Here is a 134,958-nt window from a genome sequence, read left to right on the forward strand (position 1 = left end):
ATCAAGGCGATAGTGTCCTGTCATGTGATGCATGAACCACAGTGTGGAATAGGAAATGTGGAAACTGACCCACATGCCTGCAGACACTTAGTGTGGGCTGAAGATGGCACCTCAGATCCGTGGCTGTTGGGGAGAGGAGGCGGTGGTTTTGATTGACGCTGGGACGCTGTGCAGCTGCCTAGAAGAAAGTACGTTGTAGCCACACCTGTCACAGAGTACCAGGATGAGCATACCTGTCACAGAGTACCAGGATGAGCATACCTGTCACAGAGTACCAGGATGAGCATTTTAAATGTAGAAGAAGAAAACCATAAAAGTACGACAAGAAACCCTGGGCAGATCCCTTTATAACCGTGGAGTAGGGGCAGCCTTTCTAACCAAGCCTCAAAGTCCAGAAGCCATAAAAGCAAAGAGAGATACATTTAACCACATGAGAGAAACAAACAAACAAAAACCCTCCATCAAGGCAAAATATACACCATGAGCAAAGTCAAAATAACTGACACGGGCCCTTCTGCCACATGAAGACACAGCAAGAAGATGGCTATCTATGAACAAGGAAGCAGACCCTTACCAGATATCGAATATTCTGGAGCCTTGATGTTGGAATTCCCACCTCCAGAACTGTATAAGCTAGGTTGTTTGTGAATTACAACCTCACAATGGAAAATGAAGCAGCCTGGTTAATGTCCAACTCCAAATACCAACTCCTCCATCACCACACTTCTGCGAGTTCTCTGCGGCCAGCCTACCCACCAGCCATATCTCCTTGGGGAAGATTTGTTGAAGTTAAAATGAATGGCTCAGAACTACATTTATCAACATGGATAAACCTCACATAATGCTGAATGAAGATAGCAAGTTGCCCAAGCACGTGTTCAATTGTGATACCGTATGTAAAGTTCAAAAATATGGAAAACATACGGTATATAGTTAAGGGATACCTATATCTAATAAGTGTATGAAAACATGCATAGGAGTAAACTACACCAAGTTCAAGATAATGGTTCCTTCTTTAGACCAGGAGAGAGGAGTGATAACCTGGGAAGGGGGTATGGAAGGAACAATATTTGATCCTTGAAACGCCAAGCGTGTTCTGCCAGACCAGCAGCAGCATTTGGTAACTTGTTAGACACGTAGAACCTCAGCCATCACTCCAGACCCACCGAATCAGAGTCTGCATTTTCACAAGATCCCCAGGTGGCTCACGCCTATAGTAAAATTTGACGAGCACTGTTTTTGGTGGAACTGCAGTATTACTGTTAACTGTCTCAAGTGTGAAACTGATGAGTATGGCTGTGTCAAAATGCCTTAATTCTTAGGAGATGCATGTTGAAGTGTTCAGGGGCAAAGTGACATTGCTGTCTGCAACTTACATTCGAAACGTTCAGAAAATAAAAGTAGTTGAGATGAAGTAAAGGTGGCAAGATGCTAACAACTGGTAAATTGAGGTGAGGGGTGTACAAATGTTTATTGCGCTATTTTCATCTTTTATGTAGATTATACATTTTCACTATTTCAAATGTAGTATATGTTTAATGGAATTGCTTTGGATTTAAAAATCTACTTGGGGGGAAATTGACATCTTGACAATATCGAATTTCCTCATCTATGAACATGGTATGTCACCCCACATGTTCAGGTTTTCTTCTGTGTTCTTCAGCAATGTTGAACAGTTTTCTTCATATAGATTTTATTCATTTATTTTAAATTTACACTTACTCCTAGATATTTGACCGCTTTATTGTCACAACTGTGAATGGATTTTTCTGTTACATTTCTATCTGTCGCCAGTTATTTCAGAATATTTATTTTCTAATTTGTTATTATACTACACTCTTATTTTTCTAATAATTTACCAGCTCGTTTTCTTTTTTTTAAAAAAAAACCAAGTTAACCTTTTTTTAAATATTTATTTATTTTATTTATTTTTGGCTGTGTTGGGTCTCTTCGCTGTGGCATGCGGGATCTTTCGTTGTGGTGCACAGGCTTCTCTCTAGTTGTGGCGTGCGGGCTCCAAGGCACGTGGGCTCTGTGGTTGTGGCGTGCGAGCTCCAAGGCACGTGGGCTCTGTGGTTGTGGTGTGCGGGTTCCAGAGCACGTGGGCACGGTGATTTGAGGCACGCAGGCTCTCCAGTCGTGGCGCGGGCTTAGTTGCCCCACAACATGTGGGATCTTAGTTCCCTGACCAGGGATTGAACCCGTGTCTCTTGCATTGTAAGGTGGATTCTTTACCACTGGACCATCAGGGAAGTCCTCTCCCAGTTCATTTTCTTGAAATTTTTAGGAAGACAATGATAACATCTGAAAATAGTGAAAAGTTTGTCTCTTCTAATATTTTTAGAATTGTCTTTAGTTGGCCTACTAAATTGATTTCCTGCATGATTTAAATAGCAGTGATGGTGAGTATCATTGTCTTCCTGACTTTAATGGGATGGCTGCTAGTGTTTCACTGTTAATCTAATTTAATGTTGCTTTTAGTTTCTCTTATATTCTTTTTGTTGTAATACGCTAATAACTTGTATTGAATTAGAAATGCTTGTTAAATTCTATTATGTCCCCTTTTGACATCTTCGGAAATGACTTCATTGTTTTTTCTCTTATAATTTATGAATATAATAAACTTTTTGTAATACACGATATTTGCATCTCGGAAATAAAAAATAATAATAATTGACAAGGTTGCCAAGACTGTTCAACGGCAGAAGGCGTTTTTTTTGTTTTTGGGGCTTTTTTGCCCTCGCCACGTGGCTTGTGGGACCTTAGTTCCCTGACCAGGGATCGAAGCCGGGCCCTTGGCAGCGAGAGCACAGGGTCCTACCCACTAGACCGCCAGGGAATTCCCTGTCTTTTCAACAAACGGTGCTGGGAATACTGGATATCTACAAGCAAAAGAATGAAGTTTGACTCTTACCTAATGCCACGTAAAAAAATTAACTCAGAATGGCTCAAAGACGTAGACGTAAGAACTAAACCTATAAAACTCCTAGAAGAAAACAGGGGGAAACATCCTGACGCTGGATTTGGCAATGACGTCTTGGATATGACACCAATGGCACAGGCGACAAAAGTAAAAATAGATGAATTGGGCTTCATCAAAATTAAAAACTTTTGATCAGGGGCTTCCCTGGTGGCGCAGTGGTTGAGAGTCTGCCTGCCAATGCAAGGGACACGGGTTCAAGCCCTGGTCTGGGAAGATCCCACGTGTCACGGAGCAGCTGGGCCCGTGAGCCACAAATACTGAGCTCTGCGCGTCTGGAGCCTGTGCTCCGCAGCAAGAGAGGCCACGACAGTGAGAGGCCCGCGCATCGCGATGAAGAGCGGCCCCCGCTTGCCGCAACTAGAGAAAGCCCTCGCACAGAAACGAAGACCCAACACAGCCAAAAATAAATAAATGAATAAATAAATTTATAAAAAAAAAAAACAAAAAAAACAAAACTTTTGATCATCAAAGGACACTGCTAACAGAGGGAAAAGGCAGCACGTGGAATGGGAGAAAGCATAATCGAGTCCTGAACAACTCGAGGGTTGGGGCACCGACCCCCTGCCCAGCAGTCAAAAATCTGAGTAGAACTTTATAGTTGGCCCTCTGTATTTGAAGTTCCACATCCTAACCCTAACCACTGCCAGTCCGCGGCCTGCTAGGAACGGGGCCGCACAGCAGGAAGTGAGCAGTGGGTGAGGGAGCGAAGCTTCATCTGCCACGCCCCATCACTGGCGTTACTACCTGAACCATCCCCCCTCCCCACCCCGAGGGCAAAATTGTCTTCCACGAAAGCGGTCCCTGGTGCCAAAAAGGTTGGGGACCGCTGCTCTAGTACACATTTATTGAGAAAAACCCATGTATGAGCAGACCCATGCAGTTCAAAGCCATGTTGTTCAAGAGTCAACTGTATTTGCAAACCCATATCTGCTGAGGGATTAATATCCTTAATATATAGAGAACTCCTAAAACTCAACAACAGCAACAAAACCGATAACTCGATTCAAAAATGGCCAAAGGACTTGAATAGACACTTCTCCAAAGATCCACAAATGGTCAGCAAGTACATGAAAAGATGCTCAACTACATTAGTTCTAGGGCAACGCAAGTCAAAACCGCGGTGAGATAGCACTTCACACCTATTAGGATGTGGCTATAATGATAATTTAGAAAAAAAGAACAAGTGCCGGTGAGGGTGTGGAGAAGTCAGACCTCTGGCGCGCTGCTGGGTGGGATGTAAATGGCACAGTCACCACGGGAAACAGAATGGAGGTTCCTCAAAAAGTTAAGCATAGATTCATCATATGATCCAGCAATTCCAATTCTGAGTAGAAAAAGAATCCAAGGCAGAGGCACGAACAGGTACTCGTAGATCCACGTTCACAGTAGCACTATTCACAATAGCCAAAAGGTAGAAGCAAACCAAGTGTTCATTGACGGCTGAGTGTGGTAAAAACAAACGATGGGAGTATAACTCCGCCCTAAAAGGGAAAGACCTTTCGACACATGACACAACGTGGATGGACCCCGAGGACATGATGCTGAGTGAAATAAGCCAGGCCCAGAAGGACAGACACTGTATGGGCCACTCATTAGGCCCCTAGAGGGGTCAGATTTAGAGGCAAAGTAGAAGTTCGGGTGCCAGGGGCTGGAGGAGGGGCGGGGAGTGAGTTTAATGCGGACAGAGTCTCAGTTTGGGGAAGTGGAAAGTTCTGGAGATGATGTTGGTGGTGGTCGTACAACAATGTGAATGTGTTTATGCTAGTGAGCTGTACGCTTAAAAATGGTCAAAATGGTACATTTTACGTTATGTGCATTTTATCCCAGTAAAAAAAACTATGTAAAAAGGGAAGAAAAAAAAGAAGGAACGGGAGATCCCTTGATGGAACGGGGCGAGGCAAAACAAATTCCAGGTCCCGGAAGTGGAGCTTCCTGTAATGAGTAGGGTCTGGCCTGGTCCCGGAGGAAGGGCTGGTGAGCACGGCTGGTCCTGGGTTAACCGAGGACACAGCCCCGAGAGGCTCAGATGAATCGCAGGTGAGCGCGGAAGTAGGGCTAGAGGCCCGGAGGGGCACTTCAGAACAAGTTCCAGGAGGACAGGGGAGAGGCTGAGCAAGGCCACGCTGGGCCTGGTGCTCCAGCCGCTGGCCCTGCAGGGCTCGGGCCAGTTCCCAGACCTAGGCGGCCGGGAACAGTGGGTTGCACTGGAAACAGCGTGCACGCCAGTCACCTTCCTGAGGAAGCCCCAGGCCCATCCACGTCCCAACACCCACACCGGACAGAGCGCCAGTGTGAGGCCCAGAGGGGCACCTTACACACACAGGCACACACACACACACCACAGACATCATGCACCACACACACGCCACAAGAGAGGCAGATGGTCCCCAGAATGCACAGTCCCTTCGCAGAACGGGAGTCCCCACTGGCTAGAAAGAAAACTAAAAGGTATTTGATGTCAGGGACATAAATGAGGTTCAACTGACAAAAACATGAGAGGCCAGAGTTCTGGCCAAGATGCGGGGCGCAGAGCCAGCACCCCTGCTGGTGGGAGCTCTGGGGCGGCCCCAGGCAGCGCCTGGAGAAGGCGAGACGCCAGCTGCCCCGCAGGAGCCCACGTGTCCAGCCTGCTGTCCCCACAGTGGGGGTGGTGAGGTAATCGGGGCTGTTGGTTCAGGTGAGGGCAGCACAGCAGTGACAGCTGATGGACTAGCCCCTGCAGGTCCACGGGGAAATGTCTCAAAAGCAGGTTAAGGGAGAAGCACGCGGAAGAGCACTCCGCACCCTGTGGCCCCGGTTACCTGCGTCAGAGACCAGCCTGGTGCCTCGCGTGGTTTGTGGCCACATCTGCTGGTGGCAGGACCGGAAAGCGGGGAGCAAACCTGGGCTCCCAGCTCACCTCCCTCACTGGGGGTGGAGAGAGGAGCCTTGCACGAGACCATATCAATACGTTTTATTTCTTGGGGGAAAAGATCGGAAGCAAGTACGGCATTGTTCATTTTGGGTAGTGGATTCCTGGGTTTTTTCATGTATTTTCTTTTGCGTTTTTCTCTCGTGGTTACCATTAGTTTTAAGCTAAACTGTGCCTAAGGCCGGGCTAAGGTGGGACAGCCCTTCCACGGAGGGGGCCTTGTGTGCAGGCCCGGGGGCTGGCTGCAGGGACTCCTCCGTGGTGGGCACAGCCCTCCCCTTGCCTGGGGTGACCCAGGAGTGCCCCAAACACAGCTGAGGCCAGTGGGACCCGAGCCCCCAGGGCCAGCGCCCACAGGCGGCGGGAGGCCTTCGCCGTGGGGTCTCGCCACGTGAGGAGCAAAGCAAGGACCCCGAACGGTGATGATCGGAATCCGTGTTACAAATTGATCTTCGAAAACCTGAAGAGACTGATAACAAAGGAAATTCTAAAGTGGGCCTGGATCTGCCCTAAGGAAGGATTTGTGGGTGGGCATCCCCAAGCAACTAAGAAACGAGTCCTCCCCGTCGACGAGGTTCACGCTGCCCAGGGCATCCCCCTGACACCAGTGCTGCGTGGGGAGGAGGGAAAGAGAAAAGGAACGGAGGGGTGCGCCATCTAACTGAAGCACAGGTCGAAAAGTCCTGAACGTGCAGGAGGTTAATCGAACCAAGCAGCAAACTGCACGACCACGAAGGGTCACCCCGTCCAGGACAGCAGGGCCTCTGCTCCTCACAGCTCTGTCCCCAGCGCCAGGAGGGTGCACGGCACGTCGGATGAACATACATTGAGGGGACGTCCCTGGTGGCGCAGTGGTTAAGAATCCGCCTGCCGACGCAGGGGACACGGGCTCGAGCCCTGGTCCGGGAAGATCCCGCATGCCGCAGAGCAACTAAGCCCGTGAGCCACAACTACTGAGACCTCGTGCCACAACTACTGAAGCCTGCGCGCCTAGAGCCCGTGCTCCGCACCAAGAGAAGCCACCGCAATGAGAAGCCTGCGCACCACAACGAAGACACAAGGCAGCCAAAAATAAATAAATAATAGAATTAAAAAAATAAAAACCAAAAGCTGTTGATTCTTAACAAGGTAGGAAGAAATGGACACTTCTGTAACATGGCGAAGGGGAGCATCAAGAGCGCACAGTGGATGTGTTTCCTGAGGCGTCAAGCAGCGGGCAGGGCGTCGCCATGACGATGAGACAGCGCGTGGAGCCTGCTCAGAGTCAGGAGAATGAAATGAGCCACGCATACCTGGAGCAGTCACCGTGTGTAGCCAGCATACTGTCTACCTAGAAAATCCACGCAGGACAATGAAAAGACCACTAATGAAAGAGGAAGGTTGGATATATGATCACCATTCAAAACTTAATAGTTTCCAGTGCACTAAAAATAACCAACCAGGAAATGTAGTAGCAAAAAGGATCCATTCACTTTAGCAACAGGGACTACGATGTCCTAGAAATAACTGTGTCTCGTCTGATGCCTATGTGAAGAACACTATAAAATGTGACAAATGGCAGAGAATTCCTAAGGGGAAAGTTGTATCATATTATCGGGTGGGAAGATTTAGTGTTTTAAACCTGCCGGATTTTCCCAAAATAAATAATTCACGGCAATCCTAATTAGAAAAAAAAAATGTTTTTCGTGAGTCTCGAAAATGTTATCTTAAAGGTACACAGCGTTTCTGGTAGTGTATTAGTTATCTGTGAGTGCATAACAAAAGTCTCCAGATTTCAGCAGCTCAGAACGATAATAAATATTTTTGTCCCAGTTTCTATAGGTCAGGAGTTTGGGAGCCGCTTAGCTGTGTGGCTCTGGCTCGGGGTCTCTCGTGAGGTTATTCCAAGACGCCAGTCAGAGCTGCAGTCATCCGGAAGCTTGAAGAAGGCTGGAGATCGTGGTCCCCTCGAGTGGCTGGCGAGTCAGTGTTCTAGATCCCCGGCACTGGTTAAGAAGCCGGTGGAGATGGTTGTCAGCCTCTGGCTCAGGTGGGCCTGGTGGGTTTTGATTACACCACAAGACTAGGAAGAGAACTGCCTCTGAACAAGCGGAGGGGGAGTGGGCTAGAAACAGCACCTGATCGAGCCAGAAGAGGAAGACAGAGAAAGACCCTAAAATAGGCAAGACCAGCAAAGCAGGAGACGCGGCAGAAGGGGAATTAGCACTGTCGGTTAACTCGGGTTAAAGGCAGCTGTTGTCAGAGTGGGTTGCAAACCACACAGCCCCTCGACACGCACGTGGAAGGGTGCGGAGAGAAGGGTGGAATATTCCCACAAGTGGGAGGGGGCATACTGTCAACAGCCTGGCATTAGTTCAGCGGTGCTCAGCTGCCACCAGCGTCCCGTGGGCTCTGGGGTCAGGGCGGGTGGACGCCCCTCCACACACAGCAAGGCGGCCTGGTGGGCGCCCTCCAGGGAGTGGAGCAGCAGGCGGGGCGCCCCTGCAGTGAGGGCAAAAGAAGACAGCGCATTACTGCAGAGTGACAGCATAACTTGAAAAACTAGAGATCTTTTCATTTTTTACTTGCCAAAGAAGCCATGCAAGAGTTTTTTGTTTGTTTGTTTGTTTGTTTAAATATTTATTTATTTAGGCTGCGCCGGGTCTTAGTTGTGGCACTCGGGATCTTCGTTGCGGCACACGGGATCATTAGTTGCGGCATGTGGGATCTAGTTCCCTGACCAGGGATTGAACCCAGGCCCCCTGCGCTGAGAGCGTAGAGCCTCACCCAGTGGACCGCCAGGGAAGTCCCCAGGCAAGAGTTTTAAAAAAGAAGAGCAGGGCCTCCCTTGCCTGCTCTGAGCAGTGCATGTTGTGTGGCACTGGGGCAGAAGCTGGCGAGGAGACTTATGACCTGCACAAACAGTCCAGAAATGGACCCTGGTTTAAATCTGGGAATTTAATTTCCGAGATTCTGCAGAGCAGTGGGAAACAGACTTCTCAATGAATGGTGTTGGGGTGATTGGCTACCCATTTAGAAGATCGTAAAGTAGATCCCCACCACTCATCACACACACACACACGCGCGCGCGCGCGCACGCGCTAAACATTAAAACCAAACCACAGAAGCACAGGGAGAATGTAGCAGCGTTTAGAATCCGAGTGGGAAATGCCCATTTTAGGCCAAATCCATAAAGGAAAATCCTGACAAATCTGACTGCTGTTTTTAAAGGCTAGTACAATCAAAGACACAAAAGTGTTACAGGACACTCTGGAAGAAAATACGTCTAATATATTAGAACATACAAATGTTCACCAACCGGAATCTGTGAAGAGATGCTTAATAGCAAAGAGAAAACAGTTTTTAAAACTGAGCAGAAAAGTGTGTCAAGTCTATGGACTTATAGTTCATAAAGGAGAAACGAAATGGGTGCTAAATGTGAAAAGATTGGCCAAAATGACAAAGAGAGACCCGGGCTGTTTGGCGGGGCTAACGGCGGACTCGGAGGGCTCACGCCAGGGAGTGCTCCCCGGGGCTTCCACTGCCAGTGTCCTCGTCCTCACGGTGAGACACAGCGCACCCCGCCTCCGCAGGAGACCCTCCAACACTAGCAGATGGAGAAAATGAGGTCCAAAGAATGGAGTGATTTGCGAAGGAATTGAGTCAATGCTGTATGTGGAAGTCAACAAAAACTGATCAACGTAGTGCGATATTTGAAGACTCAGTGATATTTGCAAATTTCTGGCAAGGTTTCTTTTTCCATCCAAGATAAAGCCCCTTAGCCAGGCCAAAACATTAAACTTTGCTTGATGCAAAATCATTTGCTGGAGAGAAAGCGACACAGGGAAATTGATTGCATTTTGTGTAAAATAATTACCTTAACGTAGCATCTCCTGTATGCAGTGTTCACTTGGAAACAGAAATGGCTGTCAGAATGGCTCTGCCTCGGTTTGTTAGCGTCAGCTTGACCCAACTTAGTATTTGCCACATGCGGAAACCAGTGTCCAACAAAGACTCTGGCATCCGTCTGGGGCACTGGGCTTGCATCTCAGCCCACCTCTGCTTTGCTTCACTGAACAGATTTAGGTGGCTGGGTCATGACTGTGTTCTGCTTTAGATCAATGACATTTCTGGACACAGAGAAAGCATGAATTAATTAAAGTTTCTAGGTAGCTAGTATGGGCTAGGAGTTCTGCTAGGTGACTGGGTTAAAATGTACCTCTGTTCCCAGGAAGTCCTCAGCCTGGTTAGGGAGGCAGGCACAGTTACAATTAAGGCAGTGAGTGCTGCCGTACACACATACAAAGGGGATGGGATAGTGGGGCTATCTGGTAGAGCCTAGCAGCAGAGAGGAGAGCAAAGATGTGCTTCCAGAGTCTTAAAGGATGAGTAGAAGTTAGCCTGATGAGGGCCCGAGAGGGGGATGACATGGCAAGTGGGCAAAGAACTCCAGGGAGAGGCCAGTGAATGGTTTTGAACAAGGAAGTGATTGGTGCTCCAGGAAGATTGTTTCTGTTTTCAATATCTGTAACTCTGTTTCTGTTTTGTAAATAAGTTCATTTATATGGTTAGCAAAGGGGAAACGTGTTGGCGGGAGGGATAAGTCAGGAGCTTGGGGTGAACGTACACACACTACTATATACAAGGTAGATAACAATCAAGGACCTGCTGTAGAGCACAGGGAACTCTACTCAATATCCTGTGATAACCTATGTGAAAAAGGATGAACATATGTATGGCTGCCTCGCTTTGCTGTGCACCTGGAACTAACACAACATTGTAAATCAAGCATGCTCTAGTAAAACTAAAATTAAAAAGGGAAAAAACGTGATAAAGACAGATCTGTGTGGAGTTGGGGAGGACACGAGGGAAGCAGTAGCTCTGTTTTACTGGCTTTGCAAAGAACCGGTTTGTGATCATTGCCCACTGTTTTTCCACTTTAATTTATCCACCAGCCTTTCCTGATTCTGTCTTTAAACTTTCCGTGAACTGCTTTTGTTGTTGTTTTCCTAGCTCCTTGCATTGTTTGCTTTGTGCCTCGTTCCAGGGCTGTTTTCTAATTTTCCAGCGTTTAAAGCTATCGCGTGTCTTCAGAGGGCGGCTTTGGCCGCCCTCTTGGCTGGTGGGAGTCCTCCCTGGCCCCTCCGGGGACTGGGTTTCCCTTCCACTCCCCCATCTGCGCCCACAGGAGCACCTTGTTCTGGTTTCCAGTCGGGCCCACGGGGGAGTCTGTTCCGCCCGTGGCCTGGAGCCCAGCCGGTGTGCACGATGGTTCCTCTTGCTGGTGAGAACGTGGGTCCCCTGTGCGCGCTCTCTGTTAGGTCACTCTACTTAATTGCTTCAATCTGTTTGTAAAATTTTGTGCCAGTTTTATTACCACTTGCGGGCACATAATTGGGAACAGCAGCCCTGCCTGGCCCCGCGGGTCATGGCCCAGCTGCCCGCATCTGCCGGCTCCCCCCACAGGGACCGCGGGCCGCACCTGCCCCGAAGACACCTCCCCCTCCCCGGACCCGGAGTCGGCTCATCCTTTTACCTCAATCTGCTGCGAATGTCTGCTCCCCAGTGACCCCCTGGAAGCCTGCCGACAGCTGAATGTGGGGAAGTTTCCCTCAAAGTGACGAGGTTACCCTTCTCCCACCGCTTCTCTTTTTCCCTGGAGGTAATAATCGCGCCCTCCTGCCCCTTCTTCTTCATTTTCTGTGCACTGATTATCGATTCTTTCCCAAACTTTCCAGGGGAACTGTGACACTCGGCTCACAAACGACCCGACCCCTCAGGTCTGGGGGTTCCACCGCCCCTGCCCCTGTGCCACCCTGTGCCTGCCTCATCCAGGGACCCTCCCTGCCGCTCCTGGTTGGGACCCCAGTTCCTGGGCCCTGAGCGTCCCTCCCGCCGGCTCCCCCCTTGTCTGCTGGAGCCCCTCATCTCGCAGCTCCTCAGAAGGCCCTGAAGATACTCAATTTCCTGAGACTTTAAAGTTCTGAACATATCTTTATTCTGCCTGCACACTTGAGCGATACTTTGGTTGGGTGAAAATTCTCGGTGGCAAATAATTTTCTTTCAGGATTTTAGGCCGTTGTTGCATTGCTTCCACCTTGCAGTGGGGCTGCTTGGTGCCCTGGGCCCTGCGGACTTCTCCTCCTTGGCACGTGCCCTGCTTTTTAGTCTCTGGCAGTCAGGCTGTTTCTCCTCCTGCCCTGGTTCTGAAATATCACCACACTGTCCTCTGGTGCCAGTCTGTTCCCCTTCTCGGTCCTGTGTGAGCCCCTTCAACCTGGAGCCTTGTTCCCTTCGTGGCGTGTGTGCGCGTGTGTGTGTTCATCTTCTCTGCTCTGTCTCTTTCTGGAAACTCTGTAGTTGGATGTTGGCCCGTGCGACTGACTCTTTCTGGAACCTCTGTTAGTTGGATGTGGGCCCGTGCGATTGACTCTCTTTCCGGAAACTCTTTTAGTTGGATGTGGGCCCGTGCGATTGACTCTTTCCGGAACCTCTGTTAGTTGGATGTTGGCCCGTGCGATTGACTCTCTTTCCGGAAACTCTGTTAGTTGGATGTTGGCCCGTGCGATTGACTCTCTTTCCGGAAACTCTGTAGTTGGATGTTGGCCCGTGCGATTGACTCTCTTTCCGGAAACTCTGTAGTTGGATGTTGGGCCCGTGCGATTGACTCTTTCTGGAACCTCTGTTAGTTGGATGTGGGCCCGTGCGATTGACACTCTTTCTGGAAACTCTGTAGTTGGATGTTGGGCCCGTGCGATTGACTCTCTTTCTGGAAACTCTGTTAGTTGGATGTTGGCCCGTGCGATTGACTCTCTTTCTGGAAACTCTGTTAGTTGGATGTTGGCCCGTGCGATTGACTCTCTTTCCGGAAACTCTGTAGTTGGATGTTGGGCCCGTGCGATTGACTCTCTTTCTGGAAACTCTGTAGTTGGATGTTGGGCCCGTGCGATTGACTCTCTTTCTGGAAACTCTGTTAGTTGGATGTTGGCCCGTGCGATTGACTCTTTCTGGAACCTCTGTTAGTTGGATGTGGGCCCGTGCGATTGACTCTCTTTCTGGAAACTCTGTTAGTTGGATGTGGGCCCGTGCGATTGACTCTCTTTCTGGAAACTCTGTTAGTTGGATGTTGGCCCGTGCGATTGACTCTTTCTGGAACCTCTGTTAGTTGGATGTGGGCCCGTGCGATTGACTCTCTTTCTGGAAACTCTGTTAGTTGGATGTGGGCCCGTGCGATTGACTCTCTTTCCGGAAACTCTTTTAGTTGGATGTTGGCCCGTGCGATTGACTCTTTCTGGAACCTCTGTTAGTTGGATGTTGGCCCGTGCGATTGACTCTCTTTCCGGAAACTCTGTTAGTTGGATGTTGGCCCGTGCGATTGACTCTCTTTCCGGAAACTCTGTAGTTGGATGTTGGCCCGTGCGATTGACTCTCTTTCCGGAAACTCTGTAGTTGGATGTTGGGCCCGTGCGATTGACTCTTTCTGGAACCTCTGTTAGTTGGATGTGGGCCCATGCGATTGACACTCTTTCTGGAAACTCTGTAGTTGGATGTTGGGCCCGTGCGATTGACTCTCTTTCCGGAAACTCTGTTAGTTGGATGTTGGCCCGTGCGATTGACTCTCTTTCTGGAAACTCTGTTAGTTGGATGTTGGCCCGTGCGATTGACTCTCTTTCCGGAAACTCTGTAGTTGGATGTTGGGCCCGTGCGATTGACTCTCTTTCTGGAAACTCTGCAGTTGGATGTTGGGCCCGTGCGATTGACTCTCTTTCTGGAAACTCTGTTAGTTGGATGTTGGCCCGTGCGATTGACTCTTTCTGGAACCTCTGTTAGTTGGATGTGGGCCCGTGCGATTGACTCTCTTTCTGGAAACTCTGTTAGTTGGATGTGGGCCCGTGCGATTGACTCTCTTTCTGGAAACTCTGTTAGTTGGATGTTGGCCCGTGCGATTGACTCTCTTTCTGGAAACTCTGTTAGTTGGATGTGGGCCCGTGCAATTGACTCTCTTTCTGGAACCTCTGTTAGTTGGATGTGGGCCCGTGCGATTGACTCTCTTTCTGGAAACTCTGTTAGTTGGATGTGGGCCCGTGCGATTGACTCTCTTTCTGGAAACTTTGTAGTTGGATGTTGGGCCCGTGCGATTGACTCTCTTTCTGGAAACTCTGTTAGTTGGATGTTGGGCCCGTGCGATTGACTCTCTTTCTGGAAACTCTGTAGTTGGATGTTGGCCCGTGCGATTGACTCTTTCTGGAACCTCTGTTAGTTGGATGTGGGCCCGTGTGATTGACTCTCTTTCTGGAAACTCTGTTAGTTGGATTTTGGCCCGTGCGATTGACTCTCTTTCTGGAACCTCTGTTAGTTGGATGTTGGCCCGTGCGATTGACTCTTTCTGGAAACTCTGTTAGTTGGATGTTGGCCCGTGCGATTGACTCTCTTTCTGGAACCTCTGTTAGTTGGATGTGGGCCCGTGCGATTGACTCTCTTTCTGGAAACTCTGTTAGTTGGATGTGGGCCCGTGCGATTGACTCTCTTTCTGGAAACTCTGTTAGTTGGATGTGGGCCCGTGCGATTGACTCTCTTTCTGGAACCTCTGTTAGTTGGATGTGGGCCCGTGCGATTGACTCTCTTTCTGGAAACTCTGTTAGTTGGATGTGGGCCCGTGCGATTGACTCTCTTTCTGGAAACTCTGTTAGTTGGATGTGGGCCCGTGCGATTGACTCTCTTTCCGGAAACTCTTTTAGTTGGATGTTGGCCCGTGCGATTGATTCTTTCTGGAACCTCTGTTAGTTGGATGTTGGCCCGTGCGATTGACTCTCTTTCCGGAAACTCTGTTAGTTGGATGTTGGCCCGTGCGATTGACTCTCTTTCTGGAAACTCTGTAGTTGGATGTTGGCCCGTGCGATTGACTCTCTTTCCGGAAACTCTGTAGTTGGATGTTGGGCCCGTGCGATTGACTCTTTCTGGAACCTCTGTTAGTTGGATGTGGGCCCGTGCGATTGACACTCTTTCTGGAAACTCTGTAGTTGGATGTTGGGCCCGTGCGATTGACTCTCTTTCTGGAAACTCTGTTAGTTGGATGTTGGCCCGTGCGATTGACTCTCTTTCTGGAAACACTGTTAGTTGGATGTTGGCCCGTGCGATTGACTCTCTTTCTGGAACCTCTGTTAGTTGGATGTGGGCCCGTGCGATTGACTCTCTTTCTGGAAACTCTGTTAGTTGGATGTGGGCCCGTGCGATTGACTCTCTTTCTGGAAACTCTGTTAGTTGGATGTGGGCCCGTGCGATTGACTCTCTTTCTGGAAACTCTGTAGTTGGATGTTGGGCCCGTGCGATTGACTCTCTTTCTGGAAACTCTGTTAGTTGGATGTTGGGCCCGTGCGATTGACTCTCTTTCTGGAAACTCTGTAGTTGGATGTTGGCCCGTGCGATTGACTCTCTTTCTGGAACCTCTGTTAGTTGGATGTGGGCCCGTGCGATTGACTCTCTTTCTGGAACCTCTGTTAGTTGGATGTGGGCCCGTGCGATTGACTCTCTTTCTGGAAACTCTGTTAGTTGGATGTTGGCCCGTGCGATTGACTCTTTCTGGAACCTCTGTTAGTTGGATGTGGGCCCGTGTGATTGACTCTCTTTCTGGAAACTCTGTTAGTTGGATTTTGGCCCGTGCGATTGACTCTCTTTCTGGAACCTCTGTTAGTTGGATGTTGGCCCGTGCGATTGACTCTTTCTGGAAACTCTGTTAGTTGGATGTTGGCCCGTGCGATTGACTCTCTTTCTGGAACCTCTGTTAGTTGGATGTGGGCCCGTGCGATTGACTCTCTTTCTGGAAACTCTGTTAGTTGGATGTGGGCCCGTGCGATTGACTCTCTTTCTGGAAACTCTGTTAGTTGGATGTGGGCCCGTGCGATTGACTCTCTTTCTGGAACCTCTGTTAGTTGGATGTGGGCCCGTGCGATTGACTCTCTTTCTGGAAACTCTGTTAGTTGGATGTGGGCCCGTGCGATTGACTCTCTTTCTGGAAACTCTGTTAGTTGGATGTGGGCCCGTGCGATTGACTCTCTTTCCGGAAACTCTTTTAGTTGGATGTTGGCCCGTGCGATTGATTCTTTCTGGAACCTCTGTTAGTTGGATGTTGGCCCGTGCGATTGACTCTCTTTCCGGAAACTCTGTTAGTTGGATGTTGGCCCGTGCGATTGACTCTCTTTCTGGAAACTCTGTAGTTGGATGTTGGCCCGTGCGATTGACTCTCTTTCCGGAAACTCTGTAGTTGGATGTTGGGCCCGTGCGATTGACTCTTTCTGGAACCTCTGTTAGTTGGATGTGGGCCCGTGCGATTGACACTCTTTCTGGAAACTCTGTAGTTGGATGTTGGGCCCGTGCGATTGACTCTCTTTCTGGAAACTCTGTTAGTTGGATGTTGGCCCGTGCGATTGACTCTCTTTCTGGAACCTCTGTTAGTTGGATGTGGGCCCGTGCGATTGACTCTCTTTCTGGAAACTCTGTTAGTTGGATGTGGGCCCGTGCGATTGACTCTCTTTCTGGAAACTCTGTTAGTTGGATGTGGGCCCGTGCGATTGACTCTCTTTCTGGAAACTCTGTAGTTGGATGTTGGGCCCGTGCGATTGACTCTCTTTCTGGAAACTCTGTTAGTTGGATGTTGGGCCCGTGCGATTGACTCTCTTTCTGGAAACTCTGTAGTTGGATGTTGGCCCGTGCGATTGACTCTCTTTCTGGAACCTCTGTTAGTTGGATGTGGGCCCGTGCGATTGACTCTCTTTCTGGAACCTCTGTTAGTTGGATGTGGGCCCGTGCGATTGACTCTCTTTCTGGAAACTCTGTTAGTTGGATGTTGGCCCGTGCGATTGACTCTTTCTGGAACCTCTGTTAGTTGGATGTGGGCCCGTGTGATTGACTCTCTTTCTGGAAACTCTGTTAGTTGGATTTTGGCCCGTGCGATTGACTCTCTTTCTGGAACCTCTGTTAGTTGGATGTTGGCCCGTGCGATTGACTCTTTCTGGAAACTCTGTTAGTTGGATGTTGGCCCGTGCGATTGACTCTCTTTCTGGAACCTCTGTTAGTTGGATGTGGGCCCGTGCGATTGACTCTCTTTCTGGAAACTCTGTTAGTTGGATGTGGGCCCGTGCGATTGACTCTCTTTCTGGAAACTCTGTTAGTTGGATGTGGGCCCGTGCGATTGACTCTCTTTCTGGAAACTCTGTTAGTTGGATGTGGGCCCGTGCGATTGACTCTCTTTCTGGAACCTCTGTTAGTTGGATGTGGGCCCGTGCGATTGACTCTCTTTCTGGAAACTCTGTTAGTTGGATGTTGGCCCGTGCGATTGACTCTCTTTCTGGAAACTCTGTTAGTTGGATGTTGGCCCGTGCGATTGACTCTCTTTCTGGAACCTCTGTTAGTTGGATGTTGGCCCGTGCGATTGACTCTTTCTGGAACCTCTGTTAGTTGGATGTGGGCCCGTGCGATTGACTCTCTTTCTGGAACCTCTGTTAGTTGGATGTGGGCCCGTGCGATTGACTCTCTTTCTGGAAACTCTGTTAGTTGGATGTGGGCCCGTGCGATTGACTCTCTTTCTGGAAACTCTGTAGTTGGATGTTGGGCCCGTGCGATTGACTCTCTTTCTGGAAACTCTGTTAGTTGGATGTTGGGCCCGTGCGATTGACTCTCTTTCTGGAAACTCTGTAGTTGGATGTTGGCCCGTGCGATTGACTCTCTTTCTGGAACCTCTGTTAGTTGGATGTGGGCCCGTGCGATTGACTCTCTTTCTGGAACCTCTGTTAGTTGGATGTGGGCCCGTGCGATTGACTCTCTTTCTGGAAACTCTGTTAGTTGGATGTTGGCCCGTGCGATTGACTCTTTCTGTAACCTCTGTTAGTTGGATGTGGGCCTGTGTGATTGACTTTCCCATTTTCTCATACTTTGTTACCTTGCCTTTTTGGGCTTTGCTGCCGGTCCTTCTATTATTAGCATTTGCTGTAATGATGCCCTGTGACAAACAACTCCAAAATTTCCATGATTCACAACAGTAAACTTTTGTTTTTCTGTTCGCAGGTTGTGTGTCTTCCATGCCGCTTACCCTCAGAGGTCTTCCCAGGGAAGCCTGTGCTCGGGTGGACACAGAATCTCAGGAGGCCCACTCAGACTACACTGGGAATGCATGTGCTCTGTCAGCATCCCGTGGACCTGCCCAGCATCAGTGAGGCAGGAAAATATACTCTAGTGGGAACCGGCGTGACGTCACATGTTAAAGGGGAGGCGCTGGATTCGATTACAGGAAGGGAGTGACGAACTAGGGTCAACAGCCTACCCCAGCACCTGCTATAGAAGTTTAAATTCTGACGTCACATTTTTAACTCGAAAGAGCTCATCCCCGTTCTCTGAACAGCCCTTCTTCACGTCATCCTCTTCTTGTTTCATAGGTACATTGGATCCCCCCGTTCTCCGAACAGCCCTTCTTCACGTCATCCTCTTCTTGTTTCATAGGTACATTGGATCCCCCCGTTCTCCGAACAGCCCTTCTTCACGTCATCCTCTTCTTGTTTCATAGGTACATTGGATCCCCCTGTTCTCTGAACAGCCCTTCTTCACGTCATCCTCTTCTTGTTTCATAGGTACATTGGATCCCCCTGTTCTCTGAACAGCCCTTCTTCACGTCATCCTCTTGTTTCATAGGCACATTGGATCCCCCTGTTCTCTGAACAGCCCTTCTTCACGTCATCCTCTTCTTGTTTCATAGGTACATTGGATCCCCGAGAACAACAGTTACAGGGGGAGGTGGCCGGCTTCCTTCCGCTCCCTGTAACAGCCCCCTGTCCTCTGAGTTCCCTCTGCCCAGGTTGGTGGTTTGGCCTCTGTGTTTCACACTGGAGACATTCTCAGGTTGGGGGCGGGGCTGCTCTTGGTCTACACTGAAGAGTGGGGCACGCAGGGCTGGCTGAAGGCTCCGTGTGCCGGGGCCGCCTCACCAGCGGTCACGCTCTTTGTGGGGCGATCGGGCAGGTTTGGGCTGCTCCGCATTGGGCACCCCCCTCTCTTGGTGTCTGTAGGCCTCTTCTCTGGGGCTGGCCTTTCTCCCCAGAAAGGACCCCTCCCCTCTCCTGCGCAGAAGGGGAGCTTAGCCAGGCTGCCACCGTTCTTCGTGCAGAGTGGGAAGAGGGGCTGGGGGCTTCACTTTCTTTGTCTTAAACAACAGAAATGTACTGTCTCGCAGTCTGGAGGCAAGAAGTTCAAAATCAAAGTGTCAGCAGGGCTGGTTCCCTCTGAGGGCTGCGAGGGAAGGGTCTCTTCCAGGCCTCTCTCCTTGACTTGTAGACAGCCGTCTTCTCACATCATCTTCCTTCTGTGCATGTTTCTGGGTCCAAGTATCCACTTTTTTTTGGGGGGGGGCATCCTAGCCATTTTGAAGTGTACGGTTCAGTAGTGTTAAGTATATTTGCATCGTTGTGAACCCATCTCCAGAACTTTTCCAGCTTGCAAACCCGAAGCAGCACCTCGCCCTCGCCCAGCCCTGGCAGCCATCAGTCCGTGTTCTGACTCTACGGATCTGATGACCCTAGGTAACTCGTATGAGTGGGCTACAACAGCGGTCCCCAACCTTTTTGGTGCAGGTACCGGTTTCATGGAAGACAATTTCTCCACCGACGGGGGGGCCGTGGGGGGCATGGTTCAGGCAGTAATGAGAGCGATGGGGAGGGGCGGATGAAGCTCCACTCGCTCGCCTCCTGCTGTGCAGCCTGTGGCGGGGGTGGGGGGAGCCGGGGATCCCTGGACTAAACAATATTTGTGTTTTCTGTGACTGGCTCGTTTCACTACACGTACTGCAGCCTGTGCCAGAACGTCCTTCCTTTTTAAGGCTGGATAATATTCCATTGTGTGGACGGACCACATCAGGCTTATTCATTCACCCGTTGATGGACGTTTGGGTCGCAGCCACTTTTTGGCTACGGTGCATAATGTGCTGTGAGCGTGAGTACAGAAATATCTCTCTGAGACTTGCTTTCAGTTCCTTTGGATGTATACCCAGAAGTGGGATTGTTGGATCATATGGTAGTTCTATTTTTAATTTTTTGAGGAATGGAGACTGAGTTTGTCTTAATCCTCTCTTTATTTTTAGCATGGCACCCTTCCCTGCCCCCCATGGCACTCCAGAGGGTGACCTCCTGGCTTCCCCCAGGGAGGCAATGGGATGGCTCCCTGGCTGGGCAGAGCAGGAGAGGCTCTGAGGGTCTTTCATGGACAGCCTGCCTGGGAAGTTCTCCCTGGGGGGAGGGTTCCTGCAGGGGTGCAGCGCACTTCTGGTCTTTCCCAGTTAGTAACCGCTTTCCAGCCTCTGCCGACAGCCCTCTAACACCCGTGCCTCACTGCCTGTTCCTGTGTCCCTATGGACACCTGCGCGATATTTTCCACCCTACGCCTCTTTATGGTCATTTTAGAGGGGCCTGGGGAGGAGGTTGACCTTTGGGTCCGCCTTTCTTGAGGCGGCCGCAGTCTGGCGGCCTGTTCTGGGGCCTCCCCAGAGTGTGGGCCAGCTCTGCCCGGCCAGGACCGGGCAGCAGCCGGAGGGCCACGACCTCCGCGGTAATGGCCCCCAGCATCCAGGGGGCCGACCCGTGCATGGGAAGGCAGGGCAGGTGCCGGCCGGGGTGCCCAGGGGCCGAGCCGCCGGGCACGGCCACGGAAGGCCCCAGGACCAGAGGCTGAGGACCTGCCTGCCCGCCGGCACTGGGGAGGCTGAGCACACAGCACTTTGGAAGCGTCCCCCTCCGCGAGGCGGGTGCGGGACCCCCAGGCGCGGCCGGCGCGGACCCCTGCCCTGTCCCCGCAGGTGTGCGAGCCGCAGGGGAGCAGGCCCCCGAGCCGCCGCTGGAACGTCAGCATAGACGAGCGCTGGAGGCTGGCCGTGCTGGGTGGCGGCGAGAGGCCGGGCCTCGCCGGGGCGACCCTCTCCTACAGGGTGCGCGGGGCGGGGTGCGCCGAGGGTTCGGTCATGCCCCGCCCCGCCCTGTTCGCCCCGCCCCCTGACCCCGCCGTCCACGCAGGACCTCGCGCAGATCGTGGCCCAGCTGGTGTCCCAGGACGAGGACAAGGACGTGCTCTTCCCCCATCCACCGAGGTCCGCCAAGTCCAGCAGCGCCTTCCAAGCTTTCCTGGTCCGGAGCGCGCCTTTCTGGCACAACGTGACTCTGGAGGCCCAGGCCTCGAGGTCGCCGCCCTCCTAATAGACGACTCAGCCCTGCGTGTCCGTCTTCGGTGCCTTTCCTGTGGGTTCTGGGGAGGCGGCCTGCCAGGTCTGGGGCGCACGGCCCCTGCGCCCTCCCCAGTGCCCACCAGACAGTCATGACCAGCCCAGGGATGAGAAAACAGGCCTGGGAGGACGTCTGGCTGCCCTCTCCTCAGAACACTCACCCCTGAGGCCTTGGAGACCACCTCCAGTTGGGGTGACTTGCCCCAGCCCAATCTCCAAGAGGCCACCTGACGGGGCCTGAGGGACAGAGCAGAGTGGCCCTCCAAGATGGCCCTCTGGGCTGCCAGGAAAGGCTGCCCACGCCCCCCAGGGGCCGTCACCCGGGGGACAGGCCACTGTGGGCGGCCTGGGAGGGGTGTGAGGCCTTGGCAGTCCCCCCTTCGGGGCCTGGTTCATGGATAGCCCCTTAGCTGGCCTGGGTGGAAGGGGTCTGGGCTGGGGAGCCTAGCCCCTTGGGGAGCTGGGTGCCTGCCTGCAGGGGGCAGCGAGGTGGGACCAGCAATCTTCTGGGAGCGGGGAGGTTCTGGTCATGAACTGCTTGGTACTGGTGCCCGCCCAGCCCAGGAGCACTGCCTCTCCAGGAGGCCCCCAGGGGCACGTGTAACTCGGGGGTGATGCTGTGATGGGGAGAAGCCCAGAGCCTGCGGGAGCCAAGGAGGTTCCCAACACAGAGGGAGGCTTCCTGGAGGAGGTGATGCCACCCGTCTCCGCACAGGGAGCTTGTAGCGGAACAGGGCCTGAGAAGGCAGGGTGGGGCAGCTGCTAGGAGCTGGCCCTGGCCTGCCACGGTGTCTGCCTGTGCCCCGAGGTTGAGGGGTGGGTGGGTGGGTTCTGGGCTGCGGGTAACATGGGGCTGCATTTTGGGGAGACCAAGCTGGAGGGGAAGAGGAAGTGGGAGGAGGGGAAGAAGGGAAGTGATGATAGGCTCCCAGCCCGTGGGGGGCGGGGTGGAAGGAGGGCAGCAGGTGCGGTGCGATCCCCTGGACTTGGTGACTGACACTCAGGGGCTGACTGGGGGCAGTGTGTGTGGGTGGCCGTGAGGGAGGGGGGCTTTGGGCAGGATGAGGTAATCAACCCCCACCCCCAGGCCCAGGGTGAGGGCAATGCCCGGGTTTCTGCCTCCCTCCCAGAGCCAGCTGCTGAGGTGCTGCGACCCCACCTGCCCATCCTGGCCTCAGCTCAGGCCCCTCCTCCAGGAAGCCTTCCAAGGTCATGCAGCTGGGCCCCCACCCCGTTCTCTCTGGGGTCCCCTGAGTGTAATCTTGTTCCAGGCCTGTGCCTTTCTCAGGATCCCTAGACCCCTAGGGTTAGTGGTGGGCCGCAGGGATGTGGGGTGGAGGCTGGGGCTGGGGGAGGTGTCCTAAGACGTGGGGGAGAAGGGTGGACGTGAGGGTAGGCTGGGCCCTGGGGGACACCACGACTCCCTCCCCCTCCTCCTTAGGGACCCTGGTGAAGTGTGGATAGGTGTCAAAGGCCAGAACCTGCTCTGGGCCAGGCTCCATGCTGGCCAGGAGGACCCCCTCCCATGCTAAAGTGCCAACAGTTAACGATAAAGGTGACAAGTGCTGTGGAGTTCTCTGCCCCAAGCGGCCTTAAAGGACTTCATGGCCAGGGCCTCACTGGGCTCACCCTGCCAGGTCTCTTGGTCTCACTTAGGGTGTCTCATGAGGCTGCAGTCAGATGGGGTGGGTCCAGGATGCTGGGCTGGCCGGCCCTCTGTCCTGCGAGTGGTCTCAGGGCCTCTCCTCTGCACCAGGTCTCCCCCTCTGGGACCACCACAGCAGCAGAAGTCGCGGGGCTCCCCTGGTGGAGCCCGTGGCCCGCTCCAGTAAGGCGTGGAGCCCCAGGACGGGTGGCAGTGCCAGAGACGGTTTCGTTGTCACCCTGGGTGTGTTGGCTTCCTATCGCTGCCCTAAAAAGTTTCCGCAGACTTAGTGTCTTCACACAAATCCATGGACGTTAAGTTCTGTAGGAGTCTGAAACGGGTCTCGCTGGGCTGAGACGAGGGCGTGGGCAGGGCAGCCTTCCTGCGGGGGCTCCAGCCTTCTCCAGCTCCTCGGGACGCCCGCACGCCTTGGCTCGGGGCCCCGTCCTCCATCTCCAAAGCCAGCAGCGCAGCACCTCGTCCTCCGCTTTTAAGGACCCTGTGATGATGGGCCGCCTGGACACCCCAGGATAGCATTTTAAGGCCACCTGGTTAGCAACCTCAACTCCCCCCTTGCCGCGTAACCCAGCACGGCCACAGGTTTGGGGTGAAGATGTGACATGTCGGAGGGAGGGGCACTCTGGCATCGAGTGGCTGGAGGCTGGGGCCTGCGCAACATCCCAAGAGTAGAGGACGCCGCCCCCCACCCGCCCCCAGCTGAGAATGACCGGGTCCCAACGTCACCAGTGACCCAGCTGGGAGCCCCTGGAAGAGAGGAGGGTCTAAGGGGACCTGGAAACCCGGATGAGAGGAGGGTGTCACCCAGCAGACAGGTCAGACAGCACCACTCCGGTTAGGACACTGCCCCCAGTCACTGCTGACAGTGGACACTGCAGTGTCCCTTTACTCTGCTTCCCAACCGGGAGGTCCCTTCCTGAAGTCTAGGAGGAGCAATGCACCTCCCCAGACTCACAGTGACACCCCCGGGCCGGGGGTCTGCTTAGGTTCTCCTGTGGCAGAGAGGACGGCCACCCTCCTGTGTGGTCTCCCTTGTACCCTAGCACCCGCCTGTTCTCGTGGATCAGGTGGGCTCAGAGCAGGAGCAGAGGCCACTCTGGACACCCCAGGCAGAAAGGGGAGCCCCCCAGCCCAGCCCACAGGGCACGCCCCACCCCCCCCCACCCCCAAGGGCTGGCAGGGCGCCTGGGAGATGTGTGTAGTTCGTGCCCTACTGAGGGCCACAGACAGTCACTGCCCAGTGTTGCCGGTTGAAAAAAAATGAGTTCATTGGCTTTACAAGAACACTTGCTCACTATCCAGCAATCCAACAATAAAGTTTAAAAATCTCGCCCACAATTTCATCATCGAGAGGACCGCTGTCGACATTAGGTGGAGGTTGTTCAGATATTTCTAAAGGCCTAGGCAGAGGCGAGAGGATATATGGAAATACAGAATAGGGACTTCCCTGGCGGTCCAGTGGTTAAGACTTCGCCTTCCAATGCAGGGGGTGCGTGTTCGATCCCTGGTCGGGGAGCTAAGATCCCACATGCCTTGTGGCCAAAAAACCAAAACATAAAACAGAAGCAATATTGTAACAAATTCAAAAAAGACTTTAAAAATGGCCCACATCAAAGAAAAATCTTAAAAAACTACAGAATAAGTGTAGAATTCTTTCAAATTTTTAAAAATTTAATTTTAAGGGAAAACATGATCGCTGAAATTAGATGAACGCTTCTTCACCCCAAGTTTACAAGATTTTGCTAAGATTATTTTTAGAAGTTACAACAAACATTGAGAGATGGGTGTCACTGGGGTTTGGGTGGTGTATGTCCATCCGATGCTGGGCTTTGAACGGTGAAGGGTGCCGGCACCTCCCCTCTGGTCCCGGCCCACCTTGCAAAGTCACTCCCGTCCCCTGTGTTCCACGTGTCATGTCCGCATCCCACTGGGGGGCCGAGCTCACCGCCAGCACCTGCCCACTCAGTCTTTGTTTCAATTACATCTTTATTGGTGTCTTAAAGGTCAGCTTTCACATTTTTAAAGAACTTTATTTCTCAGGTTCTTTTAGGTTTAAAAATGTTTCCCTGAGGCCTTTAAACACGCATGAGAACTTGGCCGGGGCAGGATTCTTCAGTTTAGCTTTCTTACCCTCGCAATTTGCTCTTCAGGCTTTGAATGTTGCTGGAGAGAGCAGGGCCAACTTGGGGTTTTGTTTTTGTATGTGACATGCTTTCTCTGAAAAACACTTCTAAGAATCCCTGAAGTTCAGTAAGCAGGCGAGGTGGGTCTCCGTGTGACTTGCACCCCACCGTGGTCCTGGAGGCTCCCAGGTGACTCCAGGGGAACTTTCCTGTAGTGAGTCTCTGAGTGTTTTTTCTAACCGTGCATGGCCTCTGGCACCGTGTGCCTTCCTCTGAGGCCTCTTGCCTCCACATCTGCTGCTGCTTCTCCCATCCCTCACCAGAGGTCAGCTCAGGTCACTCGGGACTCTCCAGGCCCTGCACAAGGACGCAGCCCCGTCGAGTGGCCTCTGGGCCACTTCACCCACCGTTGGACTCCCATGGGTCCCTCCTTCACCAATGTCCCAGCCTCTCCAAACAGTGCCCCCACTATGATCACCCTGTCCCCTGACCCTCATCACTTTGTCTTCAAGGCCCGTAATGTCATGTTTATCACCTCTCCCCCGCTCCCCACTGGACCACACAGCCGTCCCTGTTAGTCGCCCGACATCCTGCCCCTCACTGTTTCTTGTTCTAGCGACGGCGTGATTTTGAGGAACTGTGTTTTCTCAGCTCCTAAACCTTGCTCTCGTTCTGCTGTCCCGCCATCTACTCTCTGACTTCTGATTACCGATCTCACGTTCTGTCAAGCTCCTAAGATTCCAGGGCTCCTGTGGAGTTGTCTTCTGCTTCTTCAAGTCTCTTCTGCCGCGCCTCACCCCCGCCCCCTGCTGTCCTTGAGGCCGTGGACTTGGCCACACCTTCACACACCCTCCTGGCTCTCTCCTGAATGTCTACTTCCTCTGCTACTAAATGGATGAATTCCTAAGTCTTTTTTGCAAGGTGTCTCTGGTCTGTAGGCCTGCCCCTGAGCTGGTGTAAGGGCTGGGCATTGCATGCAATCTCCCTTTTTTGTTAGTCTGGAGAGGGGAAAGCAGTGTGGAAGCCAACGGAGGAGCGGGGGCTCTGTGCTGTCTCCCGAGGGTTTATTAGACGTCACTCTGCTTTGGGAGCGGGGAGACCTGTTATTCCAGCGGCTTCCCTGAGACGCGGCCCGTGGCTTTGCTTCCGGTGGAGGTCAGCCCGGACTGCCGCTCACCCCCACGGCCCCGTCCAGGGAGGAGAACAGCCCCCGCCCTTTGTTGCTTCTCCCCGCAGCTGGCAGGCGGGCGGCCCTGCGGAAAGCTGAAAGCCCTGCCTGGGCACTTATCGGTGGTTCTTAACTAACTTTATGGTCGACTTGTTCGGTGTAGGTGGAAGGGGACTTCATGCTGCAACTTTGCTGTTCAGATGAGGAGATGCAGGCCACGAAGCTAGGACGGGGGCCTGGGGGGAGGGAGACCATTCCACCCACAGCGCCCCCGCTCGGGGAACCTGCCTAGATATCCTCAGCCCTAAGCTCCTCCCTTGCAGCCGCCGTCAATCACGGCGGAGGTGCTCGGCCGGGGCCTCTCCTGAGCTCCACCCCTTCGCCACTCCCCTCCGTGTCTCGAAGGGATGTCCCTGAGTGGACAAGGCAGTCACCCTGGGGCCCCGACACCTCCCTCCGCTGGCCTCCTAGCAGCCAAGTTGGTCCTGGCTCCCAGCGTGGCCGGAACCCGCTTCTCTCCACCCGGGACTCCCCCCTGCACCCACTGCTTTTCCTTGCGGGGTGCGCCCAGGCCACCGCGCTCCCCACCATCCTCGGACCTTAAGCTCACACTCGGTTGCAGGTTCTGCCGGGCCTGGGGAGGACAGGCAGGTGCCTCACCCACAGGGGCCCGTCCAGACTCGCTGTACTGGGCACGCAACGCCCCCCGCCCCACCAGCCGCGGGGTCTGGGCCGTGTCAGAGAGGCCTGCGGGACCCCCGCTCTCAGGCGGGGCCTTGCAGAGGGTCCTCTGGGCACGGCCACGCGCCTCCCTTGGCCTTCTCCTCAGGCCACAGTCCACGGAGGCAGTGCCCGCACGGCGGTGGGATGGGGGCGCCGCCGCTGTCCGGGCGGGGCGTGGGGCTGGGCACTGGGGCAGGGACAAAGACCCCTGGCGTGAGCGGAGAGGGCCGGGCCGGGAGTCAAGAGGCCGCGGCTGGGCCGCTGCGCTTCAGGGAAGTGAGGGACTCGGAGGAGACCCTGCGACAGGAGGGAGGGTGGGAAGGAGGAGCGGGAAGCCCAGGAAGGACTCGGACCGGCGTGGACGGCTGGTGGGGGCCGCTGCGGGGAGGGGCTTGGGGAAGACCCCGGAGGGCGCGGGCAGACGGCTAGGAGCGCGCGGCCGCGGGTCGGGTAACCGCCCACTCGGTGGGCGGTGGCGCCCGAGGCCCCTCCCTCCTCGCGGCCGCTCCTCCTCTTCCTCTCCCGCCCGCACCGCGGCCCTCGGTCCCTGCGCGGCCTCGGCGGCCTCGGCGGCGGCGGCGGCAGCGGCGGCGGCGGCGGCGGCGGCGGCGGCGGCGGCGGCGGCGGCGGCGGCGGCGGCGGCGGCGGCGGCGGCGGCGGCGGCAGCAGCGCGGCCCCTTTAAACCGCCCGCCCGCCCGCGCCCCCGCGCCTCGCGCCCGCGCGCCTCCATTTTCCCGGCCGCCCGCGCCGAGCCCCGCGCCCAGCCCGGCCCAGCCTGCGGCCTCCGCCGCCGCCGCCGGACATGGCCGCCAACATGTACAGGGTCGGAGGTAAGGCCGCCGCCTGTCCGCCCGCCGCCGTCGCCGCCTTTATGCGCCGCGGGCCCGACCCTGCCACCCCGGGCCCCGCCGGCCCCCATCCCCCCCAGTCCCCGCCGGGTCCCCATCCCCCCCGGCCCCATTCCGTCCCCCATCTCTCCTCCCCTCCCTGCCTCGGTCCCAAACCGCCTCCCCGGGCCTCGCCATACCTCCGCCCGGGCCCCCTCTTTACCCCCTGCCCGGGTCCCCCGTCGTGTCCCTCCCTCCCCCATTTTCCCTTCTTCCCCTTCCCCTCCTCCGCCCGCCTCCCCATCGGCCCAGCCCCCCCATCGGCCCACTTCTGGTCCCCTCCCTCCGCCTCTGCACCCCTCCCCCACTGCAGGCCGTCCCGGCTGGGCCGTCCTTCCCCCTCCCCCGGCAGCGCTCACCCACTCTTCTGCACCCCACCCCATCTCCTTCCCCTCCCCCCCCTTTCTGAGCAGCCCGTTCCTCCTCCGCCACCTCTGCCTCGGCCATGCTCATCCCAACCCGAAGTGACCCCTTGGGCCGGCCCTCACGAGCCGGTGCGGGTAGTGGCCGAGCGGCGCACCAGGGAGGCGGGGGCTCTGCCCACCTGTTGGGGGCCGACCGTGTAGCCTGTTGGGCCCTGGCAGAGGAACTGTGGAAGGCTCTGAAGTCGCAGAGCATCCTTCCGGGCCAGTGACCTGGCGGGAGCCCCCGACCCCGGAGCAGAGCTGGAGCACATGGTCTGGGGGGGGGCGGTGCTGGCTGCCCTCCTGGGAGCGGGAGTTTGGGGGCCGCAGGGGTGTGGAGTGCCCACCGGGGCAGGCAGGGCTGGCTCGGGTGCTGGGGTGGGGAGTGGGTCCCCTCTGGGGTGGGGAGCCCCATGCGTGGGAGCCCAGGGGCGGCTGAGAGCTACCCCTTGGGCCGGGCGTGTGCTTGGCGGCTTCCCCTAGCAGGGTTCCCTCTCCGGGTCCTCAGCAGCCTGTGGTCACCCCGAGCATGCTTTTCTAAGACACCCCCAAACTTTCTGCTGCGTCCTGTTTCCCCAGCCCAGCAGGGAGGTGCTTTGCCAGGGTGCAGAAGGGGCAGGTAGCCCCCCAGTTAGGGGGTCGCTTAGCTGGCTGAGGCCCTGGGGGGCTGGCTTCCTGGGCTGCCGTGGGTTTTCCATGGGGTTCTGAGCTGGTCCTTCACAGGGAGGTGAGGTGCCCACCCTCTCTGAGCCCGAGATGCTCACTTGCCCACCTTTGGTGGAGTGTGTCAGGGCTGAGGACGGCGCTGGCCTCGCTTACCAAGTGTCCTCTGTCCTCAGTCTGTGCTCTCTCTGGCCAGGTGACCCCGAGTGTCAGGCCAGCCTTGTCACCTTGGGCGTGCACCCCCATCTGTGCAGGGGGTCAGTGCAGTACCTGCCCGGCCGGCAGGCCCTCCCTTGCTCTCTCTGGCTCAGAGGTGGTCATGGGAATGGGGGCCTGTACCCCGTGTAGCTCAGGCCCCTGGCGGACGCCTGTGGGGAGCAGGCTGCAGTGTAGGGGCCCTTCTGGGAGGGGCCTGTTCATTTCCTGGCCTCGCCACTCCAAGCAGGAGCCGGCCGTCTGTGGGTGGAGGCGGGAGGGTCACCCCCCAGGACTGAGCCGGCTTCTCTGCCCCGGTAGCTTCGGCCTCTGCCTCACCCCAGCTGCGCAGCCCAGGACTCCTGCCTCCCTTGCAGCTGCCCGTTCAGTGCTCCCCGAACCTGTGCCCTCTTGGGCCACCTTTCCGCAGTGCAGACCCCTCCTGGCCTCCTGCGCAGCCTGAGGCCCCTCTGGTCTGCCCACCCTCCAGCTCGCCTGGTGCCCCCTTGGGTTTAGCCAGCCGGAAGCCCCTCGGCAGGTGTGGTCTTACCTCCCATCCCAGGCGCTGGCCCTGCGGTCACGTCGGCACGCTGAATAAACGAAGCAGTGTCCGCAGGACGGAGGCGCCCAGCTCCTGGTTGGAGGAGGCACGGAGGCTGCAGGAGGAGGTGGCGGCGGCCGGGGCTGGAGGCCCTCAGCTGGCCCCTGCGGCACTTCCACCCGCTGCCAGGCACTTCTGCCAGCCCCTGCCTCGGTGGGTGGGACCTCCACCGTGCCTGCCTGTGGGGACTGGTTCCAAGGGGAGCTGTCCCTGCCCCATCCAGGCCGTGGATGCCCCGATCCCACTTGTGTCCACTCCTTGACATACGGGCTTTAAGCCACCTATCTGGCTGCGAAGTCAGCAGGGGCCTGGCCACCCTCAGACCTTCCCGTGCCTCAGTTTCCCCACGGTGTTGGCCAGGATCTCTGTGTCCTGCGGTGCCTCCAGGGGAGCGGTCTGCGTGTCCCCCTGAGGGTGTCCTGGAGGCCCTCCCAGGGCCTGCGTTGCAGGACCGCTTCCACTTGGACTCCCTCTTGGTCCCTGCAGTTCCGTCCCCAGTTTCTGTATGGAATCCCAAGGCGCTGCCCCATGGGTCTGCAAGGCCAGTGGTTCCGGTGGGCGGGGTGTTGGCAGGTTGGCACCCTGTCCTGAGGTGCTGCTTGCTCGGGGTTGGGGGGTGGTGTCTGGATTTCTCAGGGCCCAGACAGAGGAAGGTACGCCCCTCTCTTGCTGGGGTTTGGCCCTGCCTGGGCAGCCTGCTCTGGCCTGGGGGGCACTGCAGGAGCAGAGTCTGGGAAAGCTCCCCCTCCCCGCTGCCCCTGTTGTCTCCACTCAGGACGCTCTACCTTTTCCAAAGGTGCCAGACTCAGCCAGGAAAGTACAGGACGCCCGTTCAGTTTGGATTTCAGATAAACAGTTTCTTAGCGTAAGTTTGTACCAAATATCGCATGGGAGGGACATGCACTAGAAAGTAGTTAGCAGAGTCCAGCGTTCTCTGGGTGGCCTGCATTCTACCTGGCAGGCCGTCCCGAGGCCCTGCCAGGATGTCTGGGCGGGGCGAAGGCATGGCTGCAGCTCTGTGCCAGCTGACCGGCTGGGCGGAGTGGGTCAGCCTGGGAGGGGACAGGGCCTGGTTCTTCCCCGGGAAGTGACCCAGCCTGGGCAGAGAGTTGCTTTCGGCGGCGACAGCAAATGTGGTGGAGGAGGCCTGGACGCGGGTGGCGGGGTCAGGGTCCACGAACCCTCTTCCTCTGGGGTCTGCGCTCTGCGTGGGGAGTGGGGGCACCTGGCCAGTCTTCTGGAACCAGCCGTGGACTGAGGGCACCACGGGCACCTCTTTTTGTCTCTGTGCAGAGATGTGCTGTCATGTTTCAGGACAGAAAGCAAAAACCAACAGCTAGGAGCCACCGATACCACGGTCACTGGGGTGGTGGGTATGTTTTTAATGGGCGGGCTGCAGCCATCTCCCCTCAGGTCTCGTCTCTTTTTTTTCTTCTATCATTGTAAGAAATTAACCCCCATTCTTTTAAAAATATATTTTGATTTTTAAAAATATATTTTGATTTTTAAAAATATATTTTGAAAATGTGATAGGAACACCCTAGTCCTCCGGGCAGCTTGACAGTGTCTCCATTGCCCCTGCTGGTTTTGCCTTTGTCATCTGTATCCTGTCCTGTTGTCAGAAATGCTTCTTTGTTTGTTTAATTTTAACTTTTGACTAGGTAAGACACCCACACGCGGGAGAATGCCAGACTTGTGCGGGGCCAGCAGGGACGTTCCCACGTGGCAGGGCGGGCACCCCTGCAGTGTGCAGTGGCCTTCCCAGGACGTGTGGACGTGGGTGCTGGCATGCGGGGCCCGAAGGGTGGCTTGGGTGAGGTCGGCACAGGGGCCCCTCCTCCCAGCTGTCTCCCGCTGAAGTTCGGGGCGGGGTGAGGGTGGTGGGGTGCCCTGAGGCCCCCCCATGACCCCCAGCCTGCCTTCTCCCAAGAGTTTGATGTTCTACACGATGTCCTGTCCTCCTGCCTTCCGTCTCTCTGTCCGCCCTGCACCCCTGTCCGTCTGTCTTCAGGGAGCAGGGGGCCCGTGTCCTATAGCAGCGGGCACAGCCTTCCAGGGGCTCTGGGGTCCCCTGTGTGGACGGACGAGGGTGCTGGTGCCGTCTCCACAGCCGGGGGGGGGGTCCAGGCTGACGTCGGGGTGAGGTTCCTGGGGAGGGCCTGGCGGGCGGGGCTTCCAGGGGTGGCCTCGGGGATGCTGCCCGTCGTCTTGCGCTGGCCATGCCCCTGCAGCCTCCCCGCTCCCGGTCAGTGGGACGCAGGTTGGAGCTGTACCTTCTCGTGGGACGCCTGCTCTCCCGGCCCTGCAGCGCCCTGATCCTCTCCTGGCTGCGATTCTTGGGCTGCCTGAGGAGATGACCCTTCTGAGCAGCTGGTCTGCTCCATCTCCCCTACTTCAAACTGCTTAGTGGTTCCTGCGGTGGGGGGTCAACTCCCAGCATCTTCGGGGCCCCACGATCCGGCCCCGCCCTTGGGTGGCTCCCCATCGCCCCCCGACTGGGTCCTGGCCCTCTTGTCGCTGTGCGGGGGTCCCAGCTGGGCACGGGCCCCTGAGATGGAGGCCCAGGTTCCTCTGGGTGACGCGTGTGACGGTGGTGACCGGAGGTGGGGACTGCTTGCCTCGGGAGCGAGGGGCGTGGCTGCGGCACGCCCAGAGGGACCCCGCTCTCGGCACCCCTGGAGGGCAGGCCCGCCACTTCCCTGCCCTCTGCAAGGCAGGGGTCCAGGCGGCCACACTGGCTCCCCGAGGGTCCGTCTGTGGGCGTCGGGGAGAGTGGGCTCCTCGGGCTGCCCGGGCGGGGCTCCCCTGGGGGTCGCAGGAGGTCGCCTCTCAGAGGCGACCGCACCCCGTGGGAGGGGACTGGGTTCAGCTCAGGGCCGCGGGGGGACGTGCTCCAGTGAACTCAGCCGTGGGCACCGGCCGGGCTCTCCCTGGCGTATGGGTGAGGACGGCTCTGTCCCTCCGTCTGTAGAGATGTGCGGGACACCTGCTGTGCTCAGGCCTGGGACCTGGCCTCTGGCGCCCGCGTGACTGGCCGTCAGCCTCCACCCTGTGCTCCAGCCCCTGGAGGGAGGCCGGGCCCCATGGTCATCGGCCACTTGCCCCTCCAATCAGGGTCCGGCCTCCGTCCAGTGGGGTGTGTACGCCGGAGGCCTGGCTGGGGAGCTGGAGCCGCTGGGGCGAGGACAGAGGAGCGGAGGGGGCCTGCGTGCAGGCGTCCTGGCTCTGGGCTTGGGGGTGCCCAGGTGTAGCAGGTGAAAGCGGACATGGTCCCGCAGGGTCAGGAGTCTGGCTTCCTTCGGCGCCCTGCCGTTCCCGCCGCGGGGTCCCCAGCCCCAGGGGACCTGGTGGGAGGCGGTTCTGGAGGGATGCTGACAGGGGTCTGGCGCCCCTCCTGGGGTGTGCGCCCATGTTCTTGTGGGGCCTCTGTCCCCGCTGGCTCCCCTCGCGCGGCCTCCTGGCTGTGACCAGCCCGCCCACTTGCTCAGCGGACACATCCTGTCCAGCCCCATCACTCCTCACGGATTGTCTCTGCGAATCCGCCATCTCCCTAAGGTTGATGTGTAACGAGTGGAGCCACGAGGGATGGGTCCCCCGGCCTGTTTAGGACCATGCCACTTGAGTTTTTGAGCTTTTAGTTGGAGATTTCGGTGTTTCAAGTGCCCCTCAGCATAGCCATGAAGTGCGTCCGGTATCCCTAAGCGCAGGGAGGCTACGGGCCCAGCACTCATGAATGGATGATGTGATACGTACCGGATACGGTGTCTTTAAATGGATACTCACGGAGGACAGGTTATGTGTCGATCTGCTGGTGAAAAGGTGGCGCGAGGCTGGCGGGACCCTGACGCTGGGCTCCCCGTGGGGCGATGGCTCAGTTCAGGATGATTCTGTGTTAGTGGTGACATTGGGGTACATCATTACTGAGACAAATGGGAACGGCCTGTGTGTATTTTTTACATTTAAATTTGGGTCTACTGAAGTACACTTTTCAGCGCCCTTTTACGTGTGCGGTTCTTTGAGCTGGGCAGACGCTTCCTCGTGTGTCGTCCTAAACAGGCCAGGAGGGGGAGGTGAGCGGTTAGACTGCTTCCGCGACCCGAGTGTCCCTCTTGCCTTCCGTAGTCAGCCCGCCTGCCCCACGCCGGCTCTGGCAGCCCTGAGCTGTCCTTGCCTTCCGTAGTCAGCCCGCCTGCCCCACGCCGGCTCTGGCAGCCCTGAGCTTCATGGGCTGCAGCGCGTTCAGGACTTGTCCTCGTGTCGGTGGCTCATCCGCTGCTTGCTGGATAGGTTTCATCGAATGGACGTACCGAGGCGTATTCAGCAGTGAAGGGACATTGGGGCCGGCTCGGTCCCTCAGGCTGCTGTAACGAGGCGTGAGCCGCTGGGGGCCGGTCAACAACAGATGCCAACTTCTTGCAGTTCTGAAGGCTGCGGGCCCCAGGTCAAGGCTCCAGCAGCCTCGATGTCTGGGGAGCTCCGTGGGGTCTCCTGTAAGGGCACTAATCCCACTCCGGGCCCCACCTAAGCACCTCCCAAAGGCCCTGCCTCCAGATACCATGGCTTTGGGGTTAGGATTTCAGTGTGACTTTTGGAAGGACCTGATGTTCAGATCACAGCTGGGCCATTGCCAGGTTTTTTTCTTACATATAATTTTTTATTTATTTTATTTATTTTTGACCGCGTTGGGTCTTGGTTGCTGCGCGTGGGCTTTCTTTAGTTGCGGCACACGGGCTTCTCATTGCCGTGGCTTCTCTCGTTGCGGAGCATGGACTCTAGGCACGTGGGCTTCGGTAGTTGTGGCTCCCGGGCTCTGGAGCACAGGCTCAGTAGTTGTGGTGCATACGGGCTTAGTTGCTCCGTGGCATGTGGGATCTTCCCGGACCAGGGCTCGAACCCGTGTCCCCTGCATTGGCAGGCGGATTCTTAACCGCTGTGCCACCAGGGAAGCCCCTATTTCCAGTTTTGGTGGTTGAGTGAAGCCGACCGTGAGCACCTGTGCTCAGCTTGGAGTGTGAACGTTTGTTCTTATGGGTGTTTCTCGCGGGTGAAAGTGCCCAGGGGTGGGGTCGCCTGGCGGAGCCGCCTGTCCGCAGTGCAGCCTCCTTACTTTCCAAGGCGGCGGCATTATTTTCCTGTGCTCCCGGCAGCGATGCTGAGGGCCCTGGGTCCTCTGCACAGGAGTCTGACTGGCACACACGGCATCCCACTAGAGTTTTTTTTGTTTTTTGTTTTTTTTTAATTTTTATTTTTTTAACATCTTTATTGGGGTATAATTGCTTTACAGTGGTGTGTTAGTTTCTGCTTTATAACAAAGTGAATGAGTTATACATATACATATGTTCCCATATGTCTTCCCTCTTGCGTCTCCCTCCCTCCCACCTCACTAGAGTTTTGATTCACGTTTCCCTAAGCATCCGTGCTGCTGGCCCCCTTTCTGCCTGTTTATTTGCCGTTCCTGTGCCTTTGCTCAGGCGTCTGGACAAATCCTTTGCCCGGTTTTTAAAATTGGAAAGAAGCTTACTGTTGAGTTGTGAGAGTTTCTTTTGTATTCTGGATTTCAGTTCTTTACGAGATATGTATTTTGCAAATTTTCTCTTTTACAAGAGAGAAGTGTATGAAGTCTGCCTACCCCAAGGTCACAAAGATTTTATCCTGTTTTCTTGTAGAATTTTTATAGTTCCAGGTTTTACTTGCAAGTGTAGGACCCATTTTGAGTTCATTGTTTCGTGTGTGGTAGAGGTGATGGTTCTCGGGTCCTTCCCCTTTTGCGTGTGGACGTCCAGTTGTCCATCTCCACCTGTTAACCTCTTGACCGCCGCCCCCACCTGTAGGCACCTTGGTCCAACCCGTTTGCCGTGGTGCCCTTTGTTCCTCCTCTCTTTTCCATTGATGCGGCCATGCCTGTGCCAGTCCACGCCGTCTGGATTACTGTAACTTCACGGCAAATCTGGATCAGGCGGGAATCCTCCGACTTTTGTCCTTTTTCTTTTTCTTTTTGGTCGTGCCATGCAGCTTGTGGGATCTTAGTTCCCTGGCCAGGGGCTGAACCGGGCCCTCAGCAGTGAGCGTGCAGGGCCCTAACCACTGGACCGCCGGGAATCCCCTGACTGTCCTTTTTCCACATTGCGTAGCCTATTCTGGCGTCTCGGATTTCCCACGTAAAGTGTAGGATCGGCTTATTGGTTTCTACAGAAAAAAAACTGTGGAGTCTCGATTGGGATCACATTGAAAGTATGGTTGAGATCAGTTTGGGGGAGAATTGGCATCTTCACCAGGATTGAGTCCTCTGCTACAGGGACTGGCAGGCTGCGGCCCACTGCCTGTTCTCGTGTGACTCATGAGCTAAGAATGGTTCCTACATTTTTAAACGGTTGAGGAAAAAAAAATCAAAAGAAGAATACTTTAGGACACATGAAAATTCCATGAAATTCAAATCTCAGTGCCCATAAATAAAGTCGTGTTGGAACGAGCCGTGCTTGTGCGTTTGCGTTTGTCCTCACTGCTCTGGGGCCTCAGTACGGTCGAGCGGTGGTGAGGTCACCTCACTTGCTCACCTGCCCACCTGCGGTGCCATCATTGCGAATCACACCTACGTGTCGTAACTCACCGGCTCGGAGCCCTGTCTGCATCCCCGTCCCCGCCGAGCGAGCAGGGCACCCGGGCTTGGGAGGTGGTGGCTGGAGGGGCATGAGCGCTGTGCCGAAGGGACGCAGTGTGTGTGGGTGCGGCCGCAGGGCTCTTTCACGGAAGTTCGCGAACCGGACAAGAGCCTCCAACAGGGTCTGCTTATCGGCCGGGCAGGCGAAGCCGGTTACTGGTGGTGACGTCATTCAGTCGTGTCGGGCAGCTGGCCGAGGAGCAGCCTTTGGGAGGCTGGTTGCCCAGGTTGAGGGGCTGGGAGTGGGCACGGGGTGCGCGGGATGGGCTCCCCACGAGGAGACCGGCCTCTGTGAAGAGTCCGCCTGGACCAGGCACAGCCGAGATGTTCAAAGACATGGGGAAAATGCCAGCCTCGTGCCGACTGAAGGGGGCTCTACTAGGATGCTGTGTCTGCCCGGCTGGGCTCAGGGAGCCGGGGGGACGTCGTTTCCGGTGCGGCCGCCAGGGCGTTGCGGGATAGGTCAGCCTGGATCGGAGCCCTCCCAGCACAGCAGCGTCCAGTCTGTGAGGCCTGATGGCGCGGAGAGGCGCGGGGCTGGCATCCCGCTCGTTGCACTGGGTCATCCATCCTCTCCTGTCCTTGGACATCGGGCTTCCTGGTGCTCAGCCTTTGGACTCAGGCTGATGCTCGCCACTGGCTCCGGTCCCCAACTTGCAGACGGCAGATCATCTGACCTCTCATCCTCCAGACCCACGTGAGCTGACTCGTAGGACGAACCGCCACGTGTGCGAACAGAATTTGGTGTACGGGGCAGAACGGCTTGGCTGGACGCCTGGACAAAGCTTGTTAACACGTCAGGTGCCTGGAGCCCACTGTCCGTCGGGCTGCTTGTCAGCAGGCGTTTGTGCAAAATGTTGAGTCTCATGCTTCATCCAACCTGTTGTGTCAACGGTGAGCTGCACTTGACCTCGAGGAGTTAGCCGTCATCAGTTCTGTGAATTTTTATCAGAAGTGGAAGCTGAGGACTTCCCTGGTGGTGCAGTGGTTAAGAATCCGCCTGCCAGTGCAGGGGACACCGGTTTGACCCCTGGTCCAGGAAGATCCCACATGCTGCGGAGCAGCTACGCCCATGCACTGTAACTACTGAGCTCGCGTGCTGCAACTACTGAAGCCCGCACGCCTAGACCTAGGCTGTGCTACACAATAAGAGAAGCCGCTGCTCGCCGCAACTAGAGAAAGCCTGTGCGCAGCAGTGAAGACCCAACACAGCCAAAATAAAAGGTGGAAGCTGAATATCTTGACTTGCCCTACCATTGCAGCAGCTTGAGGGCGTAGCAGTGGTTAAATTTTACTGTGATTTCTTAAACTTGGGGCAGAAATTAGAATTTTTCAGAATGAGAAGAACACTCAACCACGAGTATCAAACACTGAGTGCCTTTGGAAATTCGTTTTTGCTGCATACTTGATAATGGTCCTTTATGAATTCATCTGAAAATTGCATGAAATGGCACTTCCTGCAAACTTACACTGTGGTACATACATCTTGGTGATGACTGATGTTGTTTGAATCCCAAACTGCTTTATACGGTTTCTTACCGTCAGATGTTAAAACGAGAAATGGGATCTCCATTCCGACCCAGATTTGCATCGGGCATGTTTTCTGCGTTCAGACCACAGTCCCCGCAGTGTGTTCTGGGCCGCGGTGCGCGTGCGAAGGAGGTTTCTGTGTTTCAGAAGCCACGTTGCTGCCTTGAGGAGCTGCCCCACCATCTGTACTGTGTCACCTGCTGCAGTTCTGGGTCAGCAAAGCCGTCACACTCATGGCTGAGTTTAGTACAACAAAAGGATATACACCAGAATCAGCAGAGGTAAAAAGGTCAAGGCTTCCAGCTGGCCTCTCCCAGGGCCACAGGTGGTGAGACCACACGCAGCTCGGTGTCCAGGCTGTTTATCCAGGTCGGTCACGTAGCCATGACTGACCGTCAGCGTGGCTGGCCTTAGCATCCAGCCCTCCGCAGGTCAGGTTGATCTCTGGCCCACCACAGATCACACTGTTGGCGTGGTCTGTGTAGCCCGTGCCCCCAGGTGGGCAAAGGCTCCCATCAGGCAGGACCCTCCAGGGGCTTTGGGGCAACCTCCCAGGAGCAGGTCAGGGGCCACACCTTCCTTTGGACGTGCAGGGTGTGGATGACCCAGGCCTGCTGGGTTCACCCTTCACTGCACAAATGCTGAAAGGGAAAGGTCGAGAGAAATCTCAGAGAGTCCAGTATGAGTGTGCTCAATTAAAATTTCATGCTTGCAGATGGATATCGTTTGGGTGCTTTTTATGCAGAAAGACATAGAGGCCGCGTCACAGGTCAGCATTAACAGGGACGTTGCGATGGGTTTTCGTGATCCAGAACGTGAACTTGAGCCCCGATGAAGCAAATTGTCCTCCCCCAAAGCAGAATTCCTTAGTAGACCAGGATTATCACAAAAAAGTATACTCAATTATTATTGTTTGGATTTTAATTTCATTGGCAGAATGTTTGTGGAAATGTATTACGTTAATACCCAAGCGATATCTTTGGTTTAGCCTCTTGTTGTGCGAAGCCTGAAGTATTTACGCTCTGGCCCTGTACTGAAAAAGGTTGACGGTCTGTGTTTTGATCCATGATGTCTATGTTGCGATTTATTTAGATTTTGTTGGTTTTTCTCAGTAGTGTTTTGTAGTTTTCAGCATACAGATCTTGGCACAGAGCTTTTGATCTTTAGAGATCTGTAGCTTGTTAAGTTAGTACTTCAGTACTTGTGTGAGCTATTGTAAATGGAACTTTTAATACACTATTTTTGTATCCTGTGAGCTTGCTAAACCCGCACTCGTTTGTTTTTCTTTTTTAAGTGCAAGCAGGTTTATGGAGAGGGCAACACGTGCCATAGGCAGAATGCAGTCCATCTCAAGGCAAGAGCGGCCCCTCATTCATTAGTTTTAATAGCTTTTTGTAAACTCTGGGAATTTCTCTGTGGACAGTCATGTCCTCTGCATCTAGAGAGTTTTCTCTCTTCCTTTCCAGTCTGTACGCCTTTCATGTGTTCATTTGTTCTCCTCGTGGCACCGACCAGGACCTGTGGGTGAGCAGCAGTGCAGGGGATCGACTCCCGTGCCCTCTTCCGGCTTTAGGGGAGGGCACCGTGTTTTCATCAGTAAACGGGACTTCACTGTAGGTTTTTGGTAAACGCCTGCTAGCAGGCGAGGATGTTCCCTTAAATTCCTAGTTTGCATCAGAGGTTTTTTGTTTTTTAACAAATTTATTTATTTATTTTTGGCTGCGTTGGGTCTTCATTGCGGTGCGTGGGCTTCTCATTGCGGTGGATTCTCTTGCAGAGCACGGGCTCTAGGTGCGTGGGCTTCAGTAGTTGTGGTGCATGGGCTCTCGAGCGCAGGCTCCGTAGCTGTGGCTCGCGGGCTCTCGAGCGCAGCCTCAGTAGTTGTGGCTCACGGGCTTAGTTGCTCCGCGGCATGTGGGATCTTCCCAGACCAGGGCACGAACCCGTGTCCCCTGCGTTGGCAGGCGGGTTCTCAACCACTGCGCCACCAGGGAAGCCCCTGTGTCAGAGTTTTTATCAGGCATTGTGTAGGTTTCGTCAGCTCTTCTGCATCTGTTGAGATGGTTTTTCTGCTTCATTCCACTGCTGTGATTTCGACTTGTCCCCAGGTGTGACTCCCAGTGGTCAAGGGGCGTTGTCCCCTTGCTGGGCGGCCAGCTTCCATGTGCAGAGGTCGTGCTGAGAAGCTGTGCTCCGAGTTGGTGAGGGGCACTGCTCTGTGGTCTCTCGCGGTGTCCGGCCTCCTGAGCCACCGGGGGCTCCCTGCTCTAGTGCTTTCTGGGAGAGTTCGTGTGGACTGTGTTCAGCCTCCCTTCCGTGTTCGGTGCGATTCACCAGCGATGCTGTCTGGGCCGGGGAGGGGCTGGGGCTTCTCCCCTCCCTTCATTCTCCCTTTGGAAGGCGGTTGCCTCTGCGCTCCGTCCTCTTCGCGGGTGCAGGGGAGGCTCGCGTCTCCTCCCGCTGCTGCTGCCTCTCCCCCTCCTGCCTCTTTCTTTGTTCCCCACCTACCAAAGCACGAGTTACAGGCTGTGAAGCCCAGTCCTCAGAAGCTCAGGGCAGCTGCCGGCAGGTGTGTAAGTGCCGCCCGGGCACAAGACGCCCAGTCCCCCGAGCCCCCCGCCGCCCCGTGTCCAGGGCACCTTTCCTGGCGCTGCCGGGACTCTGTCGCTGGACGCAGACCTGCTGTCTGCCTGTCTGCCACCCCCTACCCTCCCAGGGGAGCGTTTGGGTGGTTTCCAGTTCCTGACACGCAGGAGTAATTATTTCAGGTTTAATTTGCTCTTTATCTAGTTTCTTAGAATGAAAGCTTGGATGATTGATTTGAGACCTTTTTATAAAAACTGCTTAGTTGAGATAAAATCTACGTGTGATAAAACCCACTCATCTGGAGTGTACGGTCCAGTGAGGTGCAGTGTGGCCGCAGTCGCCCTGAAACAAGCTCGTGCCGGCCAGCCCCTCCCGCAGGCCTCTCTTTGTCCAGCCAGCCTCCGGGCACATCCCTCCTGTGATCCCTCTGGGGTCTTCACCTCCGTCCGGGGGCACCTGGGCCGTGTCCACGTGCAGGCCTCAGCGGACTCCAGCCAGGACAGCCTCTCGATCAGCCGTCCCCTGCGGGGCTGGTCTCGCGGCTGTCCTGGGCTTTCCCGGGTGGACCCCGGGGCCCCCCTGAGCCAGAGCCCCGCTCGCCCTTGGGGGTGTTGGGGAAATGGAGAGCACGTGTGGTTTTTCTGTGAGGGGAGCCTGTGCTGGCTTGAGGTCTGGGGGACCCGGCAGGGCGGCAGCACCCTCGGGACCCTGCTCCCCTGGGCCCCCGACCTCGTGCCGCCCTGGCGAGCTCCGTTTCTCCTCCACCGGCAAGCCCCGGCCTCCGTTCAGCTCTTTTGTCTTTGGAGGAGAGGTGGTGGGACGCCGGGGGATGTGCATGGGGGGGGGTGACCGGGGCCTGGCAGCCTCCGTGCCGACGTGGTCTCTGGGGCCGGCCGTAGCAGTGCCTGTGACCGTCCTTCCCGCCCTGGCGGTACCGCTCTTGGGGCCCCCTCCGGGCCGGCTGCAGCCCCCCGTGGCCCCCCACCACCCCCGCCTGAGCCTGGCCCCCGCCTGCCACCGCAGATGCAGCCAGGCCGCGGGCGAGTGGGGGGCCGGCTCCCAGGCTGGCGGACTCGCGAGGCTGATGCGCTCTCGCCCGTTTGCAGACTACGTCTACTTCGAGAACTCCTCCAGCAACCCGTACCTGATCCGGAGGATCGAGGAGCTCAACAAGGTAGCGTGTGGCCCCGTCCCTGCTGGGGGGCGGGGGTGCCCCTCCCCGGAGAGCCCATCCCTGAGGGTCCCTGGTAGGGTGTTAGGAGAGGGTCTGGGTTGGATGGTTCCAGCTGAGGAGTGAAGGAAGCCGCCTGGGCGCCCACAGCCCAAAGGTCCCCTGCCCGTCTCCCTCCTCTCTCGCCCCACGTCTGCCGAGCGTCCTGGGCAGGCGCTTATGAGTGGATTAGGGGGTGGGGCCCCCGGAGCCCTCCTGGGCCTGGTGGGGCATGGTGGGTGTGGGCTCACAGGTTCAGAATGGCCTCTTTGGTCAGAGGAGTGGGTGCTGTCCCGTGCAGACCCCCAAGCCCGGTGGGGGAAGCCCCCCCAACGTCTCCTGCCGCCCTCCTTAGTTGGAGGCGTTGGCGGGGGCACTGGGGGAGAGGGCATCGGTGTGACCCTCCTCCGAGGCCACGGCTGCGGCCACGGCGGTGCCCGGTCAGCAGGGCCCTTAGCTCTGCCCCTTCTCTCTCCCCTGGTTCCTGCAGAAGGGCGGCTGTGGAGCCCCGCCCTGGAGCAGCCCCCGTCCCGGAAGCACTGCTGTCACTCGTGTTGGCTAGGGGCCACCTTGTACCTCCGTGTGGCCAGCAGGGGAGGGTCTGCTTTCCTGGACCTCAGGCCTTGGGGCAGTGCAGCCGATTCTCAGGACCAGGTGGGGTGGGGCGGGAAGGTCAGGGTGCCGGTCTCCCAAGGATCAGACTAGCCGTGGCGGCACCCCGACCCTAAGGCCGTGCCTGCTGGGACCAGGAGATGGGCGGCATGCCCGTGCCCCGAAGCCTCAGCCCCGGCCTGGGCGTATCAATGACCGGGGCTGGGGGCGGTGGCCGGATGTCCCGTGAGGCCACCACACTGCTGGAACCGGTACGCTGGCGGGCGCCTCCCCCAAGCCCTGCTTACCGCCCACTGGAGCCGTGGGGCGGGAGGGTGCACCCCGTGCCCGCTGCTGCGATGGGAGCAGGTGTCTGTCCCGCCCCACCCCTTGCGGATCACTGGAGGCGTGGCTGGGGGCCAGGCCTCTGCGTGGAGCCGTCCTGGTAGGCGGGGCCATGGCAGCCAGTGGTCGCAGGGTGGCCACGGTGCCCTCACTCTGGCCGCGACACGCCACGTGTGTGAGGGAGAGGCAGTGCCGCCCCGTGAGGGTGGACGCAAGTGTGGGCACCAGGAAGCTCTGCCTGGTGGGGTGGTGGAAAGGGGCGTGGGTCCAAAGCACTGGAGAGCACAGATGTCTGCTGTGGCCCTCAGGGTCCTCGGAGCCCTGCACCCCTGCTGGCCTCCCCTCCCACCCCACGGGGCATGGGGGCTCCGTCCCGGCTGGAGAGGTGGGCACAGCCCAGGCAATTGTAGTTCAGGCAGGGGCTGAAAACGGCGTCAGTTTGAGGGCTCTCCCCTGACGGCCCCAGGATGCTGGGCAGCCCCGTGTGCAGAAGGAAGTGGGGGGGGGGGTGCTCTCTGGGGGCAGATCTGAGCTGCTGGCGTCGCGTCCCAGCAAAACGCCTGCTCTCAGCCTGCGACCTGGACGGAGCAGGGAGGACGGCTTCCACCGTGAGATCCATCGAAAGAAACCGAGGAGAGAGCTGATGAGGGCGCAGAGGAAAACTGAGGCCAGACGAGCCAGGGGCATCCTCAGAGAGACGTGGCAGCTGCTGTGACTGGGGAGACTCAGGAGTGAGAAGAGGCTCCTGGAAGTCAGTAGCAGAAACTGGGACGAAAACACAGAAAACTCAGAAAAGTAGAGAGTCCTCCAACGGCCCAACGTCCAGTTAGTAGGAATCAGAGGAGACGAGGGCCCTGCAAGCAGAGGAGTGGCCTGAGAAAATGCCCCCACCCCAAGGTCCTCCAGAGCCACAGCCCCGTCCAGCCCCCAGGACAGCGGGCGCCCCGGTGGAGGGCACCCTGCGGGCCGCTGACCAGTCCCCATGCCACCCGCCCAGAGCAGCGGGGTCCTGGCGGGGCCCTGGAGCAGACCCTGGAGTGAGCACTGAGGGGTCAGGAGGAAGGGGCGCATGTAGACTGGGGCAGGGGGCTCGGGGTTGCTCTGCGCTTTGTCTCTTTTCTGTAAATGAAAACAAGTCTAAAATGAGTTTTCTTGGCAAAGCCCAGCTCTTTTGAGCCCCTTGGAGCCCCTCTACTGGGCCGTGCCCAACACCAGTTCCCCCAGCCCTCCCGGGACTCTGGGCTTTCATGAGCTTTCAAAGTAACTGTCGAGTTTTCTTCTTAGAACTTTGATTGGATATATATGGCATTTACGTTGTTTTCACGAAGAGTTAAATCTTTACACTGCTGGAGAAAAGTGCCGTTGTGAAAGCACAGGAAAAGTCTGGCGGGGGGGTGAGAACGGGGGTGTGTGGAGGGGGGCGCGGAGGGCAGACCTTCGGGACGGGTGTCGGGGAGGCGGCGTGGGGACCAGGCCCCGTGCGGGCCGGCTGGGTGCCAGCCAGGCAGGAGAGGCCCAGAGGGGACCAGAGGACGGGCTGAGGCCTCCCGGGAAGCCTCTGTCGTGGGATTAGAAGCCAGGTTTTAGGGAGGCAGGTTGGACCCTGGGGCGTGGGAGTCTCCGAAAAGTCCAGCAAAGGATGAAAGGCAGACGCTGCTGACCCCAGTGGGACATCTCCCCGCATCCCACGTTGTCCTCCAGCAGGGTCCTCCTGGGGGGCCAAGGACCCCACTCCGCCTGCTCCCGAGCCGTAGCCACCCCCAGCCTGTGGGAAGGCCCCCTGCCGTCCTGCCCTCGCTCCCGGGCCGCTGAGCCGGCCTCCGTGGAGACAGGAGACGGGCGAGGGTGCCCTGCAGTCGCCCCAGCTTTCCTCCCACAGGCCCTTTGGGACCCCAGCCCGGGGGGCGATGCAGGCAGGTGCAGGAGACATGTGGGGGGTGTGAGGGGCTAGGCAGCAGGGGTCCGGGCAGAGCACCGGAGGGAAGAGCGCTCTGGAGCCCTGGGTCTCCAGGGTCCGGCCCAAGCCAGGCTCGCAGAGCTGAGGTTGTACAGAACAAAGCACAACCCCAGGGGGTGCACGTTCTCGGGGGCCCCTGGGAGGGGCTGCACCTGGTGTGGATCCAGGAGGGGGCATTGCTGCGACTCCACAGGCCCGCTGGGGGGCAGCCTCCGTGGCTCAGAGACTCGGACAAAGCCCTGAAGACGCAAGGCCCAGGTGCTCCCGGAGGCCGGGACCGTGGCTGCCACGGGACGCTCTCGCGTGGTCCTTCTAGACTCTGTCCGGTTGCTTCTGTGGGCCTGACACGGTGCCAGATCGTCTCCGTCCTGTTGAAGGCCCCTCGTCGTTCCAAGCTCAGCGGACAGTCTCCAGGACCATTTCTACGAGGCGCTTTTTGGTCTGGGAATCCCATCTTGCAAAACTCTGGGCACCCTTGAGCACTGCAGATGTTTACGGGTCTGACACAGCCATGCTGACAAGCTGACAAGTCGTGCTTCTAAAAACCCAGTCTTCACATGCTGAAGACGGACGCGTCATCTTCAGGCCCTCTCACGCTCACTTGTTTTGATACTTGATCTCAGCTTTCCTGGAAGAATTCTTCATGCCCTTTCTATTCCTTCGTGGACTGGAGTGAGGATGGTTTTCATCAGCGTGCACTCTGCAGTTTTGTGATGAACCTGTAAAGCAGCGGAGTTGATAGCACGTTTAACTTACGCTCAGTGACGTGAAAAATTCCGAAGGCTTTTTCTTGGGAAAAATTCCTGGTCTAATGGAATTTAATAACTAAAAGGGAAGTACTTTTCATAAAGATAATTTTTGTTTAATGTTATAAATGCTGCTGTGCTAAACTCTACAAAGATGAGAATTGTGATAAAATCCTTGCATTATTATTAAAAATTTTGTAAACTCGTCAGTTAAAAAACAGGTTCTCGGTATGAGGTTACCGCCCCGCGGGCCTCACGGGGTCCTTGCTGCTGCTCGTTCTGTCCGCGTTCGTTGGACGCCTCGCAAGCCCGGGTGGTCCCGGGCAGCAGCTGCCGAGTGGAGGTCAGTCCTGGCCGCTGCCGCCCCATCCTGGGGCCGGGCCGACGCTTAGCCCCGCCGCACTGCCCTGCCTCTTGGAGGCGGGTCCAGGCCTCAGGGCCGCGCCTCTCGGGTGCTGCCCAGGTTTCTGCTTGTGGCGGGTGACGGAGGCCCGCAGTCGTTGTCCTTGATCACACCCCCTCTGGTGCCCGAAAGGAAGGGGCAGCTCCCGAGGCCAAGGCAGAGCTGGCCTTTCTGGTGGCCGGGGTCCACCTGGTGTCATCAGGCGGCTCGGGATAGGACAGGAGTGGGGGGTGCAGACTCGGTCTAGGTCTGGTGTGCGTCCCCTCCGTCAGTCAGGGCTGCCGCTGCCCTCCAGGGCCCTCCCTGGGGCACGGGCTCCGCATGACGAGCCCGTCCCTGGTCGCACCTGAGGCCCCGTCTGGGGAACACCCCTGCGGGGAGCCGCAGGCCCGCGGGGGCGTGCGTTCCTTAGACCCTGCCTTGCTGTTGCAGACGGCCAACGGGAACGTGGAGGCCAAGGTGGTGTGCTTCTACCGAAGGCGGGACATCTCCAGCACGCTCATCGCCCTGGCCGACAAGCACGCCAGTGAGTCTCCCAGCCCAGCCCTCCAGCCCCGCCACCTCAGCCTCCGGGCGGGTGTAGACTGAAGTCCATGCATGTCCCTGGGGCCTCCTTCCTTCTCTGAGAAGCGACCCTGGCCGTGCTTGTCCTAGGGTGTGGCTGCTCTCATCTACCTGAGGAGTTTAATTGGGGGACTTTGCAGATCCTTGGATGGACCACTCCTTGGATGGCACAGGGAGCGCTGGGCCCTGGGCTCCAGGCCTGTGGGGGGAGGGGCAGGGCCGCTGGCGCTCTTGTCCAGGACAGGCCTCTGCGCCACGCAGGGTGGACGCAGGCTGTGCGGCCGACCCTGAGGGAGCAGCTGGTTCTTTGCCGGCCTCGTCTGGCCTCACGGGAGGATGGGATCCCACCTTTGGGTTTTGGCCTCTGTCCGCAGCGTCCCTGTGGCACGCCAGTGGTGGGCCCTGAGGCTGTGCCCAGAGGGGACAGAGATGGGATGCAGTGCCTCTCAGCCTCGCACCCTAAAGCCTGTGCCCACCACCCCTGCACTCTGGCCTCCCGGTGCCGAGGAAAAGAGGAAAAGAGCCGGGGTCTTGGGGGTGCACAGCTGCGTGGCCCAGTGGAGTGGTCTGTGTGGTCGTTGGCCCTGCAGGTGTCAGCACGCGGGCTCCCGTTCATGCTGTCAGGACGCTGACGGGGGCCTTGGGGGTGGCCCTGGCGGTAGAGGATCTCCTCCCCGTGTCTGCTGCTCAGCCCAGAGCGACTGCAGCCCCTGCCCCTCGGCACACGGCGCGCTGTGTCCACGGGCCCAGGCTCCGCTGCTCTCAGGCCCCCGGGGGGAGCTTGGCCAGGTGTTAGGCCCTGAGACCCGTGGGAGGAGGGGGTCCTGCAGAAGTGTTGGAGCTGGCAGGGTGGGCAGAGGCCCTGCGGTGCCGGCGGGGCTTCTGCATGCAGGGAAAGCTCCTTGCCGGGGACTTAGAGCCAAGCTGCAGGGAACACGTGTCACGCGCACGGGGTGTGCTGCTCTGAGGAGGCCACCCGCTCCCACCAGCTCACCGCCTCTCAGTGCGGGGCCTCGGCTGTTTTCTCAGGAGCCTGTACTGGCTGCTCAGTCTCGCGGTGGTTTGTGCAGAAACCACGTTTCTCGGGGTTGACTCTCCTGGCGTGCACATCTGTGAGCTCGCTGCAGCTGGGGCGAGGCTGGCCGACCTCGCTGCCCAGGGCCTCGCCCAGTGTCAGGGCATGGGTGTAGGGACACTCTGGGGGCCCTTCTGGCAGGAGGGGTAGAGACCCAGGGGAGCCCACTGCACGGTCAGATTAGCTGCTCGAGTTTCTTCTGGGCCCGGGGGCCTGAGGGACAAGCTTCCGCCCTGCCCCTACCAGGACATCCAGCCCCTGGTGCCGCACAGATGCCCTGGGGCCACACAGGCCTCCCCGGAACGGTAGAGCCCTTGCTGGGGTCTCCAGGCCACATTCTGCTCCGCCACGGCCCTGTCTCGAGGTGTGTGGCCCCCTCCCACAGAGCTGTCCTCCTGAGACCAAGGCCTTGCCCGAGGGGACAGTGGGCACAGGTGACAGGTCCTCCCTGGAACCCCCCAGAACCAGCTGCAGGGGCTCGGGAGAGCCAGTAGGGTGTGTGAGCTGAGCTGGGGTAGGGTGGGAGCCCAGAGCCTAACTGGGCCTTGTGGGGAAGGCCCCCCAGCTCTGAGCCCAGGGCCCGGGCACCCTGGATCCCAGAGGGAGGGGCTTTTATGCCAGGGGCCATGTCTTGGGTTCCTAGAGGCCAAGTGCCACAGCCCACGCTCGTTTGAGGGTCCGCTGGGAACAGGGCCTGGGGGCTGTGGGGAGGCTCTCTCCTAGTCTCCCGGGGGCTGGAGGTTGGCCTGGCCCAAACCCTGGCCACCCCTGAGGCCTTAAGCGTGGCCCTGGGGTGTGCGTTCCTGGGTCCCTCCTCACCGTTGCTGATGGCAGGGAGCCCTGGTGGGCTGGGGGTCTCAGAGCCACTGTGAGCTAGTTTCAGGACAGGGAGGGGCGGTGCCTGCAGACCCGGAATGGATGCCCAAGGGCCTGTCGCGGGCAGGGGCCAGGGTGGCTGCCCCTGGCCCGGTCCCTAGCCATGCTGCGGGGCCAGCGGGGCCATCACCGGACAGGCGTGAGCAGGGTAAGGTGTGGGGGTGGTGGGCCGGCTTCCGGGTGCTGGTGACGTCCCCGGGAGTGGGCAGGGAGGTGCCGAGGCCAGGCTCCCATCGCCCACAGCCCGGGCAGACCGGCCCTGCCCCTCTTCCCCCAGCGCCCCCGCCCCTAGCCTTGACCTCCGTCTGAGCTGCCGCAACCAGGGTTTTTTTTTGGGGGGGGGGGCGTGTCCCCTGCCCAGGGGCACCAGGACTCCTTGCAGCCACCACAGGAGGGCAGCAGAGGGCCAGGGGCCTTATGGTGGCCCAGAGCCTGGGGGGGCTGGGCTCCACGCCCCTACCTTTGGGTCTTGGGGCAGAGGATGGGTTTCGCCATGCGTCTGGCTTCCCCCACCCCACTGTGCACGGGCACTCCAGCCCCAGGGCTGCATGTGCTAGGGTCCACATCCTGGAGACCTTCCACAGCCCCACCGCGTGCCAGTTTCGAGTTTCAGGCTTTCCCTGTGCCCATTGATGGCCCAGCCCTGGAGGTGTGGCCGAGGCCCCCCTGGTCACCATCCGCAGGCAGGAAGCACGCGCTGCTGACTGGCCTTGGGACATGTCCCCCACCCCCCCCCACGCTGTGGCTCGGCCGTGTCCCCCCCCACGCTGTGGCTCGGCCGTGTCCCCCCTCCCCCACACTGTGGCTCGGCCGTGTCCCCCGCCCCCCCCCCCCACGCTGTGGCTCGGCCGTGTCCCCCGCCCCCCCCCACGCTGTGGCTAGGCCGTGTCCCCCCCCCACGCTGTGGCTCGGCCGTGTCCCCCCTCCCCCACGCTGTGGCTCGGCCGTGTCCCCCGCCCCCCCCCCCCACGCTGTGGCTCGGCCGTGTCCCCTGCCCCGTCCTTGCTTCTCCCGACTTCGTAGGGGCAGGTGTGTTCTGTGTGCAGGTAGCGGGGCCTCACTGCCCAGGCTTGTCTGGGGCTCTGCTTGGAGAGCCTTGGGCAGCGTGGGCGTGGGGTTGGCAGGAGCTGAGGTCAGCTGGTAGGGATGTCCAGAGGCTCAGGTGTTCTCTGTCTTTGGCTGGGTGGTCCGCGGCCCCCTTGTCCATCCTGCTTCCTGGCCTCACAGCCCTCAGTCCAGGCCGGGCAGGGAGTGAGTGGCGCGGCACGCTGTCGCTGACCCGCCATCTGGGTGCTGTCTGTCTGTTACACAGCCCTATCGGTCTGCTATAAAACCGGATCGGGGGCCGACAACGGCGAGGAAGGTAAGAGCCGCCCCTGCGGGAAGGTCCTGAGGTCTGTGCACCGGGCTGCCCGCGTGCCCGTGCCTGTGCGCCCTGCTGCGAGGCAGGCCTGAGGGGTCCCTGGCGCAGGGAGGGCTGCGGGGCGTGGTGGGTCCTGCCCCCCGTCCTGGACGTGCAGCAGCTGCTGTCTCGCTTTCCCTTCTTTCTCTGACGTGCTGCTTCCCAGGCCAGCACAGGACATTGTCCTCCTTCCTGCTCAGATGCCCGGGGCTTCTGGGGTGCGCTGTGGGGACCTACACTGCCACTTGCCCCGGGTCCAGCGTGGGGAGGGGCCTGTGCAGCCAGCGGGTGGGCCTTTGTCCGGCCGCCTGAGCGTGTGTCTCCGGGACCAGCTCACAGGAGCTCTGTGTCCTTCAGGTGAAACAGAGGAGGAAATGGAGAACCCAGAAATGGCAGACCTGCCCGAGAAGCTCAAGCACCAGCTGAGGCATCGAGAGCTCTTCCTCTCCAGACAGCTGGAGTCACTGCCCGCCACCCACATCAGGTGCCCGGGGGCCGGGGGCGGGCACGAGGGAGTCCCGCCACCCACTTCAGGGGGCCGGGGGCAGGCACGAGGGAGTCCCGCCACCCACGTCAGGTGCCCGGGGGCTGGGCGCGGGCACGAGGGAGTCCCGCCACCCACGTCAGGTGCCCGGGGGCGGGGCGCGGCACGAGGGAGTCCGCCCAGCCCCCCTGACGCGCGCCCTTACCTTGTAGAGGGAAGTGCAGCGTCACTTTGCTCAACGAGACTGAGTCCCTCAAGTCCTACCTGGAACGGGAGGTGAGGCCCGACGCCGTGGGCTGGGGGCTGGGGGATGGGGGCAGAGGCGGATCCTGGCTCCGCTGATCTGGTCTGGGTGGGCATTGCTGCTCCCACCTCGCGCGGGGCTCGGGCCCTTCCCTGCCCGTGGCACCCTGAGGCCAGGCGCTGTCACGGCCCTTCCCGGTGTCCCGTGCAGTCCCCACTCCTCGCGTCTCCAGAGTGAGGGCCCAAAGTGGGCGCGACGGCTCCCGGGGGTCTGCTCTCCCCCCCACCCCTCACCCCCCAGGAGGGGCACGACTCATCCTGGAGGGGACGATGGGACCCGTGCTAGCCGCTGTGGTCGCTATCAGGCTTTCCCAGCGGGCGTGTGGCCCTACTGCAGTCCAGGCCACCGTCTCCAGTCTTCGCTGGGTTGACTCACGACTGTGTTGGCCAGGCAACCAGAGGGTTTCTGAGTTTAGGAAACCAAAACCGTCAGTGCTGCCAGGGTCTGGGGCCAGGGCACCGACCTCCTCATCCCAGACCAGGGTGGGAGGGGAGCCACGGCGGCCGGTGCCTGGGCCTTGCTGTGACACCCGAGCTGCTCGCCCTGAGCCCGCGGTGACACCCAGGGCGGGTGGTGCTTGTTGCGGGCTGTCCGTGCTGCCTGCCCAGCGCCCCTCCCCCGAGGCGGAACAACTGAAAACGTCCCCAGAGGGTGCACGCGTGAGTCCTGGGAGCAGCAAGAAGCGTGTTTGGGGACGATGGCAGGCCAGCGGGGTCAGGAGCGGCGCGGGCACGGGTGTTACCTAGTGGGACAGGTCCCGGCGTAAGGGAGCTCCTGGGGCCAGGCGAGGAGTGGTTGTGGGTCCGGGGTCCCCTCCCTGCGTGTCCGCACGCACTGCGGGCTCCCCTGGGACCTGCGTGCGGCCACCCCGCAGCTCCTAGCAGGAGTGTCATCGTCTGTGGGCGACGCTTGCTCTCAGCCACAGTCCCCTCTCCCCGAGGCAGGGCCTGGCTCTTCCTGGGGGCCCAGAGGGGCAAGGTGGGCGGGGGGCCGGACCGTGGACCGTGGCGACAGCAGTCCGGCGAGGGAGGGCAAGCCCGGTGCCGTGGCCTCGCCGAGGCCTGACTCCATCGGGTGTTGGAGCACCGCCAGGAGGACGCTGCCTGGAGTCGGCGCTGAAGAGCCCCCAGGGCAGCCCGGGCCCCAGGGAGCCGCCGCGTGCCTGCCCACGGGACAGAGCAGGGGCCGCGACCCCCAGGCGTGCGTCCACTGGGGGCTGTTGTCTGCAGTTTAGAAAGACCCCTGAGTGACAGCCACACAGAGGTGGTGACGCGGAGGGACGGCCGTGAGCAAAACGGCGTCTGTGAGCCACTTGGTGTCCGGCAGTGGCGAGCGCGTGGGCCCCGTTCGGGGACCTGTGTGTCTCCTGGGCGCACGCCTCGTGGCTTCTGCTTCTCTCACTCACCTGTCTAGGGGTGGGTGGCTCTTAGCCTGAGACGGCAGGCAGCCCACTGGGACGGCCTCCTCTCCCCGGGCAAGAATCGACTGACGGCGCCCAGGCCCGCCCCGTCCTGCTCGGGGCTCAGGGAGTCAGTCCTCGGGTGCGGGTGCAGCCGCAGCCTGCACGGACCCGCACCCGGAGGAGCCCTTGGCTCCGACGCAGGAGCTGTCCGCCGCCCGGGGAGCAGGGGCCGCGAGAAGCAACCACAAGGGACTAAGAAAGGCGGCACGGGGACACGGGGCCAGGTAGCAGTCCTGGCACGGGGTGCCGCGACCCTCGGTGTACACGGGGAGACCCCCGGGGAAGCCCAGGGTCGGCAGGCTGGTTTCTGCAGAGCAGCCCAAGCCAGCTAAACGCAGCTTCTGAGAAGCAGCTTCGGCACGTGGAGTGCCAGGCAGCGAAGGGCCAGGAAGGCCGGACTGTGCCAGTTCCAGCCGGAACAGCCTGGGCGCGGGCGTGCGGGGTGAAGACAGGCTCCGAGGCTGAGGGCCGCAGGCTGCTGCTCCGCTGACAGCTCTGGGCACCGAGTCCAGAACATTCTGTAACGTAACCCCCTTTGTGTACGTCTCCTGTGACAACTGCACGAAAACGGCACCATCTTCTCAAAGGACGTGCCCGGAATCTGTCACATTCGTTCCCAGATGCCTTAGGATTTTTGTTGCTGTTAAATGCTCTTATAAACTCAGTTTTCAAACTGTTGCTGCTGGTGGGCACGTGGCAGTTTGGGGAACTGGTCCTACAGCTGCCTCACCTGCGCTCTCAAGCCTGCTAACCTGTCAGCTCTCTGTGTCTCCGAGCAGATCACTGTCCCCCCGACGGGCGCCACTCCCGTCTGCTGACCTCCGAGTGTGGCCGAGGGTGCTGTGTATTGACGCCGCCCCGTGTGCTGTTTTCCAGGACTTCTTCTTCTACTCTCTCGTCTATGACCCCCAGCAGAAGACCCTCCTGGCTGACAAGGGGGAGATCCGTGTCGGGAACCGGTACCAGGCGGACATCACCGACCTGCTGAAAGAAGGTAAGGTGGGCCGGGGGGCTGGCGGGGAGGGCGGGGGCCTCTGGGTGATGGGATGGGGCGGCAAGCCCCAGGACCCCCAGCAGGAGGGGTCGTCGGACCCTCTCTGGCACCTGGAGATTTTGTTTCCTTCCGTCAGTTGTTTTCATAACCTTTTCGAAGCCCTTTTTCTCTCCCAAAAACTCGTTTGAATGGACCTGCCTCTTTCACTGACTTCTAGCGGGTGGTGCCGTCCGCGAGGCTGAGGTGCATGGGGACGCAGTGCCAGCTCCCCTGCCCTTCAGTCTTTCAGCAGCCCGGGGGTCATGGGCGGGCTTGACCCCCAGCTTCTCAGCCCGTTCTGTCCCCGACCAAGCTGCCCAGGCAGGAACGTGGACCCGCGGTGACCGGCAAGGCCGGTGCTGTCTGGCTTGGGGCGTCGTGTGGCGGGCTTCCTTCTGGGGCCATGTGGCTGAGCCCGGGCCTCTTGGGTGGTGGCCACACCCAGGCAGCTCAGGTTGACCGGGAGCGCGGCGGGGTCCGGGCCTCGTGGCACCCGCCACCTCCCCTCCCCCGCTTCCTTCCTGCGCGGCCCCGTAGTGGCTGTGCGGCAGGCCCGACAGCTGACCCGCGCGCTTGCTCGCCCGGGACGGCGCTCTCTTCGGAGCCTGTGCTCCTGCGGAGCTGGTCCCCTGTGTGCAGGGTCATCCCCGCGTGGCGCCCAGGTGTCCCTAAGGAGCGCGGTGTCCTCCTGGCGAGCGTCCCCAGCACCTGTGGGGCTGCGGGTTGGGCTTGGCTCCCCTGTGGTCTGTGCCTCGGTTTCCCCTGTGCTGTAGAAATGCCGGACGTCCCTTCTTTCCATGGCTGCTGCTCCTTTCGGGGACGCAACTCCTGATCCCCGGAAGCTGGTCCGCTTTCAGCCTGTGTGCGTGTTTCCTGCTGCACACACACGCACACGAGCGCACGCGCGCGCCACACCTCCCACGCGTGTGCATCTTACACACACACACACACACACACACACACACACACACACAGTTGCCTCCCCCGTTGGTTGGTCTTGGTCTCTGTCTCTGTCTTATGGGGGTTCCTGCCACCAGTCGGATGGGAGGAGGAGGGCTAACGGGAAGCACCTGGTGGGGGCGGTTCCCTCTGTTCATGGGTGTCCGGCTCCGTCCCCGGTGGGGCGAGGCCGCCCTTCCCGCCAGCCCTGGCGCTCTGCCCTGTGGTCCTGCCCTGGGACCGCTCGCGTCACTCGTGGGGGCCCCCGCACTTGCGCAGAGTCAGATGCGCTGGCCCAGCTGGTCTCCTGGTGCAGCCCGTCCTCCTGCTGGGCGGGGTGCGCCTGGCACCCAGGCCCCGCTCCAGGGATGGGCATCCTCCAGTGGCCCCATGGGGCCTCCTGGTCTACACCATCCCAGCCAGCCTGGCTGAGGATAAAGGGCCACATCCAGTGGGAAACAGGAGAGGCCACACGGCGGCCACAGGAGAACACTGAGTGGCTGGAACGTCCGAGGACCTTGCTTTCTGGCCAGCCCTGGGTGCTTGGCGGGAGGACGCGTCTCTGGGTGCCCCGGGGAAGCCCTGCCTGCAGCCCCAGGGCCAGGGGCGGCATCCCTACAGCCCTTCCTCCTCCCGACCCCTGGGCTGCTGGGGCGAGGTGGGGTCGGCCTAGGCCTCAGTTCCCTGTTCTCCTCCTGGAGCCTGGACCCTTCCCGGCGGGTGAAGCTGTGCCCCTGCCTTGGACACGTGAGACGTCTGCAGGGTGCACCAGCGGGCGTGGGCGCCAGCTGGGGCCACAGCTAGCTGTGCCCGTGGCTCTGGGCTCAGTTGCCCGGCAGTCGCTGGGGGCTGGTCGCGGCCTGCAGACCTTGGATCCAGGAGTGGGGGCCCTGCCTTCCTTGGTACCCACTGTCCCTGGGGAGGGCTCTCCGTGCCGAGTCACCACCAGGAAGGAGCCTACCCACGACACCGGGAAAATCCCACCTGTGCTCGTCCTACAGATGCAGCCCCCAGGACCCTGACCCCTCAGATCTCTTCGTTCCCACCCCCGGGTCGGTCTGCAGTGCAGGGCTTCTCTCCTGTGAGCCTCCGGCCCGGCGCCGTCCCCTGGAGCCTAGCAGGGCCTGACCTTCCCCAGGGCGAGGGAGCACGTGTTTCCTTGGTGACTTCCGGCCGTGCCTGGCCCTGCATGACCGCGCTCGCACAGGGCTCCCGCGGGCTTGCTGAGTGCCGTGAGGGGTCCTGCCCTGGGTCTGGAAGTTGGTCGCCACGGAGGGCAACAGAGGCTGAGAGGGTCTGCAGACGTGCAGGCGGAGTGCCTGAGCTGAGCGGGGTTGTGACCTCGGGGCAGGCGTTCTCTGGACCCTCGTGCTGGCCTCGTCTGCCCCTTGCTGCCTGGAGCACGTGACAGGTAGCGCTTGGCATGGGCAGCTGCCCAGGAGAGAAGCCCTCCTGGCCGGGCCCTGAGCCCCATGCCCACCGCATACAGGGTGAGGAGTGGGGCTCCCGCCTGCAGAGGGAAGAGGCCCCAAGACGGAGGCTTTTGACGCCGAGGGCGCCCTTGGGTGGCAGGCGTGGGTCCGCACTGAGTTGACATCAGTGTCCTCGTTGTGGCGGGGCTGCCGCTGGGGGCTGGGCGCAGCCGCGCCCCACCCCGCAGAGCCTCAGAGGAAAGAGCTGATTGATCAGGTCCGAGCCGCTGCGCCCCTCTGTCCAGCTGGCTGTGCTCCCTGGGCCCTCCCGACGGCACCTCTTCAAGCTCCTCGACAGGGGCCGCGGGCTGCCAGCCCCAGGCGCCCACTGTTTCCAGAGGTGAAGGCCGTCGTGTGTGGAGCGTGCCCTGGAGCTCCGGGCCCGACCGCCCCGTGCGTGCGCGCCTGCCCGCGTGTGTGCGCACGCGCGCTGTCGCCTCGTCCCTGGGCTCACGCGCCCTCCCAGCCCGCTCCCCGCCTCAGCGGCCTGGTCCCTCGTCCAACCCTGGGCTCCAGACGGAGCCGCGGGGGTCTTCTCACGGCCGCGGTGTTCTCACCGCGCGGTGTTTCGTCCTCCTAGGCGAGGAGGACGGCCGAGACCAGGCCAAGCTGGAGACCAAGGTGTGGGAGGTTCACAACCCGCTGGTGGACAAGCAGATCGACCAGTTCCTGGTGGTGGCCCGGTGAGTTCTGGGCTGGGGCGGCCACGTCCTGCCTGACCCCCGGGCACAAGCCGGCACGGGGCCTGAGCCACTGCCCCACCCCTGCGGTGGGCGTCGGGACGCCTGTCCTACAGGGCATCCCCCAGTGAAGGGCCTGGGAGGTTAGAGGGTCCGGGGCCCTGCTCTGTTGAGATCCCCTCGTGGCTCCTAGGGAGGCCTGCAGGGTGGGGCCTGGCCCTTCCCTGAAGGTGGAGCCGGCTCTGGGGGGCTGCTGGGTCCCTGGGTCCAGGAGGCAGCCCAACCCGTGGACCTCAGGGGCCGCCCACCAGCCGAGGCCAAGTAAGCCGGCCGCAGATGGGGGCTCTTTCCCCGGACGGTAGGGCGGGACAGAGGTGCTTGCTCGTCCGGCTCCGGGACCGGGCAGATGTGGCCTGGAGGCGTGGGGCCTCCTGGGCACAAAGGGGCAGCCCTCCGAGGAGCAGCTTCTGCCCAGGCCAGCCCCCCAGGGGTCCCTGGGCTGGGACAGCAGGAGGGGAGCTCCTGCGAGCACAGGGGGGCCACACGCCCAGAAGGCGCCTGGGCCGGGTGCCGTCGGAAACAGTGTAGGAATGGGGTCCTGAGCCTCAGGACCTGAAGGCTGTCTGTTGTAAGAAGAGGTCTGCAAAGTCTCAGAAACGACGTCCCCGCGCTCCAGACCACAGTGTTCTGTCCCGAGACAGCCGAGTCTGGACGCCTCTGCGTGTCTGGCTTGGTCCGGCCGCGCCTCCTGCTTGTCCGCTCCAGTGGTCAGCGTCTCTCCTCCTCCCCAGCTCCGTGGGCACCTTTGCACGCGCCCTGGACTGCAGCAGCTCTGTCCGGCAGCCCAGCCTGCACATGAGCGCCGCGGCCGCCTCTCGGGACATCACCCTGGTAAGTGAGAGGGCCACCGGGCCTCAGATCAGCACCCGCTCCCCGGGTGGCACGGCGCAGGGCTCTCACTGCCCCGTGTGGTGACCCTGTCTCATGCTGGTGAGAGGCTGCCGGCCGGCACGTGGTCAGGCCCTACTGGGCCCTTGCTGGGCTGCGGCCGCACGTCCTCAGCCCGCCCTTCTCTTTCCACACTTGCCACCTCAGAGGCAGCGGCATCTCCCAGAGGACGGCTCGTGCCCTAGGCCGGCCCCTCCTGCCCAGGGCACTTTGGCCCTGGGGCCAGTCACCCACCGTCTGCTGGCTGAGCCACCCCCTCCTGGAGCCCCGCCCCTGCCGAAGTGGGCCTGGGAGCACACCTGCTCCCCTCTTCTGCTCCGAGCAGCCTGGCCTCTCCCTGTGCTCTCCCCAGAGGCCCCCCCGCCCGAGACTGGAGACTGTCCTCATCCCCTCCCGCGCGGCCCGGGTGTGCGGGGCGGGGCGGGGCCGCTGCAGCTCTGGGGCCCGGGCGACCCGCCTCTCCCACCGCAGTTCCACGCCATGGACACGCTGCACAGGAGCCTGTACGATGTCGCCAAGGCCATCTCGGCCCTGGTGCCGCAGGGCGGGCCCGTCCTCTGCAGGGACGAGATGGAAGAGTGGTCGGCCTCGGAGGCCAGCCTTTTCGAGGAGGCTCTGGAGAAGTACGGGAAGGATTTCACTGACATTCAGCAAGACTTTGTGAGTACCGGGGCGCAGGTTCAGGGCCCTGCTGTGCCCGCCGGGCCGCCGTTTTTCCCTCCCCTTGTCTGTTAGTGGCTCCGGAGGAAACGCCCAAGGCCGCCTGCCGGGGCCTGGGCTGTGCCACCAAGGCGAGGGTCCGTGCTGGTGTCGCTGGGGTCCTCGCCGGGCCTTGTTTGACTTGGTTCGTTTGGCTGTGTTGGTTGTTCTTAAGTGGCCGAGCGTCTCCGTGTACGTCCTTACTTTGTGTTCTTTGCAAGTGTCCACCAGTGAGCCTGTGGGGATTCCAGCACCGGCAGGGCCTGTGCCCTCAGGGGCCCCTCCTGCCCTTACAGCCCCTGAAATACACTTGAACTCATCTGAAAGGAGGCCAACTGGTGGTCACTCAGAAGAGCGCGCCGGTGCAGAGAGGGCGGCAGGGGCGGCCGGGCCGGCCTGACCGCGAGCGCCTAGGAGGGGCCGGGATGCAGCGGCCTCGCCGGCATCTGACTCTGAGCAGCACCTCTTCAGTAACGGACGAGGCTGATGCCACAGGACCCACGTCGGAAGGCAGACGGCGCTACTGAGGGTGGAGAAGCAGTGTCGGTCCCCAGAGGCCATCAGAGGGACCCGCGCGGCCCCTGGTGCCGTGGACACAGGCCGAGCCCAGACAGCCGGTCCCCTGTGCGAGGCAGATACGCGGAACGCACTGAAAACCTAAGCAGAGCAGCAAGGCCTCCTCACAGGGAAACAAGCGCAGCGAGGAGGCGGGCGGGACATAAAGCGCTCAGCTCGCCACGCCTCCCGCACGTCCCGTCCCGGGCCCGGTGCGCGCAGAGTCCGAATTGTCGACGCGCCCGGGCGGACGTCCTGGGAGAATCCGCGCCGCGGGACGCGCCTGAGACGGGCCCGGAGGTGGCGTGGAAACGCAGGGGGCGGGGTGGCAGCGGCAAGACTCTGACGGCCACCCTGGACTCACAGGCAGCCAGTGGAGCCCAGAGGTGGCGCCCGCACAGCGGGGGAGCAGAGTGATCGCGAGGACGTACCGGGGGAAGCGTTGCAGCCCACGGTCGTGGGTGGGGCTGGTGTCTGGGCGTCCAGCGCCTTGCGCGAGGCACGGCGGGGCCGCTAACCCCACCCAGGAGGGGGCCCCCACCACCGACCGAGCAGGGCAGAGGTGCCGGAACCGGGGAGGAAGCTTTTGCGTTGAATGGAGTGTGCCTGAGAGGGAGAGAGAGAGGGCGAGGCCCGAGAGGGGCCCTGACGCGGGCTTGGGGGAGGCTCGCCCCCTCCTGGGTGGGGTTAGCGGCCCCGCCGTGCCCCCGCCCGCCCCCTGACGTGCCCCTCTCCCCCCAGCTCCCCTGGAAGTCGCTCACCAGCATCATCGAGTACTACTACATGTGGAAGACCACCGACAGATACGTGCAGCAGGTGAGGGCCCGGCCTGGGCGGGGGCCGAGGGGTCCTGTGGGAACTTAGGGTGAGGGGGCAGCGTGGGGACTGGGGGATCCCCTCTCCAGACCCACCTGCTGGCTGCCCTGACCCTTTGTTCTGTGTTTGAAGAAACGCTTGAAAGCAGCTGAAGCGGAGAGCAAGTTAAAGCAAGTTTATATCCCCAACTAGTAAGTACGCCCCCCACGGCGCCGTCCCCGCGTCCCACGTGGCCCCGTGGTGCCGTCCTGGCTGAGTCCTAGAGAGAGTCGGGGGCCTGTCATCGAAGCCCGTGGTGGCCCGGGGGCAGAGGTGGGGGCAGCATAGGGTATCAGGACTGGACCCCGCCCGGCCTGGGGTTCAACTCTGAGCTGAGCTAAGCGCAGGCAGATGGAGCTGGGGTGTCGACAAGGTGGGAGCTGCTTCTAGAACTCGAGGGGAGAAAGATCACACACCCTCAGGCAGGGGTCAGCGTCTGCCCTGTGGCCAGGCAGGTCTGGACTGGGGCTGCCGGGCCCCAGAGCCGCGCGCCCAGGGCTTGGTGGTCCCGTGACGTCTCCCTTCTCTCCCTTCCTTACCCAAGTAACAAGCCAAACCCGAACCAGATCAGCGTCAATAACGTCAAGGCAGGCGTGGTGAACGGTGCCGGGGCGCCAGGCCAGAGCCCTGGGGCCGGCCGGGCCTGCGAGAGCTGTTACAGTAAGTGCCCCGCCCGGCATCCGGGTGCCCCTAGCCCACAGCCCTGGGCGCCCCTGCACTGCCCTGGGGCCCAGCCTGGGGGCGGTGGCCACGCCCTGCCGGGGAAGCCCTCTCTGGGAGCACCGGGTGCCCGGGCCCACAGGGTGGGGGGTGGGCGCGGGCGGGCGACAGCTGTGTAATGCTCTCTGCCGTCACTGGTTCTGCTTAAGAATCCGTCTATTTCCAACTTTGTTGTCCGTAGCCACCCAGTCTTACCAGTGGTATTCTTGGGGTCCCCCTAACATGCAGTGTCGCCTCTGCGCGTCTTGTTGGACATATTGGAAGAAATATGGTGGCTTGAAAATGCCAACCCGGTTAGATGGAGAGAGGCCAGGACCCAACCGCAGTAACATGGTAAGTCGGTCCCCCCCACCCTGCCCCAGCGCACGCCCCGCGGTCCGGCCCGCGGTCATGGCGCTGTGTTGGGGCGGCTCGCCCCCTTCCGCAGAGCCCCCACGGCATCCCAGCCCGGAGCAGCGGGAGCCCCAAGTTTGCCATGAAGACGAGACAGGCCTTCTACCTGCACACCACCAAGCTCACGCGGATCGCCCGGCGCCTGTGCCGTGAGATCCTGCGCCCGTGGCATGCCGCCCGGCACCCCTACATGCCCATCAACAGTGCGGCCATCAAGGCTGAGTGTGAGCGTCCCTGCGGGAGGGGCGCTGGCGGGGCTGCTGGGGACGGGGTGTGCAGCCCCCGCGGGAGCTCTTACCCAGGCCTCGCACCCCACAGGCACGGCACGGCTGCCCGGAGCCTCTCAGAGCCCGCTGGTGCTAAAGCAGGCCGCGCGGAAGCCCCTGGAGGCCGTCCTGCGGCACCTCGGTGAGCCTGCTCTCCTCCAGCGCAGCCCCGGCCCCCGGCTGCCGCATCCCTCACCCCCCCGGGGTCCCAGCCTCTCCCCAGCCTGCTCCCCTCGCCCCTGCAGTCCCCAGGGGTCTGGGTCGGGTGCACCGGCTCTTGCGATGCCTCTGAGCCTGGATCGGCGTCTCCCGCGGGGCCCCAGGGCAGGGTCACGGCTGGGTGGGAGACGTGCACGCCTAGGCAGCAGCCTGTAGGGAGGGGCCTCGTGGCCTGGGGAGCCTGCGCACTTCGGCCCCGCCCGGCTTGTTCCTGGGACTCAGCCAGGGGCTTGGGCGAGGGGGGGCGGCGGCCCTTGGCTTGGCTGGGCGTGGCTGGGTGGACTCGGTCCCCCCAGCGGTGGGGGCGGCATTCCCTTCGTGAGGGACGTTCCAGAACCGTGAGCCAGGCGCGCTCCCAGCAGACACAGGTGGCTTTGGCTGCACTTGCCGTCTGGAGGCTCGGTCCTGGGGCTGGCCTCGCCCCGGCCCATGGGAGGAGGTGGTCTCTGTTCCCTGCGAGCCCCTCAGGGCTGTGGGGCCTTGGCAGGTGTGAGCCCGTGCCTTCCAGGCCGGCGCTCGTGGGCTCGTCCTCGGCCAGCCAGCTGGGCCGTTAAAACTCATCGTCTGGCTAGTGGCCAGCCCTGTGCCGTCAGCTCCGGTGGCCGCTGAGTGGACCCGCTTGTTTATGGGTGTCTGGAGCCTGTAAGCTGCCGGTGGTCACCGGTGTTGCGGCCCTTCGGCCAGGGCTGAGGAGCCAAGGAGCCCGGCCCCAGCAGCTGTCCCCGCTCGCAGGATGCCCGGGGGTGCCGGACTGCGGTGCCCTCCCGGGCCCTGGTCGCCATGGGCCTGGGCTCTGGCAGCCCACAGTCGGGCGGCAGGGCTGCTGCCGAGGGCCCGCAGTGCGCCCACCTGCCCGCGTTGCCTCTGCAGAGACCCACCCCCGCCCCCCGAAGCCCGACCCCGTGAAGAGCGTGTCCGGCGTGCTCGGCGGCCTGACCCCGGCCAAGTCGGCCCCCGTCATCAACAACGGCTCCCCTACCATCCTGGGCAAGAGGAGCTATGAGCAGCACAACGGGGTGGACGGTGAGTCCGGCGGGGCCTTGGGCTTGGCCAGCACGGCCTGTGGCCCCGGGGCACCCGACCCTGGCCCCCGCCGCGCCCGCGCCCGCTGACCGTGTGTTCTCTCCTCTCTCCTGCCGCCGGGCGCTGCCAGGCAACGTGAAGAAGCGCCTCTTGATGCCCAGTAGGGGTAAGGCCCAGCCCTCCGCGCGTGCCTGTGTGTGCTGTGCTCACGCGTGCGCGGCGGACGGCTCAGGGCACGTCCAAGGGCAGTCCACGCGGGCTGGGCCGCACCCTGCTGCCCCGGCTCCTCCCAATTCACCTGTCGCTCGGCAAAGACCGGAGCGCTGCCCCTCGGGCCCCCAGCTTGCCCAACGCTGTCTCCTGCCCCGGGGCCTCCGGCTCGCGGGCCACCCCTCCTTCCGGGCCCAGCGCCGGTCAGTGGACTGTCCTCGCTCCGGCGGCCCTGGTGCCCCCGCCGCCCACCTGTACCGTCTGCTGTCGTGCTGCGACTGTCCGCGTGCCGCCAGCCTCAGCTTGCGTGGCCGCCTGCTCTGTGCTTGCAACCCTGCCTGTGCCCCTGCCCCAGTAGGGGGCTTTGGGACCCTGGTCTCCTTGGGGGGCAGGTGGGACAGAGCTGTGGCATGGCCGGCATGGCTGGGTGGGGGTCGGCGAGGCCCGGGTGGACGCTCAGGTCAGGGCCCCGCATGGAGGCGCGCCCAGGGCTGAGGGTCCCAGAGCTGAGGCAGCAGTAGTGCCCTCTCCTGAGCGAGGTGGGATGCTCGTGGGGTGTGTGCTAGGGCAGCCCTCTGTGGGACCCTCCTGCCGTCGGCGCCTCTGGAATGTGGCTCCTCTCACCTGCCCAGGGCCCGGCTTCTGCCCCCTCAGCTGGTGGTGGGGTGTTCGTGGGCTGGGGCTGCTCTAGGAGGGTGTAGCCACTGTGGCAGTGTGGGATGTGTCAGACCTGGGTGTCCCAGGGCCCCCCAGGGGTCTGCCTGCGGCCGGACCCGTGTGTGTGTTGTGGGGGGGAGGTGAACAGGGAAGCAGCTGAAGGGAAGAACGTGGCAAGTGCACTCGGAGCCCCTCCTGCCAGCCCCTCGTGATGGCAAGGTCGGGTCGGGTGTGGGTACCCCAGTTCCATGGGGCAGCCAGCATGGACACGTCCGGAGCCCTCCCCAAGCTCAGGACTGGAGGACTACTGGCCCCAGGGGTCTGGCTGAGGCTTGGCTGTCCTGGGATCTGTGGGAGGTGGGCCGGACGTGGGGACACGGGAGGTAGCAGCGGCCACCCGGCCCAGCCCTGTCCCCTGGACCCTCCCTCTTTCGGCTGAGGGTCAGCCGGTGGTACTGGTGCCGGGTCCTGCCATCTCAGCCCATCTGGACACAGGCTCTCGCCTGCACCAGGCCCCGCCCCCCCGCCCTGGCTGCCTCACCCACGACCCTGCGGTCCCAGCAGCGGGGCTGGCTGCTCGCCTGCCCCTGCGACAGGTGCCCTGGGGATGGTCTGATCACACCCACAGGAGGGGGTGGGGGCCGTGTGCTCACCAGCAGGCAGCTTTGGGCTTTGTGGTCCGACCTGTGAAAAGGCCGTTGGTTAGCGGGAGGGATGAGATCGTTTTGCTTCTGTCGGGTTTTCCGAGATCGATGTGCTTCCAGACCTATCTGCTTCAGCCCCAGCGTGCAGATCCCGGGTGGGGATGTCGGGGGCTGCGCACGAGCCCTGGGAGGAGGCCACAGCTGGCTTCCTGGGGTGCTGTGGGGCAGCGGGGGCAGCAGCGGGTGGCGGGAGCTGGGTCTGGGCGAGGCCCGGCCTCTGGCACCGGTGGGGCCTTAATGGGCTGACAGGCCCGCGGATGCATCTGCGGCTGCATCCGCCCTCTGGGCCTGCCGCACGCACGTGCTCCCCTGTAACGCTGACCGTGTGCTTTCTTTCCTCCGCCACCCATCCCTCTGGTAGGCACCTACCTGGGTAAGTAGCACGGGGCCTCGAGGGCTGCAGGCCGGGTGCCACGGCCCCTCCCTCTGCCCTGCCGGGGTCGGGGTACTCCAAGTTAGGAGGCTGTTTGCAAAGGGGAGGGCTGGACAGCTCTTCTCTGCTCGTCAGGAGACGAACCGTGGCCAAGGGGCACTTTGGGGAGGAGCTGGTCCCGGGAGGCCTCTGGCAGGACGCAGGTGGTGGGGACCAGCCCTCATGGGTGCGTGCTCCCACGGCCGCCCACAGGCTCGCCCCACGTGTGTCTGGGAGCCACAGGCCTCGGGCGCCGGTTGGGAGTGTGGACTGAGACCTGGGACGGCGTCTTTCCCCAGTCGCTGGCAGCTGCTTGTGGCTCCAGACCCCCGGCCATGGGGTGGAAGCGCTGGAACCCTGGCCAGAGCCTGGCCTACTGGCCACTCGTAGGAGCTTCTATCAGCTCCTCCCTGGGTGGCTGGCCCCAGGGTTTGCGATGGGGGCTGGGGGCCCCTCGGGAGGAAGCCCAGGGTGGCCCGGCCTCCTGGGGTCTGAGTGGTGCTGCCCGGGGAGTGGCCGCCTTGCAGAGGGGCTCCCCGGCGCCACTGTATTTATACCCACTGTAGACCAGGCCCCGGTTGTCGCGGCCCAGTCAAGGGAGCGAGCTCAGATCCGAGACTCCGGGTCCCCACCCAGAGAGCGCCACCTGGGTGTGGGCTGTGGCTCTGGGGGGACCTGGGCCCAGGTCTCCTGCGTCTCGGCTGCGGGTCCTCAGCGAGTGTGTCGAGTGCAGGACGTGCCTTGCCTCGGACCTCACAGCCTGTTCTCCTCCCTCTTGTCAGGTTTGGCGAATCACGGACAGACCAGGCACATGGTGAGAGGGAGGGCCCCCGTCCTCCACACTCGTACACGCGTGTGTTCCCACAGCTCCCGCGGGCCTTCGGGGGAGGCCCCCCAGCCCTGCCAGGCACTGCACGGGAGCATCTGGGAGGCCCAGTGGGACCAGAGGAGGGGCAGGCGGCGGGTCTCCATGGGCCTCGGAGGGCCCCCTCCCCTCCCGGGGTGGCCAGGCCTCCATACTCCCCGCTGGGACCGCCACCTCGGGCTTTCTGGGTGCCCACGTGGAGGCCCCGGGCTGACCCCTGGCGCCTCCCCACCGCAGGGACCAAGCCGGAACCTGCTGCTCAACGGGAAGGCGTACCCCACCAAGGTGCGGCTGATCCGGGGGGGCTCCCTGCCCCCCGTCAAGCGGCGGCGGATGAACTGGATCGACGCCCCCGATGACGTGTTCTACATGGCCACCGAGGAGACCAGGTGGGGCCTCCAGGGCCAGCGGCGGGCAGGGGGCAGGGGCTACCGTGTCCGTGTCTCTCGTCCGCGTCACTCGGTGTCTCGATCACAGGAAGATCCGCAAGCTGCTCTCGTCCTCCGAGACCAAGCGCGCGGCCCGCAGGCCCTACAAGCCCATCGCCCTGCGCCCCAGCCAGACCCTGCCGCTGCGGCCGGCCCCGCCAGCGCCCGTCAACGACGAGCCCATCGTCATCGAGGACTAGGCGCCGCCCGCCTGCCCGCAAGGCCCTCCAGCCGCAGACCGCGCCCGCCCGCCACCCGCCCGCCGCCCCGCCGCCCGGTTTCGGTAGTGCCCCCGCCCGCCCGCCCCCCCCCCCCGCCCCCCTGCAGAGAGACTGCTCCTCGGCCCCCAGCGGGGGGGAAGCGCCACCTAACTTACTCCAGGGCCACCGAGGAGTCACCTTTTTAGCTTGTGTTTACTTTTTGGCCGGAGCGGAGCTGAGGGGCCGCCCCTGCGCTCGCCCTGCGACGCGGGCCTGCGGGCCGGCCGGGAGTTTCCTTGTGTTCTGTTGAAGGTGCCATTTTAAATTTTATTTTTATTACTTTTTTTGTAGATGAATTTAAGCTCTGTAACTTACACCTGGAATGTTAGGATCGGTGTGGCCAGTGGCCAGCCGAGCTGCCTGGTGGGGTTGGCCCCTTGTCTTTTCAAGTAATTTTCATATTAAAAAAAAACAAAGAAAAAAAACTCATAAAAACAAAAAATCCAACTAGCCCTTTCCGTGTCTTTTGTCCCCAGTCCTCTCCCTGTCTTGGGCCCACCTCACCCTCAGGGCAGAGCCGGTGCTCCCAGCCTGGGCTCCCCCGGCCCGCCACGGGGGAGGACGCTCAGGGAGAGGCACTGGAGAGCAGCGCGTGGCAGGCCTGGCCCGCATACCTGCCTCCCGGAGGCCCTGGCCCAATGCCCACCACCTGGCCCTGGGAGCAGGGAGAGGTCCAGCCAGGGCTCACTGGTGCTTACTCGGTGGCGGGGGGGGGGGGGGGGGTGGGGCGGAGACCCCCTGTGTCTGTTCAAGGCAGGGGGTGGTCTGGACCTGGCCTGGGACCCAGACTGGCAGGTGCCTGGCTTCCGTCGGGGCAGCCAGCATAGCTGGGTCAGCCGGCCGGCCAGCCTGCTCCTGGCAGAGCCCTGCCCCAGCTGTCTGCGGGTTTTTGCCAGGAACTGCAGGGCCACCCCTAGCAGGTGTGGAGTTTCCACAGGGAGAGTTTGCTCAGATTTCAGCAAGTCCGCTCTCAGACATCCTGCCTCTGCTGGCCCCCCGCACAGCCGCTCAGGGCCCAGGGGACAGGTGTGGCCAGGCCGCTGTGGGGAGGGGTCTGGGAGCCACGCTAACCTCCGCCAGCCGAGGGGGTCAGCGAGGCCCTCCCCAAGGGGCTCCCCTCCCTGAGCTCTGCCTCCTGTGCCTCCAGCCCCACTGTGACGCGTGGGCATCTCAGCTGGGGAACTGAAATAGAAACCACCCTGCTCCCTCGCTGGAGACAGATAAGGGGCGTCCTGGCCTTCCAGGACCCAGCTGCAGGGCCCCGCAGGGTGGCGGGCCAGGGTGTCAGAGGAGTGGCTGTGGCGCCCCCCCCCCCCCCCCCCCCCCCCCCCCGCCCACCCACAGCCAATTCTAACCTGCAGTCCTGGCACCACCCCTTGCTGCCCCTGCTGCCCCAGGGCTTCGTTGCAGTGTCAGCTGAGGTGCGGTGCGGGGGTGGGGGTGGGGGGGGTGGGATGAGGCCGGGCTGGTGACCTTGAGAAAGACACTAGCTTCCTCCAGGGCCTTTTCCAGTCCTGGGGCCTGAGGATGGGGTGGGGTGGGGTGGGGATGGAAGGGGAGGGTTCTCCCCAGGCCCGGGTACTGACTTCCCTTCCCCCAACCTGGCCCTCCCCCCAGGCTGGTCGAGATCGCTGTCCCAAGGACAGGCAGGCCCTGCGGAGAGCCAGGAGCCGGGGGTCCCCCGCCCCCACCCCAGCACTGTGCTGGCAGGGCCCGGGCTGCGTGTCCACCTCTCCGCTGCTTGGGGGTCAGAGCCAAGGCTTAGCGGCGGGGTGGGAGGCGGGTGTGGGCGGGGCGAGCAAGGTCTTGGGTGCCCAGGAGTGTTTGCCAGCTTTGGTCTGTTCTCGTGGGCCTGGCAGGGGGCTGTAGCCGTCTCTTCCACAACCCCCAGGGCCAGGGCCATCTTAGGGGGACAAGAGTCCCCACAAGGGACTCAGCCTGGACGCCTGCCCACCGCTGGGCGCAGCCCTGGGGGCCCTGTGGGAGAGCGAGACTGGGCTCCTGCGTGTGCCATTTGCCAGCGCTGCGGCCCTAGGGGAGGGGCCTGCCTGGCCACGTCGGGGCGGGCCCTGCCTGCTTCCCGCGAACTGGCCTGCTCGCCAGGAGCTGGCCCGGCCTGCGCCTGCCCCACGGCCTGCTCGCCAGGAGCGGGCCCGGCCCGCTTCCCGCGAACTTACCGTCCTCACCCAGCCCCACGGCCTGCGCCTGCCCCACGGCCTGCTCGCCAGGAGCTGGCCCGGCCTGCGCCTGCCCCATGGCCTGCGCCTGCCCCAGTCTCTAGCCCTCAGTGGCCTCAGAGGCAGGTACCGCTGCTCTGTGTCCCGCGATCTGTGCCCCTTCCCGCCAGGCCCACAGCAGCCCCGGTGCCATCAGCCCAGGCACTGCAGCTGGGCGGCAGGGCACCTGCGCTGCCCCACTCTCCCCTCCCTGGCTCCAGGGCATCTGGCCAGGGCCCAGTGCCATTCCTTTGCTCCACCCCCATTCACTCTCCAAGCTGGGCGACACCAGAGCCCAACCAGTCCGCCCTCCACAGCAGTCCTGCAAATTTCAGGGGCGGGGTGGAGTCACGGAGGCTGATGCCCCGGGGGTCCCCGGGGGCTCCCAAGCTACAGAGGAGGTGGTAACAGGTGCCAAGTGGGGGGCAGTGGGCCCATGAATTATTCAGAGACACCGGACACCCAGCCTGAGCCAGGAGCGGGTTGTGAATGACTGACCTGCAGGCCACCTTGTCCAAGAAGGGGGGCCTGCTGAGGCCTCCCCTCTGGTCTCTGCCCTGGCTGGCTCGGGGCCAGAGCCCGCGTGCGAAGGGAGAGAGGGCCGGCCGGGCTGGTCAGTTAGGCCTGAGGGGGGCCACATGTTTCTGGGCTGTTGTCCTCACTCACGGAAATGGCACTGGCTGAAGGGTGTGAGTGCAAATGGGTGGGGGCACCGCTGGGAGCAGGGCCGCGGCAGGGCTGCCATGAAACTGCCCTGTGAGACCGGCTCACCCAACCACTGTGAACACGCTGGCTGGCACCAGGGGCCAGGAGAGCCGCCGGACGCCACCAGGCAGAGGAAATGGGCAGTGGGGGGCAGACCTCAGTGTCCAGCACAGAGCCTCAAAGACAGGGCAGGGGGTGAGGGGGCTGGAGCCCGCTGCCCAGACTGGGCCTAGTCGTCTGGGCTTGGGGGGGGTCTGTCCATCTGCCAGACTTGAGGCTCAGCTGGGGGTGGCGGTCCAGAGGAGAGCCCATGAGGAGGCAGAGCCCCTGGGAGGTGGCCCCAGCGTCCTCCAGGCCCCCCAGACCCCTGGGTTAGGGCCGGGTCCTGCATGGCTCCAGGTGCAGGTAGGGAGGGTGGGAGTGGTCAGGCACGGTAGGTAGGTCCCTGTTGGCAGGAGGGCTGTGGACCCCGGGGAGAGACCCCGAATGCTGGCAGAGCCCTAGCTCCCCGGCCCTCCCGGAGGGTGCTTTGGCGCCACCAAGCTGGAGGTCAGAGGCCCTGGGCCCTAAGCTAGTGGGGTCCGGACGAGGGATGCCCGTGGCGGGAGCCGGGGGAGGGGATAGGGGTAGAAGCTGACGGCAGGGTCCGCCCATTTGGCCGGCCACAGCACCCGCGAAAGGGGCACTCCAGGGGCCCCAACATCTTCTCTCCCTCCTCTCCTCCCCTCCCTACCGCCCTCGGGTGGGAGAGCTCGGGGAGGACAACTTCAGAGCCTGCCCCACAGCCCCGCGGGTCCCCTCGGTGCCAGGCACCCCCTCCCCAACCCCCTTCCAGCAGTTTCTCTCGCGCTGTTTTTGGAAGTGGCAGGCGCCCTGCCCTCCCCCCCGCGGGGCCTTCGGCACCACTGACAGTGTTAGGCGGGGCCGGGGCCGGGACCGGGCCTGGACCGGTGGCGCGCCCGCCCGGAATCCCGCTCCTATCCCACCGCAAGGCCGTTGCTATAGAAACCGAGCAACAAAGGGAAGCGGGGTGGCGGCGCGCGGCAGGGTGGGGTAGGGTTCCCTTGGGGACCCGGGCTCCAGGACCGGGCAGGGCGGGCCGGTCCGCCGTCGGGGAGTCAGTCTGCTTGTCCTGACACCGCCCTTCCGGGCCGAGGCCCTCGCTGGCCAGGACGCCCCCAGTCGAGGGGGCCGCGGACTCCCAGCCCCACCCGCGGCCCGGCTGGCTGCCCCGACGTTGCCATGGAAACAGGCGAGGACAGGGCGGGCCTGGGTAGAGGCCACCTCGCGCGCGCGACCCAGGGGCGCCCGGCGGGTCCAGTCGCCCCCCATCCGCCCCTGCAGGTGCGCCCCCGCCCCCGCGGCGCCCGGACCCCGAGGGCGGGCTCCCGACGCCCCACCCCGGACGCAGACCAATGGGAGCACAGACAGCCGGTCGGGCGGGGCTGGCGGGGCGGGCGCGGCGGCGGCGGCGGCGGCGGCGGTGGGGAGACGGGCGCGGGCGGAGGACACGGACTGAACGGGAGCGCACCGACCATGGCCTCCAAGTGCCCCAAGTGCGACAAGACCGTGTACTTCGGTGAGTGCCCGGGCCCGGCCAGCACCCCGCCGCCCTTCTCGGTCCAGGATGCGCGGCCCCGACCCGGCTCGCCGCGCTGCCCACGCGGGTGCGGCTGAAGGGCGGAGCGGCGACAAGCTGGGGGCGGCCACGCCCGAACCCCGAAGTGGACGATGGGGGTGGGGCGGGGGCCCGAGGCCCGGCGGGTGGGGGGCGCGTGGTACCCCCGAGAATACGCCCGGGCTTGGGGGAGAGCCCTGGGTTCGCGGGCGCATCGCGGTTCTCCCGGCGGTGCCGAGCGGGGCGGGGTCGGGCGGGGCAGCAAGCTCCGGGCGCTTCTCGCGCGCTCCTGTCCCTCTCGGCCGTTTCGCGCGGACCCCAGTCCCGCCTTCCGCGGACACCTGGCCGGGCTGGCGTGGCCTCGACCCGTGACCCCCAACCCCCACCCCGACCTCTGCCCACGCGGGGCTGGGCTCTGTCTGGACTCAGTCCACGCGGGGGCAACCTTGGCCTCTACCTCCTGCGTGTCCCAGCGCGCGCCTTTCCTTGGCTCACGTCCCCCCAGGACTTTCCCGGGGGTGGGGTGACAAGCAAGTCCCCACAAGCAGGAGAGGACGCTGGAGCCCAGGTGGCCAGGCCCCCTGCTTCCTCAAGGTCAGAACAGTGGCATTCAGGAGGAGGTAGCTGGGTAGAAGGGGGTCCTCTCTGCCAGGATGCCCCCTGGGTTGGCGGCACCTGCCCCACCCACCCCCCAGCACTGGCTCACCCACTCTCTGGCGCTCCGACCCTGTTGTCTGGCTCACCCACTCTCGCTCATCCTGGCTGATCCGACTTTGCCAGGGCGGCGAAGTCCCTGCCCACCGAGCCTCCCACCAACGCCCACACAGACAGACTTGGTGGCACAAGCCAGGATGGCCAGAAGGGCAGGGAGAGACAGGGACAGACAGGGGATCCGATCCTTCTGTTGTCATCCTAAGGGCAGTGGTCCGGGTCTGGACTGGGGACAGGCCGAGGTGAAGATGGCCACTTGGCTTCCCAGCAGGCCAGAGCGGGAGGAGGAGGCCGGAGGAGGCCGACGTTGTTTGCTGTTCCCAGAGGGGAGGGACCGGATTTGGCCTGGAGTGCTTCTGGGCTGGCTGGAAGCCGAGGGGCTTCCGGATGCCTCCCCAGGAGTCCGCCCAGCCCTCTGTCCCCATCCCAGACAGGGCTCATCCTGTAAGGCTCAGGGTGGGGGCCAGCGCCAGGGTCCTCCTGCCAGCCCCGCTGCCCGCAACTTTGCTCCCAGTCAGGCTAGCTCAGGACCGGGCCGACAGTCCCGTGGACAGCCCGGAAAAGCGCTTCTGCCTGCTTGGGCAGCCGCCGGCTCCCAGTAAAAAACAAAGGCGGCTCAGACTCGGCTGGCTTCTGTCCTGGTCTGGAGGCCCTGGTGGAGGAAAGGGCCGGGGGCCGGGGGCCAGACCCTCCCACCCCCAATCAGGCTTCACCCCAGCAGTCTACACCCCAAGCGTGTGCACAGTGCAACCTGGGCCAGGATACCCCAGGGTGACCTCAGGGACACCGAGCCTTTGTGTCCCCGACAACCGAGCAGCCGGGTGAGGGCCGGTTGCCTTCCGAGCCATTAGACTCAGTCGATTCTGCCTTCCCAACTTGGGCCGGTAATGTGTGGCCGTCGACCTGGCCAGTGGGTCTGAGGGTCACTCCCCTGCCCCCAGGTGGCCACATCCTACAAACCAGCCAGTGGTTCTGGCAGCCCTGAGCTGCAGCTGCCTCGGCCGCCGCTGGCCAGAAGGAGAACTGGGAGAGGATCCGAGCCCGCCTTGGGCTCAGCCAGCTCCCATCTGCCCTGGCATGGACCTGGGGGGAGGCCTGGCCAGCCTGCGTCCCAGCCTCCTTGGTGCAGTGGCCAGAGGGATCTAAGCTTGTGCTGCCCCTGGCCGGGGCCAGCAGGTTCCCCCAGGGCCGTGGGGAGACATCGCTCAGGGCTCCGAACCTGGGCCACCAGGGGGACTCAACTGCCCTCCAGCAGCACCCACAGGCCTCCTGGGGCTCGGGGTGCCCCTGGCCAGGCCCTCTCTCCCTGCTCTGCTGGGTCTTGGGGGAGGCCTGGTCCAGGTGGGGGCCCCTCTGTGAGGGGGACCAGAGGAGCCACTGGTCCTTGGCCTCTTCTTGGGGCTTGGCCAGATTCTGCCAGGGTGGAAGGGGCCCAGCCCACCTGACCGCCCCCCCTCCTCCCCGATGCCTCTGGCCGGGCCCCTTTCCCGTTGGAATTCCAACTCAGCTCCGGCCTTTCTTCCTGCCCTCTTCTCCGCCCTTTTCCTGCTGTGCTCCCCTGGGGAAGCCTCAGCTTCCGTCCACTGGGAGGTGGCCCAGCAGCCCCAGCTTGGGGCAGGGGACAGGGAGGGGCCCCAACGTGACCCTCAGCAGCTGGTCTCAGACCTTGAGTGCCAAAGCAGCAGCCAGAGGCAGGAGGTGGAGGGGGCGCTCTCAGAGCTTAAGGAGAGGAAGCCAAATATAGACAGGCAGGCGTCCTGTCCCACGGGTGTCCCATGGTGGCGACAGGGACTGGCCTCTCGCAGGGGTTCTGGAGGCTTGGGGCCACCCTTCAGCGGGGGCGCTCTGCCAGCTCCATTAGGGCCTGATTGGAGGGTTTGGGGGTGTGTGTGAGGGAGGGGCAGGTGTCCTGGTGAGGGGATTGGCAGGTGCTTGAGCTGGGACCCCGTCCAGGTTCCCTGCTGCAGCCCGTGACCCGGGGTGATGAGGGTGCCTGAGACCAGAGGGAGAGCAGGGCCCCCGGGGAGCAGAAGGGGGTTACGGTGGGGGAGCAGGCAGGTGCCACGTGGCTCCTGGGTGGGGATGAAGGGGACCGGCGCAGAGGCTGCCCAGGAGCGGGGGGGACAGCGGGGGCAGCAGGCGGCTGAGCGCGGGAGGGCAGGAGGGCGCCGGCCCTGACCCCCCTCCCGCCCCAGCTGAGAAGGTGAGCTCCCTGGGCAAAGACTGGCACAGATTCTGCCTCAGGTGCGAGCACTGCAGCAAGACGCTGACGCCAGGGGGCCACGCCGAGGTGAGCCCCTCCCCCGGGCAGGGAGGGGGGGGCCGGGGAGCCCAGGCCAGGTCCCCGCCCTCACGCCCTGCCCTCTGCCTAGCATGACGGGAAGCCCTTCTGCCACAAGCCCTGCTATGCCACGTTGTTCGGACCCAAAGGTGAGCCTGGGTGGGGCGCCACGGCGTGTGATCTGCTCCAGCGCTGGGGGACATGGCCAGTGCCGATCCTCGGCCCAGCAGAGACTTGGGGCTGGCCTGGCGGGACGCTGTGGACCCTTGGATTCCCCCGGCCCCCTTGTCTCCTTCCCCGTGCTGGCCCCTCCCGTCCTTGAAGGACCAGCATCCTCCGTGCCTTTCCCGGAAATCTGCAGCCCACGGGTGCCCTCTGGGTGGGGGTCCTGACTCCACAGTGGGCCATGGAGGACCCTTTTCTGAGAAGTTGGGGGGTGGCTGTGAGGGCTGGGTGGTGGGCGAGCCCACTGGCCACCCCCCCTACCGTGCCTACCATCTCACAGGGGTGAATATCGGAGGTGCCGGCTCCTACATCTACGAGAAGCCCTCTGCCGAGAAACCGCAGGTCACTGGCCCCATCGAGGTCCCCGTGGCCCGAGCTGAGGAGCGGAAGGCCAGCGGACCCCCGAAGGGGCCCAGCAAAGGTGGGCTGGGCTGAGTTTCCGGGGGCGGGGGGGGCGGGGCGTCGGAGCCGCTGTGCCCCGTCCTGACTCCTCCCCCTCCCAGCCTCCAGCGTCACCACGTTCACCGGGGAACCCAACATGTGTCCTCGTTGCAACAAGAGAGTCTACTTTGGTGAGTGGCCGCGCCCACCCCCAGCCTGGGAGGTCTCCGCCAGGGGGGGCCCCGACCTCACCACCTCTCCCGTCCCCAGCCGAGAAGGTGACGTCTCTGGGCAAGGACTGGCACCGGCCGTGCCTGCGCTGTGAGCGCTGCGGGAAGACGCTGACCCCAGGCGGGCACGCGGAGGTGAGAGGGGCGCTGGCTGGACGGTTGGGGGCGGGGCGCGCAGCTGCCGGGACGGGAGGCGGGGGAGGGGGGTGCCGGGCGGTGGGCGTTGCCCCCTGGTGGCCAGCCTCGTGGCTCGCGTGCGCGCAGTGCTGCGTGGCGTGGCGTGGCGTGGCGTGGCGGCGCTGTCCTCCCCTCCAGCTCCCCCAAGGTGAGACGACCTGGCCAAGGCTTTGAGAACTCGAGGGTTCAGGGAGACCCGGAGGAAGCCACCAGGGGGAGTGGGGCGTGTGGACTCCGTTGCCCTCGCTTCTCACCCCCGCCCCCATCTCGTCCCTAGCACGACGGCCAGCCCTACTGCCACAAGCCCTGCTACGGAATACTTTTCGGACCCAAGGGTGAGTGTGGCCAGGAGGGTCTGGGATGCGGAGTCTCCCTTCCTCCACCCCTCCCCTACCACCCTTGCCCCTCTCCCCACAGGGGTGAACACCGGAGCTGTTGGCAGCTACATCTATGACAAGGACCCCGAGGGCAAGGTTCAGCCCTAGGGCCCCAGGCCCTTCTGCAGGGCATTGGCCCGCCTGCGCAGGCCCCTGGCCAGGGGCCCACTGCTTGGCTACGAGGGGAGAGTGACCGCCGCCCAGTCCCACCTCAGCACCTGCGAGTCCAGGGCCTGCGTGTTGGGGAGGAAGCCCCTGAGCTGACTCCAGAGCCCTGCCCACCAACCCTGTCTCTCTGGGTGTGTCTGCCTTTGTGTCCCCAGCCACCCGTCACCCCCTTTTGTGTCCTCCTGGCCCCCCGTGTCCCCATGTCTGTATCTCATGGCCCACACGTCCCTGAATGTCCCTGTGGCCTGGGTGGGTCTTTCTGAGGTGGCCGCCCCACGCTCCCCCTCCTGCTGCCCGAGTCCTGCCCACAGTGTTATTTATGCCCCCCCCCCCCCCCCGCCCGTGACAGCCACAGCCACACCCCTCACAGTGTCCCAAGGGTGGAGGGACATCCCTGCCAGGAGCCCTCTGCCCGCCTCCCACCCTGCCTCGCAAGCGCCCGCCCACCGCCCTCATGTGGCTCACATTCGACTGCCGGGCGTCCTGCTGTCAATGAAAGGTTTGAGGATCGCACAACCCCGCATTGTGTCTGTGTCTGTGGCATGGGTGTGAAGCCGAGATAGCGTCCCTTCGTCCGGGGGTCCTCTTCCCAACGGCGGTGGTCGTGGCTGGGAGGCGGGGAGGCGCTGATTTAGGCTGTGGTGCCGACACTGAGGTGGGCTGGGCCCCTGAGAGGGACCAGACTAGCTGGATGTGGGGAGGGTGGGAGGCATCCGGGGGTGGGGTCCTGGTCCCCAGACATAGGCACCAAAACCAGGGGGTCCTCTGATCCATCAGAGACCCAGAGGGAGAGGTCAGCCTCGGGAAAGAGCAGAGGGCATGGCATGTGGAGGGAGAGGGGGCAGGTGACCAGAGGAGGGGTCCTCTGCAGGGGGAGAAGCCGGTGAAGGGTGGTCAGGGACGAGGTGGGCCTTCAGCCCAGGAGGAGCCTGGAAGTACAGAGGGTTTAGGGGGAGTGAGGCTGAGCGTGGTCGGCCGGCCCCGGCATTGGTGGGAGCCCAGGGACAGAATGTGGGCAGTCTGAAGGAGGGGCCTAGGGGCTCCTGCCTGAACAGCATTCCTGCATCTGGGCTTGCAGTGTTGACGGAGTCACCTCTGGCCTCCCCAGGCTGTCCAGGCTCTGCCTTTGCAACCAGGAACTCTGAGTAGCTGGGAGGAGGGCTCTCCTCCTAGTCTGCTTTCCCTTTACCTGCTGGCTCCCGGGCAGCCCACCAGAGGGCGCCCCTTCTCTTCCACGCTGGGCGCGGGGGGCAGAACCCTCGGAGACCTGCCCTCCAGTGCTCAGCCCTGCCCTGGCCTGCTCCCAGCACCCCACCCCCAGATGCCTCGCCCTCCCCGAGCCAGAAGCATCGTCCGGGCCTGCTCAGTCTGGGCCCGTGTCCCCAGCACCATAGGCAGCCGGCTCCCCACGTGCCCTGCCCCCAGGGACAGCTCCCAGCGCCCCAGCCCGTGGCACAGGCCCGTGCCTGGCCCGCCCTCCAGTACGCGGGCCCAGACACAGCTGAGCCTGGGTGCCCGGCTCATTGTCCCTCGAGCAGCCATCCGTGTCCCTGGGGTGGAGGGCCGGCTCCTGGTGTCTGCAGTGCCAAGCCGCCCTCCTCCTGGCCAGTCCAGGCGCCCAGCGTGGGCGGCAGCGTCTCCTCGTACCTGGCCGGCGCCTGGAGCGCAGCCAGGATGTGCAGGGTGGGTCGGCCTGCCCTGGGGGTGGGAGGCGCTGGAGCAGGTGCCCCAAGGGCGCCCAGTTCCCACCCCAGGCAGAGGGGAGGTTCGGGCAAGCACGCTCGGAGGAGGGGCTGGGACAACACCCCTCCACATTCCCACCTCCCTCCCGCCAGCACGAGGCTCCTTGGTTGGGGGGTCGTTTGGGGGAGAACTCAGGCTTCCCTGAGCACCCCCAGGCCCGCCCTCGCTGAGGGCTCCCGGTGTCGGATGGGAAATTCCTGTTGTCCGGCCGGTTAGGGGCTGCTGAGTGCACAGCCGGGACCCCTCCTCCAGGAGGCTCCAGGGGAAACTGCGTAGGGGAAGACTTGATCTGCGGCACGCCCTTCCCCAAAACCCGGGGAAGGGCGGGGCCTATTCTCGTGTGAAGGCCCGCCCTGGGGGGGTGGGGCGAGGGCTGCCGGGGTCGCCTGGAGGGAGGATCGGCCCGGCCCTGCCAGGGACGCAGTGCCCTCCCACTGCCGGGTTCTGGCCCGGGAGGGCGCGTTCCACTTCCTGCGTGCGGAGCGGGTCGCGCCTCCGTGTTTGTTTCCGCGGGGTTGTCATGGAAATCGGGGCGGGGCCGCTACCGTCTGTCTCTGCGCGGTCGCTGGGTGTTGTCGGTGGGGGCCGCGGGTGGCCCTGCGCTGCCGGGGCTCCCTTGGTGACACTAGCTCCAGGAAGCCTCCCCACAAGCCAGGTGTTTCCTCGGGCGCCCCTGCAAGACGCAGGGGAGGCCTGTACGGTGTGCCGCCTTCTCCACCTCCCCGCCCCCCGCCCGGCCTCCACCCCCACCCCTCCAGCCCGGTCCCAGCCAGTTGAGGCGGCCCTGAAATGCCATCTAACCACCTCTGTTCCATCCAGAACCCCAGGGCTGGGCACAGCGCCCGGGCCTCCTCCACCATCCTGCTCCCCAGCTGTACCCCACCTCCCACCGGTCCAGTCTTCCCCACTTCCTTGCCAGGACCCTCCAAGACCCACCCTGCACCCCATTTCAGACCTGGGCCCTAGCTGGTACCCCCACCCTCCATCTCTGTGGGGACTGCAGCTCCCTCGGCCCCCACTTCCCTGAGGCCCAGAATCCCCTGCCCTAGACCCCCAGCCCCTCTCCCTCCACCTTCCCCTGGGCCAGTGACCCACCAGTGCCAGCCCTCTGCTGTTGGAGGCTCCCCTGGGGACCCCACCCAGCTAGGCTAGACTGGCTGAGCTTCTCTAGGCCTGAGGGAGCATGACCTTTTTCCAAGCACCAGCGCACTGGTCACGGGCTGTGGCCCCCTGGGTGCTAAGGGTCAGGAAGTCACCTAGTGCCTGTGACCCCGGCTCTGGGCCTCTGGGAGCTGGGACAGGCAAGGACTGGCGGGAGACCGGGGCGGCCAGGTGTGGGCAGCACGTTTTCTCAGGGCCCAGCTGGCTGCAGGGGTGGGTTTGTGGCCATGAACGTGCCCAGCTGCTGGACTGAGGAGGCTGGAGTTTGAGGCGGTGCTGCATGGGCCTTGGCTCCAGGCCACAGAGATTCCTGGAACCAGGCTCAGCCTGGGGTGGGGGGAGGGGGAGGGCAGGGCGGGCTGAGGGAACTCAAGGTTGTAGGTGCCCCCATCCCTCCACCCCAGCCCCTCTGCATCCCACGCCTGCTTCCAGCAGAGGAGGAGGGGGGCCTTCTCCTACCCTGACCAGGCTGTGGCCTGGTGGACAGGATCGGCGTCCTTCTGGGAAAGCACAGAGTCCGTTCCCTTCCCCAGCCCCAGGGCCGCCTGGGGCAGGACCTCGGGCCAGACAAGGGGCCCCGGGAGACAAGCTGTTAAAAATAGGCCCTGGGAATGTCTGAGTCTCCAGGACTCAGCCTCAGCCGGGCCTGGGGGAAGGGCAGGGAGGGGTGGACTCTGGGTGCAGGAAGCCAGCTCTGGCCCAGGGCTCAGCAGTGGTCCTGGAGCACATGTTGGCCCTGCAGGGCATCTGGGTGCAGGAACACCAGACAGGCCCTGCTGGCCTCCAGCCCTAGCAGGGGACATCCTTACACCTGTCCACACTGAGGAGGGGGCCCAGAGACTGGGGCGCTGGGCACTGGGTGGGGGCTTTGAGAATGGTAGGGAAGAGGCCAGGGGCAAGTGCCACAGTGTATGGCGTTGGGGGGGGTCCGGGGGGGGGCGGTCTGTCCAGCCCTGAGGGGCAGAGCTCTCCTGGTGGATTCCTCAGCAGTCACTGGGGCCCAGCCCTGCCTTCACCAATTCTCCCGGCGCCTGGAGCCCAGGCAAGCCCTGCCCTGGGGCCCCAGCCTGGCCCTCTCCATCCAGAATTCTGCGGCAGGGCAGGGTCCTGCCCGGTTCCCATCTGGGTCTCCAGCTGAGCCTGGGTGGAGCTTCAGCAGGCGAGGGCGCGGGAGTGCGCAGAGAGACGGTGAGCGTGCGGAGGTGGCCTTGGCCAGGCAGCCAGAACTCCGCAGTGACCTCCCCCCGGTCTCAGGGCCCTGGATGCCCTTAGGCTGGCTTGGGGCAGGGTGGACATTCTGGGCACAGAGCAGCCTGGGGCAAGTAGCCGTCCTGGCCGCTGTCCCTCACACTCCAGACGCAGCCCCTGTGCCTCCAGCCAGTGCTGGGAGGGAGAAGAGCGCAGGGCCATGGTGCTCGTAGCGCCAGGGCGGGCCGCATCTTGGGGTGTGCGAGGTGCTTCACTCTGTACCTCCCATGGGTTTGTGCAGCAAATGCCACTAGGGCCCCAAAAGAGTAAGGAAAGGGGTGGAGGACCAGGCAAGGCAGATCTGGGCCTTGAACTGGACCGGTGGTCCCGAGTCTGGTTGACCTTGGGCCAGGCCATTGCCACTCCCCCACAAGTGCATCCTGGGCAGGTGAGCCCAAGGAAGCAAGAAGCCTGTTCCTGGAGGGACTGTCAGGGCCCTGATGGGCACCCAGTCAAGCCTCAGATGGGGGTGTGCCTGGCCATAGAGTCTAGAGGGCTGAAGGATCTGTCCACCCACCACAGTCCCCCAGTGCTGGGGGGTCTGCAGCTGGAGGGGTCCCCACCGCCACAGGTGGGCAGGACAGACAGGGAGCTGGGGGAGTTGAAGGGGCACGTCAGTCTGTGACTGAAACTTTGGGACGGTTCCAGGCAGTGTGTGTGTGTGTGTGTGTGTGTGTGTGTGTGTGTGTGTGTGTGTCTCTGTGTGTCTGTGTGTCTGGAAAAACCGTGCTATGTAGCAACCAGAGGGCAACGCCTATGGCCCTCGGTCCCCCCCTGGCATCCTCCCCACAGGGCCCCGTGCTGTGACCATGGCAATGGCAATAACAGCGGGGAAGGCCAAGAAGAGATTCATCACCCTGCTTTTCAAGGGGGGGGCTCTCAGCTCCCCCCACCCCCAGGGTCAGGCGGGCTTGGAGTCCCAGTGTTGGTGGTATGGAGGCATCATCCCTGGGGCCAGGTGTGTGGAGGGCAGACAAGCTGGCTCACAGTCCCACCTGGCCCGGAGCCCTGAGTGGGCTGGGGGTGTGGGCCGGGCAGAAACATGGGAAGGCAGCTGCTCAGAGAAGGGCCTCGTGCACGCATGCCCCGAGAGACACCCTGATGGATACGCCCACCCAGGAAGGCACTGGGACACACGCGTGCGCATCCAGGCAACCTGTCGGTCACTGTCCCCCTCCAGCTCATCATCCCGGTGGAGTTGACCTCTGCCCGGCACACCCACTTGGGGCAGCCTTCTCAGGGATCTGCAAGGCGGTGCGTGCAACACGTGTGGCCTGATGCCCAGGATCTGCTGTGACAGACGCCCACCTACCCCAGAGTGTCCTGCCCTGTGCCCCCCCGCCCACGCGGTCCTCTCCATCACCAGGGGTCTTTGCCCTTCCTCCCCTCTCGCTGCTTCTACCTGTCTGCATTTCCTAGCTGTGTCTGTGTCTCCGTGTGCCCCGTCCACCCCCCCACCCCCCGGCACTCTCCTGCTTTCTTTCCTGCCCACCTTGCTCTCTGGATCATGGAGCCAGGAGATGAGGGAAGCCAGGACCACCTCCTGTTCCTGGCCTGGCCTGGTGGCATCAGGCGCAGGCCAAGGAGACACCAAGGGCCGGGTGGGGGTGGTGGGGAGGTCGGGCCGGTGGTGTCGGCTCCAGAAACCATGATGAGGTGCCCCTGTGCCAGGCAGAGAGGGTGCTGAGGCTCCGGGCCCGGAGCAGGCTGGGCTGGGGCTCCACCAGTGCAGGGCAGGGCGTGCACCGCCTCCTGAGGGCAGCGGGCAGCTGGGCACCGGCGCTACCCACCTTGTGGACCCCGGGGCTTGCACAGCTCCGGGGGTGGGGGCAGAACTATGGCCTCAGAGAGGGGGTCCCAGGGAGGTGGGAGTGACCGGAGAGCGGTGTGGTGGGCCCACCGCGGGAGTGTGGGGTCCAGCGGGCCGTCCTCACCAAGGCTGGGGTGCGGGCGGCCTCCCTGACCCTTGAAGGCTGGGAGCTCTCACCGCCACTCCGACCCGGGCCTGGTGGGGCGCCGTTGGGGTGGAGGCAGCCACAGCTTCCACTCCTGGTCCCGTTGCCAGACTCTGGGCTGGGGGGGGGGGGGGGGCGGGGGGCTGCTCGCAGCAGGTGGTGAGGGTGAGGGCGTCACTGGGTGGGGAGGCCGGAGCTCCTGGGCCCTGTCAGAGGGTGGTCTTCAGCACCCTCCATGGGGACAGGGCCTGGACAGGCCCAGAGATGACGTTTTGTTTGGCGAGATGGGTGTGTTGAGGGCACATGAGGACGCTGATAAAGCTTCAGGGTGTAGGATGGAGACACGGCTAGGGAGGTGGCCTGGGTGACAGTGATGGAGGAGGGTTGGCCCAGGCAGAGTCCTACAGGGCACAGAGCACTGGGACCCCACCCAGGCCTCCACCTCAGCCTGGGCTAAGGGGCAGATGGGAGGCCGGCCAGCCGCCTTCCCTCGAGGGCCGCACCCCCTTGAGATGCAGGCCTCTCCGCTGGTCGGCAGAGGCTGGCCTAGGACCCCGCAGCCCGCCAGAGAGCCAGCCCCCTAGGTCTTCCCCCATTCCTGGGGCGGGTGGGGTCCGCGGTCTCTGCCTGGCACGGCGGAGGCTCCAGGGCCGCTCCCGCTTTCCTTGGACGAACGACTTGGACCGCTCTGCACTCGGCGCTTCCCGCAGAGATAAAGCCCCCTCCCCCGCTGGCCCCGGCATCTCCCAGACAGCCTGGGCCGGCCTGGGCGTCGCCGCATCCACTTCCCGCCACAGAACCCCCAGCCCCTGCAGCCGATGGCTGTCCCCGTGGAGAAAAGGGATGCCCCGTCGCGGAGTCCCCTCTTCTGAATTCCCTGGGGACGTTCCCGCTGCGGTCCGATGGACTTCCAGGGGCGGGTCTGAGGTGGGGCGCGTGAGAGAGACCGGTATGTCCCTCGGGGGTGGGGAACTGGGGCGGGGCGGAGCGGGGCGGTCCTCCTGGCCCCGCGCGTGATGGAGGCCGCGGGGAGTTCCTGGGGGAGGGCTACCAGGCTGAGACTCCCCTGGCAGGTGTCCCCAAACCTCCATCGGGGGAAGGGGACACGCTGGTTTGCATCTCTTTGCATTTTAGAGGTGACCGGTTCCCTCCCTGGCTCCGGCATATCTGGGGCTGGGGGTGGGGTGCTCCCTCCTGCTCTTGGGGAGCCCACTGCCCCAGATCCTGGACCCGGCGAGTCCAGAGTCCAGGGCGAGGGGCGGGGCTCCTCCGGGTGCTCCAGCCCCGCCCCTTCAGTGAGTCCCCACTTCAGTGATCCTCCAGTTGGGGACTGGAGGATCTCCTGCACTGCTCGGATCACGCTCTGTCGTCGGCTAGGCCCGGGTCGTACCCCAAAGCGGGCGTGGACCAGATGACCTTTCTCGGTCTGCTGGCTTGGGTCCGAGGCCTCCGGGCCCAAGTCCAGGGCTCAGGGGGCGGGGCGCTAGGGGCGGGTCCCAAAGGGGCGGGGTCCCGGGGTGCTTGAAAGGCGAGGACCTGGCGCGCCCCACCCAGTCCCGCGCTCCGCTCTGCTCCCGCTCAACCACCCGACCCGGACCCGGCGCCACCATGCCCAAGTGCCCCAAGTGCAACAAGGAGGTGTACTTTGGTGAGCGCACTCCACCCCCACCCTCCCCGGCTCGAACTGTGGGTCCCTGAGCCGCCCCACGCGGAAGCGCGGCCCAGGGTCCCCGCCGCGGGGCCGCTCAGGTGGGCCGGGGGCGCAGGGGGACTTGGGGCACCGCCTCGGGGCGACGCCTCAGCCTTGCCCGCGGCCGCCTGGATGTGCGGGTCGGGAACCCTGCGTCGGACGGCCCTCCATCTCTGTGCCCCGCTGTCTCTCCGGGTCCCTCTGGGCCTCCCGTCTCTGAGTCTGCCCGTCTCTGGGTCTCCCGTCTCCGGGTTCCGCTCTCTAGCCTCCTCTCGCGCGCGCCCTGGGCGGGGACCCCGAGGGGTAGGAAGGAACGCGGGGCTCTGGCCGCCCCTCCCAGCGCTAAGTAGAAACAGACGCGGAAACCGGCGTCCCGGGCGCGAGACCAGGCGCGCTCAGATCCCGGGCGCCGCCTTCCTGTCCCGCGCCCCGGGGCCCACCCAGGGGAAGGGCAGGAGGAGGTGGGAAGTCCCCCCGCTTCGCCACGGGGAAGGGCGCCCCTTAGGCCCCACCGCCGTCACCGGTGCAGAGGCGGAGGGCTCAACCCTGTAGCCGGCCCGGGTCCCGACCCGAGGCCCCCTCGCCTTCTCCTGCAGCCCCACCCAAGCCCTCAGGGGCGCGCTCAGGACCGGCGCCCACCCCCGCTAGTTGGGCGGGACTGGTTGGGGACTGGAGGTGCCCCTCTCCCCCCCCGTGGGGCACAGGTGCCGCTGAGACCTTGGGTGGGCCACCGGGCATGCGTGGGCGAGGCCTTGAGCAGAGGTGGCTGGAGAAGGCGCTGTGCGAGCAGGTGGGTGTGCCCCGTGTCCCAGGAGCAGTGTCTCACCTCACGGGGCTGGGGGCATGTCTGTCCCCCTGCAGCTGAGCGGGTGACCTCCCTGGGGAAGGACTGGCATCGCCCTTGCCTGAAGTGTGAGAAATGTGGAAAGACGCTGACCTCGGGGTCTCACGCCGAGGTAGGTGGGGCCTGGAGGGAGGCGGGGGCATGGGGGAGGGGTGACAGGCCCTCATGCGCCTCTCTCTGCAGCATGAAGGCAAGCCCTATTGCAACCACCCCTGCTACGCGGCCATGTTCGGCCCCAAAGGTATGCTCCCCGCAGCCCCCACCTGACCCTGACCTCCACAGCCCCTGGCCACCCCTAACCCGCCCACTGCTTCTCCGCAGGCTTCGGGCGCGGTGGGGCAGAGAGCCACACTTTCAAGTAAACCCAGGTACACCCCCGTCCCCCTCGCCCTGCCCAGCCCAGCCAGCCCTGAGAGTGGGGTCCCCCACCCTGAGTGCGGTCCGACCACTCCTGGGGCTTGCACTCACCTCTGTCCCTGTCTCTCTGCACAGGTTTTGGAGACCCCATCCCTGGCTGCCCGCCGGGCCGCTGCCCCTCGAGGCCGATGGCAGGCCCTCCCCACAGGCACCTGGGGCTCCCCTGTAGACCCTCAGGCCCTCAATAAACCCGGACACTTGCAAGACCTACTTGTGTGTGCGCTTCACTGGGGGTACAGTGCAGGGGGCTGCAGCCTGCCGGGCACTTGCTCTTCCTGCTGCAGCCAGCCTTGCTGCCCACTGCCCTGGTGGGGGTGGGGGTACTCTGCCAGGGAGCCACCCTGGACAGCCCCGCGTTCAGCCCTGCAGATGCCCCAGCCCTCCTCTGCAGCTCTGGGATTGGTCAGCGGGAACATGAGGCTGCGGGGTGAATCCGCTGAGCTGGTTCCGTTTTTGAGAAGCTTTGGGGAGCTGTGGTGGGGAGCCCTCTCCTGCCCTCCCCACTTCCTGCTGCTCCTCCCTTGTCCCCATCCCCCATCGCCACCCTGCCGGACTGGGCCAGCCGTGCATCCACCCAGACACCTCATCTGCCCCCGCGCCATGCCCAGGGACTAGCAGGTGGCCAGCTGCCCGATGGGGACTTTGAGGTGAGGACTGGATGGGCGGCAACGGCTAGGGGCTTTCTGAAAACTCCTGTTTCCGTTCAGGGAGCAGCTGCAGACTGGGCCACCCTCAGAGCCCTTGCCGTTCCCCCCACTGGCCACTCACACTCCGGCCCTGGCAGACAGCCACTGTCCCAGGGCTCGGCTGATCTAAAGAGCCCAGAGAGGTCATCTCAGCTTTGCAAATGGCCTCAGCCCTGCCCCATGGCTTGGCTGGGGGTCCGGCAGGCCTGAGCTGGACAGGCGTGGGGGGCCCCAGGGTGGTGTGTGGGGTCACGTGCGCGCGTGCGTGCGTGTGTGTGCGCGTGAGATTTGTGTGATTCATAGAGTTCCAAGGGGTGGGAGCAGCAGGAAGTGGGGAGGGCAGGAGTGCTTCTGGGGACAGATGCAATTCAGCGGGGGAGGCGGGAGCAGAGGATACTAAGTGAGGCCCGGTTTCTCAGTGGTGGGGTGCGGGGGGTGGAGGTGTCATCTGGGGGCCCAGCAGCTAAGGGCTTGTGGCCAGAGCAGGCACAGAGGGGGGAGTGGGTGCACCGGAAGGTTCGCGCCGAGCTGCTGGGAGGTGGCCCTGAAAAGGCAGCAGAAACCCCTGGCCCCTCTGCCACCGCGTGGCTCAGTCTGGGTGTGGGGGGCAGACTTGGAGTGAGCGCTTAGAGCGCTGGGGCCCACAGGGAGAGTGGGTCAGCCAGGCCTCAGGCTGGGGAGGAAGGCACTCCGAGCAGAAGGCCCAGCAGGTGCAAAGGCCGGAGAGGGAAAGGGCTCATCGGGTTCCAGACCCAATGCATCAGGAACCATATTGGGCGAAGGCTCCGGGGTGCTATGGCAGGCCTTAGCAGCATGGCCTCTGAGCTGTGGAGACAGAAGGCAGGGCCAGACTGGAGGCCTGTGCTGGTCCCAGCCCCAGCTCAGGAGGGGACTGGAGGGGACTGAAGGTGAGGTGAGGGGCAGACAGCAATACCCCCGTGCCTGTGGGGGAGGAGGGCTCTCGGGAGGTAAGCTGCCCTGGCACTTGTCAGGTGGCCACTGAGACAGCCTCCTGGGGTGGGGGTGCCCGGGTCAGAGGCCAAGTTCTGGAGAATGGGTTAGTTCTGGGGGGACACAGGGAGTGAGCAGCTGCTGTGCCTGAGACGGCAGGGGCGGGCAAAGGTGAACACCAGGCAGAAGGTGGGGCGTCAGGCGTGACCGCACTTCCTGTGGGCTTGGCGAGGGCTGGAGGGGGGCTTGTCTGGGGAGCACTTGGGATCCACGGAGGCCTGCTTCCTTTCTCTTCATCACTTCTCTTTCCCTTCTTCTCTCCTTCCTTCACTCTGTCCTCTTTACAGCTTTATTGGGGTATAATTTCATACCGTAAAACTCACCTATGCACATTCGATGCTTTTTAACCAGTTCACAGAGTTCTGCAACCGTCACCACAACCCAGTTCTAAACCATTCTCCTTAACCACAGAAATTCCCTCATGCTCATCTGCTGCCACTCCCCAGTCCGGGTCTCTTTCCAGGCCACCACGGGCCTGCCTCCTGTCTCTGTACACTTGCTTTTCTGGACACTTCCTATAGATGAAAGGCACGGACAACATCGTGTTTTGCGTCTGCCCTCCTCTGTGTCTGCGCTTCCCGGCACTTTGACCCGCCATCAGTGGTGCCGAGGGGGTTCCGTCCTAGGGCTGACTGCCCACCTGGCGGCCTTTTGGGTTGTTTCGGTTTGGCTGTTATGAACAGAGCTGCCTTGAACGTCCGTGAGTGGGAACACGAGTCCTCACAGGTTCCGGGCACTGGAACTGTGGGGTCGTCTGGTAGACAAGTCTAGCTCTGAAAGAACCGCCAAACTGCTTTCCAAAGTGGCTGTGCGGATACTCCTTTGAAGACTGTCTCTTTAACGGCAGGAAGGAGAGGCTGAAGGTGCAGGGCAGAGGGAGGCCGGGGTGGGGTGGGGATGGGGTAGGGGGTAACGGGGGCTAGCCGGACAGATGATGGACTGGACGGGGAGGGGCCAGGCGGGGTATGCAGGCGTAGGTTTGAAGGGGGAGAGAGTCGCCGGCCGTCCGGGAGGAGCACCCGCCCGCGCGCTGCGGGGTTGAGCCGTCGGGGTACGTCCCCCGGTACCCGGGCGCTGGCCCCTGCGTCTCCGGCCTGGTACGCGCTGCGGGGTCCCAGGGCTTCCGGAGGCCAGAGAGGGCTTCCGGAGGCGGAGGGTCGCTCCCGCGTGTCGGTGGCGCCTCTCGGCCGCAGGGGGCACCCTGAGCGCCGCCGCTGACCCTCCGGCGGTTGCTAGGCTGCCATTTGGTGCAAGGGGCTGATTGGTGGGGTCCGGATGAGGAGAGTCAGGTGTCGCCGCGATTGAGTCGCGGAGGGCGGACCCCGCGAGGCTCTCAACGCCGATGGGTCTCCGATGCACCGGAAATGCCTCCGCACCGGACAGAACAGACAGCACTCAAACGCCGGGGGCACCGCTCATTGGGCAGGAGCTAGAGGCGCGTCTCAGCCTACTCGGTGGTTGGGCGCGGGCCCAGCAGAGGCGGCACCTGAACGGTGACTGGGCGCGGGGACGCAGCTCTCGCGGGGATTGGTCCCGGGGACGCGGCGGCGGCGGCGCGCAATCTGAGACAGGCGGGCGGAGGTTGCATGGGGCGGCGGCGGCGGCGTCGCCGGGTGGACCCGGCGGACGCGGCCCGGGCCCTGCCCGAGGCCATCGCCGCGTTGAGTCAGACTCTGCCCGCCGGACCCAGCCCCGAGACCTTCCGCCGCGCCAAGTTCGACCGTCCGGAGGCGGTGAGGCCAGCAGGGCAGGCGGCTGGGGCCAGTAGGGCTCCGGGAGGAGGCAGGGACGCCGCCAGCCCCGCTGACCGTCGCTCTTTGATCCTCGCAGGCCCCCGCGCTCTGGCGGCTGCTCTTCCGCGTGCTCTCGCCGCAGCTGGCCGACGGCGCCTCAGCCTCATTCTCCCCGGGTAAGGCCCGCCTTCCTGTAAGGCCCGCCTGGTAAGGCTCTAGCCCCGCCCACCCAGAGAGCCCCGCCCACTGCACGACCACGGGACAGCCCTCCGTAAGGCCCCGCCCACTTCCCCTCCTCCCCGATGAGACACCCCGTCCCCCCGCGTGAGCCCCTCCCCTTCCCGCCTCCAGGTTAGGTCCCAATGCTCCTGCTAGTCCCTTCCAAGCATGGTCTCTGCTCTGCGTCCCGCGGGGGTCCCTTAGGAGTCTGGGTAGCGTCACCTCCAGTGGGTGTCCCTCCTGAGCTGGCGTCTCCTACCGCAGAGGCCCAGGTCCGCTCTGTGAAGTTGGCGCTGCGCACCCAGGGCTACCCTAGGCGGGCCCTGGCACAGCTCCCGGACGACGGCTCCCAGGGCGGCCGCGAGCTGCTGCTGGCCCTGGCCTGGCTCCTGGCCCGCGGGCCCCTGCCCGAGCGGCTGCTGACCCAGAACCGCGTGCAGCTGGGAGACGAGATGCCCGTGTGCGAGGTGGGTGAGGGATGAGTGTGAGCCGCGCCCAGCCCGGGCGGGAATCCTGGGTGTGGGCACCGGACCGGCGGGGTCGGCCCTGTGGGGGGTCAGTGTTGCTGCCCCAAATGCCCGGGTGAGCACACGGAGGCAGGTGAGGGCCGGGGACGTGCCCACAGGCTCCTGACCCAGCTCTTCCTGGGGCCCCCCCGGGATCTCTTGGCTCTCACTCCCAGGGGCTTCCTTTCCCTTTCCCCTTCGTGGTCTCTGCCTGGGGTGTGAGAGCAGTGCGTGTCCCTTGCCCCCTCCCCAGTGCGAGGCCCTGGCCAGCCCTGGCCCTCCTGCCCCCAGTGTGGAAGCAGACGGCTGTGTGGACATCCGCCACCTGCAGTGGCTGATGGGAAAGCTGCGGTTCCGGTGGCGAAACCTGATGGCCAGTCAGCAGGAGCAGTGCGCCCTCCTGGGCAAGGTAGTGCCACGCATGCGTTGTCCACCCAGGGGCAGTTGTCCTCTGTGCTATAGAGGCCTGTCCAGCATTCCCATCTCAGGCTGGCGCCCAGCCTTTGGCTGAATGTGGGCCTTCTCAGGCCTGGCTGGGAGCTGACCTGTTGGGCACAGCCTGGGGTGGCCCAGAGCCTGACCCTAGGGCTCCAGGTTGTCCAGGAGGGGGCCTAGAGCAGGTGTTGCTGGACATCTATGGGGCAGGGAATCAGGGGGGCAGGGAGCCTGCAGGGTCGACCTTCCTGTCCCCAGAACTCCCTAGAAGCTTCAGACTATGTCACTGAGCACCGAAGTGGGCCCTGGGGAGCCACTGCTGCCTGAAGACGAGGTGGCGAGGAAGGCACCCCTCCCACCGCGTCCTGGGTGTGGGCTCACGGGCGGTGGGCAGCTCCTGCGGGCTTCCGAAGGCTCGTAGGGCTCAGCTGTCGGGGCACAGGTGTCCCCACAGGTCCAGTGCATGGTCTGGGCTGAGCGGTGGCTGGGCAGGTGGCCCAGGGCTCGCACCAGCGCAGGGCTCTCGGGTGCTGGAACACCCCGCCTTGTGCTCTGCCCCTGGGAGAGGGTCTTTTGCTCAGCTAGCGTTTCCTGGGACCCCTCACTGCCTCTTGTCTGGGCTCCAGCTGCTCGTCTGCGTGGGACATGCCCACCAGTTAGCCTCCCTGCTGCCTTCAGGCCTCACCTTGCTGGGGTGCCCTCCCTGTGTCTGTGTCCCTGCCACTGGCCTCACTGTTTCCGCCACCACATGGGCCTCGCACTTGATGAGCTGAGGGGGAAGCAGGGGCGCCCCACTCTACCTATACTGCACCCCTGGGAGCTGGGTGGGGTGCCCCTCCCTCTGCATGGGCCTCCTGGTGGGTACTGGGCCCTGGGCCAGCCTCCCAGCAGTGCTGACTACTCTCCTGGGCCCGACCCTCTCTGAACCGTTTCCTTATCTGTAAGGTCCTTGCCTAGCGCTGGCGGTGGGGAGGCGCCCACCTTCTCAGCCTGGGGTCTGCACTGCCTGTTTCAGATCCACTCATATACCCGTGGCTGCCACAGCGACCGCAGCCTTGGCCACCTGTCTGTCACCGAAACGGAGCTGCTCAGAGACCCGGAGGGTGGCCGTCAGGTGAGGGCTGGTGGGACCAAGGTGGGCGTGGCCCAAGGTGAGAAGGAACCTGGGAGGGTGGGGGACCCAGACAGCAGACCAGCTTTGAGCTGTGGGTGTTAGCCAAGCTCACCATCTTTTAAAAAAGTATTTATTTATCTATTTATCTATCTATCTGTTTATTTATTTATTTATGGCCACGTTGGGTCTTTGTTGCTGCATGCAGGCTTTCTCTACTTGTGGCGAGTGGGGGCTGGCTACTCTTTATTGCGGTGCGCGGGCTTCTCATTTCAGTGGCTTCTCTTGCTGCGGAGCTCTAGGTGCGCGGGCTTCAGTAGTTGTGGAACGCAGGCTCAGTAGTTGTGGCGCACGGGCTTAGTTGCTGCGCGGCATGTGGGGTCTTCCCGGCCCAGGGCTTGAACCCACATCCCCTGCATTGGCAGGTGGATTCTTAACCACTGCACCAGCAGGAAGTTCCTTTCTTTTTTTTTTTTTTTTTTAAAAAAATATTTATTTTATTCATTTGGCTGTGCTGGGTCTTAGTTGCGGCATGTGAGACCTTTGTTGCGGCGTGCAGGATCTTCACTGCGGCACGCGGACCCTTAGTTGTGGCATGTGGACTCTTTAGTTGCAGCATGCGGGATCTAGTTCCCCGACGAGGGATTGAGCCTGGGCCCCCTGCTTTGGGAGCACGGAGTCTTACCCACTGGACCACCAGGGAAGTCCCCAAGCTCACCCCCTTGCCTATGTAGGAGACACGTGCAACCTCAGGGCCTCTCTTGCCCCCAGAGCAGCCAGTGCTGCTGTGTGTGCACGTGGCTGGGTACACTTTGGGCAGTGGGAAGAACACAGGTGTCTGGGCCGGGCTGGCAGCCAGCAAGGGGGGCCACTGGAATTAAGGAAGACTGTTCAAGGGTCCGAGCTGACGTTGTGGGTACCTTGAGCTTGGGCATGTGTCACCTGTTGATGGGGAGGTGGGGGTTGGCGCTGCCCCACACTCTACTGACCTTCTTTTCAGGAGCCCCCATCCATCATCACTGTTTCCTTCCCTTGGGCTCACCTTGCCAGTGGGTCCTGGGACAGGCCCAGGGCTGGCCATTACTTGTGCTGGGCCCTGGCCTGCCCAGAGTGTGAGGCTGGCAGTGCCTGGCCCTGGGACACTTGGCTGGGTAGGAGGGCTGAGGCTCAGGGCAGGCCCAGCAGATCCCGCCTGTAGACCCGCATGCTCCTTGGGGTCTGTGTCCCCACCGTGGGGTCAGGGCGGCCACCTGGGGGTGCCTGCCCGGCCTGCGTTCCTGGCTTTACCTGGACGAGGCCGTGCTTGGCCCTGGAGGTGCTGAGGCAGCTTCTGGGCGTACTGAGATGCCCTTGGCTCTGTTCCCTTTCAGGGGTGACTCAGCGAGGCGCAGGCCTCCTGCCCCTGGTCCCCTCCCTGGTCTGAGTAGAGCAGAGGCTGTGCCGGCTCCAGCCTGGTGCTGCCTGGGACCCCAGCCTCTGTGGGGGGCCTGGGCAGGTACGACTCCCCTCCTCCTGGAGGGTGGTGCATGTTGGTGCCCCAGGACTGAAAACGGTGTGGCCAGGTGGATGGGGACAGTTGGCTTCCTTCCAAGGATTCTGGATGAGAAGCTGGTGGCAGCCTGGACCAGCTGACCTGAAGGGGCTGCGCTCTTGGGATGGGTCCCATGAGCTTCTGGAATGATCTCTTGTTGCCGTGTCAGTGGCCAGGCATGCTGTGGAGTGGCTGGGCAGCATCCTTGGTTACTGGCTGGGCCTGTAGTCTTATATTGTGGCTTGGGACGCGGGGGTGTGGACACCCTCTGGGACTGTTCTTGGGAGCTGAGTAAGCTGCTCTTCTCACGGGCCAGCAGGTGTGTGTAGCGGGGGCGGGGGTGTGTGTGTGGTGTGGGCATGTGGGCTCCGCCCTCCCATGTCCGCAGCCCTCCCCCAGACCACAGGGCGATTCTCACCGCAGGCCTGCCTTCCCTGCTCCCCTGGCCGTGGGCTGGGCCCTTGGCCTGGTGCTCAAGGCTGCCCCCGTCTGGCCCCCTGGCCCGGGAGCCCCTTGTCCAACCACGTGCATCCCCTGGTTGCCTGGCAGGCACGCTGGTGCGCATGGCTCGGGCACCAGCCTCTGTGAGTGGAGGCCTGGCAGGGCTCTTGTCTGGCCGTTTGTCCCGGCCCCAGAGCACACTCCTGGCTCCCTTCTAGAAGGAGCGGTGCCGGAGGCTGGGTCACTGTGCTGGCTGCTGTGTTCAGAGAGGAGCACAGCGGGTGCTGGCCTGGGCCGTCCCATTGGGGCCCATCTGTCTCTCCGCAGCTTGCCGTGGGCCCTTGGGGTGGACCGTGCCTGGCCTTGCCCCTGTCCGGCTTCCTGAGGCCGCAGTGGCCTAAGCAGGCGGGACGGGAGCACGTGCCCGTGCACCGGACTGCAGGGTCCGCAGGTGCGGGGCTGTTCGGGCTGTGCCTGCAGGGAGGGGCTGGGGGGTCTGCGCGGCTGTGTTCTCCACCCTGGCCCCTGGTCTGTCCTCCGTCGCCTCCAAGCTGGGCGCCGTGCAGCCCCTGCCCTGCCTTTGGGCTCCAGGGGACTACAGGGAGGGATTCCCAGAACCCGCCAGTCTCCCCCATCCGGGGCGTCCCCGTACACCCGAAGCCTCCGGGTTGCAGCCCTCAGTCAGCGGGGGATGTGGGGTGGAGTCCCAAGTGAGGGGGCACCAGGACTCAGCCGCCGACGCTGCGGGACCCACGCTTGTGGGGGGCTGGCGGATCACTGGTGTGGTCAGAGGCCTGGTAGGCTTGGCCTGCGTGTGCTGGAGGTGAGGCTGCCCTGCCGTGCCGCGCCCTGTCCTGCCGTGCCGTGCCTTGCCCTGCAGGGAGGTGGCTCAGGCCGCAGGTGGGCCGGGTGAGCCAAGGCGACTGAGCCAGAGGCGGTGGGCAGGGTGTGCAGGGTCCGAGGCGCACTGGGTTCTCTGACTCTGCGGCCTTACTGGTTTGCGTTGCAGCTGCTGCAGAGGCTGGAGAGGGAGAACGCACGGCTGCAGGCGGCCCTCGAGTGGCGGCGCCGGGAGCTGGTCTTCTGGCGGTGGATGGTCAGGAAGCCGTTCCACCCACCTCCCGTCCCTCCCCTCCCCTCCCCTCCCCTCCCCTCCCCTGGTCTGACCACAGCAGCCCTGGGGTGGCGGTGGGGTCTTCTCATTTTCCACACAGGAAGAGAAGTCTCAGGGAAGCCCCCCACACCCAGCCCTGAAGCTGGTTTCACACCCAGGCCTGTGGGTTTTGTGTGTGTGGCTCTTTCCAGATGTCTGTCTGTCCCATCACCACCCTTCCCAGCTCCTGGGGAGGCCCAGACTTCTCAGGGGTCTTGGCCTTCCGGAAGCCTGGCCTTTGTGCCTCCCTGGCCTCCAGGCCCACCAGGGTGACGGTCACTGTCCAGCTTGTTCTGTGACCCGGGGGCGGGAAGTGACCCTGGGCCTCTGTCCCTACCGGCTGGGGAGCTGGGCCTCTGGTTGTGAGGCCTGGGCCTGCCGCCCACCCTCTCACTTGGGGTCCCTCTCTGCAGGACACGGTCCTGGGCGCCTGCCCCCCTGAGGCCTCACAGCCCACGTTTCTGCCCAGGATCCCCACGCCAGGGACTGGAGCGTTGGAGCCCCTGGTGCGGGAGCTGCAGGCCCTGCAGGGAGAGCTGCGAGAGGCGGTGGAGGCCCGGCGGGCGGCCTGGGAGGCCGGGGTGAGGACTTGGGGCCCTGGCCCGGGTTGTGCTCGGTGGGGGGCTCCCACGGTGGGACTTGCACCATTTGGTCTGTTTGCAAGGGGGGTGGGCTCACCTGCCAGACTCGGCTGCCGCCCCACCCTGGCCACCCTGATGGAGGTCTGTTCGTTATCCCAGGGCAGTTCTGGTGTCGTCCCTGCTGGCTTCCGCTCACACCATGTGGCCTTTTGGACCTGCTGGTGGACATGTGTGTCCCCCAACCCCACCTGGGCGCCACCCTCCTCTCTCCATGAGCTGGACCGGGCGAGCACCGGGTTTGTGGCTGTGAACAGTGGGCCACGTGCGCTGCATTGATTTCCTGCATCTTAGAGTAAACTGCAGGCGTGGTTTTCCCCTCAGATACCCCTGGGGAGCATGGGTGTTTCCTGGGGGCCTGCAGCGTGGCTCGTTCAGGCCCTGCACGGCCACGTCTCCTCCGGCCGGGCCAAGCTGGAGCCCTCTGCCCTCTTGGGCAGTGGCAGCTGAAGCAACGGTGACGTTTGCAGGCGGTTTCTCACAAGAAGTGGGGCCGGTGCTTGTCCGGGCTCAGCGCTCTTCATGCTTCCTTGTTGCGAACCACGGAGCAGTGCCCATTGAGGGTCGGGGTCAGGGTCAGGGTCAGGGCAGTTCCCTGGGGACACCGAGGGCACAGCCTCTTTGCGCTCCCTGCTGCCTGCAGGGTCTCTGGGATGGGCCTGCCCTGGGGGCCAGAGGTGTCCTCACCAGGTCGTGTCCTCGGCCTGGCGTCCCCTTAGCCTGGCGTCCCCTTAGCCTGGCATCCCCTTGGGTCAGGGCCACCCCATGCCACCCCTCTGCGAGGGCGGTGGGAAAGTGGGAAGCCGATAGAGCAGAGGACATGCTGACCCCGCCTGGAGTGGTGGGTGGGGTTGGGGGTGGGTGCCCCGAGGGTGTGCACTCTGGGCTCTGAGCAGACCCTGCAGGACTTGGCCTGCTGGGGGCAGCCAGGCCCACTCCCCCTGCAATACCGTGGTGCAAGAGCCGGGCCTGCAGCTGGGTGGTCCTGAGGGCTCAGGCCCTGCAGGGCTGTCGGGGGTGATCGAGCTGCTGGCCCTTTCCCCGGGGCCCCACGGCCTCTGGCTTAGGGCTCAGATGCTCGGTGCGGGTGACAGAGCCTGGAGGAGCCGGGCCTTAGAGCTGGCGCTGGAGCTGCTCCTCTTTGGGCACTGGGAGGGGCCGCAGGACTGCTGGCGGCCGGGGCAGGGCTCAGGGAGAGCCGAGGCCCTGAGCCAGGGTCCTGGTGAGACTGGTCACCCTCGGCTCACTTGCCACGTCCCCTGTGCAGGTCGGAGGCCGTGGGCCTGAGTGGAGCGCCGCGAGGACGGCCTTGCGGGAGGCCGTGGGACAGGACCTGGCCGCTCTGCGGCAGGCCTGCGAGCAAGGCGGCAGCTGCAGCCTGGCCCAGCCCCACGGGCCCCACCGGCTGGTGAGGACTGAGGCTGGGGTGGCCGGGGGCCCAGGCCTGCGGGCCCCTGAAGTGATTGAGGCGCTGAGGAGCCAGGAGGCCCGCCTGGAGGTGGTGCTGCGCCAGCTCCAGGGCCAGTGTCGGCAGGAGCTGGCCAGGCTGGTGGGAGCCCCGCCCGGCCCCGTCTGGATCCTGCCACCTGGACGCTGACGTTCCCTGCTCCCGGGGGCACCCCCCTCAGCCTGGCTGGGCCTTGGAGGGGCAGATTCCAGGCCAGGTAACTGCAGGGGTGACACAGACACAGCCCCGGTGGTGCAGGCACACTGGGCCCTGGGCCCCGGGTCCCCACTTTGGGCAGTACCCAGCCCCGCGGCCTGCAGTGCTGGGGGCAGGCCCATTGTGGTGGCCGTGGGCATTCAGGATCTGGAGAAGACCCAGAAATAAATTGTGGAGGCCTCCTTGCAGGGCTGAGGCTCCAGCTGTCCCTCTGCCACCCTCCCGGGTCTCTGTCTGGGGAGGGGATGCTCCCCTCAGGCCCAGGGCGAGGGGTCCCTGGGCAGTGGTGGCTGAGGCTGGTCTGGTCTAGGGCTGCCCAGGTGCTGGACGGACAGGCATGGCCTGCAGCACAGGGTGGGCGTGAGGGCCCCGGGAACGCAGTGTCCTGGAGGCACCCTTGGAGCACCCTCACCCTGGGCTCCCTTTGTACACCCCACCTGGGCCACGCCTGTGCCTGGTGTGCGTGTGCGTGTGCGTGTGCGTGTGCGTGTGTGTGTGTGTCTGTGTTGGGCAGGGACGCCTGATGGGAACCTTGGGTAGTGGGGGGACTCTGCTCCGTTTCTGGGGGTGGTGCCCGGGGGGGGAGGGGGAGGCCACTGTGGACAGAGGGGGCTTTGTTCCCGAGACTGCTCGGGGAGCTGGGCTCCGCCCTGACAAAGAGCCATCTGTGTCGGGAGGATGTGCCCCCAGCCTGCCAGAACAGGCTCCTCTCCTTCCCAGGAGGCTAGGCTTCTTGGCACCTGCCCCGTCTCCCTTCCGCCAGTGGACATGGCCTCAGCCCGGCCTCCCTTGCCGGGCTCCCCTCTCCCCCAGGGCGCTCCACCCGGACCTGGTGCCGCCAGCTTAGGCCCCAGGGCCCAGCCACAACGCCTTCTCACTGGCCTTTGCTGTCCGCTTGGGGAGTGCTGGCTCACGCCCAGGGGCACTGGCCCCTCTGGGCCATTCTGGGCCTCCTTTGTCCCGGGTTGGGGCACACCTGTGGCGCCTCTGCGCTGGCCTCGGGAGCACTGACCAGACCGGGGTCGAGCCGGCGCCCCTTCCGGAGTGCCCCCGACCCTCTCCTCACAGGCTGGCCCCAGAGAGCCTCTGGCCTGAGCCCCTCCCTCCAAGGCCCGGCCCCCCTCTCCTAGCCCCTCTTATGGGCTCCCTGCTTGTTCCAGTCGGGTCCAGGGCACACGGGACTCAGGCCCCCGCCTGCGGCCCTCGAGTGTTTAAAGGCGCTTCTGGACCCCCTGCTGCCGTCCTCCTGACTGCCCCACGGGGCAGGTCCACTGAGGATTCCCTGAAGCCGGGATGGCCACTGGCCCTCGGGAACTTACGTTTTAGAAACTCAAATGCAAACTGCGTTACGGAGCTGTCACTTCACAGACTGATCTGTAGATTCAGTACAATTCAATCAAAACCACAAGCGTTTCTGTGTGTCTGTGGGACCTGGGCTGGTGATTCTGAAACACGAGGTGGAACCGGCCCGAGAGGCCAAGCTGGGGGTGAGTGGAGCCGTCCGCGGTGACCCCGCGAGCCAGGAGCTTTCCAAGGCTGCAGGGGGCAGGCATGGGCCCTGGGGTCTGGCTCCTACTGTTGCCGTGATAAGTTAGCGCTTGTAAGTTAGTGGCTCACGGCCCTGACCCTGCCTTCTGTGGGACTGAGGTCTGGTGGGCAGGCAGGAGGCCCCGGGGAGAATCCACTGTGGACCTCAGGCCTCACGAGGGCTGTCATCTCCAACGCTCCCCAGCCCCGCAGCCCCGCGGCCACTGCAGTCCCCTCTGCATGTGACGGGACAGGTTCACAGGCTCAGACCCTGCCCACCGACCCCAGACCCACGGGACAGATGGGGTGTGGGGCAGCGTGGGCCCACGCGTGCACTGGAGCCTGGCCTGGCTGCATGTGTGAGGACTGCACACGGGGGCTGCAGGGTTCCCCACCGACCCACAGACACAGCCCTGCAGGAGGTGAGGATGCCACGCTCCCCTCTGGAGTGGCTTCCTAAGACCACACATCAAGACTAGGAACCTGTTCATTAAGAGACACTGTAAAGACCGCGGAAAGGCAAGGCTGAGCAAGTGGGAGTTTATCGCAACACCTGTAGCCCGTGAAGAACTGGTGTGGAGCAGATGGGGCCGTCAGCCCAGGGGCAGACACCGCGGAGAAGAGGAAACGGGAACTCAGATAAGTCAAACTAACCAGGGACGTGCAGGCGCGCTGTGCGGCCGCAGGTGGGCGGGGCACCGGGAAGGGGTGGGGCTGGATTCGAACTACCCCCGGGAAGCACACGGGCGCGTCTTGTGAGAGGCCCCCAACCCCCTCGGAGTCGCGGGGTCAGGAGCGGATGTGGGAGGTCCCTGCCGTCCGCCAAGGGGGGGGTGGGTGAGGGGGTGACGGGGACAGCCGGCTGGCCACGCTGCAGCGGCCTCCTGGGATCCGGAGTCAAAAACCCTCAGTCTTCTAGAAAACATAGGCATGTCGCAGAAGACGACACACAGGGAGGTCTTAAAACAGCCATGACTGGGGTAGGGAAGGGATTCTCACCTGTGGGTAAGCTCAGGACAGCGGGGCTGCCTTGCGGAGCTCTGTGGTCGTGGGCTTACTAACGGTTCCCACTCGCCCCCAGGGCACCTGTCCTTTGGGTGTGTCAACCACGACGTCAGGAATCGAGGAGCCGGTCCAGGTGCCTTCCCGCGTCACCTCCACCTCCACGGTCCTTTTGGTGCCCTACCCCACTACCCACTGGCCGGCCTCCCCCTCCCTTGTCCTTATCTGCATTGGTCGACCTTGGCTTGACCTTGGCTTGGGGGTGTGTGGCTGGCTGGTCAGGACTGAGGCCGCCCGGGGCCCACCTGCAGCCTGAGGGGTACTCCCCGTGGCCTGCTGAAGTTCACGTTTGGGTGGACGGGAGCATCTCTCAGCGGCATTTAGGAGACAATCCCTGTTGGCGGGCACAGTCGACGACCTTGGTCCGTAGGCCCCCGGCACCCGTGTCCTTGCCTGTGGGTGTGGCTGGTGGCCATGAAGTTGTGCCTCTCGAGCTCCGGGGCCCCCAACTGGGTCCTGGGTGCTGAGTGCAGCTGGGCGCCGGCCTCTCTGTCCTTCTTGGCTGAGCTGGGCTGTTCCTCCTCTCATCCATCAGCCAGGATTCCCGAGGTGCCCAACGTGTGTCAGCCCCGGGGCTGGGTGCAGGGTCTGGGGGAGAGCAAACACCATAAACGAATATGCATCAAGGGGCGATGGCCCTGGCCGTGCGGGGTCAGGGCACGAGGTGACAGAGGGTGGTGGTCAGAGGAGGCCTGCCCAGACAGTACAGGAGGGGAGGAGAGGGTGCTGAGTGTCCCGCCCAGGAGGGTGGTCCAGGCAAAGGAAATGGCGTGCTTATGCTTATGCGGGGGCTGTATGGGGGGCATCCGGGAGGGGGTAGGACATGAGCTCAGAGGTGGGGTCGCAGAGGGGCAGGGGCTGCAGGCTTTTGTGCCCCAGGTCAGGATTTCGGAGTTTCTTCTGAGCGGGGTTGGGGCACCGTTCAGGGCCAGGTCCCGTCTTCGTTCCAAAAGGCCCCGTCTGCCCCTGGCGGGAGAGCTTCTGGGGTTCAGTGAGAAGGCGGTGAGGGGTGTTGGGCTGGGCCCGTGTGGACTCTGGTGGATTTGGGGCCTGGGATCTGTTGCTCTCTTGGCTGTGGGGCTTGTGAGCTGGTGGCTCCTCTTTTAAGTTGTTTTTCTTCTTACCGTCTTCATTTACAATTCCCAAGTTTTTTCCTTCCCTTTTAGGGACAATTTTTTAAAATTGTGGTAAAAAACACATAACATTAAGTTTGCCATCTTAACCATTTTTTAAAAATTGAAATACAGTTGATTTATAATACTGTGTTAGTTTTGGGTATACAGCAAAGTGATTCACACACACACACACACACACATATATATATATTTTTATATGTATATATTTTTCTGATTCTTTTCCATTATAGGTTATTACAACATATTGAATATAGTGTCCTGTGCTGTACAGTAAATCCTTGTTGCCTTTTATCTAGATTGGGGTGGTCATTTCATGGTTAAATAAATTTGTCAAAACGCAAAAAAAAAAAAATCCTTGTTACCTATTTTATGTATAGTAGGACTGTATCTATGAATCCCAGGCTCCTATATCCTTCCCCACCTCCTTTCCCCTTTGGAAACCGTAAGTTTGTTTCCTATGTCTGTGAGTGTGTTTCTGTTCTGTAAATACATCCATGTGTATTAGTTGTTTCCACATATAAATGACGTCATGTCATATTTCTCTTCGCCTGACTTGCGTCCCCGAGTGTGATGACCTCTAATCGCATCCACGCCCCTGGAAACGGCATGCTTTCATTCTCTCTTCTGCCATCCTAACCGTTTTTAAGTGCGCAGCTCGACAGTGTTAAAATAGTCACGCAGCTGCGCCACAGATCTCCAGAACTTCTTACACAGCACAGAAACTCTGTCCCCACTAAACACTAATCCCCCCTCCCCCAGCCCCGGGCCCCCACCATCCTTTCCGTTTCTGTGAATCTGACTCTTCTGGGAACCTCACATGAGTGGACTCACACAGGATCTGTCCTTTTGTGACTGCCTTATTTCACTGAGATTAAGGCCTCGAGGTTCATCCGTGTTGTAGCAGGCGTCAGGATTTCCTGCCTCTTTAAGGCTGAGTAATAGACCTCCATAGGCTTACCCCCTCATCTTTCAGTGGACATTTGGGTTGCTTGCAGCTCTTGGCTGTTGTGAAGAACATGCTATGATGAATGTGGGTGTGCAGGCATTCCTGTTTTTAGTTCAGTTTTAGAGGATCTCTGGGTCATCGAGAGCCAGGCATGGCTTGATGGAGACAGCCGTGCAGTCCGCAGAGCCCCTGGGAGGTGAGCCAGGGGCAGGGACCAGATGGGGCACCCTGGCTCGTCTCCCTTGGGAGGAAGGTCGCGGTGACTGCTAGCTCCCCCTAAAGTTGTTTCTTGGGTCTGATTGTTTTGGCAGCTAGCATTGCCCTAACTCAGGGTTCCTGCACTTTCTCAGCTCATGGCGCTTGCAATGAATGGCTCAGTAATTTTTTTCACAGCACCTCTTGGTCCAGAGAAATACTTAACACTTCTGTGTATTGTGGCCAAAGAGCTTAATAAGTGTTTAGGTACTAACAACTTAGTAGCAGTTTAGAAAACAAACCCAAAACCCCAAACAAACCAATAACACATGAATTGAAAAAAACCTTAATTCTTAGAAACTACAATTACTTATCAATAGGATATCTGAAACTGTTAGACTCTACACACTTTTTCAAACCTTAATCACATTGGACACTGCCACCTGCATTACCTGATCCATGTGGATTTTTGCCTGGTGTTTGCTTTTTTATTTCAGCAACTGCTGTTAAACCAGCTTTGCAAAGAGATATCTTAGAAAGGAAAGCAGTGCAATCCAATATGGAAACTCTGAGTTCAGTCGAATTATTCACAATGTGTCTGGCATGCTCTATATCCCGTGTTTCCCTCAAAAATGGAAAATACCCTGTAGTGCCCCTGAGAATTCATTGTAGCACCCTGGGGTGCCTCGGCACACACACAGTTTGGGAACTGTGGCCCTAATCAACTCAAGTCTTTGTGTTTCCCTATTCTGTTTCTTTCCACTTTGTATTGTGTTTTATTGTATTTTATTTATTTTACTTTATTTTTTTTTGTCGAGTGGTTTGTGGGATCTTAGTTCCCTGACCAGGCATTGAACCCGTGCCCTCAGGAGTGAAAGTCCAGAGCCCTAACCACTGGACCGCCAGGGAATTCCCTGTATTGTGTGTTTAAAGCTCCATCCTCGAAGCTGTCTGTACAGCTCTTCGCTGCTTCTGCCCAGCGGATAAGGTCCCAGATTCACTACATTTACCATTTCCTACACGTGGACACCCTGGCTGCCTCACAAAAGCCCCTGCTCTTGGGTGGACCTGTGGGAGCAGGGCTTTGGGGTGCACACCTGGAGCAGACCAGTGAGTTCTCCAGGTGGTCGGTTGGATGTTCCAGTCCATGGTCCCACCAGTTCCTACATCCTCGGTCCCTGTGACCCTCCCTCAGCATGTCCTAGCTTCTGCAGGTTTACTTGACATTTCTCTAATCATTGAATTTGACCACCTTTTCATGCACTTGCTTAGTTTTGGGGGGCCTTCCTCTTCTGTAACTGGCTGGTCATATCCTTTAATTGTTGGTGTTTGGGGGCGGCTGACTTTCAAAAATTGCTTTGCAGAAGTTCCTTGAAAATTCGAGAATCCGTCATTGGTTTTTTTTTTTTTTTTTTGTGGTACGCGGGCCTCTCACTGCTACGGCCTCTCCCATTGCGGAGCACAGGCTCCGGACGTGCAGGCTCAGCGGCCATGGCCCACGGGCCCAGCCTATCCGCGGCATGTGGGATCCTCCCGGACCAGGGCACGAACCCCTGTCCCCTGCATCGGCAGGCGGACTCTCAACCACTGTGCCACCAGGGAAGCCCCCTTCATTGGTTTTACACGTTATAAATATCTTCTGCGTTCTGTCATCTGTCTAAAAGTTTGCTCACGGTTTCCCTTTGTTGAATAGAAAATTTAAAGTTTGTTTTAATTGATTCATCATGTTTTTGCCTCTTGCTTTTTACAATTAATATTTGAAGACATGCTTCCCTCTCTTGTGTCATATTCTCCTACGTTTCCTTCTGTCAGTTTTTTCTTCAACGTTTAGGTCTTCACTCCATTCAGAGTCCACCTCTGTGTGTGGTGTCAGGCAGGAATCCAGGTCTCTTCCATGTGGTGAGCCAGTTTCCAACACCGTCTACACACAGACGTATCCTGTCCTCGTTGATCTGGGCCTTCTCCATATTCAGCTCCCATCTATCCCGACCTCCCTTCTGTTCCACTGGTCAGTTCATGTACCAATACTACGCTGCTTTTATCACCGTGTGTTTCATCAGGGTCCAACCAGAGGAGCAGAACCAGTAGGGGTTCTATATGAAGAGATTTATTGCCTACTGTTGCTGGTGTAGGAAGATACTGTGATGATGGTAGTTTCATTTTGGCCGCCTTGCTAACGCTTCTTCTCAGTCTTCAAGGGCATGTAGCTAAGGTTCTCCATTAAGTATGGTGCTTGCTGTGCTCTTTCGGTACATAACTTATTACAGCTTTTTTTTTTTTAAAGATTTATTTATTATTTATTTATCTTATTTTTACTTTTGGCTTGTTGGGTCTTAGTTGCGGCGTGCAGGATCTTTCGTTGCGGCGTGCAGGCTCTTTGCTGCCGTGCGTGGGTTTCTCTCTAGTTGCGGTGCGCAGGCTCCAGGGCGCGTGGGCTCTGTAGTTTGTGGCACGCGGGCTCTAGTTGAGGCGCACGAGCTCAGTAGTTGTGACACGCGGGCTTAGTTGCCTCGCGGCATGTGGGATCCTAGTTCCCTGACCAGGGATTGAACTCACGTCCCCTGCATTGTAAGGCGGATTCTTTACCACTGGATCACCAGGGAAGTCCCAATTCTTTATAGGTTTTAGAAAGTTTCCTTCCACTCTTATTTTCCTAGGAGCTGTTTTAGAATCATAACTATTAAGTGCTTTGTCTTTATTAATCAAGACAATCATATGATTTTCTCCTTTACTTTATTGTAATGAATTACATTATATTAACACATCAACACCCTTTCCCAAGTCAAACCATCCTTGCATTCCTGTGAGAAGTCCTATTTGATCATACTATAACTTTTAAATATACAGTTGGTTTTGGTTAGCTAAAATTTTATTTAGAACATTCATATCTATGCTTGAAGTGAAATAAGGTCTATAATTTTCTTTCTTTTCTTCATATGTTCCTTATTATGTTTTGGAATCAAGATTACATTGGCCTCATCACAGCCTTTGCCACCTATTTTCTGGAAGAACTTGTTAAGTTAGGAATTAACTGTTCCTTGAAACTTGAATTTTACAGAGCAAAAGTTTTTGATTTTGATGAAGTCCAGTTTATCAATTTATTGTTTATGGAGTGTGCTTTTGGTGTCATGTTTGTTTGTTTGTTTTTGACCGGCACCAGGTCCTGAAGATTTCCGTTTACATTACCTTCTAAAAGTTTTATAGTTTTACATTTAGGTGTATGATCCATTTTGAGTTAATTTTTGTATGAGATTTGAGGTTTAGGTTGAGGGTTTTTGTTTTTGTTGGCATACGGATGTCCGATTTAGTGAAAGTACTATCCCTTCTCTGTTGACTCACCTTCACACCTTAGTTAGAGCTAATTGGTCACATTCAACAAACAAGGAATAGAAAGGAACTTCCTCAACCTGATGAAAGGAATCTACCCAAACTCCACAGTTGACATAATACTTAATGGTGAAATATTGAAAGCTTTCCCCCAAGATCAGGAACAAGGCAAGGATGTTTACTCTTGTCTCTTCTGTTCAACATTATATTGGAGGTTCCAGCCAGGGCAATTAAGCAAGTAAAAAAAAAAAAAAAACGGCATCCAGGTTGGAAATGAAGAAGTAGAACTATATTTGCAGATGACAAGAACTTGTATATAGAAAATCCTGAGGAATCCACAAAAAAATATTAGGATTAATATATGAGTTCAGCAAGGCTGCAGGATACAAGATCAATATGCAAAAGGCCATTGTATTTCTATGCACTAGCAGTGAATAATCCAAAAATGAAGTTAAGGAAAACAATTTCACTTACAACAGCATCAAAAAGAATAGACTAGGAATAAATTTAACCAAATGTTGGGTAAAATTTGTGCTCTAAATACTACAAAACACAGGTGAAGGAAATTAAAGAAGGTCTAAATAAATGGAAAAGACATCTTACGTTTATCACCAAATTGATCTATAGATTCAATGCAGTCCCTATCAAAACCTCAGATGGCTTTTTTCAAAAGTGACGAACTGATCCTAAAATCACATGGAAATGCAAGGGATACAGAATAGCCAAAACAATCTCAAAAAAGAAGAACATAGTTGGAGGATTCACACTTCTCAATCTCAAAACTTACCACAAGCTACAGTAATCAAGACAGTGTGCAGTTATACGGCAGAAACTAACACACCATTGTAAAGCAATTATACTCCAATAAAGATGTTAAAAAAAAAAAGAATCCGCCTGCCAATGCAGGGTACACGGGTTCGAGCCCTGGTCCAGGAAGATCCTACATGCCGCAGAGCAACTAAGCCTGTGTGCCACAACTACTGAGCCCGTGCTCTAGAGCCCACGAGCCACAACTACTGAAGCCCGCGTGCCTGGAGCCCGTGCTCCGCAACAAGAGAAGCCACCGCAATGAGAAGCCCACGCACCGCAACCAAGAGTAGCCCCCGCTCGCCGCAACTAGAGAAAGCCCGCGCACAGCAACAAAGACCCAACACAGCCAAAAAAAAAAAAAAAATAAGTAAATAAGTTTATATTAAAAAAATAATAAAGTAGCACACCCCACCCGAAGCATTCTTTATCACATTCATACCTCCTAAAATTATCTATAAAATTATTGTTTATTTGAAAAAAAAAAAAAGACAGTGTGCGGGACTTCCCTGGTAGTCCAGTGGCTAGGACTCCACGCTCCCAATGCAGGGGGCCCGGGTTCAAACCCTGGTCAGGGAACTAGACCCCACATGCCACAACTAAGAGTTTGCATGCCGCAACTAAAGATCCTGTGTGCCGCAACTAAGACCCGGCACAGCCAAAATAAATAAATAAATATAAAAAAAGAAAAGACAGTGTGGTCCTGTAATAAGAGTAGACATATAGACCAATGGAACAGAATTGAGAATCCAGAAATAAACCCTTGCATTTGTGGTCAATTGATTTTTGAAAGGGTGCCAAGACAATTCAGTGGGAAAGGGAAGTCTTTTCAACAAACGGTACTGGGACAACTGGATATGCAAAAGAATGAAATTTTTATATGCAAAGGAAGTAAACTGGATCCTGTATTAGTTTCTTAGGGCTGCTGTAATAAATGACCACAAACTGGACGGCTTATAATAGAAATTTGTTCTCTCACAGTTCTGCGGGCTAGAGGTCTGAGATCAAGGTGCTGGCGGGGGTGGTTCCTTCTGGGCGCTCTGAGTGAGAATTTGCTCCTGCTTCCGGTGGTGGCCAGCAAGCCTTGGCATTGCTTGGTTTGCAGCTGCATCACTCCAAGAGCTGCCTCTGTCATCACATGATCTTCTTTCCTCTGTGTATGTGTCTGTGTCTTCAAATCTCTCTTTCCTTGTAAGGACACTAGTCATTGGATTTAGGGCCCACCCTACTCCAATATGACCTCAATTTAAGCTGATTACATCTGCGAAGACTCTATTTCCAAATAAGGTCCCACTCACAGGTACCGGGACTTCAGCATATCTTTTGGGGCACCATAATTTAACCGATAACAGATCCCTTTCTTACAGCATACATAAAATTTAACTAAAAATGGATCATAGACCTAAACGTAAAACCTAAACCTATAAAATTCTTAGAAGAAAACATGGGGGAAAATCTTTATGACTAGGGTTAGGCAAAACCTTCTTAGATATGATACCGAAAGCACCAGCAACAAATGATGAGATAGATAAACAACTTCATCAAAAGGTTTTTTTTTTTTTTAATATTTATTTATTTACTTTGGCTGCGCTGGGTCTTAGTTGCGGTACGTGGGATCTTCGTTGCGGCATGTGTCATCAAAAGTTTTTAAGCTCCAGAGGACACCATCAAAAAAATTGAAAAGACAACCCACAGAATTGGAGAAAATATTTTCAAATGACATATCTGGTAAGAGACTTGTATCCAAAACATAAAAAGAATTCCTTCTTACAACTCAACAATAAAAGGACCATAACGCAATGGAAAAATGAGTAAAGAATTTGAACAGACATTTTCCGCATATAAATCCTGTATGTGTCTTGTTAGATTTATACGCAAGTATTTAATTTTGGGGGGAGCTAAAGTAAATGTTATTGCTTTAAAAATTTTGGTTTTCAGTTGTTTGCTTCCAGGAGAAGCAGGATTGAAGTCGTTTTGACCTTGTATCCTGCAACCTTGCTAACCTCACTTATTAGTACTCAGATTTTTTTTTTTTGGTAGAACTTTTGGGATTTTCTACATAGACTTTCATGCCATCTACGAATAGAGTGAGTCTTATTTCTCCCCTTCTATTCTGTATGTCATTTATTTAGTTTTCTTATTTTATTGCATTGGCTAGGACTGCCAGTACAATAGCGGATAGTAATGGATAGAGTGGACATCTTTGCCTTGTTTCTGATCTTAGGGCAAAACACCCAGTCCTTCATTATTAACTATCATGTTAGTTGTAGTTTGGTTTTGTCTCTTTTTTTCTTTCTTTTTAGATACGCTTTATTACATCTAGTAAAATTTCTCCTATTTCTGGTTTGCCGAGAGTACTTATCATGGATGGGTACTGAATTCCGTTAAATGCTTTCTGTGCATGAATTGGTATGACCACACGGTTTCTTCTTTAGATCGTTAATATGGTGGATCACACTGATTTATGTTCGCATGTTGAACCAGCCTTGTTTTCCTGAGATAACCTCCCTTTGGTTGTGGTATTCCTTTGTTTTTATTTTTATGTTGCTTGCTTCTATCTGCTAATATTTTGTTGAGAATATTTGTGACATGATGGCGTTGGATTTTCTTTTCCCTTGTGGGTTGGATTCTCCTGGCTCTTCATATGCAGAGTCATTTTGGACTGTATTCTGCACATTCAAACGGTATGTTATGCATATCTGGTCTCGTTTAAATCCTGTTGAGAATGGTGATATTTTTGTTTTAGCATGCAATCAACCCAGTTGGGTTCAGGCAGAAAATTCCAAATAGCCTTCTGTGGGTAGTGGCTTCAATGTCAGTTCTGTTTTCAGAGGCTCTGCAGTGTTGTTTGAACCCGTCCCGTGCAGGCACTGCCCAGCGGCCAGTGTGGGACTCGTGCAGTGCTGTGCACTGTAGTTCAGTCCTCGGACTCAGGGGGACACTTGGGACTGGACCCGGGCACACGTGGCTTGGGGTGGAGCCCAAAAGTCATGAACAGCTTCGCGGGTTGCCTTCTGGAGCCCCTCCTCCGGCATGCCTCCGTTACTTTCGGGCTCCCTGGGGCTCCCCTTTCCAGTCCTCTGGCAGAAGTTGGGGGCTTTAGTCACCCCACCCTCCTGCACACTCCCCCTGACTGTGCCTGCCATCTTGGGAAAGAGAGAAGGGCCTGGCTCTCCCCGTCTGCTCGAGGCAACTGGGTCCCACCCCCTGGGACCACGTCTCCTCTGACTGGAGAGGAGGGTCTTCTCCCTAAAACTCTGATGCCTTGACTGCAGCCTGGGTGGAGGTAGAATTGCCCAGGTGCCCCGAAGCAGTAAACGGAACCCCCCCTCCCAATCTCTCTTCTCCCAGTCTCTCTTCTTTCCCTCCCTGAGCCAGAACTAGGGGGCCCCTCCTGGAGCTCTCTGTCCCTGCCATGTCCCCACGTCTGGCTTCTGGACCAGGCAGAGTCCAGCCTGGGGATATGGGGGAAGATCCAGAAACTCACCACCAGGTTGGTGGTGCTCCACGTTCTCGTCCTCCCCCGAGTCTCCTCAGGCTTCAGCGCCCTCAGTGCCTCATGCATTACCTTCTTTTTACAGCTGCGCTCAGCGAATGAGACAGGGTTTATCCCATCTCACCTCAAACGGAACCCAGGAGACATAAAAGAAAAAGACAACAGGGACTTCCCTGGCGATCCAGTGGTTAAGATTCGGCGCTCCCACTGCCAAGGGCCTAGGTTCAATCCCTGGTCAGAGAACTAAGATCCCACAAGCCGTGTGGCCCCCCCCGCCAAAAAAATATATGTGTGTGTGTGTGTATATATATATGTGTGTGTGTGTGTGTATATATATGTGTGTGTATATATATATATATATATATATATAAATCCTTGGTCTCGATTGGGCAACTCTTACTGTCCTGCCACATTTGGTTTCTCTTTATTGAAGTGAGTGTGTGTGTAGAAATAAATGTACATTGTATTGTGGACCACTTAGGGTAAACTACAGGTGCCCTGACAATTCACCTGGTCACTTCATCACACGTGGCTCCAGAAGGACGGTCTCCTGGGCGCAGTCCTCACACAGAGACCCCCTCGGCAGTCCCTCAGCGCGCGTTTGCACCCCTGCCTCCTTCCCAATAGGACACTTGTGATGACAGTGGCCCACCTGATAACCTGGATGATCCCAGATCTCAAGGCCCTTAAGTTAACGACATCCTCCGGAGGGAGCCGGCCCACGTCCCAAGGGCTCTGGGCCTGGCGCTAGCCGGTGACACACAGATAAGGGGATTGAGACGCAAGAACTGGGTGCCAGGGTGGCGATGGGGTGTGTGGTGTTTGGAACACTGACCCAGGCAAGCAGGACGGGGGTTAAAGATCGGGCCTTCCCAGCAGCCCTTAGGTGAGGTGGGGAGGGCAGAGGGAGAGAGGAGATGGGCAGGGTGTCCTGGGGGCAGCCCCTCCCTGAGAGCGGAGGGTGGAGGGAGGGAGCAGGCCGTGTGGGCTGTGGTGTGGGCTCATGGGGCCCTGGAGGTGCTTCCGGCCCTCCTCTGCCTCCTGGGCCTGCTAGGGTGGTTGTGGCAGGTGGTTGCTGGTGGTGCCCGCTGGCCAGACGGAACCTGTGCTCCCTGGGCCTCCTCCCTCCATGCTGCAGGAAGTGGCCTTGCTACCCAGGCCCTTTGTCCCTGGAGGCCTCCTGGGGAAGGTAAACCATCCCTGGGTCTGGGGCCCCTCCCTGGGCAGTGAGGCAGCTTTTGGGTCCTGACTACACTTCTTCCCGTGAGAGCAAGTGTGTGAGTGGCTATGGGGGCTGGTAACCCCCAGTCAGCCGTCCTGAGGGCTCAGCCCAAGAGCATCTCAGCACCTCACGTGTGCCTCTCATGGACGGCCCAGGGCGGCGGGCCTGCTACCCTCACTCCCTGCTGGCCCCGGTGCACCCCTGGCCGGCCCCCGGTGCTGGTGGAGGGCGGCAGATCCCGTCACCTGCACAGACTCAGCCACCTGTGTGGAACCAGGCACATGTGGGGCCTCGGTGCAAGCCGACCAGGTGCGAGGGATCCGGGGTGTCCCTTCACCCTCTGACCTGGTCTCCTCCTGTCAGAGGCAGCAGGCAGGCAGCCGGTGCGGTCCCCTCCTCCATCCTGGGGTGGGCATGGCTGGCATGTTGGGGGCAGTGCTCAGTGAGGACAGGGTGGGGACTCCGGTGGGGGGAAGGAAGCCCGAGCCTCCAAGCCCTAGCGTGCTCCCTGGATGGCTGGAGAAGAGGATGAGGGCTGCCCAGTGGCCCTGCTCTGCGCCCTCAGATAAGAACCGGGAAGGCTGGAGAAACCCAGGATGCAGGGCTTCTCTGGGACGCGGCGCCGTGTCCCCAAACGAGGTCCCGGGGGGGCCACCTGCAGATAGTCGGCGGGCAGCCCGGCCCCCACGTCGGGGCTAGCTCCGCGGGTAAGGCACAGGGTCCCGCAGGCCGCCTGTCGCAGGCGATCGGGGTCACACTGGTGGGTGGCCCGGGTACGGGCTGCGGTGGAATTTCAGGGTGTGAGCGGAACTGAGGCGCCCGCGGGGCGATTCTCCGGCTGTTGGGTGAGGACGGTGGACAGGAGACTTCCCGGGCTTGCGCGTGGACCCTGGGGGCGTCAGGCTGCCCAGTGTCATAGGTCCCGGGGGCCGTTGCTGCGCAGTGCCGTCGCCCTGGCAACTGGCGCTGCGGAGGGGGCGGGGTCGCGGGGACCACCATCGCCGTCAGGCGGGCGCAGGGGGCTGGGAGCGCGGGGCGGGGCCTCTGGCCGGGGGTGGGGCGCGCGCGCGGGCTGGGGGCGCAGCTGAGCGCGGAAGAGCGCGGCCTCGGCCCCGCGCACCTACGGGCTCCGCAGAGTCGGCCCGGGCACGGCGCAGCATCTGGCCGGCGGCGGGTAAGTGAGGGCAGGGCGCGCGGGCAGGGCGCGCGGGCTGGGGCTCCCGGTGAACCCCGACTCTCCGGCCGCAGGGGCGGCGGGATGCAGGGGCGGCGCTGCAGGGGTGAGGCCTGGCGGGGGAGCGGGCGGTGGGGTCAGAGGAGCGGAGACGCAGCTGCGGGAGCGGCCCAACCCCTTCACCGCCCTCTGTCCGATCGGGCTGGGGCCGGGGGAGGGCGGCCCTTTTCTCCCCCGCTGCCACCGCTTGTGGGCACTGAGGGACGGTTGGGGCTGGAGGGCGTGTGAGGCGCCGGGGAGGAGGCGGGCAGTGAAGGGCCCGGAGGCTCCGGAGTCTGTGAGGTCCGGGCAGTGGGGCGTGCAGGAGGCACCGGGCCGGGCCCGGGCCGGCCAGGGCAGCGGGGCCAGTCCCCAGGGAGAGGCCCGGCAGGGTGTGGGGGAGGGGTGGCCAGGCCCTGGCGCTGGCTGCCTGGGGCAGGGGCCGGGGCTCCCTCTGTGACGGGGTCTGTCCCGGCACCCTCAGCCCTCCGCGCATGTTTGATGAGTGAGTGAGCCGTGGTATGGGTGGGGAGGAAGGGGTTAGTGGTGCAGCGGCTGTTTGGCTAGTTGGCCAAGGGCTGGGATGAAGGAAATTCCCAGGCCGCTGCTGCAGCCACAGGAGGCCCAGGTGTGTGTGTGTGTGTGTGTGTGTGTGTGTGTGTGTGTGTGTGTGTGTGTGGGGGGGGGGGGGGGAGGGTGGGCTTCGTGGGTCAAGCGTGTCCACTCAGTGGCGGCGGACACAGGGTGTGTGTGTGAGGGGGGAGCAGCAGCTCACGGAAGTGTGGAGGCAGGGGCATAATAGGCCGATGACCCTCCCGAGGCACCTACTACTCGACGCGGCCGAGCTCAGAGTGGTTGGGGGCCCTGGATGTGGCGGCAGGGACTCCTGGGAGGTGGGTGCTGGGTGGGGCAGCACTGCAGTGAGGGCAGGGGTGGAGGTGCCGACTTGGAAGGGGACCTCCTTCCCCAGGCAGTGGGGGCTGCGGTATCACCAGAGGCAGGCTGGGCACTGGCTCCACAGTCACACGTGACATTAAATTTTATGTCCTTGTCTAGACAGGGCAGTAAACAGAGCCCTGGGGCCAGGGGTGCTGTGGGAGGGACAGGAGGGATGGGGAGACTGGCTGGGAGTGAGCCTGCAAGTGACTTTCGGGTGGGTGAGGGCGCAGGGCCTCCATCGTCCCCCAGGTGTGAACGGGCACAGGTGTGGGGACCCGCAGCCTGCGGCGGAACTCTGACCAGCACAGCCATGACAACCAGTGCCAGGGGTGTGAGAGGGGTGCAGGGGGCCGTGGAACCCAAAGCAGGCCCAGGTGGGCGTTAGCCGAGGGAGGGCTTCCTGAGATTGCCCCCAAGGGCAGGGGGGAGGGAGTGGCAGGGGGACCACCCCTTCATGGTGAGCAGGGCGGCGTGGGTGAGCTGGCGCCGGGGCTGGGGGAATGTACACGGCAGGAGACGCAGCCAGGGCAGTAGGGAGCCACGATGGGAGCAGGGCAGAGACTGGTCCACACGCCCTGTGAACGGTGGACCGGAGGGGAGACTGAGTCTGCCGAGGCAGGGAGGGAAGATGCAGGGGCTGCGAGGCAGGGGTTGGGAAACACGGAGAGGCTTTTGGGATGGAATCCGCAGGCCTGGATGACTCTCAGTCCTGGATCGGGAAACCTGTCCAGAGCTCCGGCTCCTCCGGCCTTCCCTGAGCGCGCAGAGCGGAGAGCGCGGGCCCGCCTCCCGCCCAGCGCGGCGCCGGGAGCGAGGACGCCCGAGCTCCCGCGGGAACGGCCACGGGACGGAAACCCGGGCCTGCGGTGCAGGCCGCCAGAGCCGGAGGGACGGCGGCGTGGGCCCAGCAGGGACAAACCTCCGGGTCCCCGGGGACGCGCGCGCGGCGGGGAGAAGCCACTTCCGTTCCATTTCCTCCCCGGCGGTGGCGGGAACGAGGTCTCGGGTCTCAGGTGGGGCTGCGGCGCCCCCTGGAGGCCCCGCTCTGGCTCGCGGCCCCCCGTGCGCACATCGGCGCGTGCGTGCGGCCGAGGCCTGGGGCCCCGAGTGGGGACAGCGCCCCTCGCGGGAAGCACGTCGCCGGGGTGGGAGAGGCCGCCCCCTCCGCATCCTGACTCTGTCTGCTCTGATCTCCTCAGATTCTGAGCTCGCCAGCCGGGAGCTGCGGCGCCCTCGGGGCGGCTGGACAGGCCCCGCGCCATGCCCGAGGGCTGAGCGCCGCCGCCGCCGCCGCCGCCGCCGCCGCCGCCGCCGCCGCCGCCGCCGCCGCCGCCGCCGCCGGGCCTCGTCCCGCCTAGCGTGGGACTGCGCGCGCCCAGGTCGGGGCCCCGGCGGCCGACCATGGTGCTGCCGCCCCCGGACCGGCGCCACGTGTGCCTGACCACGCTGGTGATCATGGGCAGCATGGCGGTCATGGACGCGTACCTGGTGGAGCAGAACCAGGGCCCGCGCAAGATCGGCGTGTGCATCATCGTGTTGGTGGGCGACGTGTGCTTCCTGCTGGTGTTGCGCTACGTGGCCGTGTGGGTAGGCGCCGAGGTGCGCACGGCCAAGCGCGGCTACGCCATGATTCTCTGGTTCCTCTACATCTTCGTGCTGGAGATCAAGCTCTACTTCATCTTCCAGAACTACAAGGCGGCGCGGCGCGGCGCGGCCGACCCGCTGGCGCGCAAGGCGCTGACGCTGCTGCTGTCGGTGTGCGTGCCCGGCCTCTTCCTGCTGCTCGTGGCGCTCGACCGCATGGAGTACGTGCGCACCTTCCGGAAGCGCGAGGACCTGCGCGGCCGCCTCTTCTGGGTGGCGCTGGACCTGCTGGACCTGTTGGACATGCAGGCCAGCCTGTGGGAGCCGCCGCGCAGCGCGCTGCCGCTCTGGGCCGAGGGCCTCACCTTCTTCTACTGCTACATGCTGCTGCTGGTTCTGCCGTGCGTGGCGCTCAGCGAGGTCAGCATGCAGGGCGAGCACATCGCGCCGCAGCGCATGATGCTCTACCCGGTGCTCAGCCTCGCCACCGTCAACGTGGTGGCCGCGCTGGCGCGCGCCGCCAACATGGCGCTCTTCCGCGACAGCCGCGTCTCGGCCATCTTCGTGGGCAAGAACGTGGTGGCGCTCGCCACCAAGGCCTGCACCTTTCTGGAGTACCGCCGCCAGGTGCGCGACTTCCCACCACCCGCGCTGGCTCTGGAGCTGCAGCCCCCGGCCCCCCAGCGCAACTCGGTGCCGCCGCACGCGCCGCTGCACGGCCAGCCGGGCCGCCCCCACGGGCCCTCACCCACGCGAGACGCCCTGGACACGTGACAGGGGCCGCCCGAGGGCGCTGAGACGCGTGGCTGCAGGCGCACGGTTTGCATGGGACGGGGTGGGGGCGGGCTCCCGACGGGGCTAGGTGCTGAGAGTGCCCGAACCCGGGCGGGGGGGGGGCGGGCGACCCCCGGCCGCTTCTTCATCTCAGGAATCCTTCGGACCACGGACCTCAGCCCCTGCTCGGCCGGTCCGCCCAGCGTGGGCGCCCGTGTGTACGGCCTGAGCCAGAGCGGGAAGGGTCCCACCTCCGCCTGCTGGGGGCCTGGGTGGGAAGGGAGGACAGAGTGGGCGGAGGTCTCTTCCCCTGGGGTCCCTGGGTGGGGGCCTCTGGCTCAGAGTTTGGGACTAAGGAGGCCTCTGTCGTTTTAAAGACTCTTGTTTACAGTTTTGTATGGAACGTGGCACTGCTCTGCCTGTTTGATGTGTCCAGTCTCTTGATAGCTGCGGAGGGGCGTCGGAGGGGCGGGGTGTGAGCGAGTGACGGTGGGCGGCTGGGCCGGTCCACTTCTGTCCTGTCCTGGTCTCTCTGAGCAGTCAGACGGGGACGGCAGGGAGGACCCGTGGGAGAGTGGGTCTGAGGGGCCCTAGGGTCCCGCTCCCTCCCCCGACGGTCTGTTTTGGGTTCCTGCCTCTTCCCGGAGGAGCCCCTTGCTGGCCCTTGGGTCTCCGCCTAGCGATGGGGCCGTTGCTGTGGGGTTGCCTTGGCTGTGAGGCCCCGTGTCCCGGTGTCAGAGGCGGGAACTTGGCGCACTCCCAGGGCAGAGAAGACGGCTCTGGGCTCACGGAGCCCCAGGCTCACCCGTCCTCCTGGGCGTCAGCGCTTGTCCGCGCCTCCTACTTCTGCCTCCACTGGCCTCCACGGCCCTGCGGCGCCAGGCACACTGGTCCTGACTTGGTTTAATGGGCCATGTGCCCTGCCCCCCGACTTTGAGGGCCTCCGAATGAGGCCCAGGCCGGCACCCACCGTTTTCATGACCGGGGCTGTTGTCTGGCTCGTGGCCCGAGGTGTCTGCCCTCTGGGTTTGCCTTGGGAACAAGATGGGGACGTCCCAGCCTGCCCTTCCCTGGCTTCCTGAGGTGGTCTCTGATGGCCAGAAGTGACAGCAGTGCCACCCAGCTGCTCCCTGTCTGTCATCACCTCACTCATCAGCTCACAGCTCCTGTCATCTCAAAAACAGCTTCCCAATTTGGGAAGGAGAGGGCGGGGACTCCTCCTTGCGGCTTCCCCTGTTGGTAGGCAAGTCCCTCTCAGAAGCCCCCCGCGTGGGCCCCTCAGGGGCCCTGGGCCAGAACTGGTTCCGTGACGGCCGTGCTCTGAGGGCCGGCCTTGGGGGTGGGGTACTTGCCTCGCTGGGTCTGGGGTCTGACAGCCCGGGATGCCAGTGGAAGACGAGGCCCCTGGGTTTGAGGCCGAGGACCTTGCCCTCTTTCCCAGAGTGAGGGGCCTCCGCGTCCCCCTTCCTCCTCCTGGAGTGGGGGCTCAGACGCACCTCACCTGCTGTGGTGGCACCAGGCAGAGTCTGCCCCTGCACGACGCAGCTCGGTCCCTCAAGACGAAAACACATTCGAACTCCTGACCCGTCTTCTTCCGTTCCAAAGCACGTTCACTTTTTCTGTAGGAAAATAGCTTCATCATAGTAAAAACCCAGCTTGGCAAAATCGAACTCCCTCATATTAGGTTAATAGCTAAACTTCACATTATCCGATTCATTTTTTTTTTTTTTTTTTTTGCGGTACGCGGGCCTCTCACTGTTGTGGCCTCTCCCGTTGCGGAGGACAGGCTCCGGACGCGCAGGCTCAGCGGCCATGGCTCACGGGCCCAGCCGCTCCGCGGCATGTGGGATCCTCCCAGACCGGGGCACGAACCCGCGTCCCCTGCATCGGCAGGTGGACTCCCAACCACGGCACCACCAGGGAAGCCCTATCCGATTCATTTTGTCCAGTAACGTGGTGGAGACCCAGTTAGTGATAAGCCCAGAACAGAAGCCACCACCGTCATCGCCCCTGTTAGGATGGCCGCCACGTCGTCTGCTCTCTGGGGACCCTTTTGCCGATGGCCCAGGTGGAGGAGGGATGGGACACTGCAGTGTTGCACGGCCTCTCGTGGCTGAAGCGTGAGTGGCTTAATCTGTGGCAAAAACAAGGTAACTGCCAGTTCACTGGAGAAAGACCAAGGAGAAGACCCCGCAGTCAGAGGGTCTGAGGCTGGGCGCTGCCCGAGGGCTTCAGACTGGCGGTGGGCGCTCACGTGTGTCAGCTGCGTCAGTATGCAGGGCGCCCGGGGCGGACTTCTCCCAGGGAGACAGCTGCAGGTGGGGTCGCACCAGGGGGCTGAGAGCAGAACGGCAGCGGTTCGGAGCGGGTGTGTTGGTCAGGGTTCTGTGGAGAGACAGAGCCAGTGGGAGAGATACGGAACAGAAGAGACCCTTTATGAGGGGTTGGCTCACGCAACCGTGGAGGCCGAGCGGGCCCATGACCTGCCACCTGCGGGCTGGGGACCAGGAGGACGGCGCTGTCGTTCAGTCTGAGTCCGAAGGTCCACGGAGCAGGAGTGTGGATGTCTGAGGGCAGGAGAAGATGGATGTCCCAGCTCAGGCAGGGGCGAACCCACCTCCCGTCCCCCCCTCCCCGCTCCTCTCTCCAGGCCTCCAGGATTGGGTGAGGACCGCTGCACGGGGAAGGCCATCTGCTTACACCCTCACCGACACACCCAGAAATAGCCTCACATGCTGCCTGGGCTCTTGTGGCCCAGCCCGCCCGACACGTCAAATTAAGTGTCACAGGTGGGGGCGAGGCTTGGACAGCCGAGGGGTGGGAGGAATGGCAGAGAGGGGGCTGGGGGGATGGGGAGGGAGGTCAAGACAGGTGAGGAAGACGCCTGCTGGGTTTGCAGGCAGGGCATTGCCATGGACGCCCAGTGGCTGCCCCGTGGCTGCCCCGTGGCCACTCCTTCATGGTGACCAGACCAGAATTTGCTTGGGGGTCGCCCTGTGCCTATTAGCCCAGTGGAATCGACTCCTTCTTCACTGGTGCTGGGTCACGGAGGAAGGCCTGCTGACCTGACTGTGGACTCGTCTATGTCCCCCCAGGGAGGCACGAAACTGGAGAGGAGGGTGGTTAGATGACATGGATGTTCGTGTCACTCCCACGTGAGTCTGGAAGGTTGTCCAGGCTGCTGGTCCATCCCAGCCCATCGGGGACCTACGTCCCTCCCATCTCCCGCCTCCTCTGTGAGCTCTGATGCTCCGTGCAGGTTCTCAGCCGAGGCACAGACAGGGCGCTGAAGACCTCGAAAGGGGACGCTTGTAGGATCTCTTTGCGTGGTTCTCAGAAGCTGGCACAAGACACCTGGCTCACACCCCACTGTCCTGAATTTGGACATGTAGGTCCACAGGGAAAGGGTGCCCGGGTGTCCAGATGAAATTCTTCTGCTGTGAAGGAACGGGGGCCACTTATATCTCCAAAAGAGCAGCAGCACCTTTGAACTTTACTAGGTTTTTTCAGTATTTTTTCCCTCTAAGGTATCTGTCCTCACTCACGTTCTCACTAGCGGAGTACGAGTGTTGCGGCTTCTCCACCCCTGATGCACGTGGTAGCGTTAGTCTCGCCCACGTGATGGGGCTGGGATAGCGAGTTACCTTCACGTTTCCTTGATTATTCACGAGGTTTATCATCTTCTCACATCTCCGTGGAGCATTCGTGGTCCCTCTTCCGTGAATTTTGCATATTCTGTTTTTCTATCCGATTGTCTTTCTCTTATTAGTTCGGAGGCATCCTGTGTAGCTTCTGGTCACAGTCTTCTTTTTTTGGCCACACCGTGTGGCCTGTGGGATCTCCTCTGACCAGAGATCGAACCCTGGAAGCGCAGAGTCTTAACCAATGGACTACCAGGGAAGACCCACAGTCTTCTTTTTAAATGGACAACAAGTGCAGAGAATTGGAGGGATCGTCACCTTCGGTTCATGATATGCTCCCTTCACTGGTCCACGCTGGATGTCGTTATTTACACAGTCGGTTCTTTAATCTGTTACTTTAAATCATGGAGGCACCTGCAAACCCACCACCCAAACCGAAGCTGAAATCTCGACAATGACTGCGTTTCACCGAGGGCCCCCACCTGTCCCTGCCGCGTTCACGGGAGGCACCTTCACCCTGAGACCTGGGAGCGCCTTTCCTTTGTTTCCATTTTGTGCAGATTTATCAAATCGATGTGCATTTCTGAATGCATATTTTGGTTTCAGTTGTTTTTAATGTTATGGAAAGGGTGTCATGCTATATATATTCTTCTTTGGAGATACGTTTCCCTCCATGTTTTACTAAGATTTATCCATACTTTCGCGTGTCTGGTAATTCATTCTGTGCCAGTGAAGGACCCTTATGTGAATGTTCCACGCTGTCCCATCCCGTCCCCATCGATGGATATTTGGATTTTCCAGGTTACTGCCACCGTGAGCCGTGCTGCTGTGACTGCTCCTGTGTGTGCATCTCTCATATGTGCAAAGGAGTTTCCCTGGGGTATGTACTAAGGAATAAAACTGCTGGGACACAGGTAAGGGGCTGTAAACCTTCGCCAGGTGATGCCACACGGCTTTCCAACAGGGCTGAGTCGAGTAAGCCCTGCAGCATCTCCCACGCTTGGTGCTTTTGCATCCAGCGTGGCTGTTAACGTTTTCACATCAGCCTGATCCCTGCTGCTTTGTCTGCGATCTTTGCTTTTTCTCTGCAAGTTTGTAGAGTTGGTCTTTGATAGTCTTGAATCCCCTGCGACGTGTCCAAGTGTGGAGTCCTGCATCTCACCCTCATCTTCCTAAGTCCTGGGGACCGAGGGGAGGTGTCAGGTTTGGGAAAGCCATTGCCACTAACTCTGCTGGCTGAAGCATCTGTTGGTTTTGGGCGTAGATGGTTTGTTGGAACCTCACAGGCAATTGTGTCACTTTGCTGTACTTCTGTCACCTTTGCCGTGCACATTTTCATGCTAACTTGGTAACAGGTTTGGTTTTCCCGGTTCCTTTGTTACCGTGTTTCTCTTTATCACGTCATCCTTTTTGACTTAGTTCCATTCTGCCTGATAGAATTGTGCCACCAGCTTTGCTTTGGTTTGCGTTTTCATGGTGTATGTTTTCCCACCCTTTATTCTCAAACCCTCTGCTGTGGACTGAATGTCTGTGTCCCACCCCCTCCCCCCACCAACCGCCCAAATCCACTTGTTGAAGCCCTGCCCCAGCGGGATTGTATTTGGAGGTGGGACCGTTGGGAGTTGATTAAGGTTAGAAGAGGTCATGAGGGTGGGGGTCCTATGATGGGATTAGTGCCCTGATAAGAGGGAGGGACCATGGCTCTCCCCACCACGTGAGGACACAGCGGCCGTCTGCAAGCCAGGAAGAGGGTCCTCGTCAGGACCTGGCCGCGCTGGCACCTTGATCTGGGACTTGCAGCCTCCAGGACTGGGAGACATAAATGTCTGCTGTTTGAAGCCCCCAGTCTGTGGTGCTTTGTTATAGTGACCCCGAGCTGACTAAGACACTCAGCACAGTCTTGTTTCAAAAGTGGACTTTGTTGTTTACGTGCTATGTGGAAATCTCTGCTTGAAAAGATGAGCTTAATCCATATTCATTTACTGTGAATTCTGTTATATTTGGACCTCTTTCTACCATCTCATTTTATGTGTTTGTCATCTTTTTTTTTTTTCCTTAAGCCCTCTCTCCTCTCCATCCCCGGTCTTTTGGATCAGTCACATTTTCCACCATACTTTTTATCTTCTGCAGGTTTGGCAAGTAGAATTAAAAAAAAATTCTTTTGTAATTCACCATTGAATGTTTTTTAAGGGTAGTACATTTTATTCACTGACTTTAAAATTGTGGTAAAATATACATAACATAAAATTGACCATTGTTAACCTCTTTTAGGTGAACAGCTTGGTGGCATTAAGTACACTCGTATGGTTGTGAGACCACCAACACCTTCCATCCCCAGAACTGTTCTCACCTTGTAAAACTGAAACTCTGTCCCCGTTAAACAGTCCCTCCCACCCCCTCCGCCAGCCCCGGGCCCCCACCATCCTTTCTGTTTCTGTGAATTTGACCCTGCTAGGGAACTCGTATGAGTGGAATCACACGGGATTTGTCCTTTTGTGACTGGTTTGTTTCATTCAATGCCCTCCAGGTTCATCCACGTTGAGGCCTGTGTCAGGATTTCCATCCTTTTTAAGGCTGAGTAATATTCCATCTTATTAATGGGCATTGCACTATAGAAAGTTCTGTGCACTTAACTTGAAATTTTTCTTTCTTTTTTAAAAAATGTGTTACTGGAGTAGAGTTGATTTACAATGTTGTGTTAATTTCAGGTGTACAGCAAGGTGATTCATACATATGTATATCTCCATTCTTTTTCAGATTCTTTTCCCACCTAGGTTATTACAGAATATTGAGTAGAGTTCCCCGTGCTGTACAGCAGGTCCTTGTTAGTTATCTGTTTTATACAGAGGAGTGTGTTTATGTCCATCCCAATCTCCTAATTTATCACTTCCCCCACGTTTCCCCTTTGGTAACCGTAGTTTGATTTTGAGGTCTGTGAGTCTGTTTCTGTTTTGTAAATAAGTTCATTTTTATTAGATTGTACATGTAAGCGCTATCATTTGCTATTTCTGTTTCTCTGTCTGACTTACTTCACTCAGTTTGATCATCTCCAGGTCCATCCATGTTGCTGCAAATGGCACTGTTTTGTTCTTTTTTATGGCTGTGTGATACTCCATCATACGAACAGACTGAGCTCTATTGCATGTTCTGTGCACTTAACTTGAACTTGTTCTAACAGGTTTACAGTGAGTGTCTCCATCCTTCCCTGTGGAGCATCAACATGTTAGCCTCTAATTCCCCTTGGACCCCTCTCCCCTCGACTACTTGTTGTCTAGACTTTGGGTTTACTTTTTTATTTTATTTTTTTTTCTGCAGTACGCGGGCCTCTCACTGTTGTGGCCTCTCCCGTCGCGGAGCACAGGCTCCGGACGTGCAGGCTCAGCGGCCACGGCTCACGGGCCCAGCCGCTCTGTGGCATGTGGGATCCTCCCGGACCGGGGCACGAACCTGTGTCCCCTGCATCGACAGGCGGACTCCCAACCACGGCGCCACCAGGGAAGCCCCGGGTTTTCTTTTAAAATGCAAAATGCCGTGTTCTTTCACTGTGAGTTGCTAATTAATTTTATCCACCGGGTCCACCTGGCCTCCTGAGGAAGAACGTTCTGAGCTTCCTCCCCGGGCTGCCAGCCATCCTGGGGCCACATCCCCACGCCGGCCGAGCATCCCTGCTGGAAAGAAGGCCCCTTCTTCACACTTCTCCTCCTGCTGGAATGTGCGCGTGGTGGCGGGTTGGAGAGCCGTGGGGTCACCTGCACCCACCCGCCCACCCGCCACATGTCTGACTTGGTCGGTGGAGGGCGGTGTGAACTCTGCTCGCCATGGACTCTGCTCACGTGAGCCATGCCGGTGACTTTTCCTTGTGGTCACACAGCTGAATTTTGTCATAGTGGACCCGAAACCGGTTTGGAGCGGAAGTTCTCTCAGCCCTCGTGTGTCTGGACATGTGTCTTCTTGCTCCATTTAAGTGACACTTCGTGGCAGTTAAGTCTGCCGGGTCCCGTGTCCCTGGCCTTCCTGTACTAACAGGCTGGAAATGGACGTCTCCAAGCCCCACCCTCTTAGCCGTGTGACAGTTCTGGCCAAAAGGATGAAGGTGGATGTCGCTTCCCAAGTTCAGAAGTGACTCAAAGTGGTTTCTTGACCTTGCACATCTGGGCCAGATATCCTCTGCTGTCTGTCCCCTGGTCCTCTGCTCTTGGACGTGCCCCCCATCCTGCCGCCCCCAGGTACTGAGTGTTTCTGGTGCTGCAGTGGAAGGTGGGCTGCTGTGTGTTTCCCCTGCTGCTGACTTAGATTTCAGCTTTGACTGGATCACCGGGTCTCCGCCGTTTCAGATCTTGGCTGTGGCGCTCCAAGCCGGGCGACCTGGGCACCTGACTTCTGTTTCCTGGTCTGTAAGCTGGGGTCCTGCGAGGATCAAACCAGGTGACCCTGTAACCCACCCAGGACAGGGCCTGGCGCGTGGAAGCAGCCGGGTAGGTGTTTGCCTTCCTTGTCCGTATTCTTATTCTAATGGGATTTTGGGAGAGTACGTTTGTAAGTGCACAGGATCAATCCTTTATGTTTCACTGGAAGTCTCAATAAAAAGCTCCACCTTTCATTAAATTGAGAAGAAATATTGCAGCTGAAATAATAAATACACTGTGGAAGGGACGGAGCATAGAAGTGTACGTGATAACACTTGCTTTGGCTAAACCTGGGTGGAGAAACCAGATCTCTTGCCGAAATTGGTCCTGCAGGATTTCACTAGGGAAAGTTGTTCTTGACAATCATCATGGCCGGGAAAGGACACTCAGTGACAGAAGACACAGTGGTGATGTTTCATCCAGTTGAACCTTGGCCCGTGAATCAAGCCTTCACTGTAAAATTTATGTGGAAAAAATTCTTTATTCACTTTTTATGAAATGAGGCAGAAAACGGAGGACCTCAGGAATGGTTTGCCCACAGCGGAGCTCGGGGACCTTCCACCCACCTCACGGCTGTTCGCCCCAGGAAACGTGTTCTTCCTGGGGGTTGATGGGCCTCGGTGCTCACACGGTGCTGAAAGCTCACGAATGCCTTGCAGGCCGACTGCAGGTTATTGCAGGAGACTGCTGGTTCCCCACCCGAGGGGTCGCACACCTGCGCTGGGCTGTGGCCTGCAGGGGACACTCTGCAGCGCGGGGCGTGAGGGCTCGGCTGCGCGCGCGGGTGCATCGCGGGTCCCTGTGTCTGTGGCGCCGAGGATGGGCCGACTTTCACTTCCTAGGAGGAGAGGCTGTGCACCTGCGGGGAGACAGGTGTCACGCCTATGGATGGCAGCGTGGGTGCAGGGGAGAGCAGGGCGGGTGGGGCTGTGTCAGGGCCTCCCCAGCAAGTGACGTCATGCTAGGACTTGATCATGAGCAGGATTGGCTGCGGGGAGAGGAGGGACGTTTATCCTGGCAGGTGGGATGCCCCCAGAGCTCACCTGCCCCAGAGCCCACCTGGCTGGGGTGGGGCTGGCAGGTCGTGCAGTGGCGCAGGATGGCCACCAGGGGGAGCCCGAGCCCCAGCTCTGCCCGGCGGCCCCTCCCGCTCGCACGGAGAGCCCCGCCAGAAGGTGTGTGTCCAGGTGGAGGGACGCCCGTTGGCCTCTGCAGGAACGCATCACAACATCACTTCGCACCGAAAAGATTTCAAGGAATTCTAACGCGTGCGTCCGGCATGGAGGAACTCTGTAAGGGCACGTTTCAGTCTCAAAGTGATATTGTGGGATTAGCTCTGTGAGGTTTAGGCGTCAAACTGCTCACTGAACCCAGCTTCTGAGAGATAGGTCTGAAGAGGGACCAGCTTTGGGATCGATCCAGGTGATCACAGTTTTAAGTTTAATGTGTCAGGACAGCTGACACACCTGCCGTGTCCACACCTGCCAACACAGGTGCCCAGGCACAGGGCCCGGCTCCCCACAGCGCAGGGCCCCCAGGTGTGCCTGGCGCCCGGTGTGACCCTTCCTGTATGGTTGTTCCAAGGACCCCAAAGCTCACCTGCGCCGAAAGGACGTGGGGCGAGGATGGGGTCCAGGATGCACACGCTCTCTGGGCCCCAGGGTGAACCCCGACACCCTCCTCCAGGTGTTGCTGGCCATGCCCTCTGCCCCCTGCCCTCTGCCCCTGCCCGCCCAGGGGCCCCAGGTCTGGGCAGAGCCTCCTGCAGGCCGAGTGCATGCGATGCTGCTGGCGGCCACACAGGGGCAGCAGAGCTCAGCGTGTTCAGGGACCGGATGTCCAGCTCACGGGGCCGCCCTGGGCCCTGAGGTCGGGAGTGGCCAGAGGGGACGCCTGCACGGAGGCCAGCCCCAGGCTCAGCCGAGCCCGGCCCTAGGTCCCCTGACCCCAGCCCGAGGTTCAGCCTGGACCCTGTCCCCAGCGGGCCGAGCTTACTGGCAGTAGGTCACCCCTTGGTCCTGGGTCATCGGGGCTGAGGAGGCTGCACCTGTGGTGAGTGTCCACGCCGAGTGCAGTGTTTGGAGAACTCAGGGGACGCTGGGCCCTGGACAGTGAGACTGGTGCTTGGGGGACAGGACGAGGGCGCCCCCTCCTGGCCCCCTGTTCTTGCACCTCTGTGGTGGGGGTCCTGGGGGTTCTGGCAGGAGGGGGCGCCTGGTGCCTGCCAGGGGAGGGAGCCGGGGCCCGCGGGGGGCCGCTCGGGTCTCCGGGATGGTGGCGGCGGGGCTGGGTTTGTGGGGAGGGGCTGTGAGGGACCCGTATTGGAGGTGGATGCTCTGGGCGACCTCCTGGAGCCATTTCTCAAGCTTTCGCATCTGCACACACGGGTGGGGGGTTTGTCCCTCGCGCGGGCCAACAATTTGAGGTGAAACTTTGCCAGTGGTTTTGGGACAGCAGCAGTGAGTGATACCTTTAGTGCTGATGCGGCTGCTAACATGACACTCAGGCTAGATTTGCATCCAGGGAAAGGAGGATCCTTCCCACCTCCGTGGAGGTTCCAGCTGAGGTCTGGGACGCGTGCTGGCTCACGGGCTGAGTCACAGACAGCCCAGCCAGGGCCCGACTGACCGCCCAGCACTGCTGGTCCTTCCAGGGGTGTGGTCAGGGGTTCACGCTCAGCTGGCATTCTTGTCTCCTTGGGACATTGAAGGGTCACTTGAAGGCGGTAGCTGGTGTCTGGGCTGCTCCCAAACCTGGGCCGGGTCTTAGTGTCCCCCCCACCCCGAATGGTCTTTCCAGTTGGGAGCTGGACCTCTCACTCGGAGGCTCAGGCCTCCCACTGTCCCTTTTTATTTTATTTATTTAAGATTTATTTTTCTTGAGGTAACATTAGTTTATAATATTATATGTTTCATATGTACAACATATTTCTACTTCTGTACACCCTGCAGCGTGCTTGCCACCAAAAATTTAGTTTCCACCCATCACCATACAGTTAGCGCCCTTTACCCATTTTGCCCTCCCCGCCCCTCCCGCTCTGGTAACCACTGCTCTGCTCACTGACCCAATGGGTGCTCATAGCATGCTCTTCAGTCTCCACGTATTTGTGAGTTTTCCAGCTTTCTTCTTGTAATGTATTTCTTTTCTTTTTTTTAGAAAAATCATTTATTTATTTTTGGCTGTGTTGGGTCTTTGTTGCTGCACGTGGCCTTTCTCTAGTTGCAGTGAGCAGGGGCTACTCTTTGTTGTGATGCATGGGCTTCTCATTGCAGTGGCTTCTCTTGTTGCAGAGCACGGGCTCTAAGTGCGTGGGCTCAGTAGCTGTGGCGCGTGGGCTCTAGAGCGCAGGCTCAGTAGTTGTGACGCACCGGCTTAGCTGCTCCGCGGTGTGTGGGATCTTCCCGGACCGGGGCACGAACCCGCGTCCCCTGCATCGGCACGCGGACTCCCAACCACTGCGCCACCAGGGAATCCCATGGCAGGCGGATTCTTAACCACTGCGTCACTAGGGAAGTCCTGTAGCGTATTTCTAATTTCATACTAGTGTGATTGGAAAAGATGCTTGATAGGGTTTCAGTCTTGTTAAATTTATTGAGACTTGTTTTGTGTCCTAACACATGATCTATCCTTGAGAATATACCATGTGTGCTTGAGAAGAATGTGTGTTCTGCTGCATTTGGATGGAATGTTCTGTCCAAATCTATCAAATCCATCTGGTCTAATGTTTCATTAAAGCCACAGTCTCCTTGTTGACTTTCTGTCTGGAAGATCTGTCCACGGATGTAAGTGGGGTGTGAAAGTCCCCTACTATTATTGTGTTGCTGTCAATTCCTCCCTTTAGGTCTGTTAATAATTGCTTATGTATATTGATGCTTCTATGTTAGGGGCATATATATTATTAACTTTATGTCTTCTTGATCAACTCTCCCCTTTATCATTAGAGTCCATCATTGTCCCTTGTTACCTTTTGGCTTGAGGTCTCTTCTGTCTGATATGAGTGTAGCTCCACCCGCTTTCCTCTGGCTGCCATTTTCTTGGGGTTTCATCTTCCGTCCCTTCTCTTTGAGCCTCTGTGTGTTTGTGGAGCTGAGCGGGGTGTCCTGGAGGCAGCATGGAACTGGCTCTTGGTTTCTAACCCATCCAGGTTCTCTCTGTCTTTTGACTGGTGATGTCAATCCATTTATATTTAGGGTGATTATTGATAAGTGAGAACACAGGGCTGCCATTTCATCTTTTGTTTTCTAGTTGCTCAATACCTCCATTCCTTTCTTCCCTTGTGTTTCTCTCTGCCATTTTTGTTTGGGTTTTTCTAGGATACTTTTCTCATTTTCTTCTTTTTTGTGTTTCTTGCCTCTGCTCTAGATGTATGTTTTGTGGCCACCATAAATTTGTATAAAGCGTCTCATAGATAAAATAGTCCTCTTTCTGCTGACAACGTCTATTTTCATTTGCCTAGACAGGTTCTGTCCTCTTCACCATGTATTTTTGTTGCCTCAAATTACCCCTTTTAAATATTATGAGTTTGTTATGAAGTTGAAGTGGCTATAGTTATTTTTTTGCTTCCCCCCTTTAAACTTTATGCTATAATAAAATGTTTACTTAATTGTTTTTAACATCTTTATTGGGATATATGTATATGTATAGCTGATTCACTCTGTTATAATAAAATGTTTAAAAGCCTATTCTGGGACTTCCCTGCTGGTACAGTGGTTAAGAATCCACCTGCCAGTGCAGGGGACACGGATTCAAGCCCTGGTCTGGGAAGATCCCACATGCCGCGGAGCAACTAAGCCTGTGCGCCACAACTACTGAGCCTGAGCTCTAGAGCCCACGAGCCACGACTACTGAGCCCACGTGCCACAACTGAAGCCTGCGTGCCTAGAGCCTGTGCTTGGCAACAAGAGAAGTCCCCGCTCGCCACAACTACAGAAAGCCCGTGCGCAGCAACGAAGATCCAATGCAGCCAAACATTAAATAAATAAATAAATGACTAAATGAATAAATAAAGCAAGCTTATTCTGCTAAAGAGCTGCATTTCCAATTCTGTCTGTTCTTCCCTTTATTCAGTTTTGTGTGCTTTTGCCTTTTTGTTTCTGGTAGAAGAGCTCCTTCCAACACCTCTTGTAAGGCAGGTCTAGCGGTGAAGGACTCTCTCAGGTCTGTTTGTCTGGGAAAGCCTTTATTTCTCCTTCATATCTGAATGGTAGCTTTGCTGGGTAGAGGAGAGTTGGGTGACAGTTTTTATCTTTCAGTCTTTTGAGAATGTCATTGCACTCTCTCCTGGCTGGTAGGGTTTCTGCTGAGAAATCTGCTGGTAGCCTAAGGGGGGTTCCTTGATAGGTGGCCATCTATTTTTCCTGGCTGCCTTTCAAATTCTTAGTCATTGGCTTTTGACGATTTTAATATAAGGTGTCTTGGAGAAGGTCTTTTCGCATTGAGGTGATTCAGTGTTCTCTTAGCTTCACGGACTTGCATATCCAGTTCCTCCCCAGGTTTGGGCAGTTCTCAGCTATCATTTCTTTCTTTCTTTTTCTATTTCTTTTCTTTTTTTTCTTTTGGCCATGTGGCGTGGCTTGCGGGATCTTAGTTCCCTGACCAGGGATTGAACACAGGCCCATGGCACTGAAAGCCCTGAGTCTTAACCACTGGACCAGCAGGGAATTCCCAGCTATTATTTCTTTAAATAAACTATCTCTTGTCCCTCTGGGACACCCATCACCCTAACATTGCCCTTCCTATCTGAGTCAGATAGAGCTCATGGAATTTCTTCATTTTTAATATCTTAATTCTCTTTCCTTTTCTACTTGTGTCATTTCTAGATTTCTACCTCTCAGTTCACTAATTCTCTCTTCCACATGGTCTGCTCTACTTCCAATGCTTTCTAATGCGTTTTTCATCTCATTGATTGAATTCTTAAGCTGCAGAATTTCTGTTTGTTTCTTTTTTAGAATTTCAGTCTCTTTGGTAAAGTATTTCTTCTGTTCATTAAATTCACTTCAGAGCTGACTGAAGTGCCCTTCTGATTTTCCTACAGCTTGTTGAGTGCGTGACAGCTATGTGCATTGGCTGTCATTTAGCCCGCAATACTGCGTGACTTTAAGTTTGGTTTCTGGAGAACTGCCACTTCTCTTTGTGGTACAGGGTCCTGGCTTCTCCCCGGCGCTGAGTGGGGGATTCCTCCCCCGGCACCTTGGAAGTGGTGACAGGTTCGAAATTAGAGGCCTTTCCTTTGTCTTCCAGCAGGTGGCGCCATCACACAGGTTTTCGGCTTCTCCACCTGCGCTCCTCCGGCTATGCTTGGGAATCTTCACCTTCCGCCCTCCGCCGCCTCTGTCGGGGGGTGTCGCCCGAGCCCCCGTCATTGCTTCTTGTGGCTCCGGAGTCGCTGGTGCCCTGATGCTACCAGTGTCGCTGGCGTCACCACCTGGTTCCCCGGGGAAGATGAGCTTTGCCTTCCTGTCCGGGGTCCGCTGAGTCCCAGGCCCCCAGCCGCGGGGGAGGGAGATGGTGGCGGTCCGGTTAGAGCTGGCACCTCTTCCGCGTTTGGTGGTGTGAGGTTCACAGGCTCTGCTGCTGCGGTGAGGCGGGGGCTGCAGGGACGGGGTCGCAGGCCCCATTGCTGTTGCTGCCCGGTTACCTGTGGCCGCAGGTGCCGCTGCAGCCGGGATGCAGAGACCTGTGCTCCGCCTCGCCTGCGGCCCCGGTTCCCTGGGCCGAGGCCGCGATTCAGGCACCGCCTCCCCTGTTGCCCCGGGTCGGCCTCCCCTCTGTGTTCCCGCCCACCCTCCTAGACGTGCAGGGGTGTGGCATTCTGTCGTGCCCCCGTGTGTCGGGCAGAGGCACGTCTGTTAGTTGTGGATGTTTCACTGGTTATGGAACGAAGGGCAGGGACCCAGGCCACTTTCCCTGTCCCTCGTTGCTGACCTCTCCCACTGTCCCTGGACGGCCAGGCCGGCACAGCGTCCTCTGGCTGTTCTCCGCTGTGGACGGCAGTCACAGCCAGCCTGGTCCCTGCAAGGGGCACGATGACCCCCACATCCCCTCCCCCCCATCTGGCCGCCTTGAACCCTCGGCAAAGGGTTCCGTCCAAGTCTCGATGCTTTTGTCGGAAATCCCAGCTGCAAGGACGGACCCGAGGAAGACAGGGCACGTTTGTCCACACTGAGATCCCTTCAGTCCTACAGAAACTCTGCAGAAGCATCACCTCGCTCCTACTCTCCTTCTTTAGTTTCCACACGCGGAGCCATTTGACCACACACGGGGACCCTCCCTCCCCCCCATATGTCCTTATCATTGTTCCTAGGGCCTCTCGGTGGGTGGGGCTAGGACATGTATGTGTGTGAGCACACGCACACTTACACACACACACTCCACACACGTGTTCACGTCCAAGCCTGTGCCTCTTGGTCTGCCCGAGGCGCCCCCCTGCCTTGGCGGGACCAAGTCTCTGGAGCCAGGGTCCGGCGGGGCGTGCAATGACTCAGCACGGCCACAAGGGGCTGTGTTCTAGGGAAATCATATGATGGGCGTAACACGCAAAGGTGTATGGAATGTTATGCACACACACGATTCAGGGCGTGGTAGTGAAGAGAACACACAGGTACCTACAGGGCAGCCTGAGAAATTGAACACGAGGGGCTCCAGTCCTGCCAAGAAGCAGAGGCCAGTGAGTGGCAGCTCCCTGCCCCCAAATCAGCTCTGCAGGATCTATAAAGACAGTTGGTTCTAGCAGGAACCAACCTGGAGAGGCCACGAACCCCACACTCCAGGGGGCGGTACCCTCCGCCCGCGTGAGGGGGGAACATCTCCGTAAATTGTTGGGGTTCTTCTTCAGGGAGAGCTGTCTCTTCTCCCCCCTTTTTATTTTTCATCAATTTTTCACTTCTATCAGTGAATCCATTATGTACTGATATCAGTGTGGACTCACGGGTATTTATTTTACACTTTGGGGTCTAATGCAATACCCAGACGGTGGGCGGGGTGCCAGGAGGCGCTGCCCTGTGACCTCTCTCCCGGGTCTGGGAAACCGCCTGGTCTGGGGCGTGTGCGATGGCGCAGGACGGCCACCAGGAGGCACCCGAGCCTCGCCGTGTGGTCGCTGCGGGGGCTGGATGGTGTGTAGGGGCCGCGGCAGCTCAGGCGGATCTGCCAGTGTGATCCGAACTACTGAGTCCTGACCAGCAGCCACGGCTGAGCCTGCCCTGCCCGGTGTGCTTGGCTGCCTCCTTCTAAAATCGTCTCTTTTCCACTGAGTGTTCACCTCAGTGTGTCAGGAACTGCATTTTGCTGTTATGTAACATTATGCACTGAACTGTGTCCCCCCACCCAGTTCAAATGTTGAAGCCCTCACCTCCAGGACCTCAGAATGTGACTGCACTCGGAGACGGGGCCTTTAGAGAGGTGATCAGGTAGAAGTGGGGTTACTAGGGTGGGCCCTGATCCAGTCTGGCTGGTGGCCTCATAAGAAGATGACATTAGGACACAGACACGCACAGAGGGTGCCCACGTGAGGGCACGGGAGAAGACGGCGTCTCCACGCTACGGAGGGAGGCCTCAGGAGACGCCGAGTGCTGACACCTTGATCTTGGACCTCTGGCCTCCAGGACAGGGAGAGAGAATCTGTGGTTTCTGTGCTCAGTGTGCAGTGCTAATGGCAGCAGCCCACGCGGACTAGAACATGTCCCTGTGTGGGGTCTGCTGGGGTTCTCCAGCGTGCTGCGCCCGGTCTCTCAGCTCTTTTGGACAATTCTGGGCCCTTGCCTCTCCGTGCGCCCACTTCTTCTTTGGAAGATGAGTCCGTGGTGTGTCCAGGGCACTTGGTGTTGCTGTCCGTGTCCTCTCTCTCAGCCTCTCTGTGCTGCCTTACGTTGTGTCTAACTCTTCCTCCATCACAAATTCTCGCTCCAGCTGTTTTGATTCCACTGTCAAACACCACCTTTTTCAGTTCTAGGACCTCTTTTCAAATCTATTGGTTTCTTGAACACTTTTGTCTTACTTCGTCAGACTTGGATACATTCTTCAATTAAAAAAAAGCCCCTTCAGCCCACACCCTGCATGTTCTGAGTCTGATGGTTCTGATAACCGGCACTTCCTGGGGTCTTACTCTGTGGTTCCTTGTTTCACCGATTCTCGTTTGAGGTGGCTTCTTGTTTTTGCTTCATTATGATTTGCTCTGCTTGTTAGTGGGCTTCCGTTCCCAGATCTCTATCTTGAGCCTTCTCTGAGGCTGAAGTCTCAGTGCCCCAAGTAGGCAGTCCCCTGGCGGATCCCCCAGCAGGACCAGCCATGTCGATGGCTGTCAGGACATTTAGGGTCCCTGGAGCTTGAGTCCCGGCTCCTACCAGCCTGGGGCTGTGGGGAGCTGGGAGGGGCCTTCCCCTCACAAGAGCCCTGGCAGAGCTGGACCGACTGTTATCCTTGTTGCCTCCCTCTGGGTGTGGGTTTCCCAGTTCATCCCCGGGGGCCTGGCTTGCAGGGGTGTCTGTCTGCCTTGACTCCCCAGACTGATGGGCCCTGGCCTGGCTCCTCTCCCTGATCCATGCAGACCCCCTACACTAACCCTGGCCACAGAGCAGTGCCCGCCTCAGCACCCACCCCCTTACTCTCTGGCCATCTCTGCCATCCATTCAGAAATCCCCCCGACGCTGATACAGACTGTGACCCACCCAGGTCCTAGACCCATGCCCAGGCTTGGTCCTGCCCTGTCGCAGATGGGCACTGGGCCTGGGTCTGGGTAACAACCCCCGGAGTAGTGCTGGGGCAATGCCTTGGGGTGGGGGTGGGAGCTTCCCGCCACCCAGGCAGAAGAACTGGTGAGTCTCTGAGCAGCTTGAGGAACCTGCTCACTTGGCCCAGAACCGAGTCCTGGCCCGGCCCCAAGTGCAACCCTGAACCCCAGCCCTGGTGAAGCTCCGGGGGGACCCCTGACCCTCTCCCAGGCTGCCCACGTGTTGCCCACAGAGCCACGGCTCAGAGCCCCGAGGTTGTGGGGAGGGGTCTGGTGACCCAGCAATGGCAGAACTGCAAAGGTGCAGGCTGCACCAGGGGGTGCCCAGCCTCGCTCTGTGGTCCCTGTGGGGACAACCCTGGTCTGGGAGGAGACAGGGCCTCACAGCCGGTATGTCCAGATGTCCTCCTAGGGGACACCCGGGAGTGAACGCCTGCCTGGGACCTGCTGCACGTGACCTTGGGACAGGCTGCAGAATGGGGCCTGGGAGGTCACCCGTGGGGCATGTGGGACGTGTCCTCACAACCTGCAGTGATAATACAGCAGCCCCAGCCGAGCAGGGAGTAGCGTGTGATCCTCAGGCCTTGCCCTCGCCCCTGGGCTGGGCCTGCAGCCCTCAGGACAGCTGACACACCTGCCGTGTCCACACCTGCCAACACAGGTGCCCAGGCACAGGGCCCGGCTCCCCACAGCGCAGGGCCCCCAGGTGTGCCTGGCGCCCGGTGTGACCCTTCCTGTATGGTTGTTCCAAGGACCCCAAAGCTCACCTGCGCCGAAAGGACGTGGGGCGAGGATGGGGTCCAGGATGCACACGCTCTCTGGGCCCCAGGGTGAACCCCGACACCCTCCTCCAGGTGTTGCTGGCCATGCCCTCTGCCCCCTGCCCTCTGCCCCTGCCCGCCCAGGGGCCCCAGGTCTGGGCAGAGCCTCCTGCAGGCCGAGTGCATGCGATGCTGCTGGCGGCCACACAGGGGCAGCAGAGCTCAGCGTGTTCAGGGACCGGATGTCCAGCTCACGGGGCCGCCCTGGGCCCTGAGGTCGGGAGTGGCCAGAGGGGACGCCTGCACGGAGGCCAGCCCCAGGCTCACCCGAGCCCGGCCCTAGGTCCCCTGACCCCAGCCCCAGGTTCAGCCTGGACCCTGTCCCCAGCGGGCCGAGCTTACTGGCAGTAGGTCACCCCTTGGTCCTGGGTCATCGGGACTGAGGTGGCTGCACCTGTGGTGAGTGTCCACGCCGAGTGCAGCGTTTGGAGAACTCAGGGGACGCTGGGCCCTGGACAGTGAGACTGGTGCTTGGGGGACAGGACGAGGGCGCCCCCTCCTGGCCCCCTGTTCTTGCACCTCTGTGGTGGGGGTCCTGGGGGTTCTGGCAGGAGGGGGCGCCTGGTGCCTGCCAGGGGAGGGAGCCGGGGGCCGCTCGGGTCTCCGGGATGGTGGCGGCGGGGCTGGGTTTGTGGGGAGGGGCTGTGAGGGACCCGTACTGGAGGTGGGTGCGCCCGGCGACCTCCTGGAGCCGTCTCTCCAGCCTTCGGTCTGCACGCACGGGGGGGGGCGGGGGGCTGCGGCCTTGGTCTGTGTGTGTTGTGTGTCTCTGCAGATGCGCCCATCCCAAGCCCTGCCCTGCACAAGGCACCCGGGTTCTATGCACCTCAGAGCCCCCAGCCTCCCCATGGGTTACAGCTTGATGGGGAGAGCCACTCTTTGTCTAGGTTTTGCCCGTTTGCTGCCCGTCCTTCTGGGCTGGCCACCACCAATGCTGAGGGAAGGTGCCCTGTAAGCCCAGGAAGTGAAACACCAAAGGGAAAAGCCACGGTGGGCGCTGTTTCCATCAGCAGGGCACAGCGACCCCCTGAACGGGCTTGCTGGTGAAAACCACTAAAATGCTGGACTTAAGAAACCTAAAATGCTCACTTTTCTAAAGCAAGGTGACCTGGCCAGAGGAGAGGGCTGGTGGGGGGAGGGGGCGGCAGGCGGCAGGACCAGGGGCTCCGCAGAGGGCCGGCGTGGGCGGTCCAAGCAGCCCCGGTGGCGGAGCCTGCAGAGGGCCGTTGTCCGCGCCCGGCTTTGTGAACGTCTTTCTGGGGAGACTTGCACGCCCGCTTTGGGAGCAGGGCTCCCCGTGAATCCTAAAAGCAGGCAAGCGGGCCCGTGGAGAGGCCGGCCCTGCAGGGTCCCGAGGTCGCGGCCCCGCCGGCGGGCGGAGGCCCTGCAGCAGCAGAGGCTCGGGGTCGCGGCGCCTCCCAGCCCTGCCGCCCGACGGCGCCCCTTCTCCGAGACACCCCTCTCCCGTGACCCCCCTGCTCTCCCCGCGCGCACCCCCCTCCGGTCCCGCCCAGCTCCCCGCGTCCCCTTTGGGACGCCTCTGGGCCCCGTCGCCTCCCCCGCTGCACCCCCCAGCCCCTAGCCCGCCGGATTTGGGAGTGAGGTGGGGCGGTGCCCGAGACCTCCGCGGGGGCGGCTCATCGTGTTCCAGGAGGTGACGTGGGACTCGCGCAGAAGATGGAGGGGGCTGCTCTGTACCTGAGCGCCCCTCCCCAGCCGGGACCCTCCAGAGCCCCCCGGGCCTTGTCCCCTTCACTTCAGCGAGACTGTGTCACCAGCGTGGGCAGCGTGTTTGCAGCATATGGTGTGGTTTCCAAGTTTTATCAGAGCAGTATTACAAATTAACATTTTTACCACTGAGAGAAAAACACAAAATAACATAATTGTCTGAAACCATGCAGGAGAGTCTGGGGTGAGCCCAGGTGAGGGACCCTAGTTTAATTACAGGACCTGGTCCCTCCCCAGCCAGTCCTTGGGGGTGCCCCGCGGTTCCAGCATCCCCTGGCCCCTCCCGACCAGACCCCCGCCCCAGACTCTCTGGGGGGGCAGTGGCGGCGCCTGAGGGCCGGGGGGAGGTCCCAGGAAGTGAGCACCCCCATGATGACTGAAACCTCCTTTCCAGCCATGATATGCCCAGTCTCGGGATCCATGGGGCTTGGGGCAATGGAGGGGAGGGGAGCCCCGAGGGGCCTTCTGCCATGGGCACAGGGGAGCCCGGGAGGAGGGAGAGCCTGTCACCCACCGCCCCTGGGGGACCCTCCTAAGAGGTGGCCTCGGCTTCCCCACCCCAGACCCTCCCGCTCGCTCGCCCGCCCCTCCCTCTCCATGGTCCCTCCCTGGCCCCCAGAGCCCCTGTCCTTCCCTTTTCTGGGCACCAAACTCGATGAAGGGTGCCCACACGGCCTGCCCCTCCCACTCCCCTCTGCTCTTCCTTTTCTCTTAAAGAAAAAAACATTTTTATTGTGAAATGTGGTATTCGGACAGAAGATTGCCCCAAACCAAGAAACGCCCTAGGGCCACTGCCAGCCCCCCGTGCTCCCACCCCAGGCAGCAGGGGTGCCCGCCCTGAAGGCCCCTTCCTCCCAAGGGCACCCAGCCTTGTAGGCGTCACTTTCCCGTGAGGACTCGTGCTCCTGTTGAGTCCCCCGGAGCATGGGGGCTCGGGGGCTCAGGGTCCCAGTGTGGCCAGCTCAGCCACGGCCTGGGCCTAGCCACCTGGGGGGGCACGCTGTCCTGGGGCCCCGGGGGGTCAGGACCGCCCTAGCTGTGGCAGCAGGCAGGGGCACTGGGTGACCAGCAGGCTTCCTGGAGGAGCGTCCAGGCTGGACCGTGGGCTCTGCGTGAGGAGGGTGGTGACCACGTCTGCCCCCGCTGGGCTTGGCCTGGGCCATGGCTCCACGCGCAGACCCTGCCCTGAGACGCCCTCCACAGCGGGTGTGGGAGCCAGGGTGCTGAGGGTAGCTGGAGGGAGGGTGGCCATGGAGGAGGGCAGTGCCTGCCCAGGATTCACCCCGAGAGTGCTGGGGCCACGGGCAGCCGTGGCTTCTAGAACAATCTCCAAGGTGCAGATGGTATGAGGGTTGGTGCAGGGCCACCGAGGGGTGCAGGGCCTAGCGGTGGGTGGACGAAGGTTCAGGGTCCAAGGGGACAAGGCCAGGTCAGCTGGACCACGAGCCCTGGGTGCTCAGACACGACAGGCAAGGTGTGGCCCCCCAGGGGACTGCCAGCCAGCTTCCTGTTTGTGTGTGTGAGAGTGAGTGTGTGCTCACACCTGAGCTACCGCCGCACCCTGGTCCTGACCACACGCGTGTGCATGCCTGTCTCCTGTGTTGGTGGCACATGCCGGGTGTCTGAGGGGCTCTGGGTGGGCTGTGTGCACACCACGTGTGTCAGGGACCCCAGCCCCGGGCTCAGTCACGACGAGGTGTGTCCCCTTCTGAATGGACGTCACTGTGCAGAGACCGGGTCCCGAGTCCCCTGAATGCAGCCCCGGCGCAAAGGGCAGTGCCTGAGACAGGCCTGGGGTCTCCGGGCTGAGCAGGGCTCACACGGCCTCCCAGCCCCCTCACCTGTGGCCATGATGACTGACTGTGTCCATCTGAGTCTGTGTGAGCCTGTGAGCCTGTGTGAATCTGTGTGAATCAGCGTGTCTTTGAGAGCCTGTGAGACTGTTCACACCTGTGTGCCTGTGTGGCCTTGTGAGCCTGTGTGAGGCTCTGTGCCTGTGTGAGTCTGTGTGATTCTGTGAGGCTGTTTGAGTCTTTGTGCCTGTGTGA

General features: G+C 60.5%; 6 protein-coding genes across 18 annotated transcripts; all 6 read left to right on the forward strand.

Annotated features, from left to right (window-relative positions):
- The first annotated feature begins 19,500 nt into the window (after window positions 1-19,500).
- On the forward strand, window positions 19,501-21,288 carry TEX22 (testis expressed 22). Its single transcript, XM_032621771.1, has 4 exons — window positions 19,501-19,554; window positions 20,399-20,512; window positions 20,707-20,835; window positions 20,921-21,288. Exons 1-4 carry the CDS (start codon window positions 19,501-19,503, stop codon window positions 21,098-21,100), a joined length of 477 nt encoding a protein of 158 aa, XP_032477662.1. The 3' UTR covers window positions 21,101-21,288.
- Window positions 21,289-27,478: 6,190 nt separating this feature from the next.
- Window positions 27,479-65,124, forward strand: MTA1 (metastasis associated 1). 6 transcript variants are annotated; one of them, XM_032621354.1, is made up of 23 exons: window positions 27,595-27,634; window positions 30,351-30,419; window positions 41,435-41,502; window positions 46,013-46,106; window positions 49,408-49,458; window positions 49,855-49,981; window positions 50,194-50,257; window positions 52,624-52,741; window positions 55,772-55,874; window positions 56,663-56,762; window positions 57,291-57,479; window positions 58,815-58,889; window positions 59,022-59,080; window positions 59,473-59,588; window positions 59,830-59,981; window positions 60,076-60,265; window positions 60,360-60,449; window positions 61,397-61,549; window positions 61,680-61,715; window positions 63,482-63,493; window positions 64,315-64,346; window positions 64,635-64,786; window positions 64,875-65,124. In XM_032621354.1, exons 6-23 carry the CDS (start codon window positions 49,872-49,874, stop codon window positions 65,023-65,025), a joined length of 1,902 nt encoding a protein of 633 aa, XP_032477245.1. In that variant the 5' UTR covers window positions 27,595-27,634; window positions 30,351-30,419; window positions 41,435-41,502; window positions 46,013-46,106; window positions 49,408-49,458; window positions 49,855-49,871; the 3' UTR covers window positions 65,026-65,124. The 6 variants fall into 6 exon arrangements, with proteins under 6 accessions (XP_032477244.1, XP_032477245.1, XP_032477246.1 ...); XM_032621355.1 differs by lacking the exon at window positions 27,595-27,634 and adding an exon at window positions 28,536-29,707; XM_032621353.1 differs by lacking the exon at window positions 30,351-30,419 and having other exon boundaries at window positions 27,479-27,634.
- A 4,282-nt stretch (window positions 65,125-69,406) lies between these two features.
- CRIP2 (cysteine rich protein 2) lies at window positions 69,407-74,693 on the forward strand. Of its 4 annotated transcripts, none has more exons than XM_032623927.1 (8): window positions 69,407-69,585; window positions 72,580-72,625; window positions 72,708-72,765; window positions 73,122-73,262; window positions 73,345-73,413; window positions 73,493-73,587; window positions 73,907-73,964; window positions 74,047-74,693. In XM_032623927.1, exons 1-8 carry the CDS (start codon window positions 69,422-69,424, stop codon window positions 74,112-74,114), a joined length of 699 nt encoding a protein of 232 aa, XP_032479818.1. In that variant the 5' UTR covers window positions 69,407-69,421; the 3' UTR covers window positions 74,115-74,693. The 4 variants fall into 4 exon arrangements, with proteins under 4 accessions (XP_032479818.1, XP_032479816.1, XP_032479819.1 ...); XM_032623925.1 differs by having other exon boundaries at window positions 69,440-69,585; window positions 72,531-72,625; window positions 74,047-74,690; XM_032623926.1 differs by having other exon boundaries at window positions 69,503-69,585; window positions 72,558-72,625.
- A 3,506-nt stretch (window positions 74,694-78,199) lies between these two features.
- Window positions 78,200-109,950, forward strand: TEDC1 (tubulin epsilon and delta complex 1). Of its 4 annotated transcripts, none has more exons than XM_032623616.1 (9): window positions 78,200-78,204; window positions 86,501-86,662; window positions 86,760-86,838; window positions 87,146-87,348; window positions 87,641-87,796; window positions 88,838-88,936; window positions 91,915-92,001; window positions 92,472-92,639; window positions 93,964-95,764. In XM_032623616.1, the coding sequence occupies exons 2-9, from the start codon at window positions 86,516-86,518 to the stop codon at window positions 94,291-94,293; spliced, it is 1,269 nt and encodes a 422-aa protein (XP_032479507.1). In that variant the 5' UTR covers window positions 78,200-78,204; window positions 86,501-86,515; the 3' UTR covers window positions 94,294-95,764. The 4 variants fall into 4 exon arrangements, 3 of the variants coding, with proteins under 3 accessions (XP_032479507.1, XP_032479508.1, XP_032479509.1); XM_032623617.1 differs by lacking the exon at window positions 78,200-78,204 and adding an exon at window positions 92,799-92,935 and having other exon boundaries at window positions 85,911-86,662; window positions 93,964-94,243; XR_004348578.1 differs by lacking the exon at window positions 78,200-78,204 and adding an exon at window positions 109,919-109,950 and having other exon boundaries at window positions 85,917-86,662; window positions 93,964-94,858.
- Window positions 81,696-83,438, forward strand: CRIP1 (cysteine rich protein 1). Its single transcript, XM_032623619.1, has 5 exons — window positions 81,696-81,929; window positions 82,833-82,927; window positions 82,999-83,056; window positions 83,137-83,183; window positions 83,308-83,438. Exons 1-4 carry the CDS (start codon window positions 81,890-81,892, stop codon window positions 83,175-83,177), a joined length of 234 nt encoding a protein of 77 aa, XP_032479510.1. The 5' UTR covers window positions 81,696-81,889; the 3' UTR covers window positions 83,178-83,183; window positions 83,308-83,438.
- A 1,651-nt stretch (window positions 109,951-111,601) lies between the features above and the next one.
- Window positions 111,602-117,809, forward strand: TMEM121 (transmembrane protein 121). 2 transcript variants are annotated; one of them, XM_032623286.1, is made up of 2 exons: window positions 111,602-112,440; window positions 117,030-117,809. In XM_032623286.1, the coding sequence occupies exons 1-2, from the start codon at window positions 111,631-111,633 to the stop codon at window positions 117,117-117,119; spliced, it is 900 nt and encodes a 299-aa protein (XP_032479177.1). In that variant the 5' UTR covers window positions 111,602-111,630; the 3' UTR covers window positions 117,120-117,809. The 2 variants fall into 2 exon arrangements, with proteins under 2 accessions (XP_032479177.1, XP_032479176.1); XM_032623285.1 differs by lacking the exon at window positions 117,030-117,809 and having other exon boundaries at window positions 111,602-112,637.
- The last annotated feature ends 17,149 nt before the right edge of the window (window positions 117,810-134,958 follow it).

This window comes from Phocoena sinus, chromosome 2 (assembly GCF_008692025.1).
Source record: "Phocoena sinus isolate mPhoSin1 chromosome 2, mPhoSin1.pri, whole genome shotgun sequence".
NCBI classification, from domain to species: Eukaryota; Metazoa; Chordata; class Mammalia; order Artiodactyla; family Phocoenidae; genus Phocoena; species Phocoena sinus.

Excerpts from the sequence above, each read along its gene's own strand:
- TEX22 (XM_032621771.1), top strand. The coding sequence starts at position 19,501 with ATGGAAGACAATTTCTCCACCGACGGGGGGGCCGTGGGGGGCATGGTT. Across the intron at positions 20,513-20,706 it reads TGCATGGGAAGGCAGGGCAG|GTGTGCGAGCCGCAGGGGAG; the intron begins GTGCCGGCCGGG and ends CTGTCCCCGCAG. Across the intron at positions 20,836-20,920 it reads GGGCGACCCTCTCCTACAGG|GACCTCGCGCAGATCGTGGC; the intron begins GTGCGCGGGGCG and ends CCGTCCACGCAG.
- MTA1 (XM_032621351.1), top strand. The coding sequence starts at position 40,948 with ATGGAGAGCACGTGTGGTTTTTCTGTGAGGGGAGCCTGTGCTGGCTTG. Across the intron at positions 59,081-59,472 it reads CAAGTTTATATCCCCAACTA|TAACAAGCCAAACCCGAACC; the intron begins GTAAGTACGCCC and ends TCCTTACCCAAG. Across the intron at positions 59,982-60,075 it reads GACCCAACCGCAGTAACATG|AGCCCCCACGGCATCCCAGC; the intron begins GTAAGTCGGTCC and ends CCCCTTCCGCAG.
- CRIP1 (XM_032623619.1), top strand. The coding sequence starts at position 81,890 with ATGCCCAAGTGCCCCAAGTGCAACAAGGAGGTGTACTTTG. Across the intron at positions 81,930-82,832 it reads CAACAAGGAGGTGTACTTTG|CTGAGCGGGTGACCTCCCTG; the intron begins GTGAGCGCACTC and ends GTCCCCCTGCAG. Across the intron at positions 83,057-83,136 it reads GGCCATGTTCGGCCCCAAAG|GCTTCGGGCGCGGTGGGGCA; the intron begins GTATGCTCCCCG and ends GCTTCTCCGCAG.
- TMEM121 (XM_032623285.1), top strand. The coding sequence starts at position 111,631 with ATGGTGCTGCCGCCCCCGGACCGGCGCCACGTGTGCCTGACCACGCTG.
- TEDC1 (XM_032623616.1), top strand. The coding sequence starts at position 86,516 with ATGGGGCGGCGGCGGCGGCGTCGCCGGGTGGACCCGGCGGACGCGGCC. Across the intron at positions 86,663-86,759 it reads AGTTCGACCGTCCGGAGGCG|GCCCCCGCGCTCTGGCGGCT; the intron begins GTGAGGCCAGCA and ends TGATCCTCGCAG. Across the intron at positions 88,937-91,914 it reads ACCCGGAGGGTGGCCGTCAG|CTGCTGCAGAGGCTGGAGAG; the intron begins GTGAGGGCTGGT and ends TTTGCGTTGCAG.
- CRIP2 (XM_032623927.1), top strand. The coding sequence starts at position 69,422 with ATGGGAGCACAGACAGCCGGTCGGGCGGGGCTGGCGGGGCGGGCGCGG. Across the intron at positions 72,626-72,707 it reads CGCCAGGGGGCCACGCCGAG|CATGACGGGAAGCCCTTCTG; the intron begins GTGAGCCCCTCC and ends CCCTCTGCCTAG. Across the intron at positions 73,588-73,906 it reads CCCCAGGCGGGCACGCGGAG|CACGACGGCCAGCCCTACTG; the intron begins GTGAGAGGGGCG and ends TCTCGTCCCTAG.